The following is a 144,179-nucleotide window of genomic DNA, read 5'->3' on the forward strand; positions in this document are numbered from 1 at the left end:
CTTTTGTGTGTAGGGCGATCCCGCCACCGTCTGCTCCTGTTCACCTTACACGCCGCCGCTCTGTTGCCTTGATGGGTAGCCATTATCCTCTCCCGCTCCGTGTTTTCCTTTTTTTGTTTCCCTCGTCCGGGGTCGGCTCCCCGCGGCTTCGGGGTGGGCGGCGGGGTACAACACGTTTTTCTTTTTTATTTGTTCCCCCTTTTTTCCCTTTCTATCTGTATCTTTTCTAGTATTCTTTGCCACCGTTTGTTTCTTTTGTTCATGTGTCGTACATGTGTGCCAGTGCCAACTCCTTAAGAAGAGGAAGAAGACCCCTGTAACTTCAGTCTTGAGAAAGGACAGGCTCTGTCCGAAACGTCGACTCAAAATAAATCTATGGCTAAATGAAGCGTTTTCAACTTCGAATATATATATATATATATATATATATATATATATAGATATATATATATCAGCAGACAAGGTAAAGGAAATGAGGGGCCCGTTTGACATATTTATGAATTGAGGCAACAGTCACCGAAACCAAGGTGCATTGGGGAACGTTAATTTTTTTTTTATTTTTTTAATGTGTTCTGCTTATCAGTAGGATAATAATTCTTAGATTCATAAATTGCTTAAAGAAAATTACTTATAAAGCAGCAGAAAAACAACCATGCCGCCGGTGGGATCCGAACCCACGACCTCCGAATATCGCGTCCGGTGCTAGACGCGATATTCAGAGGTCGTGGGTTCGGATCCCACCGGCGGCATGGTTGGTTTTCTGCTGCTTTATAAGTAATTTTCTTTACGCAATTTATTAATCTAAGAATTATTATCCTACTGATAAGCATAACACATTAAAAAAAAATTAACGTTCCCCTATGCACCTTGGTTTCTGTGACTGTTGCCTCCCTTCATATATATATATATATTTATATATATATATATATATATATATATATATATATATATATCTAAGTACTCTAAGTACTATAATATCCCACTCTATATATATATATATATATATATATATATATATATATATATATATATATATATATATATATATATATATATAGTGGGATATTATAGTACTTAGATTAATAATTCGCTTGAAGAAAATTACTTATAAAGCAGCAGAAAAACAACCATGCCGTCGGTGGGATCCGAACCCACGACCTCCGAATATTGCGCCCGGTGCTCTTACCAACTGAGCTACGGCGACGGCTGTCCAATCTGCTGCTCACGTGGGTATTTATGTTCATTGGGTGTAAGCGAGCCTTGAGAGTGTTCACCAGTGGGTTCGGATCCCACCGGCGGCATGGTTGTTTTTTCTGCTGCTTTAAAAGTAATTTTCTTTAGGCGAATTATTAATCTAAGTACTATAATATCCCACTAATAAACTAAACACATAAAAAAAGAGAAAAACATTCCCCTATGCATCTTGGTTTCAGTGACTGTTGGCTCCCTTCATAAGTTTGTCAAACGGGCCCCTCATTTCCTTTAACTTATCTGCAAATAGCTTAACGAGGGTCTCGGTTCTGGCAGTCTTGATGGCATAGGTAGCTTAAGAGGGCTTTCGCACAGTTTCCGCCCTCGCCGTTAGATGACGTTCCACCTCACGCTCGCGGTATTACAGGACGTGCTACGTACACCGCTATGGTTGAGGGTGGCGCTGGTGAACACTCTCAAGGTTCGCTTACACCCAATGAACATAAATACCCACGGGAGCAGCAGATTGGAGAGCCGTCGCCGTAGCTCAGTTGGTAAGAGCACCGAACGCGATATTCGGAGGTCGTGGGTTTGGATCCCACCGAAGGCATGGTTGTTTTTCTGCTGCTTCATAAGTAATTTTCTTCAAGAGAATTATTAATCTAAGTACTATAATATCCCACTGATAAGCTAAACACATAAAAAAAGAGAAAAACATTCCCCTATGCACCTTGGTTTCGGTGACTGTTGGCTCCCTTCATAAGTTTGTCAAACGGGCCCCTCATTTCCTTTAACTGATCTGTATATATATATATATATATATATATATATATATATATATATATATATATATATATATATATATATATATATATATATATATTAATAAGAAGGGAGTCAACAGTCACCGGACCCAAGGTTCATAGGGGAATGTTTTCTTTATTTTTTATGTGTAGCGCTGATCAGTGGGATAATAATACTTAAATTAATCTATCGCTTAAAGAAGATTACTTATAAAGCAGCAGAAAAAACAACCTTGCTGCCGGTGGGATCTGAACCCACGACCTCCGAATATCGCGTCTGGTGCTGTTACCAACTGAGCTACAGCGACGGCTTTCCAATCTGCTGCTTTCGTGGGTATTTATATTTATTTTATGTAAGCGAACCTTGAGAGTATTCACCAGCGCCACCCTGTGTGACGTGGCTCGTCATCTAATGGTGTGGCGAAAACTGTGCGAGAGTCCTCTTATGCTACCTATGGCATCAAGACTGCCAGAACCGAGACCTTCGTTCGCTTACCAAGGTTCGCTTACACAAAATGAATATAAATACTCACGAGAGCAGCAGATTGGACTGCCGTCGCCGTAGCTCAGTTGGTAAGAGCACCGGACGCGATAGTCGGAGGTCGTGGGTTCAGATCCCACGGGCGGCATGGTTGTTTTTTCTGATGCTTTATAAGTAATTTTCTTTAAGCGATGGATTAATCTAAGTATTATTAACCCAGTGATTAGCACTATACATTAAAAAAAAAAATAAACGTTCCACTATGCACATTGGCTTCGGTGACTGTTGGCTCCCTTCAAAGTTTGTCACAAACGTGTCCCTCATCTCCTTTACCTTGTCTGCTTTATATATATATATATATATTCGTAGCAATACCTTCTAGTATTTTGGCATAAGGCGATTCTGCACGCTGATTCCGCAATGCCTGCTTGAATACTCAAGTTTCATCGCAGTCAAATGCTTTCTCGTAATAAATAAAGGCTGTATATAGGGGTTGGTTACATTCTGCGCCTTTCCCAATCATAGTGTGAATACGGTCTATTGTACGAAAGCTTGCCTGATAAATTTGTTGATTTAACTCTGTGGTTTGCTCTGACTCTATTAGGTATCACCTTACTTAATACCTAATAGACAATCGACAGAAATCTGACCGATCTGTATTTTTTCAAGTCCGTGACGTCGCGTTTCTTATGGATTAAGATAATGTTAGCGTTTTTCCATGATACTGGTACGCTAGAGGTCATAAGGCATTGTGTATACAGGTTGGCTAGTATATCTAGCACTATCTCCCTTCCCTTTCCAAAATCTCTGCTTTTACCTGATCCTCGCCAGCTGCTTTCCTCGTTTTATTGCTTCTAATATTTTCTTGACTTCCTCCTTTGTTACAGACAGGATGTCCTTGTGCTGTACGCTACTGCCTGTCTTTTCAACGTCCTGATTACTATGGCTACTTTATATATTTGTGTAGAACTCTTCGGGTACTTCAACTATCCTATCCATATTGCTAATGACATTACCCCCTCAGTTTTTTTAAGAAATGCATTTCTTTTGCCTTATGTCTAGTTTCGTCTTCACCGCTTGTAGTCTACCTTTGTTCTTTAGAGCGTGCTTGAATTTCTACATATCGAAATTTCTTATGCGGCTAATTGGCGCTTATCGACTAACTTTGATAGTTATGACAGTTTTATTGTGCGTGTGGAATTAGACGATTTCGTCCTTTGATGATTCTTAATCAGATCTTTCGTCTCCTGAGATTGTTTGCCGGTATCCTACTGAAAAATCTTTCCGCCTACATGTGCGGCGCTTTCCGTGATGATAGCTGCGAGATTATTGGTCATTGCCTAGTTAAATCGTTTTCGTTTATTAGTTAGTTAAAGCCGGATATATGTTTGGCAATGATATCCTGAATTCCTGCACTTCTAACCGCTACCTCTTTAATGGGCGGCAGCCTTCATTAGTTTGTTTCGTTTTTTTCCGAGTAACTTTACACCCTGGACGATACCAGGGTGATCGCGTATTATAAAGTCTATCTCATTTTTAGTCACACCATTGGTGCTCTACCATCTCAATTTCCTGTTTTCTCGTCTGCGGAAGAAGATATTCATGACCAGCAAATTATTTCCATCTGCGAACTCTACCTATAACTCCCCTTTGCTATTGCCAGAGCCTATACCATAGTGGCTTCCTGCCAGTTCTCCGGCCTGTCTCTTCCTTACTTTGGCATTGGAAGTCACCCGTCAGTACAGTATACTGTGTTTTTAGTTTTCTCATTGCCGACTTCACGTCCTCATAGATGCTTTCTACGATCTGATCATCATAGCTAGATGAAGGCGTGCAGGCCAGTACCACCTTCAGTTTTAGCTGTTATTAGGCCTAATTACGATTACTTCCATCCTCTCGTTAATACAATAGAATTGGTCTATTGTCACGGCTACATCGTGATCAATGAGGAATCGCACTAGTTCTCATCTGTCCGCTAATCCACAATAGCCTAATACGAGTCCGCTCTATTACGCTCTATACGGTTCATCTTTGCCCCAGTGTTACTGAGCCCTATTACATCCATTGATTTCTGGCTGGTTCCTCTAACAGCAATGCTAGAGTAACCTCACTGGATAAGAAGAGCGTGTTGTCGGGAAAGTTGGCTTTGCATGACATGGAAGAAGTTAGCGCAAAACTTAGACAGAGACCGAGAAGAAACACACCAGACGACAGACGAGCGCTCGTCTGTCGTCTGGTGTGTTTCTTCTCGGTCTCTGTCTAAGTTTTGCGCTAACTTCTTCCATATCTCACTGGACAAGGTTCTAGGTTCTGAACAACCAAGCTTAATTTAGAGAACAATCGCTGACTGACTCTACAAATCTTCGAGCTGTTGCCTTTTAAACCGGATGTCGCACCCAGTGTAGTGTTTGCATCTCATAAGCTTCGTTCTGGTTCTGCGATGATTCTATTTTTTTGTTTTAATGAAAGAAACGCAATCCAAATTCCCAGCGTCATCGAATTCTTGACGCCGATCTCCACTGGAGCACAGCTGCCCATCACGGCTTATGCTACGTGCGGCTATTATTATTGTGTGATGGATTAGTCTTGTGTGTTGTGGAACACTTGTAGTCTCATCCACTGCGGCTGCTGACCGCACCCATACCGACCGCCTTATAGCACCGTAGCAACGGCCCAATATGTCTGTAGCTAGATGCACGCGCCAGCGGCATCGAGAGGCTTTGCATGTCGTGATGTAGTGTGCATTAAATTGTTGCTGGAAATCATCGCTTTTGTGTTACTCCATGTCACTTTGAGTATCCTCCACTATGTTCCTTGGTGCGACGACCATAATAGGCGCAGAAGACGGGAACTGATTTGTGCAGAAGTTTCACGCCGTTTCTTTGGCGCAACTGCAAATTTTTTCCGAAGAATTTTTCTTCCTCCCACTACTGTCATCTCCTGAACAGAGCCCATATCTGGCATGTAAATCTCAGATAAAAAATTTTGGCTTAGTATTTCTTTTTACTAGATAGTTTTTCAACGCCCGGTGCATAGTTTGCACCCTGTTCACAGATTCACCTTGAGCCTTTCAGGATATACTGTGTGGTACTTAAGAGAAAAATAGTTTGATAACCACGCCGACAAATTGCTGCAAGTCTAGTTTTTAATTTTTATGGAAATCTAGTCTATAGGCTGTATACTAGAGTCTACGGTAGTCTAAATTCAATAGGTGTAAATTACGTTTAGTAGCACGTTTCAGCTGTGAATCCGTACGTTACGCTCCTAGCATCAAGGAAAGGTTACAATACCATTATGAAATAAAGCGTGATTAAAAACAGCGGTTTCGAAGAGAGCAAGGTATAGGCGACATATCCGTGCTTGTTAGGTAGCTCTTTCCGAGCCATACGAGAAGCAATAGCTGTACTCGTTTTTAAACAGATAGTACTTTGGGAGGCTGCTTTTTTAGCACGTAGGTCTACTGTTGTCAGTGTCCTTTTCCACTTAGCCATTTCTATTCTTCTTCTGTTTGCACGCATGGTATTTGATGATGTTCTTTTCCCATCAACAAGCCCAAATTTTCACTTTTGTTCATTACTATAACTTTCTTCAAGACGGGAATAGAAAATGCGATATTCCAGCCTCGCTGAAGCCATCGAAAGAAATTTGTTGCATTAGGAGGGTTCCTTCGACTGCTTTTATAACTTGTACTGGCACCTAGTCAGTATACACAGAGTCGTGCCTTTAACTCTTCTTTGGGCGCTCTCAAAAAGATGGCAGTCAGTGCGAATATGTTTGCAGAGTGCGGAGAGAAATAACAAGCAGATTCCACAAATTTACATTGGTTTTAAACCAACTTTTGTCACTTGTTAGCGCACGTAACACTGAAACCAACAAAAATTAGAACAGATTTTTCTTTGCGCAATCGACAGTATTTTTTCTGCGCAGGCAGTTTCCACCTCAGTGCCAAAAATACGAATCCCTGCAAAATATATTTGGAGGAAATTTATCAAAAGATATCACACAATGCAGACTTCAGGTCTCACGAGGACAATTATCGAACGGCTGCGACACGTTCCAGATTGAAAGTCGACACAATTCGAAATAAACTGTCGTGTTCTCAACCTCACAAAGTGAGTTTTTATTTTAAGATGACGTACAACTGTATCGCGCCAAGGTCACATGTGTCTACCAGAATTAATAAAGCAGAAATTACCTGAACTGGCCTTTTGCTTTTCTTTAGAAGGATACCACTGTAGGTAGTTTTCAAAGCTCTTGCTGGTGGCCTCTAATTCTACCTCTGCAAGATTCCTACACACTGATGGTCAATTTTGCTTAGTCATTCTGTCTGTCTCGTCCTGGAGCCTTTCCGGGCGGGTGAGAATAGATCAACTTTCTCCTAGCGCAGAGATTGATTGGCGGACATGCCTTCTGGAGGCCTCTTCTTCCAGGCATGTTTTAAAGGTATGTTGGGTCACGAGGAGGGTGAAAAAAATTTATTTAACGAATAGCATTGCAACGCGGTCCACTTCGGGAGGTTCCCTTAGTCCAGGACTCCGCTGGCAGTGGCTATCCTGCGCTCCCACTCAATCAGCCGTTGTTGGTGTTGTGGGTCCGTGCTGGACAGAGCACTTTCCCACGAGGAGAAAGCTGGGTTGAGGATGGACAGTTGGGTCACGTTCACCGATAATAGGCGAATGAGGCAAATGTGCTCTTTGGCATCAGGAAGCTAACCGAGTTAAAATCGTGGTAATTCGGCGGTCGCACTTCAGCCTTTATCCTTTCGCTTCAATTGAAGTGCGGCGCTTAAATCCTGAAGCCTCGCCAAAGTAAGCCATGCAACCGGTTAACCTTTGGTCAAACAGACTAAAGAAAATGAGAAAATATCTTGTGGCAGGCAGGCCAATCTTTGTTTCGGTCACAACGCTGACTCCAACGACAACGCCTAATTTTCTGTGCAACGGAAGCCTCAACACCCGTGTGCCGTGCACCGTCTGGGCATAATAAAGAATCATAGTTGACCTAAATTAATCTGGAGCCCTATAGTGCACTAAACACGAATCAAATCAAATCGAAACGAACGGCTTGCCTTCTCACCATACTCCCTATCACAGGTACTATATTGTCACGGAGCGGTGACTGCAGTCCGAGGAGCGGAACGACAGCGAAGATCGCGTCTAAACAAAACTTTTTTGGGGCTGACTTGCGCCCACAACGGACTGAATCACTCGGCGGCGGCGTAGCAACAAGCGTGCTCGGCGGTCGTCGAAAAGAATGCCCGCTGCTGTCGGTCGTGCTCAATTTAAAGCTGAAAGCAAACTTTCGAGATAAAGCGTACAAATTTACTAGAATATTCTGGAACAAAGTAAAATCAGCTCTGCCTGGCTCCGATCAATCGAGTAAATGCAGTCGCGTCTTGCATCGCAAATAAAGCGATAAAGCGGCATGCCTGCAGCTTTGAAGAGTGAGCAAACAAACACGGCAAAGGCTCGCGGCAATATACTCTCCTAACATTGGAGTAGATTTTCACCGGAGGAATTACGGAGTACTTAGGGTTGGGCTGGCAACCGGCGGAGATTTTCGCCGCAAAAAAAATACGGCATTTTTTTCAGTTTGCTAAAGGATTGATTTTTGACCGCGTAAAATGCTGCGTTTAAGCGGTTAGCAATGGCAGGAGGCTTTCACCACGCAAAATATGGCGTTATTGCAGTTAACATTGCGAGGTTTTAAACGCAGAGGCTGCCAGTGCAATTTACTTTGTTCGTTTGCACTTTCTAATGAGCGAAGACTGAACAAAGCGCTATGAAGCGCAACAGAGAATTCTATTCCTCTTTATCAGGTCAAGTGCCCCTTTTCCTAATAATTGCACAGAGGGATCGAACCTAGAAGCTGAGAGATTTTGGTTGCCTCCATTGATTTGTATTGTTTCTATCTGGTTTCCTTCAGGTGCTTCTTAATACTACTTCCCTGCCTTTTTTTGCTCAAAATAGGGTATTTACTAACCGTTTTAGCACTGTTTATTAGAGATTTGTAGGAAAAATGCTTACTCCTCAAGTCACACGATTACAATATCGTTCTATTACCATCTTTGCTTACTCTTTGTGTCCTCAAAATTGCAATACAAGCAAAAAAGGATTCACATTAACGGTCCTAGAAAATCACAGGATATAAAACTAAGTGTTTAATTCTGGCGCCACCTAACCCTAGGGAATATTTCCTTGAGAAAATATGATATGAAATATTACAAATAACCGAACAGAATACCGCCTGCCTACATGTTGGTCAAGTCCACACCGTTTTGATCATTAAGACGTGTTCGCCATATTTTATTGCAAGTTGCGGTCTCCACCGCACCCTCCGATAAAAGATTTAGGGGCGGACATTTGATTGATGCTTAGGAAATTCGGTAGCGTGCTTGTTTCACTCGCCAATCTATTCCAGTCTTGGTTATACCTCCACTCTCACTTCGTTCGCTTTAAGTTCATACTGATACCACTACCGGCGCCGTGGCGCAAGAGTTAAGAAATACGCTGTTGCCTTGGCAGGTGACTGACAGAGGCACCGTTGGGGCTTGTGAAACCTGGATAGCTCATCCCGAGCCAGGCCAGAAGGAATAGCTACCGCAGGCATCGTTTTTTAATAGATTGTTCTTTGGAAGATTGTGTATTTTTGCACGTAGTCATGCTGTTGTCCGAGTCTTTTGTTGCGAAAGCTATATTGTCCACGAACCCGTAGTTTCGCCCTGCTCGCACCGCACCGTGTGACCAACCGCGCGACGAACTACGTTACAACAACTAGACAGACAACCAGACGAACCTGGACTTGCAATCAAGGTTAACCAAGGCTAACCAAGCTATATGTGCCTTAGCTTTTGCTCCGTATATCCTGAAATAGCCCAGCTAAGCCACTGCCAATTTTTTCTACTTGCTGAACCATTTTTTTTTTGTCCGGCGTCTCTTTCCTCGCTCCTACAAGTGGAGAAAGAGACAGGGATAGGTGCAAGATGAGAGGAGGAAGGTTGTCAGGTGGCAGGCGGAGAGAAACAAATCACCCTCAACATCACCTTACACGTGGAAGCTTCACACAGGCGTCAACGCCTCCGCACCGTTTTGGCCTTCAAGACCCTCCTGATACCTCCGCATTAAAATGAACTATCTCTTTGAATCGGCCATGATATGCTTGGAGCGTTTGTTAGGAGATGGAGCTGCAGTGTATTCTATTTTTTGCTTCAAGTCCATACAGCGGTGCAATGAAACTGCCATCAAGGAAGAGCAGCTTAACTGCCATCAAGGAAGAGCAGCTTTTTCGTCCGTAAGAGCTTTTCCTGTAGCTGGTCCTGCGCCATTGTAGTATACTGTAGTTTTCGAACTACTACCTGGTATGCTAGGACTGCAATACTTTTCGGTCCATCCCTTTTTCCGGCGTGGAATACCAATCGTGCTCACTTATCATGCTCTCCAAAAACGCAAAACATAAAAAATGGCACTTCTACAATTGAAACAATCTTGTTTAAACACTTCTAACGTTCCTAGCGAAACAAATGCAGGATGGGACATCTTGGACACTAAGCGCTGGGTTGCGCAAAGGTAAACTGTCTTCTTAAAATCCAGTTGACGATACGCTTAGGTTCCGAAAAATGCTGTTTGCGTTTAGACCTGAAGGCACAGATTTGAAAGATAATAAATATTCCACAAAGTGAAAATAGAAAGGTGATTTATAATCAATGCGTGTGGTCTTTATTATTCAATATTCTGGCATAGTGCTATCTGGCTATTCGGATTTGATTCTAATCAAAACATGTGATATTGAACACCTCTGGTTATTGTTTTCCTGCAGCCCCAGAAAGGTTCGTTGTCAAGCAGCAGTTTCTTCTACTGTCAACGCAGATCATGTAAGAAATTGAGGGACCACCAGTGCATCGCTTGCGAAAATAGCGCATTCCACATATTTGCATTCCCTTCAAGTTTTTCGCAGACGTTGTTGTTGTTTCCCTCATACAATGGCACATGCCCGCATGGGGGGATTGGCCAAGAATAGGAGGGCACAGAGAGTTTTTCAGATAAATATTTCCATGACGAAAATAAAATGAATTCTGAGGAAGGAAGAAGTAAACAAAAAGGAACAGCGAAATGAAACGGGAAATGCACAACTCACGCAGGAGATCGGCACTGAGGTTTATAGCCGAGTAGTTAAATGATAATGATAATTGTATGAATAAAAATAATATTTAAAAAATTTACCAAGGTAGCCGTTTTGATTCTATTAAACAATTTTGGATGGCGGCAAAAACAGACTTGTGGCTGTACCAAGTATGGTGGCTCCAAACGACAATATTACTGGGCTGCTCAAACAAAGGCCACGCTGTTGTAGTGGCTGCTCTAAAAACCGTCTTCTCATCATGGTGTAGCGACGACAAGACCAAAAAAATTGTCTATGTTTTTGTGCTCACCACAGAATGCGCAAACGGGATTAAGCACTAACCCGGACCTGTGCAAATAAAAATTTATGGGTGGGATCCGGCAGCGGAGCCTTAATAGAGATACCTCAAGCTGCCGTGAATGGCTTGACTTGCTGCTCTACGAATACCTCAGGTGCAGTTAGTCATCAGATCTTAAAAAAGACTCAGTTGTCATCCGTAACAAATTCTGTCTTCGAAACCTTGCTGCTGTGATGTACGCTGTAGCCGGAACGATAGGTAGCACGGGGCCATTGAGGGACGCCTTTGCCAGGCAGTCCGCAACTTCATTGGCTGTCACACCGCTATGACCTGGCACCCATATCATGTGAACAAGCCTCGAATGCGGAGGGAGTAATGAATGGAAGGTATTCAAGATAGGCAAATCCACAGCCGAAGCAAGGGGTGAACACAAAGAAAGAGAGTCTGTAATGACAGCCACTAAAGAGAAAGATGGCTCTAGTTTGCGAAGAGCAAGCACCGCCGCCAGAAACTCCGCTTGGAAAATTGGGGTGTAGTCGGAAAGCCGCACAGAGAAAGAACAATCTAGAAGCGGACAATATATTCCCGCCCCTGCCTTTTCATCACATTGGGAGGCGTCAGTAGGTATCGTTAAGCTAATAGGTACGCTTTGTAAATGGTCTTATAATAATTCATTTAAAATGCGGGGTGGTAAATGCTTAGCGCTTTTCGGGAAAATGTCATCATAGACAATTTCTAAGAGGACCCACTGTATTTTGTCGGAAGGATGGTATAAAAAAGAACATTTGAAGGATCAAGCAAATTTTGTACCGTAACTACCCGCGGGGTAAGAAATATAGGCCAGTGGACTCCAAAAAAGAAAGTCGGCTGGCAACAAAAAAAAAAAACAGACAAGGAGCGGTGTAAATCTGATTCATATATCCTTAGGTACGTCTGAACAGTCAGGAATTGAAATCAAGATAATAAAAGAGGAATACAGGCGTCAAGATAGAACACGTTATTGGCCACAAATTTGGGGAGGCCAAGGCACAACCGAAGCGCTTCCCGCTCCAAAAAAACGAGCGGGCGAATTGTGTAAGCAGCTGTACCAGAAACCAGCACAGATCCAAAGTCTAAAATTGGTCAGAAATACAAAACATAAATCAGCAAAAGGGCGTATTTCCGCATTCCAGATCGGGGATTACTTAATCTACGCATCATGCCCACAGCACGAGCCCCTTTCGCTGCAACATGGTCAATGTGAGATCGCCATGTGAGGCTGTCATCATAAATGACACCAAGATATTTTAATGACTTAACTTGGGGAATATTCTGTCGCTGGTAAATGGGAGACTGATGAACAGGATCTTTCATCTGAAAAACAAGTACAGCGCACTTGTTTACACTTAAGGTAAGACGTAAGACACGCAACCAAATTTCAAGCAAATTAAGGTGCGATTGCAGGCCCACACAAATAGATTGAATGTCAGCTGCAGCAGTGAAAAAATACAATGTCGTCCGCATAGACGCACGTGCGAATGTGCTGATGGCTGGGAATAGAGCTCATTTGAATATTAAAGAACACAGGCGACAGGACAGCCCCTTGGGGAACACTTCTGGATTGTTTATATCTTCCAGTATTCACAGCATTTAGTATAAATAAAACAGTCTGTTTTCCAGGAACGCATGTATCCACGCAAAGTAAGTAATACGAAAACTGCACAGTATACAATCTTTGCAATAATATGGAGTGTTCCACGCTGACATAAGCTTTGGCTACATCTGATGTCACCAACGCAGGATGCATTTTTTGGTGCCGTGCAAGACGAATGCGACTCTCAAGATTGGTGTGGGCATTCCATGTGGAACATTTTTGACGGAATCCAATTTGACAGGGACTAAGGATATTATTGCGGTTCACAAAGTCCGAAACACTTTGCGGTATGACCCTTTAAATCAACTTAGCCACGTTTGATGTCAGTGAAATGGGTCTAATGTTATCCAGAGAATAGCCACCAATATTGTTTTTAGGTAAAGGAATCACTTTGTTGATTTTCCACTCAGGAGGAATCCATGCATGTTTCATTCAAAAATTAACCAGCTGCAATAAGGTGGTAGGGGACTCCCCAAAAAGGATCCTTAACATTTTTGATGTTACCGTATCAGGGCCAGGAGCAGCAGTTGGAAACCTCAACGCTATCGGGGAAAGCTCGGGAAGGGTAATAGGGGGACATGCTGAAACAGGTCCACTGACGCCACAAACGCGGAGTGCAAAGGAAGTACAGAGGCGAAACGCTGCTCTAATCCTTTGGAAATTGTCTCAACTGTTTCTATTGCTTCTTGCGGGGTCAAAACACATGAGGATGGATTTTCTGAAACCGGAATCTTTTTCCGCGATCTTAAGAATCCGAAAAGTGCGCAGACGTTAATGTCATCTTAGATGGAGAAGAAAAAGAAGCTCGTGCCACGATGTTTACTGAGGTAAAGAAGAAGAAAAACCACGAAGGGTACGCTGATCACCATTCCTGTCACTTTTTCTTGTCAAAACGTCCCTGTATCCAGCAATTACCAGCCTGTGTCTTGGCCACTCCCCCGCAGTGTGTATGTGCCAGCAACAACAGCAACCATAACAGGAAGCGTTAAAACAGATCGCCTGGGCGAAGTCGTGGACGGTACACGGGGTCTCATCGCTAAATTCCGAGACATCTCCTCAGGTGGTCAACGGTACCAAAAACGAGGACAGTCACTTCTGAGTGAGTAGGATTTTACGGCGCACAAAGCTTCGAGCGTGATGACGTAGCGTTAAGCGCCATATGCTCAGCTCCCAGTGCCTCTTAATTACAATGTCTATGATTTTTTAAATATACGTCCGTTAAAAGGGAAGGAGCAAGGCACTGCGGTTTCTGGTTGTAAAATTACACATGGTTTATCCTGACCGTTTGACGGCAACCAAGGCTTCAACATAAGGAAAGTTTATGAAACTTTACGTTCGTGCATTACCCCGAGGTCGTCGCTGCGAAGTGGTCGTGATGTAAGCGTGGTTAAAAGGCGAGGCATGCCCTCACGCGTATCGGCCCGTGTCTTAGCGGCCTATTAAGGAAACGTTATATCGACAAGGTATGATAATTATTAGGCATGTTCGCTTAGGTTTCAACCTGAAAGGCATCATTGTGTGCAAGTGAGTTTTAGGTTCTGAGCCTCTTGGTGGCAATGTGTAGCCTGTGATACATAGAGTGCAACGCTTTATTTGGCGAGGCAATGGCAGCTCCTTCCAGCAGCTATACGCAAACTAAAATTCAACTCTAAGAAATTGTCCGTCTCCGCGTCGCAGTGCATATGATGATGGCTTGGAACTTGACGGGTACTTGCCTGCAACGCTGTGAACGGTGCCGGGCATTGTAAAAGTCAAAGCAGATCGCGATGTTAATGTCGTGATGCTACTAGCTCACGGTGCTTCTTTAGCTACCTAGCTCCATTTAGGAAAACCTTAATCAGAAACCGGCCTGCCTAGCAAACAGATCGTGGTAATGCCCGGTGCCTGCGTGAAAAACACAAACTTTAGAAGAAAAATGTAACGATGTATTGCGGTACTAATTTGTGAATCGTAGAGCTTCGACCTTAAAAATTCGGTTTACTGTGGTATTTGGTTAGGGTTTTGTTAAACATCGATCTTTGTTAGATTAGTACATTATAACTATTGCGACTGCTGTATCATCGCTAAAGCAGCCAATTTGGAGCTGCTTTTTTACTGTTTCCCTCGCGTCTGGAAGGCAGATATACTTGCGGATTTGTAGCGCTTAACAAAACGAAAAATTTTTCTTCTCGAAACAGGGTAAATTGCATTTTATTCTCAAATAAATAACCTAATGGCAAATCTAAGGTGGGGCACCGTAGCGCTGCGAGCGCAGAATTACGCATGGCATCCGAAAAGGAGGTGAAGAAAGTCAGGTGCAGAGGTGAGATGAGCTGATACAGCTCCATACATCCCGCGACAACTTCTCTTGTGAATGCAGCCAAAGCTGCACACCGAAACGCACCCTGTTTTTAAGTGGCATGCACAGACACCGGTTCTAGCTAGGAATTTTGTCGTACATTATGATATATTCGCAATACTCGGTATTTAGGGCAAAATTTTAAGCAAGTATGATTTTCAACACTACCAGGTTACGATGAAGGGTTTCTTCGTCTGCTGGGTATTTTCTTAGCTAACGACCATCACGGGTTTTCAAAACGCCCGGCTCTGTGAATGGAGAGGGAGCCTTGCTACTACCACGTCAAGTAGAAGAAAATGGCTTGACGAAAGACCGCGATTCTCAGACAGTTAGCGTAGGGATCGCTGTCGCTTACGAAATTGAGCTTAGGAATTGTAAGCTATAGGTGTACCACCGCACATACTAAATCTATGACATACTGCATTTCAAACTATGACGTACTGCACCTTCAGCCGTTCCATGGCCTCTTGATGTGCCATCAAGTGTTCTTATTTTCTTCTAATTTCTTTGTAGAGTACCCGTTTATCGCGACCAGCATTGAAGACAGAAGCGTGGTTGGAAACCAGTGAAGTAAAGCTCTCGGTTTAAAGCGCATTTTTTATCGATGCTTGGTTTCACGTAGCACAAAAACGGAATAAGTGAGCCCGAGACACTATGTGGCATTCATGCAAAGCAGCGTATGCATACGAGTGGTCAGTTTTTTTTGCGCTTGTGTGCGAATTAGAAAAAAAAACTGAGGAAAAACTCCCGAATGAGGACCGAGCAATACTTCGCGAATGAGCGGTGCGCATTCGTGAGCAAACCTGTCAGGATATGCGGCTGAGCGACAGAGCGTCTGCGGTTTTGTCCGCAAATGTAGCATTTACTTACACTTAATTCGAGTGAGCAGTACATATTTCGGTAGAGCTACCACAACCCCAAACGCCAACAGATTAACCAAGGAGATGGTGGTTGTCTAAGAGTTCAATCCCTCAATTGCGCGCAGATGGAGTGTTCTACATTGCGGTAACTTCTCCTCGACACCGGGGGTGCGACTTCCGTCTTCTTGTTATTCAAAGTTCCTCCCAACTCCGTCGCTTGAAAGGAAGCTAGACGTGCGGATTGGTTGGTACGGTCATACTGGCACCGTAGGAAATAGTTTGGGGATCATCAGCGCTAGTGACATGAAGCTTGTCTCGGCGCTACTAGAAAGAAGTCGTATTCAATTATATATGTTGCAACAGTTATGTCTAACCGTGAAAATGGTACAAGGACTGAAATCACAAGTTTATTATTCTCTACGGAGGGTGAACCTTTGTGAAGTGACACATTTACCGGTTAACCGTCTCGAAGCTGTCCACAGAAAGGGCCTAAGAAGAGCCATTGGAGTTCCCTAGGCGGCTGCGAATAAGGCAGTACTTCATGAGTCCCTATCGAAACCTCTTAGCCTTATCGCTTCTCAGAGACTACTAATGCATCTTGACCGCCTAGGAGAGACGGTAGCTGGGCGATCCCTTCTAAAGCGGCTCTGCAAGAGATATGAGTCGAAGGCTTTCTTGGCACTCAATACTCTTAGTTCTTAAGACATTAATGTCCGAAGGCAAAGGAAACGGTTGAAACCCCCCTGGTCTTTTCCGGCCCTCGACTGTAAGGTCACAATTCCCCATGTGAGCGCAAAGCACAGCTCCCCTTTGTCAGCAACGCGTTCGCTTGTACTTGAGCACTTGGAAACAGAGTATGCCCGCCATCTTCAAACTTTCACGGATGGTTCTGTGGACAAGGTCAAACAAGCTACTGCAGTGGCTTTTTACATTCCTTCTTTCGACTGTAAGTGGTCCGTACGCTTTACTGCTGTCGTATCCTCCACAACGGCTGAAAGTGTCGCTATTGAGGTGGCTTTATGGAAGTTAGGCTCTTGTCCGGCTCAACCTGTTGTCATCCTAACTGATTCAAAATCTGCCCTTCAGAGGTTAGAGCGCGGATTCCCTACTGACGCCTTGTCTATAAGCTCTCTGCGCTTGGTGCAGAATCTGCACAGCAGAGACTTTACTCTACATTTCCAATGGGTGCCCTCTCACATAGGAGTCAACGGTAATGAGGTCGCAGACAATCTTGCCCATAAAGCTCTCGCAAGAATTCCATCAAAAAAAGTACCTCAAGATGGAAAAAGTCTCTACAGGAAAACGGTGCTCGATCACTTCAGTACCCTGTGGAGTGCGTCTCACAAGCCATGTGTGACCAAGGGAATGAGGAGGCGACACTTCTACATCGAATTCGCATGGCCTCTGCTCGCATTCCTGCATGAATGCATAAGACGGGCATAGCATCGTCTCCGCCCTGCTCTTTATGTGCTCCACTCTGCTCTTTATGTGGTGTGCGCGGGGATATCGAACATTACATTATGTACTACCCAGAGTACAACGCGGAAAGGCATGTGATGTTCGCTTCCTTCAAGAAGATAGGAACCCGTCAAAGCACAGTTCCGGACATTGTCTACCCGAGTGGAAACCAGACATGCAGAAGGGAGGCTGCACGCCTTCTTTTAACATTTCTGCAAGAAACGGATCTTGTTTCTAGATGGTGACAGCAGGAACGGACTATGGTCTACTGTGATTGAATGTGTGCGTAGATGGTGTCTTCCGGAGTGGACTACGTTATACTGTGAGTGAATGTGTGCATGAATTGTGGCACTACATTGGCCTATGTACTACTGTGACTGAATATGTGCATGGATGGTGACTTCTGGAGTGGACTGTGTTGATTGATTGTGTGCTTAGATGGTGACTGCGGGAGAGAATGTGTGCTATTATAAGAGACTGCGCATAGCTGGGTAGATGCGATAGGCTTCAGGACATTGTTAATATAGGAGGGACGCTACGATGGAGCAATTGCCGGACGATAAAGCAAGGCTAACCCCGCCTGTAGCTTTCAACACCTCAACTCAACTCAACTCAGTGACACATTTACGGAGTCTCCATGTCACCACTTCGCACACTTTTGCGTGTGCTCCCAGACACCCTTAGAGCGTGTGGGGGTAGCGGTCTCGGTCATAAGGAAGATGCCCTCGACTCAGCGTGGCAAGCTCAGCCGAAGACCGGCTGCCAAGTGACAAGGGGGTTGGTCGTTTGGTGCCCAGCTTTCGCCGGTCGCAAGCCAGGGTATGGGTCGGAGCAAAAGGTTCACAAAACAAAACAAACTTTATACAGCAAAGAGGCGATACAGAGGATTTCACAATCACTCGTACGAGCAGATACGAAGTGATTTACAAAAACAATGCAACTCGTGCAAAGTAACCATAGAGAAAGATAACAATTCTACAAAAGGTTCGCATCTAAAATGCACTAACACAGAGAGACAAAAAACAAAACACAATTTGTTCACCGGGCACTGCGACAGTCCGACGACCTGAGGAGCACGACGGGGCCGATCCGCAGACTGGCGCACGCTGCCTCGCTGGTCCGTGGCTGGTCGAGTGGTGTCCTCCCGGAAGTTGATCGGACGCGCTTCTCGGAAGCTTAAACGGCGCCTCGGGCTAACAGACAGCGGATGAAGCCCCTCACTTATAGGCGCAGTCCGCGTCTGTTTGTTCTTCGCGCCAAGGCAGGCGCGCCCATATGCACAGCTTCAACTGCACAAACTCCTTCTCCTTCTCTCGCCGGGCGCGCGACCCCATTGGTCGAGCGCGGAGACGACCTTCGAGAAATTTCTGGTTCCTTCTCGCATGCGAAGATGCCAGCGCGAGAGCAAAGGGGAGAGGGTATCACTTTAGCGCGGTGAAGGTCACGCCCTCTCCGTCGACAATGAGTAGAATCTACTCAGACATTCTACAAAAATCGACGCCGCACGTGGCTATGTTTACTTTGGCGCCACGCCGGCGAGCTGAGTGGAAAGGGCAGCATAACACGCAAAGCTGCGTGCTCTCCCCAGGGTTCCTTCCTCGCGTTTTTTTTTGTTTTATTTTACCGAACGCGGGCACGATTGCTTACGCGCAGCAGCGTTTTTTCGAATTTGCGTCGAATTTTGTGACACTCCACCCTCCATCTTTTCCTTTATTGCTAAAGAAATTTTCCGCCTATTGCAGCGGGCAGCCATTGGCGAAAGAAATGGTAATTGGAAAATAATCACAGAGGCTTTTGTTCTCATGACGTCACCGGCCCCCATCAAGGGAGTAAACGATTTGCTCGGAAGGCATTCGTAGCTTTTTTCTGGCCGAGCACGAGTCTCGTCAGATGCAGCGGGCAGCAATATTTTTACCAATATGATTATGACCACGTTTTTATTTTTTTCAGGACGTCATCGAAACTGACCGAAAATAAGTAAGAATGAACCCATACAGAATGACATCGGCGCAGAGTGCGGAGGTGAGCAAATTTGAGACTTTAATTTGGTTCGTGGACAGTGTATGCAACAACGTGTTTGCTACAATAGAGGAGATAGGGTAACGCACTCTCTTTGCAGTACTGCGAATATCTTTTGAGCGAAAGAGCTGGCTCTTTCAGATTGTTTCAGACCTAACACTTGGGACCCTGAGCTCAAGAAAAGTGCACCCTCTAAATACGGGCCCATAAGAAAAAGGTTACGGAATGTGGTACTCGTGCGAGTTTTGCCCCCAATCATAGTAGGTGCAGAGGAGTACGCATTTCTAAAAATAAAGTAGTGAACACTGGAAAGAAGGAAAGTAGAAGCAGGCTTCGAAACCACCCTGTTCGATTGGTGATTCTTTGCTCTAAAAAAAAACAATATTCAGGTAGCGATGCAGTTTACCCCACGCGGCTGGCGATGTAATCGATATAGCTACCGCTGTCATCGGGTTCTCTATTGAAGAATATCGGGTAAGTTTCCGCATAACGTGCCACTACTTTTATGACGATCGCAGAAGTTGGCATTGGCGACCACAATCCTTGAGCTGTATGACTTTGCTTACAAAGAAAGAGCTCATGGGTGGCAAAAGACCTCAAGCAGCTTGAATCAAGATAGAAATGTGCTTGGAGCCGGCTATAGGGAGGTGAAAAAAATGCGGCAACAGGCAGCATACTGCCGCAAAGTCCAATTGTCAGTGACGTGAACTGCTTTTATGACAATGTGCTTGAAGTAGGGTTTGTAGAAAAAGGCTCGGTTGTTCATGCGGTAGCATTGAAGTCTCATTGGGGAGAAAACCTCGTGTTCAGCGTCCGGAGTCGTCAAAAAAAAAAGCTGATTGGTTGATGGTGTGCATGACACCATTAGATCACGTGACATGGTCGAGATGGCGGGCTTGGATTCAGTTGGCAGGTTCGTGTGGTTATGCGCAGACTTGTAGAGCCAGCTGCGCGTATCTGGTCGGAATGGGGAAACAATGAACGCCTCGTGTGTCTACTGTTGGGGAAAATACCAAAAGTAGAGATAGAAACCGTGGAAATATGTCGATCAAGATGAATTATGGGTGGCTGCGCAGCTCAGTGCATGCGGCGAGCAGCCATGAAGTAGAAGAAGCCTGCTAAGCGGGCTGCAAACTTTAACGCTATCTCGTTCTCAACACGTAATGTAAAAAAAATGTAAGTTACATTTTTTCTCCCAGTAACTACGGTACAGTTGGAAGCTCTAAGAAACAGTGGGTTTCATGGAGCAGTCCTGGTGTCAACTATTGGAACAATACCGTCTAAAAGATACTAACTGTACTGACCAATCAGTTCCCGCTCGCGCACACTCTCACTCACTCACTCGCTCACTCTCACTCACGCAACCATTCGCTATCAATAACACTCACATACTCTCTCACTAACTCTCACTCACTCCCTCATTCACTCACTCACTCACTCGCTCAGTGACATTCATGGTCTGTACCTTCCTTTTCGAAAAGATCCTTCAAAGAACAGTTTCCGCTAATCCGACCAATCCCGCGCGCACGCTGTTATGATGCCCCTGACACAGAAGGTTCCGCAGCGACCACATAATATAGTGAGCCTATTCTCGCTTTGAGAAGTTTCGTCTAATGAACACTGCACAAACTCATTTTACTCTTTTTGAAGGAGCTTCAATCATTCGGCACGTCGTCTATCTTGTAACTTTCGTAACATTTGACGAGCAGCGTTTTCTGCCGAAAGCTGGCACATGCATATTCTCCTGTGTTGCACCTGTTTTGTGTAATAGTTTTCTTTAACACGTGGATCAAGTTTTACACCAGGTATTACCAGCTAGCAACGTTTTTAAACTGTTCAATTATGTGGACGACTTTTAAATCATTTTTAGTAATGACGGCAGTTTGAACTGCGAAGAAAGTGTGCGCGATGTTTTATCCTCATTTAGACATGAAAATGGCTTAGGTTTTACTTTTGAAGTACCAGAAGGTGATATTTTACAGGTTTCAGATCTTAGCATTGAGTTCTGTGAGGGACAGGTTTGTTGGCCGTATGCTTTGCGCGCAAAAAAGGGGCTTCTGCCATATGACTTTGCTCCTTTCAAGCTAATTAATAGGGAGATTGCTTCACTTTGCCTCGCATCCGCCCTCAGAAAATCATGTTCTCACAAGATGCACCCAAGGTTTCGAAACCAAGTGGCCAGGCTCTCTTCTGCTGAGTTCCCTGGTTCGCCCGTAACGGCGGTCGCTGAAAGCCTGCTACAGAAGATGAAGAGAAAGCCTGTGAGAGCTGGGGAAGATGTCCCTAGAGAAGAGGTGGTGCGACCTGTAGTGGTGCCCTACGTGCACAAGTTAGCCCACAACTTGAAAAAGGTCGCGAGCAGGCATGGTGTGCCGCTTGTCTGGAAGCCTTGGCTTTCGTATTGAAAGAGGACACAAAGAAGAGAGAGGGTGTGGCACCAAACATGGGGGATCGTTCATGAAATGCACCGAAGGAGTTGTCTACGGAATTCCCCTCTCGTGCGGCCGCTCGTATATAAGGCAAACTGGGCGCTTCGTTAACGAGCAAATCAGGGAACACGAAAGAAACGTTGAGCAAGATAAAGAAGGTCCAAATATGTCTAAGCATATAAGGTCCTGCCCGTCACGCTCTTGTAAGCCAAGTTTTTTCGGTGGGCGAATTCTCTCAAAAAGTAAAGGTACAAAAGCTTGAGAATTAATCGAAGGATTTTTTATTGCAAAGAAAGGAAGCATGGCCGTCAGCGACACGTCTATATCTTTCTATAAGGCTGAGAACAATTTCTTCACCCGTTCGCTATGATATCAACTTTGAAGATGGTAGTATTCCTTGCGTGTAAGACAGTATATATTTGTGCGTTTTGCCTTCGAATAAATCAGTTGTGAGTGGCGCTCCGTCCCGTCTTTCTGCCTAGCGTTGTGTCTTGTTTCGCGCCTGTAAGAAAAGATGAACAGTTACCAACTTGTACAGGAAGAAGTTCCTTTAAGACTATCTCGACATTGCAACACTGCCAAAAAGTTAAATGCTAAGGCAGGTGACTTGGGTATCTCCACAGGCACAATCTGGGACTCAACGGCAAATGGCAGGCGGCAGTTCAGAGGCCTCAAAAGCCTCGACTGAAAGGAAGGATGGCTTCTTCGCGATGTCCCCCGTTACCGTCTGCTACGTCCGACTGCTCGCTGTCCTGGTCACCTGTGCCTTTGTGATGGTCTTGGCATTTTCACTAAGAAAGGTGAGCGCTAGCAGTGTCGCTCTGGCTTCAAGATGAAAATCAGATTTTTGAAAGAATGTGATCACGGAATGTTAAGAGAACGCTTAGGACAATTTCACACCTTTCTGTTCTTTGTGAAAACCAATTCCGTGACTGTCGGGTTAATAGCACGCTTGTGCGACACCAAAAGACAACTTATCGTCGAAAAGTCGTTCTGAAATTTTTTTCGCTTCCCGATTTTAACATATGAAGTCAATGCCGAGAAGGGCTGCAAGTTAACGGTAAATAATCGCTTCGAAGTGTAGCCTACACTATGGTGTCCGCGCGAACAGCTGTCTTCGCGAGCCTCAGTAAGCTATGAAAAACGACCAGTGATGACAACACCTACAGTTTTTGTTTTGACTGCTTAGGCTAATAAAAGCTGTATTTCCAATGACAATAGGGTATTTTTTTATTAAAGAGAGGTAATCCGTCAACACAAGGTTACATGAATTTTTCTTCAGTGGTCTGTGAACCAAGGCAAAAATTTAACTCGTCTGCATGAGAGAAGAACCGAAGAACCGCATACTACCCATTGGTATTGCTGCCGCCGCGGTGTCAGATGCTGTGGTGAATGGCTACCAACCCGAAAAGCGTGGGTTCTCTCCTGGTCGCGGCGGTCGCATTTTGATGGAGGCGAAATGGTAGGGGTATATAAGCCCGTGCACTGCGCGATGTCGGTGCACGATAAAGAACCACAGGTGGTCAAAATTACCAGGAGGCTTTCATTACATCGTCCCCATAGCCTGCATTGTTTTGGGACTTTAAGCCCAGAAAAACCAAGAAATCATAATCTCTGATGTGAAGCTTCATGACACGCCGCGAGGCGCTGCAATTTGCTGTAACCGTGACGTCAGAGGATATTTCTTGCAAGGACGGAAGTCGCCTGCTGTCGTCTCCGCTGTCGCGGTTTTCGGCTGGACAGGAAGCAGAGCCGGATGTTAGGAAAACGACGCGTCTCTCGCGCCTCCGCACTCAGTCTCCGCTGTCGTCGCCGGACTTCAGCCGTCTGCTTCTTAAGTGGAGACGCTTGAACGCTTGGGATACCATAAAGCGGTCAATCGTAGGAGTCGTACCCTGCGTTTCACGTGCAGATAAAGCTGCGGAAGTGAACCAGCAATAGCGGCGAAGTACAGACTCCGCGGGTTAACGGGTGGAGTCGCCTAAAGTAAATAAATTGTTAGTTGACGCGAGGCTTAGTGAATGGCAGGGATGTTTTTTTTTTATGTGTTCTTCTGATGCACCGGCACGTATGGATTTGGAGTACATTTTTATTCACCAATATATTTTGTGTTTTTGGAGGTGCCCCACCTGCCACCTACGTAACGTGACGTTGTGAGGCCGTCACAGCCTGTCCATTATGGCAGGTGCCGGTTAAGGTAACTTTTGGTCGGCAGAGGGTGCTCAGGGAGTTCACCCGCCCTACCAGCTTCGAGTGAGCACAAGTTTTTGGCAAATCGACATAGGGCAACCAAGATGTAAATCTCGATTTCGGCATTTTTAGTTAATTATGACTACGCATCAAAAAATCAGATTTGGCATGCCACTTGTTAGCTAATTACTTGCTTCAATGATCGCTTGGACCATTTTCAGCATATTTTTTCTTATGTGGCGAGGGATACTAAAATAGTTTCCCGGTTGCCCTAAGCTTATGCCCATCAAGAAAAGCTTCACAGAGTGTTATCGATCAATCAGTACATGAAAATGTATTCTTATTTTGAATTAGGAACCTGTGTCGTTAACAAAACTACAATAGTCTCACAACGCACTTAGTTTAACAGACAGTGGGCGGCACGGGTACTCAAAGTCGACAAAAGCTTTTGGCGAGAACTGTTAAACGAAAGCTTTGGGGTGAGTGCCTTCATTCGTGGCATTAAATGGTTAACGTAAGCAGTGCTCTGGGCGCTCCCCTGCCATGTAAGCAGACATCTTTTTGGACCGTTGCCGCTGTTGTATGATCTGCTTCCAAACGGCCACACCATGTGAAAATAGTTTTATGGTTGAGATCCCCAGGTGGTCGAAATTATTCTGGAGCCCTCCATTACGGCACCTCTTCTTCCTTTCTTCTTTCACTCCCTCGTTTATCCCTTCCCTTACGACGCGGTTCAGGTGCCCAACGATATATGAGACAGATACTGCGCCATTTCCTTTCCCCAAAAAACCAATTGTTATTGGTAAGGGGGGAGGGGGAAGCAAGGTTTACCTTCCCAAAGCGACTCCGGCTTTGAGGGACGCCGTAGTGAAGGGCTCCGGAAATTTCGACTACCTGAAATGCTTCGATGTGCACTGACATCGCACTGTACACGGGCCTCTAGAATTTCGCCTCCATCGAAATTCGACCGCCGCGGCCGGGATCAAGCCCGCATCTTTCGGTTCAGACACCCAGCTTAACTACCACTGAGCAACCGCGGCTTCTCCCGTGTGAAATTCATAGACTCCCCATAAGTACTTGGGATTCTAGAGAGTTACTCGTCGGGATTCACTGTGTTCTGCCCGCACTTTTCCTCGACCCACACGTCACGAAAATTCTCACGCGAATATTCCATCATGATCGCACGCATGTGAATTTAAAGCCAGGTTTGCGTTAGAGCTAACCATGATTTTTCTAACATAGGCTAGAGATTGAAATGAGGGTTAAGGATTGTTTTTCGCATTCGAACTAAAACGATGCCCAGGCCGCATTCTGAGACCCGGGCTCAGTACGAGCCTAAGAATCAAAGTCATACCCGAATTGCGCCCGCTATATTATCCCTCTACGGAGCCGGGCATGGCCTGCCAAGCTCGACGGTGGACCGGGTCTGTCGGGGCCCGGGGCCAGTAGCGCAGCCGCTCAAGAGGTAATTTTATTACTGTGTGTAAGTGGTGTTCTGCTACCCGGGTAAACGAAGAGCCGGGAAAGGCTCTCGAATCCCAATAACGCACAAATAAAGTAAAACAAGAGGAGTTCGCCCGTTCGCATTTTACAACAGTGACCTTCTCTGTGGTGGGTGGGGGTTCAAACTTTATTAACAAAAAGAAGGTGGTCTAAAAATTAGGTGACACCTACAGACCGGGACAGCTTAGTACGATACCACTCTTATGCCTCGCGCAATGAGTGCCTGTGCACGGCTCTCACTGTGCGCAATGAGAAGCTAAGCAGGGTCGCCTCCCAATCCTCTCAGCTGGGGTTGGGTAGGTGGGGAATGACTGTGTTCTTCCGGCACGCCCACACCATGTGGTAGACTCCGGCTGTCTCCCCACAGTGTTTCCACCTGCCAGTGACCAAGTAGTCAAGAATTGTAATGTAGCCGGGCAGATCAACGTATTTGTTTGCTTTCGGCGAAAAATTCGTTTTCCCGCCTTATCCAGACTTTTTGCGGGGGCTAGATATCACCAGTTCTCGGAGCTATAGCACTCCACAATTCCTTTTTGCCGCAGCAGCGGTGGTTTCGGGGTCCAGTCCATAAGCCTGAAATGAGATAACAGGGGTATGAGCACTCGGGCGGCCATGTCTGCGGCATCGTTCTTTCTATGTCTCTCATGACCTGTATCAATACCAAGCGTTTTGGGGTGGAGTCGGCGACCCTAATGCTCGCATTCAGAATTTTTTAGGGGATGGGTGAGATCTCCCCTGCACTGTAGTGGGCGCAGGTTTCGCGCTGTGAATTGCTTCGAAGATCCGAGAATCAAATAAAAAAGCTTAGGAAGAAGCGCAATAAAAATTGGGTTACCTCTAAATTCTCAATCAGTCACATTTTGCTGCCCGCGATATGTAAAGAATAACGCGTCCTTGAATCCATCCCAATGATTTTCTATTTTTTAATGAGCAAGATTTCGCGCACGCAGTGACGGCGTTCGCTCGCTGATAGCCGGCACAGCCCAAGTCAGCGGTGCTGTGTACTTCAGTAGGAGAATGCACCAGTGCAAGTGAATTCTGTATCAGGCGTTACAACGCTTTTCTAGCAACGCCGCTGTGGTTCTTCCCGCTGCTCGATATGTACCGTCGAAATGGGGCCAGGTGTGGGCGTCCGAAGCTGCTTGAACATAGCACAGTTTGTGACGCAGAATAAAGTCGGCCAGCAGATCTGCTTTCTCTCATTCCGCTACAATAAAGATGTCGCAGCGCTTTATTAATGAGCCATTGAAAACATTTTAGTGCCAGGATTCATTCGTTTCCGAGACAGTTCCCGCAACAATCAAAAAACAAAGTTCGGTATAGAATAATTTTTCTCGCTTGAGGAAAATTCAATATAGCAGACACGAAGAATAAGCAAATATGCGCTCAGTGATATCTTTTCTTAAGCCAACATCATACTCGTATTTCGTCAGAGTAGCTGCTAGAATGCAGAAATGTACATAATTCATCCTGCAGAAATGAATAAAAATACGGACACAGTCCGTATACTTGCGGGCCTGAGCGCACCCCTGGGGCAGCTACTTCAAGCCCCAGCCTAACTCAGGCCCGTCGTTTTCAACCAGGGCTCGTCTTAGGTGCGGCGAGACAGCACAATTTTCGATCCGGCCTGGTTAGGCCCGAGGTTCGAGGAGCTCATTTAGTGCTCTAACCTGAACAACTTACGGACACGCCTATATGAGGAGTCAGAACAGTAGGATGTGAGAGAAATATTACCTTCTCCACGGCCCATTTCTAACGACATAATTTCTTTCTTGCATGAACCACTGCCACGACATCAGGATAACGACGATGATGAAGATTCAAGGGACCTCGACGATATACATGGTTCCTCTGACATCGTCGTTCCCACCATTTCTACTGGTTCAGTTCCCACTAGTACACTTTCAGTTCCCACTAGTGTGATTACCACACAAAGTACAGATCGTACCCGCACAGGAGGTCCGGATGAACCCACAGTAGACACAACAACAAGCGTTGAAGAGGGATCGACGAGCACGACCACGACCACACTATCGACGTCGACCACCACATCGTCGTCGACGAGTAGCACCTCGACCTCCAGAGTGAGAGTTCTCAACCCATGTACTACAGACGAATGTCGTATCCAAAGCGCGAATATAATGGAGCCGTTGAAATTCATCGAGGACCCATGCGAAAATTTCTATGAATTTGTGTGCGGCTACTACAACAGCAGAGGAAAAGAGGATGCCTACACTAAGGTAACCGTTTCTGGCATTTGCTGTCATTTATTTTTTCTGTCCTGGAGCGCGCCAAATTACGGCACCCTTAGCGAGCGCTACAGACAGCTCCGATCTTTGCCGCGAAGTGCTTCCCATTTCCGTCCGACGCTCCTCAGCCCCCGCATGTGTCTTTTCTTGAGAAAGTGTTGGCAGCTTTATCAGTCGAGTCCGAAGATAGACTGTACGGGCAGGTGGTAGCGGTTGATCACAAGATAAAAATGTGCCAAAACGCTACAGGCGTAAAATACAGCGCAAACACAGCGCTGAACTTGCAAGTGAAGTGTTTATTGGAAGTAAACACGAATGTGTTGATGTAAACAGCTCACGTCAACTCGGGTTCAAACTGGCGAGAACTATGCCACATATGCAATATGTAATCGATGATTATCGATAAAAAGAAACTGCCATTCGCGAGGACACAGGCTAGGGTGATTTATTAACGTGTCACCATATTTGCTTGCACAAAATACCTCAGCTTGAAAGCGAGCCACCTGATTGCGGATTCTGAATTAGAGAGTATGGTGTTTTCTACAGTATACTTGCATACGTTGTAATGTGCCCAATAGTGTATGCTTGGGCACGTACATACGTGCGCAAGGAGGGCTTCCAATATGGTTTTCAAAGAGGCCGCCTCGTTAGCCCAAAATTCGCTTGACCCGAGATCCGGAGGATGCGATAGACAGCATACATTGTTGCTTCCTACCAAACACGAAATGAACAGGGGATGGGACAGAAGCCACAGTCCATGAGCCAGTTGTTCTAGAAGAGGACGCGTCTTCCTTTGGGCACGCGCGGTCCTCTTGTGATAAAATCGGCGAGCGACCTATGTCTTGCATGCAACCGCTTGTTCATTTCCTTTCTTATCTCTACTATAGACCTGTGGCGTATGAATCACGCATGGCCTGATGATCCACTGCGCTATTCGTTGTGAAACCTTTTGCGTTTTTTCTGGCTTTAGTCTCTACCCAGTAACAGGTTTTACAAGGCCGGTATGTCACGGTTCAGTTCAGCCCCGACTGCTCGTGTGCACGTCGAAATGAAATTCCTTGCAACACGCTTATACCTGTTCTTAACCACAACAACAAAGAGTGAAAAACTATAAGAAAAAGAAAATTGCTCAACTGGCATTCGATATTTTGCTACTGTGTGCCAGTCTGCCCTCATAATGGGTTGCTAACAAACAACGGTTTTGCGAACAAACAACGTTTGAAAACCGTTACATCCTAAAGATGCATCCTAAGGTTCATGCTATTCCAACGAAGAAAATAATTTCCGCTTCATAAAGAACAGCGTCAGCCCATAAAGCCTGCGTTCGCGGTGAGCCTTCCACATTTTGTTCCGTTGCAGAGTGATGTTGACGTCAAACTTTAGTTCTTGCTTGACACGAATATGCGATAACTTCATTTTTTACAACAAATTTAAATGAGCACAGCGTAAAACCGAATCGCAAGTTAATGATACTATGTGAGCTGATTCGGTGGTCGCTTTAACACCTCTACCTCGCATTTCCAAGTATATGCATTTGCAGCAAGCTGCTACTGAGGAGCGCGTGAGCCAGGGAAACCCGCTATTGGCAAGCAATGGAACGTCTTTCCAGCGCTCACTATGTGTGCCATCGAATCCCTGACGTTTCGCGAACTTGTCGTTTGGCGGAAGACCCTTTGAAGCGTGGTCCTTGATTTGTTTGCACCTCTTCCTCTCCTAGCGTTCTTTTTTCAATTTGACGGAATATTTATGCCGCACTGGCTCTTTGTATGCCCTCATATCTGGACCTTCAGGGTGGCCGAACGGAATGAATGATGCTGAAGAAGAAGCTCAGCTAGAGATCATGAACGTGAGCGGCCGCCTGTATGGTCGCAGAGCTGAATGTGTGGCGTATCTTCAAAGCGCCTAGGCTGTTTTCTGGATGACCCAGGCCTAGCGGCACGAACTGAAGCGGCAGAGCAGAGGCCACTCCTCTGAGTAAAGAAGCCATTTCCCCATTTTGCAATATGTAAAGTGTATCAGACACACGGGGTGCAACTAAATATTGCACTTCGCTTTAGAACACGTCTCCAAGAAGTGCACTCACAGTGTTGCTTACCTCAGCTGCAAAACAAGAAGAAAACGGAGAATTAAACTTTTAAATAGAAGCTCACCGATGCCTTCCAAATCATTTTGAATTTCTTTCTTTTCATTGTCAGAAATTCTGTCAATTTCCTTGGTTTTGAATTTACCAATATCAAGGATATTGATTGTACAAGAACTAGCCCTGAACTTGCGCCATGTAAAACTCTTTCTTGTTTAGGTGGAGGAGCGCTGAAAACGCATGTTTTCAACGTAGGCCAGGCAATTTACTTTTGTCGTTGTTTGGTCCGCTGGTTTAGGGAAATGTTGTATATCAGTATGGCTTTCGAGCCTTCGCAGAATCGACGCCACGTCATGATTATTTGGCGAGAATAATTTTGTTTCATCGTACCACTTGAGTTGCTATATACTCATTAAGACGCCAGGTTTGCTAACCAGACCACTCGTCTAATGGAATTCCAAGGTTAGCATATACCCACGTCACTTCCAACGTCTAGGTAAAATGCAGACGAGTGATGCTCTAAACAAGGTTAACTGAGAATATGAGAGCAACACTCATTATTGATAGAAGAACCAATAAGCGATGCCTTGCGGCTTCTAAGAGTGCAGCTGGAGGACACGACTGTGTTTTTATTTGTAGTCAGCAATTGGAATGAATTAAATAATGGTAATTTCATTGTGCCTGATTACGATTGTCTGAGCATTTACGACCGGAGTGTATAGATGGCGAAGCATGCCGGCCTCACCACGTGGCTCCATTTCCTTTTGGAGCGGTAGCGAATGCCTCCAGTAAAAAAATATTATTTCATTCTAGATTTTATCGTAGGACACAGTGATATTATTCTAAAGTGTTCAAACCTGTCAACTTGCGACAGCCACACATTGTTCAAAGTTGTCCTTCCAATTCCAGGCTCAGGCTGCCATACGCAATGCTTCATTTGACGCCATCTACTCCAGCAACGTGCCGGCCAGGGGCCAGACCGCCTGGCAGATAGCCGCAGGACTCGTCAAGGCCTGCTTTAGGCACATCACGAACAAATACGATGAGGTCAGTGTGCAACGACTTTCCTGGAGGTTGCATAGCACATCATTGCGGATATAGTGCAATCTCTACTGGCGCACCAGCTAAAAAAATAAGAGCGCTAATAATACATATGATGCATCTTTGTTGGAAAATACAGATGACTGTTGATTTTTTAATCAAAACTTTATTCCTGAATGTAAGCTGTCCTGTCCCCTCTCCACCTCGTTAATGTTTGTGGATACCGCTTGTTTTCACGGCACCACGCTTCCTTGGCATGTTTTCGGACCGGTTCTGGGTGCAGTCAGAACACACTGATCAATGTGGATGAAGTATTGCGACCGCTCAGAACAGTGATCTCTACTTGATTATCAATGCCCGTCTTTAAGTGAACTACGCGAGCAGTGACATGGGCGATCGCGAATGCTTTTTTTTTCGGCAGATATCTGAACGGAAGGGAGGAAGGACGTAAGGGTGGGAACAAGGGGCCATCATCATCATCATCAGCCTGCTTACGCCCACTGCAGGGCAAAGGCCTTTCCTATGTCTCTCCTATTAAGTCTGACCTTTGCCAGGTGCGGCCGCCGTATTTCCGCAAACTTCCTAATCTCATCCGCCCACCTAACTGTCTGCCGCCCGCTACTACGCTTGTCTTCTCTTGGAATCTACTCCATTACCCTTAAAGACTAGCGATCATCTTGCCTTCGTATCATATGCCCTGTCTAAGTATATTTCTTCCTCTTCATTTCAACTAGGATGACATTAACTCGCGTTTGTGCCCTTCACCCACTCTGCCCACTCCCGGTCTCTTAACATTATATTTTTCATGTTTATCGCATGCTACGTTGTTCTTAACTTAAGATGAACACATTTCGTTAGCCTCTATGGTTCTGCCCCATAGGTGAGTACCGATAAGATACAGCTGTTGTATACTTTTCCCTTGAAGGATATTGATAAACGGCCATTCTTGATATGAGAGAAAATGTCATATGCGCTCCGCCTTATTCTTATTATTCTAGTTATCTCCCCCTCATGATCCAAATAAGCGGCCACTACCTGCCCTGAATAGATGCATTCTCTTACCACACCCAGCTCCTGGCTACCAATTTTTAACTGCTGTTTCATTGACAGGCTATTGAACATTACTTTGCTTTTCTGTATGTTAACTTTAAGACCTACAGTTCTGCATTGCCCCTCTAACTCATTGATAATGCTTTGCAGCTCATCTCCTGAGTGACTTATCACGGCAATGTTATCAGTAAATCGCAAATTACTTAGGCATTCTCCATTAACTCCTATCCCCAACTGTTCCCAATTCATGCCTCGGAACACCACCTGAAACAGGCGGTGAATAGGATTGGCGACATCGTGTTTTCCAGCCTCACAGCGTTTTGAGTTTTATTACTGACTTTAGGGAGGAATGAAGAAGCTTTGCAATCGCTATAGATATCTTGCAGCTTTTTCATGTAAGACGGTTCCACACCCTGATTCCGCAATGCCGGCGTTACTGCTGAGGTTTCCACTGAGTGAAATGGCTTCTAGTAATCAATGAGGGCTACATATACGGATTGGTTTCATTCTGAGCGTTTCTGCATCACCTGGTTGATATTGCGAACATGCTCTTTTCTAGGCTATACTTTACGAAAGCCTGTCTGATCATTTCGTTGATTGAACTCTAAGGTTGCCCCGATTGTATTTACCTCAGTCAATACGTTGTAGTGCACTCGAAGTAAGCAGATCGGTCTCTAATTTTTCATAGCCTTGACGTCTGCTTTCTTATGAATTAAGATAATGTTATCGTTCTAGTGCGGCCAAGGTCATAAGGCAATCCGTATACAGGGTGGCTATTTTTTCTAGCACAATCTCCCCTCCATCCTTCATGAGATCTGCTGTTGCCTGATCCTGACCAGCTGCTTTCCCGCTTTGCATTGCTCCTAACACTTTCTTTACTTCCACATTCGTTACTGACGGAATGTCTCATTGCTGTGCGCTACTGCCTCTCTCAATAACGTTCTGATTACAGTCTACGGAAACCTATACAGTAGCCAACGTAATCAGAGCCAATAACACTGAAGGCGGACTGTTTTCTTTACAAATACGGATGCCAGCCGTCGCAGCTTTAATATCGCTTAACTCTGAAGAGAAGAGGACATGTGAACATCTTCAAGTTGCCTCTGAGAAGTGGTAGTTATGGGAGTTAAATACCGCAAAATGTATAAAACGATTACGAGCCAAGAGGTCCCTGAAGGAAAGGTGATGCATTTATGCGTGATTTCCGTATCAACCCAGGTGCTCGTTTTGTTGGCTTATGACTACTTCTTGCAAAGTCATTTCTTAAAGCGCCTCTCTGAATATCAGCTTTTGCTTGTCATTCTTATTTCGTTTAGCCTGTGCTGAGCGCCAATGTTCGCTTTTGTTCATTAGTTTTGGTGGCGGTGAAAATGGGTAGCGCTGAACTCTGGCGTGTTACGAAATTTTTTGGTGTCCTCAAATCCTTTAGCCAAGGTGGTTACATTGGCTTAGACCGGGAAGCGCTATGCTGATTGTACTTGACGCCATCGCACTTTCGAGACCAATCTGTTAGCGGCAGTATGTGAGCAGCATTTAAAGATAGTAATGAAATATCATGGTGAGACACGCGAATATGCATGATAACGCTTCGTCTCTGATACCGTTCGACAATGGTGACGCTTACGCAAATATTAATATTTTCGCAGTCGCTACAGCAGCTCGACGAAAGCAAGTACTTGCGAAGCCGCAAGAATTGAGTAGTGAAGTTAAGCGCTTGCACTCGCTATCAGGATTTGTTTGAGCTTATAGGGTAATCGAGTTTGCAGCTGTCTTTCAAGAAATAAATTTTCGCAGGTGAATGCACTGAAGTCGTGGCTCGTCGAAATAAACCTCGACCTGACGAATTTGGGTGCTGCATGGAGGATAGATCCCGTGGACATGGCAGTGCGCCTCGCCCTCGACGTTGGCATTCCTGTCCTCTTTGATTTCACTCTATCCGACACCGCCTTCATCGAAGGCAAACGGGCGGTGAAAGTAGGTGCATTGATTCTATATTCTTTAGTGTCTTTGTGCTCGAATATCCTACAAAGCCATGCTTAGCATCTAAATTAGGATGTATTAGAGCGGACAAAGCTTTATATCGAACCCAAACTAACCCCTTATTCAGCAACTCATGCGATGCTTTGTCTCTTTTCTTGTGGGAGGCGTTCAAGCGATAATCGGCAAACGATAAACTACAGATTGACAGTCTTATATGCTTCAACTGCACAATATCAAAGAAACCTACCTTGATGGGATAGCGGTAGCCATTTAACACATTGCGTTATGATGAAAAAAATAACCACAGCATAGCACGTTGCCAGAGATATATTTCTCTCGTAAACTAGTACGCCATGTTGCGCGAAGCTAATCAACTCACTTCTTGCGATGTTTTTAAGTGCCAGCATCGTCTCGTTATCACACGGGACATTCCTGCACATCCACATCTCTCGATAAGTTTTACGTCTCTTTTAATACCATAGCGTTGAAGGCCCAATTCGCTAGTAAGTCCGATGTTGGAATTCTCGGTGCCGGCGTTGTGAGCGAAGAGTCACGGCCATGGCCCTGGCAATTGTTCCCCAGAAAGTAACCTGGGAGGTAGGTCGGCGTGACGTGACCTCGCGGCGTCATCACAACCTGCCAACCGGATTGTGAGCAAACTGCCCACAGTGGCAGGTGGCGGTTAAATTAAAGATTGGTCGCTCGGGAAGAGTATCCAGAAGAGCGCAGGGTCCACCGCTGGGAGCACCTGCCATCGCAAGGCAGTGGCGCACCGCTTAACAGCTGCACCACTACGCCAGGAAGGGCGTGAGGGATCCCAGGGATGGATGAATGTAGACAATGACCTTCTGCATATATCGAAATTAACCCATTACGCTATCACTTCATACCCTTAAGGCGGAGCTTAAGTGTCCCATCTAATTTTTGAAAACGTGTATTCTCTAGGATTTAGACTTTTCTCAACAGGTTTTCTCTGAAAAAAAAAAAAAAACTTCACTTCAAAACGCCGCTGTCAGCGGATCGGTGATCGCATTTTTACAGTCGGCGGTGCATACGCCGCACTGTAATAATGGTTATATGGCTGTTACGTGTTTAAGTTCTTTGCTTTGGTAATTACCTCAGATTCAAAGTTCTTACGGCATTCCGGGCACGCTCTTCTTATACATAGCTTCTGCGAGGGGGAAGGGGGTTATTTGGTTGTATGAGCTCAGTAGCGGCGGCTGCATGTTTACATGAATGTTAAAATATTGTTCCGTGAACAAAAAATAGGATACCAACGGATCCTGGCTTTAGTGACGCTATCAACTTCTTTTGCAATACACAGATAGTAGAATCGCCCCGCACAGGATTCTAACCTCTTAGTCCAAAGCCGAGCATTCTTGGACATCAGTTTCAATCATGAGGCATCTTTGAAATTCTGTTTCGAACTGGTCTAGCCTTCTGATGTTCAACAAAATATTGTTTTTAAAGTTTGTTCTGCGCTAACACTAAAATGATAAGTATACAATAAAAATTCAATGGGGCCAGTTTTTAAAATGTTCATAATAAGAAAACTACGAGCGTATTGAGATGGACCTGATGATATTTTGATTGCTCTGGAGAAATCTTCAGATATGTGAAAAATTACGTTCATAAATAACTTCCCGTTGAAAAACGCTCTGTCGAGAACTTTCACATTAGTCAACTGAAAGAAAAATGGAGTATTCACTGTGTCTATACTGTGCACAGCAAGCACGCCTGTGTTCACTTGTAAGCTCTACCGCTCGCTAAGCGTTAAGTATCGAATTCCACTGAGTAGCGCTGATCCAAGTGAAAGTGGGGCGCAATAAGCTCTTGACAAAGACGGTCTTTGTATGCACTAATGCAGTTTCTGTTCTTGCAATATCCTGGAATGTTTTTTTTAATTTAACTTTTTCTACGCATTCGTTACACGCTTTTTTAACTGAATGAATTCAACAGCCGCTGAAACCATGGAGAGCGGAAGGGAATATTTCTTTTTTTTTTCTTCGTGGTGTTCATCAGTGGCAAATTAATGGTGCACTTATCTTACAGCTAAATTGGGGTTGGAGTATAACCAGTGGCATGTGGTCGTTTTTTCATCTAGCTTCTAATCAATCACCTTTCAGCCGCAAGATGATTGCGCTATTACAGTTCTTTGGCTAACACCACACACATAATAATTACAAAAAAATTATATGCTTTCATCGGCTTCGGTGACTGTTGACTTTCCTCCTATGTGACAACTAGACCCACACTTCTCTAACAATATCTACTCAACAGTTTTTCAAGGAGACTTAGTGGATTTAGGACCAGAACTGTGCATGTGGCAACACTAAAGCTGGAAAAATACACCAGAGCCAAGAGGGCTTTGATGCTAGAATGCTACCTGATGCATACTGAGAAAATGTGAAAACACATACGTATTTAATCAACACACACAATTTTATGAAATACTGCAGAAACTAACAATGAGGGCCTATCCGTATGTTGTGAGTGAAAGAACAAAACGAACATAGATGAAGTTTAAATAGACTATTTTTCACTGCCTCCGCAGTTCAGGATCAGCGACATTTGGGAAGCGTGGCTCAGCAAACGAAACGAAATGTTCAAGTTGCCCAATGGCGCCCTTGGCTACTTCCGCGACAAGTTGTCGGCATACCCCGGCTACAGCCCTGACATCAACACAAGCCTTCCCGGAGAGTTCTTTAATTACGACCAAACACGTAAGCGCATTTCTCTTATCGAACATTGGAAAAGGCCACGCACCTTTTATTCGTTTCTCCGCTCGTATGGGTGCAACCCAGAATCGCACCTCATGCTTAATTAGGGACACTGAAGAGATATATTGTCACGTAGTAGTGGTGACGGCAGTCGAAGGAGCGAGGAAGACGGACAAAAGTTCTTCTTAAAAAAACTGTTTATTGGGCTGACTTGCGCCCACAATGAACTGAATCACTCGGCGGCGGCGAAGCGACAAGCGTGCTCGGCGGTCGTCGAACAGAATTCCCGCCGCTGTCGACCATGCTCAATTTAAAGCTCATAGCGAACTTTCTAGATAAAGCGTGCAAATTTACTAGACCATTCTGGAACAACGTAAATAAGCTCTGCCTGGCTGCGATCAATCGAGATAAATCTAGTCGCGTCTTGCGCAAGGTAGATGTATACTGGTAGCGAAGGCTCCATAGACGCCCATTGGTCCAAAAAATGGCGGCTCATGGGCACTCCAGCGCCCCTGGATTTTGGGGGGCAAACTACGCAAACGTGACGTAGAATGACGTCACGCATACGTATGCTTTTGGCGCGAATTATAAAGCGGTCTTTCTGTAGAAACCGCGTTTTCGAGCCCGTATCTCTCGAAGGTTGCTGCCTTTCAGCGCGCCCCAACCTTTGCCAGTCAAATGTGCTCGAGTTCCTGCTAGTTATGGCCTTGTTAATGTGCAATTGGGAACGCAATGAAAGTGACTGGTAAAGGAGGGGCAGCATAGAAAGGCAGCAACACTTTCAGACACTGGCGAAGCATGCATGATTCGTAGTGCAAATACTGGTGCTAGTACTTTTGAGAGCTTTTGAGTACAGCAAGGTATGATGCACAAAACACTGGCTCAAGTGCACAGTTCGCAATAGAGTGTACGGCAAGTATGGTTTTCATAGTTTCATATTCATTGTTTATTGCAGCAACCAAACAAATACAGTCACAAAGCACACCCTTGGCACACAAACAAAAAATACATGTCACAGGCAGCACAAGCAGTATTTTTTAAGTTGGCTAATCATCTCAATAGTCACAGTGCAGATAGGAAAAAGCCCTGAAGTGCCACGAACGTTGTCAGGAAATTGAAAAGTATAGAAAACAATGCTACGACAGCTTCAATTGAAGCAAACATAACATGACATAAGTAGGCGCATCAACACAGACCATAGAGCACACTGGGATTATTCTTCACATTTAATTTCTTCAGCTGAAAGAATATAGCAGGTGCGTTTACATCTGCAAGGCAATGTTAAAGCCAGCTTTAGCACCCTCAAACGTGCTCAACGTATGAGCAAATACCATACATTGAGCCGGCGTACCATCTCCAGAGTACTTCTACTCGTTAGCCGGATCAATTTGAAGTAATTTTACGTCAACAAAAGTACACATGTAGTACAGCGTACAGTGAAGTGCAAGGACATTCGCGGGGCAAGGACATTCGCACACCTCAGCACTGAAAGTGTGTGCCCTGCAGTGTAGTACATAAATATCCCCGAAAACATGAAGCCAAGTACGCACGAACGGGTTACAGCTATGAAACACGAGCGAACAGCCCGGCGAAACCATATCGAAGCTATCGCGCATACCTAGAGCAGACGAAACACCTGTGAAAGTCCAGCGGGAATCGGTGTAGCGTGACACCAATGGTACTATCCACGCTGTCGCAGTGTACCACGGAGCATCGTTTCTTCACATGCCGCAAGCTCATCTTGAAATGAAGCGCTAAGCGCTTCAAAAGAAGAGCGCGAAGCGTGCAAAGACGGAAAAAGGCTTCGCACTGGCCGCACGCCGAAGGAAACGACAAAACCGAGAAAACTGCCGCAGCGGTGCAGCGGGGTGCAAATCTTACCGAACGGTGACAAAGAAGCGACGTGCAAGGACGACGAAAACTTCGCAAAAGGAGCATTTTGAGACCGGCGAGCTAAATTTATGCGCTTTACCAGGCGCGCCATCGCAGACAGCTGGCGATAAGAAATCGCTTCGTGAGCTCCCGCCACTGTGGCCGGGTTAGCCGGGTATCGAAACAAGGCCTGCAAAGACGCGCTGTAATGCACCGCACACTCATGAATAGGGGGCAGGTCAAGAGTGTTGCAAAAATACAAAATTTGCCAGGTTTTAATAAAATGACTTACCTCTTTCATAAAACAAGGTGCTAATATATTTTTTCTTTTCTATTGGCAGATTACATTCCAATTTTGTAGTTTTATCATTTATTTATATGAGTGTTTTGCCCCCCCCCCATCCTCTGGTTGTGCTGCAGTCGCGCTAAACCACTTTTCGGCCCAGCCTTCGCCACCACTATAAATCCGCCTTGTCTTGCGTCGCAAACAAAGCGATAAAACGGCGTGGCGGCAGATTTGAAGAATGAACAAACACTGCAAAGATTCGCGTCATTACTCACCTCTCAAAGAAGCATCGACCTGATGCTACTAGCAACAAATAAAACGGATCTTGCGAAAATATAGTTGGAAATGCAGCGTTCTTTAGAGCGCATAATAGTGATTCAGACGGACGACATGGACAACTCCTGCTCGTACGCAGCGTCGCTGGGATGCAGTCATTGCGTCAAGGATGACTTCATAATCTAGTTCACCTAGCCGACGAAGAACCTTGCAAGAGCCGAAAGAGCGGCGAAAAAACTTTTCACTCAATCCACGGCGTGCAAACCCAGACTTGGTCTCCTGGCTTGTATTCTGAGTTGCGCCTTCGTAGGTTGTTGAGTCTGGCGTCGGTCCGCTGCTGGTATTTGATAAGGAATCGGGCAAGCCTTCGAGCTGCTTCTGCGCGTTGAAGGCAGGCGGCAACGTCGACGTTCTCTTCTTCTGTAACGTTGGGCAGCATGGCGTCTAGCGTGGTCGTGGCCTCCCTGCCATAGACGAGCCTAAAAGGCGTCATCTGGGTGGTCTCCTGCACTGCGGTGTTGTAGGCGAAGACGACGTAAGGCAGGATGACATCCCAGGTTTTGTGTTCGGCATCGACATACATAGCGAGCATATCGGCGATGGTTTTGTTCAGGCGCTCGGTCAGTCCGTTGGTCTGCGGATGGTATGCAGTTGTCCTCCGGTGGCTGGTTTGGCTGTAGCGCAGGATGGCTTGCGTTAGTTCCGCCGTGAATGCTGTTCCTCTGTCCGTGATGAGCACATCGCGGGCGCCGTGTCGAAGAAGAATGCACTCCACGAAAAATTTGGCGACTTCTGCTGCTGTTCCGTTCGGTAGGGGTTTCGCCTCGGCGTAGTGGGTCAGGTAGTCGGTCGCTATGATGATCCACTTATTTCCAGATGTTGACGTTGGAAAAGGGCCAAGCAAGTCCATGCCGATCTGCTGAAAGGGCCTTGAGGGGGGTTCAATGTGGTTCAGAAATCCTGCTGGTCGGGAGGGAGGGGTCTTTCGTCGCTGACAATCTCGGCAGGTTTTTCACATAATGTGTGACATCAGCAGACAGTCGGGGCCAGTAATACTTGTCTTGAATGCGGCGGAGGGTGCGAGTAAACCCCAGATGTCCAGCTGTCGGCTCGTCGTGTGAAGCCTGTAGAACTTTTCGGAGACAAGCAGGTACAACAAGGAGGTAGGCTGTTTTGTTCGCACCGAAGTTCTTCATGAGGACATCATTCTGTACACATAAGTAAGAAAGTCTTCGCTTGAATGAGGCGGGGTCCAAAAAACTTTGCCTTCCATGTACTCGATGAGGCGTTTTACTTCGAGGTCCGAGCGTTTCTGCTGGCCAAAAGAGCTGGAGCTGATGGGTCGCAGGAAGGCGTCCTCATCGTCGTCCGGCGGCGGTGCATCTACAGGGGCTCGTGAGAGGCAAACGGCGTCAGTGTGTTTGCGTATGGACTTGTGAACGACGGTGACGTCAAACTCCTGGAGGCGCAGACTCTATCGAGTGAGACGGCCGGAGGGGTCCTTCAAGTTGGCAAGCCAGCACAGCGCGTGGTGATCACTGACCACCTTGAACGGTCGTCCATACAGTTAGGGGTGGAATTTCGATGTAGCCCAGGTGATGGCAATGCACTCCTTCTCAGTTGTCGAATAGTTAGCCTCGGCCTTGGAACGGGAATGGCTAGCGTATGCGATGACTTTCTGCAGCCCGTCGCTTTTTTGAACGAGGACGGCGCCTAGGCCCACTCGGCTTGCGTCGGTATGAGCTTCAGTATCGGCGTTTTCATCAAAATGCGCGAGGATTGGTGGGGACTGTAGACGACGCTGAAGTTCTTTGAAGGCTTCTGCTTGTGGCGCTTCCCATTTAAATGACACTTCCGCCTTCGTCAGTTGGGTCGGGGGCTCAGCGATGAGCGAAAAGTTTTTCACAAATCATCGGTAATATGCGCACCGTCCGGGGAATCTGCGCACTGCTTTTTTATCGGCCGCCGGTGGAAACTGTTCTATAGCAGGTGTTTTCTGCGAGTCTGGGCGTACTCTATCCTCGCTAACGATGCGGCCTAGAAACAGCAGCTCTACTGTGAGTGATGGCGGACTTGGACACATACCTTACGGATGGTCATCGGCGATCTTACTGTCGCAGTATTGCCGTACCCTTCTCGTCCGCTTTCCTCCTTGAGCTGTCTACACTGTCGCCGTCTTTCATCCTTCGCTGCGTTCCGCGCCCCGTGACGCCGACGGTGAGGCACGCCACTCGACCCGAAAATGGGCCCCTGTAGAAGCTGCTCCCTAAAATGAAACACCCTGTCTTCGGAACGACATTGAATTCACGCAGTGTGCTATGGCGGGAAGTGTGCGTTACAGCACTCACGCCGTTCTAATTACTGGATGAACTTTCTTTCGCCCCTTGTTTATGTGGAGCGTGAGAGGTGCGAGCCGATGTGAACGGGCACGTTGTGGCTTTTGTATGGATTTAGCTTTTTGGGTGCCACTCTTGCCCCTTGGCAGGAGAAGGCAAACTATTTTGCGACTTTGTAACGCATTGCTCGTTTTCGAAAAGTGCGTTGTTGGCGACCATTTGAAGTAATACAAACAGGCTAGAGCGCCCTTTCTTTTCCTTTTGCAGTTAACATCAGATTACAAAGGCACGTGAACGGGAGCAGCCCGTTTACTACTGGAGCTCTCAAAGATATGGACCTCAGCATGGAGCCGCACATGAAATCAGGTGAGTGCGTGTTTGTCAGGAAAACCAAAATTTCGTATAAAATCGTGGCTGTTGTCATTCGGGCAAGGAAGGACCCCTCGGCAGAGGCGAATGCCACGCAGTACTTTGAGGAATTTGCCTATACGCCGCGTTGAGAAGTTGAAGGGCATTCTTCTTATGTGACCAAGCAGCAGTCAGTGCTTTCCCAACTATGGGCTCTGTGTGCACATTATTAAACTGTTCCTTTTCTAGGTTCACGCTTACAAATTAACATTTAGTTGCGTACTTAGTAGAGCCGCCGTGGTGGCTCAGTGGTTATGGCGCTCTGCTGCTGACCCGAAAGACGCATGTTCGATCCCGGCCGCTGTCGTCAAATTTCGATGGAGCCAAAATTCCAGACGCCCGTGAACTGTGCAATGTCAGTGCACGTTAAAGAACCTCATGTGTTCGAAATTTCTGGAGCCCTTCACTACGGCGTCCCTCAGAGCTTTAGCCGCTTTGAGAGGTTAAACACCCAGAAACCGTAAACCGCATGCTTAGTGGTTGGTACCTGGATGCATCGTGTCGTTCTCAAATATATAACTTGGCGGTCAAATGTGTGCGAAAGGGCGTTTAAAAAGTAACGCTATCACGATGTTTTGCTCAAACCAGTATAGCAGCTTAACGCACCCATTTGATAAGCCAGTTTGTCCGATATTCGTATAAAATAGATGCCCGTAGGGTGACCGCGTACCTTTACTTTTTTACTCCATTTTAAAATTAGGTGTAATTCAAACACATCGAAGCCCAAACACTACCGGTCACGTCCTCGCTCTTAATGGCAATGCGGCTGTCGACATTTGTCTGTCTTAAGGTGTTCACTGGCCGACACTAGCAAACACAGTAAAATATGCAAAATGAAATGCCTTCACACTAAACTTCCGCATAGTCTGAGCAACCACGAGGAGATGTGTGGAACAATGCAGCATAACAACAACGTTACTTTTTCGTGTGCAGATCAATGGGCCACCTCGGTGACCAGGTATACCCACGGCACGTACAAACCTGGCGACAAGATTGCGTTCCAGAAGGAGCTCCTCCAAGATTGCGCGGTGGTACTTGCTGACCCTGGCTGGGGCGGCTTCGGAATGCGGTCTGTGCTGGCCTGGGGCCTGTTCGAGACCCTGCTCCCTTACACGCGGCTGGACAAGTTTGCCATCGGAAAGGACGCTAAGACGTTTTGCTTCGATCAGGCCATGGAAATCTTGGAGTTCCCAATTACTGCCAAATACTTGAGAACTAGTACGTTTTTACGGTGTTCAGTGCAGTTTGTGGCAGGCTTGTAACGTGCACACAAGAAGCTCGTAATGATCTTGCCTTATATTGTAATGTCAGGATAGACGCAATTAACTAAAATAGAATGTTTTCATATTACCTCTCAAAATATTCTGTACAATTGGAGATACAGCGAAAAGGTTCATCACGCCGAGCTGTATTATCTGCATCCATTTGTCCCCGTTATAGTAAAGTGAATTTCTTGTAGCCAGAGTGTGCGAAGGACGTTAAAAAATTATGTAAATTGGTTTTCCGGCTCTTATAGATCGTATATTAGGGGTATTGAAAAGTGCTGAAACTAAAATAAATTTTTGGTGATAGTACAGATATAAGGTCGTCTCCTCGTTCATAATCAGTGAGCACAAGAGACTAAACATGTGAAGTGGAAGCTCACTAAGAGAACTTCGAACTATTACTGAGATGGCTAGCAGAACACCACTTGCAGCTCATAGTTTTTCAGCTCAACGGCCGAAGAAAAGAGGAAGAAGGAAGAGAAGAACGGCGAACACAGCGCTGCTAAAAAACTATGAACCTAAATCAACAATACGAAGTAGCCCGAGAGCAAACTCTACTGAAGCGCATCACTTGTAGACGAGCAGAGAAAAACTGCCCCACAGTAAAGCCATATGTTTCACGAATGCTCGAGATTAGGGTGCCATCTTCAATGATAACTACGTTTGGGCTCCGCGGTCTTGTACTGTAGCTCAACAAAGGACGAAAAGCTGCTGGCTTCGACACTTGATGCGTTATGGAACGTAGGAATACTGGTGATGTTCTGTGAATTTTCTCATCACTTCGAAAATGCACTAGAGAAACTGAGAAAAAGGCTTGAAGAGCATAGACAAGGAGCTCATACCTAAAACCATTTCAGGCACGATAGCATGTTCTCTAAAGCACTCTTTTTTAACAACGTAGCATCAACACAGAGATTTTCAGATGCTTCTATTTCATTAAATGTGACTCCTTTTATTTTTCATAACTAGCCTGTTCGCCCAAAACCGAAAAGAATGCGGTGGCGAGTTATGAGCGAATTTTTGATGAAAATTTGAACTGACACAATGGAAGAATTCCTGTGCACATTACCAATCTTGATGCATATGTATTCCGCTGGACTTCGCAGTTGTCAGCCAGGCTGCGCTGAACAAAGCCACGGACATCTTTATCAAAGTTTGTGCCGCCTTCAGAGCGACCTTGGAGGCATCCACGTGGCTCGAGGGCGCCGCGCGTGACGTTGCTCTCCGGAAGCTGGCCAATATGAAGGCCCACATCGGTAGTCCCGGCCAGAGGCTAGACGAAGCCTACTTGAACGAATACTACGGTCAGTTGGCGCCACACTTTTAATCGAAAACCTTTGAAAGAATTGCGGCATGTTTAGTTGCGCTCGATATTACGCATGAACAGTAAACCCATTGTAGAAACGAAGACACAAACGTACTGCTCCTGTGAAATCGTTATTATCTCTCTATTTTAAATTTTTTTCACGTAAGCCAATATCTGGATTAGGCAAAAGCAGGTTTGTCAACTAACATCTTCATGAAAACTTAGTTTCTTAATATTTGCGAAGGCGTCAGCTGCAACCGTGAACTCTGTTTATATGGACAATAACTGTAGCCTTGCAGTTTTATGAGTAGATCGCCATGACACGAGCGCTCACTACTCCACGTTTATTGTATGAAGGGCAATATATTGCGAGCTGGTAACGAAAGAAATGTACAAAACGAAGGATAGTATGAGCAATTAATTGCATCGCGGATACTCTGCAGGCAGAGAAAGAAACTAAAAACGTAGAACGTGCTTCAAATGCTAACATTCTTTTCAATACCAAACTACACAACGTACGATGGAAAGCTGGTCTTCTAAGGTGGTATATTTTCCAGCGTTAAGTATATACACTGCATGTTCGTCGGCGCCTGTCTTTTATTTTCCATGCTTCGTCCACTTTCGTGGCTTACGCTAACACAAACACGAACTATAAAATTCGAATCTTTGCTCAACAGCCTTCACAAGGCCGCTCCGTGCCAACCCGTAAACTCATCAAATCAGCTAATTAAACGAACTGACCTCTTTTTCACTCTCGTCGAACTTAAACAAGAACGCAGAGACAGGCAGGTAGCGCACTTGTATTCTACGGAGCACGGATGAGACATCCCCAACCGAGCAGACATCGCCGCCATCAATCTGACACTAGTTAGGCAGTTCCCTCAGCTACCGCGCAACATTTCATTTCCAAACACACCAAAACACATGAGACCACATCTTCATGACAGAGTCAAGACATGTATGACGATATACACGGACGCCACATGGTCTAATATAGGGTCACGCGCGTGTGCAGTATATGAAAGCAGACGGACAGAACCGATTACCTGTACAGCTGAGCAATTTTCTAGCACTCCCAACGTAACCACTCTAGAAAGGCGCGCGATAATATATGCCATACAGGAAGCATCTTTACTCACTAAACACGAGACCACTAACATCAACATCTATATCGACTCAAGCAACGCCATCCGCAATACACGACGCATACTACTGGAAAAACCTCTACATGGCATTCTAGTGAAATCCTATAAAAGCAATCCTACATTACAATCATCAGGCGTTGGTTACCTGGTCATGCTGGGATCAAGTGGAATAAGTTGGTTTATCAACGAGCCCACGAAATGAACATCCAGACTCCTTCGATCCCTTGGCTAAATCCAAAGTAAGACAAAGACGCCGGAATGCCCAAAGAGCAAATAGCTGACTACTACCAGAACACAAAGAAAAATCACACAATTTTACGTCATCACCCGTCACTGAGCACAAAACAAGCACACCTTCTTCGTAAAGTTCAAACTGGCACTATCCTGACATCAATGCTCTATAACTTAGGATGGCGTCACAAAGCTCACAGTTCCAACTGTCCAGAGGTCAAGACAGGCACAGAACATATTCTCGAATTACGTAACACAACCAATATATCTGCTTATTTTTCTTACCTTTTTTCTCGTTCCTGGAGTGTTTGGCTTCACTCGGGTTCGGCAGATTATTAGCTGGCCTTGGCGGGGCAAGCGTTCTTCTTCACTGGGCCTCAGTGGTGGCCTCAAATAAAGTTTTTCTGCCTCCTCCTCCTCATCGGGGCTGCATACCAACTAGCCTGAATTCTATATCTGGTTAAGTGTATATTCGCCAGCGTTTCCAATAACTAACATAAAAGAGTGCAATGCGCATCCTTTCAAAACTGTTACATAAGCAAAATTTCCAAATTTTACGCAATTAATGTATGGCATGGTGGAGAGCAAGTCGTAGGCAACACAACGCACCTCCTACTTTTGCTACCTTAAAGGTAAGGTTTCCGTGATTCGTTATTAAAAACTGCAATTCTATTTCGCGTGCACTATGCATAATATTATCTAACGGAACCTCAGTAAATTATCCGCAATCTAACTAGCAGAATTTTTTTATGAAATGCTCTTCGGAACTGCTTAAAAACTGTATGTCATTGTGACCGCACATTCTGAATGCGTGCTTCTTAACGAAGAAATTTCCATCACTCTATCAAATCGCAGCTCAATTTCCGGACATACCGCCTGACGGCAGCTTCTTCGATGGATGGTTGAAGGCCCGATCGGCCATAATTCACCAAAAGTGGACAGACCAGAATAATGCCATTTTCACCATCAGCGGACTGACCCCCTTCTATGCGTATGAAGGCAACATCGTGGTCATCCCGGCAGGTGCATTGCAGCCAGACTTTTTTCCTGCGAAGGGAATTGCGGCTGTCAGCTACGCAACGCTAGGCAATGTGAGTCAATAAATTTTTCTGGTCATCTCAAAGAAGACCAACACAACCGCTAAAGTGAGCAAAAGTTCATGCTAAGAGCGCTAGCAGCTGTACAGGGGATGAATACAATTTGATCCTCTCACGAATGCTCCACAGAACGGAGGGCTTATCTCCTGCAGCTTACTTCGTATAAGATTTATACACACGGAATAGTTTCTTGCTGGCGCAACGAGTGGTTACTTTACTGGCGTCCATTATGCCTATCTTTGTGGTAACTAAATGAAGTGACCTTAGCGGGGAATATCTTCCCCTTTCAGAGGATGTGCCAGTCTTTGGAGCTTTGTACTAAAACGACTGTGTACCCTTGTTTTCATGGAAGAATGAATAAGGTCCTAAATTATGTGGCCTAAGCCAACTCCATCTAAAACTTCAGCAATAGGACATTGTACAAAAGAAGCTCAATCTCCACTCGAATTATTGTTGAAAAGCCAAGAAAGCACTCTGTGGCTCTATGTTCTTACTGCAGGACATAGCCCACGTGATCATGAAGGCCTACGACAGCACAGGAATATTGTATGACGACAACGGTCGCGCCAATCCCTGGAACACTACGGACACCGTAGAGCGCTACATCCTAAATATGAGGTGCTTGCATCACTCCCACGAAACGGTGAGAGCCACTGCACACGCAAAAGATGATTCAAACGAACTGTGACCAGATGAATGTCTAATTATTAGTCTAGTAGTAGTGAGAACGGCAGAGAGATTTTAGGTAAGAAAAAATCAAATAAATCTCAAATATCTTTTCATCATAATGCCAAAAAAAGGAAGAGACCCATATCTTTACACACTAGCTCTTGCAGTCTCCACGTACTCTCTTATGTCGATATGGCTGTCGCCAGGCAAATGTAATTAGTCTCTCTATTTTGTATAGTTACGGACTGATGCAGGACAGTTAGCTTTACATATCACTTTTGTAGTGCCAAGTTCGAAACGTGACTAAACGATAGCACGACGCCAGCGCTATGGCAAGCGCCGTCAAAACAACATAGTGCTGTTTTTTGCAGTCATGTCGCCTCTGGCTTTGTGCTTGGCGCTGTATAATTCGCTTTGCACAATAAATATGGCTGACGGAAAGATGTTAGTGCACATAGATATCTGTAATCACGCCACGCACATATCAGTTGATGGGGATGAATCTCATCGCTTGGAGTGCAAACTACTAAAGTAATAATTTCTTTTTTAATTTACCTAGAAGACAGATTTTTTTTTTTTTGGGGGGGGGGGTAAATACATTCTACTGTGCATGGCCGAATATTCCGGACAAGCGCATTTTTTCAACGCAGATTTGCTAACACAATGTTTTTCGCATAAAAGTTGCACGATAGCAGTTATTCTATCTGCATATCCCTCCTGCGGATGGTCGCAGTTTCCTAGTAATTATTGTGAAATATGCACCTATTACGTTTCTGATCTTAACCACTGTCTAAATAAAAGGTGGGAGCACAGGAAAAACTTCAGAGTCAGTATTTTTCTATGCATTGAACTGTTATACTATTCCCATCAATATATTCACAATTTTCACAATATTTCACAGTTGCCTCATAATTAACTGTGGCATCTAAGAAAGCTCTACGTGAGATAAGATGAAATGCTCTTAGACTCAACAATCGCACGTCAAGTCCCTTTAAAGCTCTTTCTTTAATTTTATTGGAACATTCATGTTCTTGGACTAGTTCTCACGAGCACCTGTGTGTTGGCAGCTGTCAGAAAGCTACCACCCTTCAGGAGCATATCGAAGTTGTCACGCATATTCCCATGATCGCTTGCAGTGCAGGCGGGATACTCGCCGCCTGATCTGCCCCTGAACGAAACCGTGGCATCCGAGAGCGTAGCAGATCTGGTGGCCGCCACCGTGGCGCACGCCGGTCACCAGAGGCTGCACATTTCTGAAAGGACCAGAACGTTGCCGGGCCTCAACCTGACGGCTGAGGAGTTGTACTTTGTGGGCCGCTGCATTGATGCCTGCAAGTACAAGAACAACTCCCACACGCAAGCGGGGCACCTCGGAAGCCCCCGCGCCCGCTGTGAAGTGCCTGCGATGAACATGGAGGCTTTCTCGGTGACCTTTGGTTGCAGGGACCAGACCCGCATGAACCCTTCGCCGAAGTGCTCCCTCTGGTGACCGCCGCACTATCTATGCTGCACGAGCTTCCAGCGAGGAGGATTCTGTGTTTTTCTTTTCATCTATAATGCACAATTATTTTTCTCCCTTCGGTGACGTTGGCGACTGGGTACGATATTTGAGAAGGCTACCAGCGCCTCGTGATTAGAAGGCATCAGAGTGTTTCAAAAGAAGCGAGTTTGAATTTATGACACCTGCCTTGCAGACAGCGCTTGTGGCCTTCCGCAGCTCGGCGCTCTAGCGTCGTATCGATGGCCGACCATGCGAGCCTCACTCTAAATTCCGTCCTCTCAATGGTACACTACCTCGTCAATGCTACATACGAGCTTTTTTGATCGCCCGGTAGGTGTTTAAACGAAGATTTTGGATTAAAAGCATCCGTGGATCTCAATTAAAAGGCAGGTAACACCCAGAGACACTAGAAAACTTATCTATCTTCTTAAATTTTTTTATTTGCCGCTAGGTTACAATGCTTAACCAGAAGTTCCCATTATTGCCGATCAGAGATCAATGTCAGGCGGGCCGCTTTCAAGTGGTTTGTAACGCATGTGAAAAGTTCATAAATACGCGAAATTGCTTTTCCGTGCAGAGGCGCTGATCGAAGATGCTGCAGCAGCTTATGGGGATGCGTCGTCAATATTCTCATATGAACAATCCTCTAAAGGGATCTGAGATTTTAAAAAAAAATTCTTGTGATTGAACGGTTCGTACATGCGAAGCTTTTAGGTGAAACGTGCCAGGTAGATTTGCTCAAGAATCTTAAATAGTGACGTAATCACCGATTAAAACAGCGATGGTGATAAAGTTTCTCCTTACCGCTGCAGAAATGTGGAGAAACTTTAGTAGGATTTAAATCATAAAAACAGCTGTTAACACTGGGCCACAGTCCGTGGCGTACTGTATCATTCCGCTAGGCAGTCACAAAAGTAACGAAATCAGCTTTTTAACGCTTGACTTTATGAAACAAGCCAGGTTTCAAAATTCTAGCGCTTATAACTTTTTCCTCGTGGTTAGCTTCCTGTTTAAGTGACGAGAAGTTTTAACAATGGAATACTTTTTTTGTCGTTTAAGAATTCTGTGCGCTGGTCCTGAATGTGGGCGGAGCTTCACTGCAGACTTAAGTTGTATCCGACTATAGTGATGATGCCATTCTTGACGAAATTTCAAATTCTTGCTGCTTTCGCCCACACGCTGTCGTGTGTTGTCCGAAGACGCCAAACAACATTTTGTAGCTTTCATTTTCGATGCCGTTGGTTTCCTTAAAGCAACCTTTGCTATTAAATCAGAACATTGAAATAGTGTCTTAATGTACGACGCCTATTTAAAACGCAATATACTTTTATAAAATTGAACTCTTAAAATTTTGCTGCATCCAAATTCCGCATGATTTCTGAATTAAGTGCAATAAATATTGTTTCTAATTAACCCCGTTACGAAGTTACAGCCAAAGTCATAAACCACCGCGCACCTCGCGTAGGGTTCCAAAGTTTTCCAGCGAACTAAAAACTCCGTTATTGCATTGTTAATTATCTTAATGTTAATTTTACAGTTTAGACTTGTAACTAAAGTTTTTTACTATAGACTTTTATATTTGTTTTTAATAAGTAAGCCGCTGACATCAGCAATTCGACATCTGGAGCACACTGCATGAATGTCACAATATTTTCATCACTTTGGATGATTATGTACGGTTACCAACGCTATAGTTTGGTTTGTATCATGGCATGCGTCATTTCAAGAATGATTACAGAGGCGCGCTAGACATTCCAAAGGGTATTGGGATCAAACATGGTCCGGACGTGCACAAAGCTTGCCTGACAGATGGCCAGCACCAGGTCTGGAAATCTTCCTTTTGGTCTGCAGACGGCAGGAAATTTTAAGCGCCAAAAGGAACACTTAAGCACTGCTTGTGTACTGAAGGCTGCCTGCATCCCCGCTAAATCGTGCTGGACCAACCAGAATTTTTCATCTGTGAAACCTCCTGCCAGATTTTTCAATCTGGAATGAAAATTCAGCCCATGAACGGGTCTTTCTACATCGGCTTGAGCCCTCGGTCACGAAGTGTCAAGGATTACATTTCTTGAACGTTAAAAAATATGCATCTTCCCTATTTCCTGTGCTACACACTGGATGTTGGGGACTGATGGTGGCGCCTTAAATGCAGCTAAACTTGGAGAAAAAAAAACAATGCGACGGCATTAGAGTTCACGTCAGGAGGAAAATTCGCTGTCCGATGTCATGAAATTTGCTGATTGGTAAACATAGCGAAAGTGAGCTTGTCACATCGTCGCAAAGTGCCCTGATTGGTCGAGAGAAGTCAAATGACCTTTTGACATCATCGCAACCAGCCCACCATACTAGGAACCTCCCCGCCGTGGCAAGAGGATTGGTCAAGAGAGGTCACGTGACCTTGTGATGCCATGACAACCTGCTAAATTGGCTGTGTGCAAATAATCGTTAGAATTTCGACATCGGACAACAAAGAAGACACGGCTGAAGACTTACCGAAAGAAATGAACATACAACTTTTGTCCGTAAAGTCCCGAGACTGATTTATTTTCTTTCGGTCTAAACATAATTCGGTAAAATGGTCGCTGCAAAGTTGGCTGCCTAATGAAGGCTTCCACCTATTTTATCTTAAATTTATCCCCCATTGATGGTATAACTTGGGCCCAGAGCACGACAACGTGCATCATAACAAAGAGCAGAGTTGGCGACGCTCGCGCAACGGGACGACACAGAGCTGAGAAGACGAGGCTCCATGCGTAGTGTGTGTAGCGACGTTCTGTCGTCTGCTAGTGTCGTCCCATAGCGATGCAATTGACCCTTATTTTTGAAACGTCTTTCCCGAGGACTTTGCTGCTCTCCTCATGCAGTTGGCGGCGCAACAGGTAGGCATTGTCATGAAAAAAGACGAGAACGTCGAAAAGACAAAATGCTAAGTGGAAAACGAAAACCAAAACTGAAAAGCCGTGCTAAGGCCCGATTTCTTGCACTCCCAAAAGCCGACTTCCGGGACATGCCACCCAACTTCTTGTGGCTTCAATTTCGGGCGCCCGATGCGGCATCCAGCACCCTAGTGGATATCAGTTGGCGCCTCTATGCACAGCGTGTGTACGAGAGCAGACGACGCAGCAATACGTGCGTTACAACTTTTGGGGCCCATGTGACCAGGTTTGCTGCTCTTCCCTGATCGTGACGTCGCAGCACACCTCGGCGCAAAGAAACAGGAACCGAAACCACTCAGTATAAATAATGCAATAAACAATTATTTACCGCACATATATGCATTGCGCAGCGTGTATCACGCGTCCAAGAGCAGTACGCAACGTGTGAAACAAAGAACACGCCTAGCAAACATTTGGTTTCTCCATCCTTCTAAGGACCAGTGGTTGTCTTGCCTTCGCATTACATGTCCTGCCCAAGCCCATTTCTTCCTCTTATTTTTGCCTAGGATGTCAATAACACGCGTTTGTTCCTACACGCACTCTGCCGGCTTCCAATCTCTTAACGTTACACCTATCAATTTTCTTTCCATGGCTCGCTCTGTTGTCCTTAACTTAAGCTGAACCCTTTTCCTTAGCCTCTACGTTCCCGTAACGTAGGCGAGTACCGATAAGATACAGCTGGTGTATACTTTTCTCTTGAGGGATATTAGTAAACTTATATTCATGATCTGATATAACCTGCCATATGCGCTCCACCCCATTCTTATCCTTCTGGTTATTTCCCTCTCAAGATCCGGATCAGCAGTCACTACTTGCCGTAAGTACACGTATTCTATTACCCCTTCCAGCACCTCGCTGCCAGTTGTGAACTGCTGTTCCCATGCAAGACAGTTCAACATTACTTTGGTTTTCTTCATATTAATTTTTAGACCCACCGTTCTTCTCTGCCTGTCTAACTCATTGATCATGCTTTGCAGTTCAGAGTGACTCAGAAAGGCAATGTCATCAGCGAGTCGCAGATTTTTTAGGTGTTCTCCGTTATCTCTTATCCCCAACTGTTCCCAATTCAGGCCTCGGAATACATCCTGTTAACAGGCTGCATATCTTACTGCCTCTTCTTTTCCTCTTTCCACTAAACAAAGAGGACACATCTCTCGTTGAATCAAGTTGATTTGAAAAACGTTCATTGAGTGGATGAGTTATGCGGCAGCAGCGAGCGGTGCCCTCATCCCTCCAGGTGTCTAAGGGCTTGGGATGTAAGAACGACCCAGTCGATCATCTATCAGCTGGAGGTTGTTTTGCAGGGAGACGAGCTGGTCAGTGCGGCCGCCTACTGCTCAGCTTGTTCACAAATATTGAAGCTCGTAGGGCCCTACCCCTTGTGAAGCGAATACTAGCGAGAACAGACTAAGTAAACTTAACAAAATGATACCTCTATGAATATCTTGCTAATGCTATCGATGCTACTTAAACTTTCATTTGCCTGTGATGCCCTCCTTTCTTGCCTGGCACGCACAGCTGAACCTTTTTGCCGGCGTCATTCCGTCTCAGTTGTCACGGCGCATACTGCACTGACTTCCCTCTGAACCCACTTTGCCCTGCTTCAACTTCAGACACTGTTGTAATTTTTTCTCAGTGTCACCTCGGCGACACGTATATTTGCATCTTGTGTTCCCAATCTTTCCCAGCCTTGGCTGCAGGCAGCGCGAGACTGTCGGCCAATCTGCCCTTTTCTTCGCTCCTACAGGAAAGCTTGAGCGCCAACTGGTCACGGTATCTGTGCTGCATTTGCGGCAGTCACTCTAGAACATTATTCCTAAAGTAGCTTATTAGTCTCGTAATAACATCGTACGATGCGCTCGGCAGCGGGAAATGGCACACAGAGGCAAGACAGCAAAACATAGAGGCTCTTTCTGGCACGCGTCTGGAGACTAGCAATGGACAGTCTCGTGGCAACCAATACGCGTCGCCTTACCCTCTCGCACCTTGCTTTCACTCCCCACCGCACGTGTTTCACTTTGCACTCCTACTCTTCCTCGCACTCCTTTATCACTGTTAGGCCAACATCGCCAAGGTCTCGGGGAAAAAGCCAAAAATATCGGTTGCTGTAACAGCCTCGTGTAAGGTTCCAGCCTCATGAACAAGAACGAGCACGCACAACGAAGAGCGATACCAAAGCCGACCGTGGCAAAGGACACAGCTTGCGGCGATGACACGCCCTCCAGTCGGTGCGGTGGCCTCGAAGCGTGGCTGCTGAATGACGCCCGGCGGCGCCTGGATCGAAGACCCTTCCTTTGCTCTCGCAGCATCGCCTGTACATCTGCCGCCTCCGTCCAGAGGGCGCTAGATACCCGTTCCTGATAGACTATAGTTCCTGAACCCGAGAACACATAGTGATGTCGGTTGCTGTGACATTCTCGCACGTTCCAGAAACATCAATGACTGTTACAAGCTTTGGGCACGGTAAATACTTCCGGCCATTTACAAGATCTTCAAGACTGCTATTACAGGTTTTCTCGTATTCTGCAATTTTTATTGCATGTGTACGCTCTTGAAAGGTACTGCTGCGCTGTCCAGGGACATTAGACACATCAAAAGATGTTAGCATTACACACACCTGGGCAATTGCGATTAGGAATGTACTTGCTGCCATCGCTTTCCGAATATCGCCCTGAGCAACTCTGCATCGGGTGCTCGAATTCACACGTTCTAGAATGTGCAGTTTAATTGCAGAACTCATCGTTTGGTAGATACTTCGTGATATTCATTTATCGAAGATTTGATTCTGTTTTACAGTTCATATGCAAACTAAACGAGCTTTCCTCGTTCCATTTTAGCTCAGCTGAAATCTCATATCTTGTACCATCATCTCCAGCCTTACTACACCCATTGCAGGGCAGAGGCCTCTCCCATGTCTCTCCAATTAACCCTGTCGTTTACCAGCTGCGCCCACCCTATGCCTATAAAATATCTCGCCATTGTTTTATATAATTCAAAACTGACACGCACTCACTTGTTCGATCAAACGGTCGCTTAGTCGAAGGTGCAAGCAAATAAACACGGGTCATGGTCGAAGGCACTGCTTTCTGGTGTTTTAAAACATCCGCCGTGAAAGCAGAGCTCCGGATGACTGGTGTCCGGTTTGGTGCACATTGCATATCAGTGACGTCGACAATAAACACTCTTGTGTGAAGGGTTAATTGCAAAACAAGAAAGGTTACGTTTTTTTCATCTATTATTGCAGCTAAGATGGCCTCAGCGATTGCCATGACACTTGCGCAGAAAACAAATCAAAATAAAAGTTTGCCACTGACTGTCACTTGAATTTCATCCTATAAAGATGTGCCCCTTTAGGTTTAGTCATGCTCATTTTATTGTTCACGGCGTGCTACTTAATGAATTTATAGATTTCTCATTATATTTATAGGTACAAAGCGACAAGCATCAGGTCGCCTTTCTCCGTGCTGTCTTTTCTCGATGAGGCCGTATCTTGTGCTCGCACTTTGTTCGTAAGCAACAGACTAAAGACCCTCAGTGAATCTATATCCGCAATCATACAGTTCTTCCTCTCCGATTCTAGGCAATATTTATTACGATATTCCTGGTGGAATCAACAAAGTAAAGTCGGAAATGTGCCAACGACGGAGTTAAAAAGAAATGAAATTTGCATGAATCATTAAATGATGCGCGTCATGCATAACCACTACATCATCAGATACGCATGTCAAAATAAGCCTCTCATTATAGAGATTCATCCATATTACTGTTCGCGCTTGAAGTGAGCACGTTAACCGCTGTGGCTCACTGATGTTTTTAGAAAACATTGGCTCCTGTTTCTATAAGTCATTCTAGTCTACTCAAAACAACTGTTCAGGCTCGGGGCCTGATAAGATCAGCACTGTTATGATGGTTGCTAGCTTGATAATAATTTAGCTTGGTAGAGGCACAGTTGTGGTGGTACGCCGAAAGGGGGCTAAAGTCCAATGACGATCATGAGCAATGAGAGGGAGGGCACACAAATTAATTTCAGTTTCCTTGGATTGTTTGCAGCTCACGGGATTTCTGCATTTCACTTGAATCGAAATACGACCGGCGCCTCCAGGGCTCAGCAGACAAACGCGGCATCCACTATACATTACCGCAGCCGGTAGAAATACATCTAATTCAAGGCGGCTGTAGTGGAGGGTACCGGTTCCCCTCGAGCATCTAGGCATTTTTGAACATGAAGCGGAATATCAGTACACGGCTGATTTTACATCTAACATCGATTGTGTTGCGGCCTCTCCGTACTAAATCAAACTGGCAATATCGTGTTCAGCATCAGAACGCTTTAGTCACTAGACACCACGGAGCGCGTTCCTGCAAAGAAACAAATGTATGCAAATGACGTGCACTGTCGATTAGTTTAAAGTTGATTTTCATCTTCCTGACCTCACGTAATTGCAAACATGTAGGTGTTGTTGTCTCTCGTTGGTCGGCAGTGCACCCTTCTGCTAAACTAAGGAGGAAGGGTCATTACTTATGCAGCACGCCATGCATTGCTATGACCGGTCAGCTGTTATTAATCAATACATGTTCTACCTTTCTATAGCGATTCTGAACTGAATGTGCTTTCCTTTATTGCTCATAGAGGCTTTTACGTCAAAAATGATGCCTTTGTGAAAAGAGAATACATCGCTTGGTGCAGCACCTAGAATGAAGCCGATTTTTTAGAAGCTAATTAATACTTGGGCAAACGAATTTACATGCGGAATCTGTAGCTAGCAATCAAGTCTCAATAAAGATCCTTCAAGCGTCCATTAACGCAAGGAAACTTCCTCTCCACCAAACCCTTTCTGGTCAGTAGTATCAGGGAATTTTCTCAATGACACCAGCTTCGCTATTTTGTTAGTGTGAAAACATCTGTGTAAGCGCGCTTCTAAAACGTATTTTGTGCCCAAAACCTTAGAAAGCGCTGAAGATTAGCCTTAAGAGAAAAACCCGACAGCATTCCCTCGTGGTCGAGCACCCGTCGACACGGCTGGCATATCAGCGTTCAGGGAAAGAGCAGACTCAGAAGACAGGCCCGCACTAGTAGACGTTTGCGGCTTCATCACACACGCATGCTAGGAGCAAGCAAGCGTCCTGTCTTTCTACCATTGACATGAAGTCATCACTCCGCACTGCCCCTAGAGGCCCCAATCTCAAGCGAAACAAATTTTGACACTGTTTGCTCAAGGACAAACGGCAGCGTTATACTAACTCACAACGGTCCTGGTGGCCTCCACGAGAGGAGGAAAGCTTGCGCAAGTTTTTAGAGCGAAACCTTTACTTGACGACCAAAGCTGCAAAAGCCGGGTCATCGCTAATGCCTTAACCTTGAACGAATAAAATAATTATTGCCGCGACAGGGTTTCGAAACCAAGGCGCCACGAACAGATCAGCTTCGATGGCTACTGCATGAGAGCACTATGCTATTGCCGCAGCGGATCAACTCTTGAGCTAAAATGCAACACACTCCCAAGCTGTGCATTTCACAGCGTCGTCTTCATGAGCTTTCATCTGCGGCGCCGCGAACAGACCAGAGCAGCTTAACCTCGATCAGATCCTAACCTAAGTCTAATATCGTCGCCAGACTTGCCGATGACCCAGAAAAGCAAAGCCACGAGTTAATCAGGCAATACACGTGCTTTCACACGTCTAATCGGTTTAACTACGCGGACTATGGGACGGAGTTGCGGCAGCAACGGCTCAGACTACGGCAGGCTCAGACTATGGCAGCAACGACGACGACGCCGGTCATTCCGTCTCAGCAGCTTCTTAACGCCCTCGCGTTAAAAACTAGGGCTAACATCTGAATTTTCCGGTGAACCACACCCGAAACGGAGCAAACCACGTAGTTCTGCAAGAGTCGACGCTCTGTGAACTAGTTCATGGCTTGCTGCAGCGTTGCTCGGTTTCGTGAAAAATTCAAACTTGAATGCATGAATGAATGAATGAATGAATGAATGAATGAATGAATGAATGAATGAATGAATGAATGAATGAATGAATGAATGAATGACATATTTTATTAACTCTTTCAAGGTTACATCAGCAACAAAGGAGAGAGGACGCAAGACAAAAAGCTGCGTTGTTGCAGCTTGAGAGCCACCCTGCGCCCTCTGCCGGGGTGCATAGCCCAGCAGCTGATCACAACAGTGGAAGAGTGCACTCACAAACACAAAAGAAATACAGGCGCAAAATATCTACATCTGACATTTGCTTGAAGTTACGCCTCTAATATCACTGGACGTTATTTGACAAAAACTACTACACATTTCTATGTACAGGAAACATTTACAATCACACGAGATAAAATGCAAGTAAAATGTGGGTACACAACGCTATATATATGTTCTAATCAACAACTATGTACATTCAAACATGTGAATAAGTGAAAAAATTTACGCCGTGAAGTCTCTTCAAATATGATGTTGTTCGTTTGCAGAATATTGAGTTAATGTGATAAACTATATGTCAGTGACTGCTTACCGTATGTGGTGCGCAGAAAGGTACACACCATGACATTTTTTTTCCGTGTACTGTAGGATGGAATCGAACGAGTCAGGTTCAGACTTGATAACAGAAAATCTTATTAGTGGAAACAGCGTTTTTATACATAGAGATTAACTTGAATGGCAATAACTCTGAGATTGTCATGATATTAAACCTTGCAAAGTAGGGATCCGTATGAGTACACCACTCTACATTAGCTATTAATTTAATTGCTCATAATGATTCTGGTAACTTGATTCTGGTAATGAATGTTTCGACCGATGCAAAACGTACAAAAAGCTGGTGTATTTGGACTCGGGTCCCTACAGAAACCCATTTTGTTTTCTAATATAATCAGAAAAATTCTGCTAAGGCGTCATTCAAACGTGTTCGCCAGCCCTTGGCACATAAAATTGCAGAATGAATCATTTAGTATTCGATCCCAGCGTGCTTGTGTCAGCTCCATAAAAAGCTAAAATATGAAGTTTGTTTGTCATATGTTGTGTTCGCTTTGCCATCTATCTCATTCGCTCCGCAATGAATGGTTTACTTTGAACCGAATTCTTGCACACTGCTTTGTTTTTCTTCGTGTAATCAGTGTTAATTAACGTGCTGTGCGGTGCTTTACCGATGCATCTCCTAATACGGTGCTAAAGGCGCACATCTGTGCATTTGCGGTTTCATCCAGAGAACGGGCGCAAAAGCCTACTTATACAGAGGGAAATACGGCAATAAGAATGCGAGGAACCGGAAAGGGATGGAGGAAGCGAGACAGATTGTCTCTTCCCGCTTGGATAGTCATTCGGCGTGGTCGGCGAGGCGAGACCACCGTTCCCTGCAGACTGACCGCATCCGGCTTCCCGCGGCGCCGGCCGTATCGGCGCACGCCACTGCACTGAAGGCACGCAGGTTTGGGTACAGCAGGCTCTCCGGCAGTGATCATTTTGAAAAATAGCACCAAGAAAAGCAGCTAATGATATCCTGACCGCCAGACAGCTTAATGGCGCCCAGAGCCTTCTTGTCTGTGATACACGCTTGGAGTTATACGGCGTCGTTTTTTGAGTGGGAAGCTGGACAGGAGTTTTGCGTCCGTTCTCGAAAAATAATACTTGCCAAATTCACAGACAGCACGCAGGCAACTGCGAGTTTTATATACGATTTTGACGTTTTTGAACAAGCATCAGTGATAATGATCATACCAGCCGCAAAGCTCTTCTGGCTTCAATAGCTCTGCGTTTGAAAACGTTTGCGCTCGTGCAGACGGCATGCGTTTGGCAGCTATTAAAAAAGCACTGATGCAGACAAACGGGTTTCGATCTGATTTCGATAAGTGAGAGGTGCAAGTGAAGTATTCCGAGGAGTGTTTGATGAGGTGAGGGTGCAGTTGACGGACCTGTTTTAGATGCTTCTCTTCAAACAGGAAGTGTTCAGGGGCTAAATTGCGGTGTTGACAGAACAAAAACGTTCGACAAAACAGTGCCTACTAACCGGAGTAACCAAATAAAATGACATGAAGATAAAGCATATAGAACAGGAATGGCTGGGATCGCACCGATTTTATTATTCGCTAATAGTTTCCTGTCTTGCTTGTGTCGGTGTGCAGAAGATGCTGAAATATAAATCACTGCCGGTGTTATATTCTATAACTGCTCATGCTGTCGACTTGATGCGCAGCCAACGAAGCATGCATTTGGCTCTTTTTTTCTTTACATCCACCCCAGAACTTTGCATCAGTGGAGCGGAAGGCTGGAGTGGCATAGGTGACAGCATGAGAACCACATTCTTTCCTTCGTCTCGCGCTCGAAAATTGCACTTTAATGTTGAAGTTGGGTGGCCGAGTACGGTTATCAGCGCCACACTGCGCTCACTGGTGGCAGGCACATGAAACTGTGATCGGAATGTCTCAATTGTTCACTGTGAAGTTGTTTATAGAATATAAGTGCATCTCTGTTCGCCTCATTTATTCCTGATTCAAATACCTAAGTAACATAGCAGTGGTACATTAATAACTTTCTGAGCTTGATTTGCGATGAACAAGTGCTGAACTGAGAGCTGTGCTTACAGCCCTACCGTAAGACTCTAAAATAAAACTGTTTATATTGCTGTTTGCTTGCGCCACGTTGTGGACGTGTCCTGATGCACACTTCCAATTTCCAGGGCGTATGCAGAAGCACAATATACCATCTATGTCAGATTTTTCGCCTAACAATTTTATTAACAGTTAACCCAACGTCTTTTTGGTTCTCAGCGAAAAGTGGCATTCTTCAGGTGTACAACTCGTCCCGTGTGTATTGGTCGCAAGAAGAGTTCAGGAAACACGAAGCAGTTTCGCAAGTGGCAAAGTCGCCATGTTTGGTTAGCCTGCAGGTCGTGATAGTTATGTTTTAGGATCCTGATGCTTTCTTCGCAATGAGTCTTCGAACGAAAAAGCAGTGTTATCACAAACCACGTCCGTAAAGAGCCCTTTCTGTGAAAAAAACAAAAACAGTTCCATCGTCGTCATGCGATAAAGGAGCTATATTTTATAGCCGTGGCAACACCCAATAGTCGGAGCACAACTGGCTCCTGCAGTTTTCTCCGACATTCTTTTCAATTGCTTGCAATCACCTGCTATCAACAACGTTACCTCTCCTTCAACGGCTGTTGTAGTTCCAATCTGTTTCTGTCCCTTTTGGGCGTTTCCACGAATAGGCAGAGACCTCAGGAAAATTCCGGGCGAAGTTGCGATCACGTGCTCTGAAACTGCTTTCCTAAACGATGCAGAAGCATCTGCGGGCCTTATGGTTCCTATCCTTTTTTCACCCGTTCATGTCTACTCGTTTCCGGCATTAATTGGGGCATGTGACGGATGTCTCACATTTTCTGGTGCAATATCGTTTTCCGAATTTGTTAGTAATTTGACGCCAGCATTAACGACAGTAGGCATGAACGTCGTCGTACCCATGAGCTAGCACATCATAGATACAAACTGAGCTCGAATAAGGCAACGGCGGCAAAGTTAAAATTCGGTGAATTTGAATTTACAATAATGCACGGGGGAGGGGGGCGGGGGGGGGGGGGGGGGCTTCACACAGCCGCCATCTCAATAGATGGCAGCTAAAAGGAACTCATGGAAAAGTATGAATTACGCATTAGATATAAACAAAACACAAAAACATATTTACTCTAGGTAAAGATTTACGCTCGTGTTTGGAAGTTTGAGAAAAGAAGATTTGTTGATTTTGTCTCTCTAGACAGTTCAATTACGTATTTCATCTCCCATCTCAAGCACTTTTGATGCCTACAGTCCGCAAAAAGTTCCACGATCAGGATTAACAATATTCCCGCACTTTTCTCTTTCGAAGAATTGCAGAAGTGAAGCAGAAAGTTGGGCAACTCTGTGACTTACTTTTTGAATTCGGCACCTGCATAAAATAGGAAGAAATAAAAAAAAGCAGACAAAAGAAATGCCAATGTGAACTAGTTTTTCTACTTTTAAGGTATTAGCATAACTTTAGCAAAGAATTAATTGATGCACAGGGTTGTTCTTTTTGCCTCTTCGATGTCTTCGTCCTTTACGCTGATGATAAGGTTAAAGGAAGTAAACTTCATTCAAACGTGTTTTGTGCCAGAAAATGAAAAGCAGAACAAGGCTTTCTTCTGTGCGCCCTTTTTGCCTCGTCTTGCAGGGAAGAGAAGGGAGACACCAGAATAAGCATGACTCGGAAAAAGTGTATCATTGAAGCGATTATGAATGCAATGATAGAGTACGAATAAAAGCAGATACGTAACCGAATGAGATGCTCAATATAAAAAAATGAAAAAAACTAGAATCGGTATGTGTTCAGAATTGAAACGGATTGGTGAGTAAAACACAATGAAATCAGAATCGGAATACTGTCATATTTGCACTAGGCTAGCAAGTGACAGACAAATGCTAACAAAATAATTTTTTTCCGCATCTGTCAAATGGATCGCCTCAATTTCTTTCTTCCTTGCTGGGTTCCACCTCACATGCGGAAGGAGCAGGGTTCGATTGCCAGCGCTGATGGGTCCCCACTGCATTTTAAGCAAGCACATACTTTAACTAATCTGGGGCTCGGGTTATCTGACGGGAGACACTTGAGGACATAGGGTCTTTCATCTAATTTTCCGCAAACGCCTACACGTCAAACATGGCCCTTTTCGTCCAAGGTGCCCTTCAGGCATTATAATTAAATCATCTGTTGATGTAAACCGTGCATATTTCTGAAACCTCAAAACACATATTTAAAATTTTTTGATGTTTACATGCTTGCATGTCTTCCGAGTTGAGTTAATGAACGGGGAAGTTTGCTTCGTCTGGTGAGCAGTTATCGCCGAACGCTTTGAGAAGCCTTTTCGGTATTAGAGTACCGCTGATGCTTCCATAATCGCGAGACGGCCGCCAAAGTCATTAAGCTCTCGCTATAGTCCGGATGCAGATAAAAATTAAACACACCGTTCAGTACCACCGCGGCCACTTCTGAGACGATGTGGAACACACTCGAAATGCACTCAGGCGGCTGCATTTCGAGCTTTTTCGTGAATTACGAGGAGTGAGGGAAAAGCTGGGATAGAGACATGATAATATAGGCGGAAGTTTTCAGCTTGATTCAGTCGAAGCAAGGCGAGGAGAGACGCGCGTGCTGGCTCCGTTTCGAGCGATGCCGAGTTAGTAGGTGACTTGGAAAGATAAGAGTTAGTGCTAACTGCCAGAAACAAATTCCGCTGCCGCCTTGATTCTAGCTATAAGCAAAGATAGATTAGCTCGGGAACTGGTAGAAGCCTTTTTTATCAAAGAGAGAGGCGGTATGTGCGTCAGCACCACTTCTATCTCCCTACGAGAAAGCGAGTATGAACTGCTCAAGAATACGCGATAATCAGTAGCTTTGGTTTGAGTGTGTTTTGTTTTGTTTTTCTTTTTCTTATTTTTACCATGTAAAAAATGCGCATGCGTTCACCTTCTTTGGGGTATATATATGCAACCTGTGGCTTTCAATAAACATAGTTGCAGTCAGCGCCCGTCCTGTATTGTCTTTCTGTGTGGTTTGTGTCAAAATTAGCGCTGTTTTTTATCTTTTGTTACACAATCTTAAAACTGCCTTTGATTTTAGGTACTTTGTGTACGTCAAGCAACTCTATAGCTTCGGCTCTCAGCAGCTTCCATGTCCTTTTTTCTTCACAACTACTACTATCGAAAGCATCCAGCCAGCGTTTCGCTTAGAGCAATTCTCTCAAAACGGTTCTGCCAAAAAGATGCTAATTTGGGTGATTGTACATTTTCTGCTGAACCACTCTTCGGCTTAAAGGCGGCAGCTCCGCAGCTTCCGCTTTTATGCGGACACTTCACTAAGGAACTCGTGGAAACACGTGCCTGCTTTCTCTCAAAGAGAAAGACTAAAGTTGGAAGGCAAAAAGACAGGGACGAACAGTGCGAAGCGCGCAACCCGTTTGATGTCAGGAAGGAATGCGACGTGCCACTGATTGCCGTGACGACCAAGCAATAATCCGCTCCCCTTCGGAGGGACCAAATGTTACAATCGCTAAGAATAGAACAGGGAATTACTTGTTCTAACACGATAGCGTCAAAGCTCCTGTTCCACACAAAATCCGGTGTCTTCAACGTCTTCAACGTCGTCGTCGGTGTTGTGAGTGATAATTGAGGTGGCGTAGGGGGGCCTAGGCGTCCACCACCAGAAAAGCGCGCTAGCTGGGCTACACAGGTCACGTTATCTGGTGGCGTCATCACAACATAGCAAACAGATTCTGTGCAAACTGCCCGTGTTGGTAGCTGTCAGCTAAATTAATGCCTGCTTGCGAGAGATTGCCCGGGAAGAGCAGCTTGGGTCGCACAAATTTCACCGGTGGCAGCACCTCCTATCACGGGCAGTGACACATCTCTTAACCGCTGCACCATTCTGCAAGGTGTTGAATGAACACTCCCAGGAATCTATGAATATAATGTTGAGAATGACCAATTCCGAATATATGGGCATTAACTCATTAATGCTATCGCATCAAACCCTTAAGGCGTAGCATAAATGTCCCCTCCAGATTTTTGTTTTCTTTTATTTCCTTTTTGAGGACTTCCGGACGTGAAAGTATAGGAGTCAAGTAGAGGAGAGCGGCGATTACCCTCAGGCACAGCATTGGCTGTAGCATACAACACCTATTTGGCCACGAATATCCGGCTTGCAACAGCAATGGCAAACGGCGGGAATGCTTGAGGAAAGTAACAAATCCTCTTGAGACCACCGAGTTCCTATTCTTCCAGCAGGAAGCGCTGGAGAGAAGGCATTAAATGCATGTGCTCGTGTTAACTTCAATGCTACGCGCTCTTTCGGGAGCGAGATGGATAATTATAGGCTGTCGTTAAAGGAATACCTGGCGGTGCTCATTTCTCTCAGGCTTCCAAACGCAGGGCGCTGGCGACATTCGCACTGTTCACTCCTTCATCTCTCAGTCCCATTTTAGTTTCACTCGTTCAAAAAAGAAAGCTTGCACGTAGTGGCACAAGTTTTACCACACTGCTAACACACAAAAACACACACTGTGTAGCTGCCGCCTTTAAACAACGCGGATGTTAAGCAGCAAGTGTAAAACAACCTGCGTTTGCCTTCTTTCCTACGAACCGTTTGCAGAGAACCTATTCAAGTGAGAAGCCGGTTTGATGCTTTTTTCAGTCGTTCTTCTGAACAGAAAAGCAGTGAAAGATTTTGATCATTCAGTCGGGAGTAGCCTGCAGAACAAAAAGGACCGAAAACTAACAGTCGATTTTGAGGCGTAGGCCAATCAAGCTCCTTTTTTACGGCAGCTAGCGCGAACTCGGAGATAAATCACGTAACTTCGTTCTGCGTGTGCAGTTTAATCGGCGAGTCTAAATGGTGAGACGGCGTGCGCGCTCTCGCCGAGGCATGTTCCGGCTAAATCATCCTCAGAATTTTCACCCATATCCCACAGCCCTTCTCGATTTCTCTATCCTGTATCGTCGAGGCTTAATGCCCTGACGACGCTAAGAAAACGAAAAGACGCAGAGATCCGCCGCCGGATCCTATCGACCGAGCGCATACTTGGCAGTATGCTCCACGGCGTCTCTGAAGCAGTTGGCTCTGCAGTAAAAGGAGTTAGATCTGCACCTGCGCTATTACGAAGGCTTTGATTATTTAGAACATCTCCAGATAATGAAATTTCACTTGCGCTTGAAGCAAGGAAGGTTTTCGCACTGTGTTCGGAGATAAAGACCGCCCCGCGTCAGTCGAAGCATACTACCATGAAGAGCTTCTTCAGTCCGCGCTTTAACGGAACTCAGGGCAAGTAAGGGAATTGGATAGGCATGTTTGTAATTATGCATCAAGAGGTTGATTCTTATAAGAGTTTGAAGATCAACAGACGGTTTTATTTATTGACGCAAGGGTATCACGGCTAAGGGTACCATGGTTAACTTGCAGACTTCACGAGGTCCGGTCAAAATTCTATCACTATATTTATTTCTCTCCATAGAAGCTGAGCGCGAGGCTGTAATAAATCTTGCGCCTATTTGAAAACCAGGCGACGCCAGGAGGGAAGGAGGGGCCCTAAATGTAACCCCTATCTCTAGCTTGCGAGACGTATGCACGCATACAGGCAGCTACCTAACTGCCGATGAAATTGTCTGTTCTCTGCAAAGTGACATGACGAAGAGAGAAAAAAAACTGAGAGGGCAAATGTGCTAATGCTAGCAGTGGTGCGAAAGCAAATTATTTTTCAAAAAGTGGCCGACCTGCTACTGGCCCGCAGGTTATGGCGCGCTGTCCAGTTCGCCGAGTGAGACACTGTCGTCGGCGCTGCCGTCAAAAGATAAACAAGCTTAGCTATAACTGGCATGCATTATCATGTCGTGCTCCCAACGTCTTTTCTGCAGACGGCGGCGACGCCGACGGCGCAAATCCGAAGAACGATAACAATGTAGCTGCAGAGTGTTCAAGTTAGCTGACTTATATTAGCAGCCTTAAAACAAACGGGTAGTGCGTAATGCTTAGGCAGAGCTACCTAAGAAAAAGCATGCTAAGCCTGATCTTTGACGATTCTTTGTTGCGGGATTAATATTAGATAGAAATAAGAGTCGGAATACTTTTTCGACACGCAAGAAAATTTGAAATATGGCTGTAATTCACTGAGACAGATTATGGTTTCGTCGCTTTGTTCATATTCAAAGCTGCTTTAAGCTTTCATTTATTACAGCCTTAGGTCTGTGAAGCTTCTTCTCAAAACATTATATATGATGGCACTGCGCGTGAACGTAAAGAAAATTTCACTTATTTGAATTGTTCCAGATTTGCTTCATCATTCTCACGTTGTAACTCGTGAGATGTTAGAGAACAAGCACGGTAAAGAATACGTACACAAACTGCTCTGAAGGAACACTGACTGGTAGTAAATTCAGAAGACGTTGGGACTCCAGCGCATGTGAGGCATAGGCCACAGGCCTGAATCGATGCCGGAAATGACACTGGAAGACGTGGACAGCTAGAGAGGAGGTGGAAGACGGAACACATTTTGGCGACGTTGTTGCGAGCCGTAGTCGAAGTACGTGATTGCTATTTCGGCCGAAACGTGCCTCATTTGTTTTCTCTTTTGTAGAAATCTGAAAAATAAGCAACGATTGGAACTGCAACGCGAGCTCAAAGAGAGAAATGATTGTTCGGCTGGCAACACAGCCCGGTGAAAAGAAGGCCACAGAAGAGACTTGCCATGGTGAGATTGCACCAGTATCAATTATGGCTGCTTAGCTTTTCGCGACATGGAAAGAGTTTTGTGGCCAGAAATGTACTTATTGGGTTCCGGTTTGTGTTAAAGGAAGGTTTAATTTTTTTTGGCAAGAGATAGCAAGGTTGTGAAAGTGCTCACAAGCTATATAACAGAAACAATGAACTTAATTGCCATGAGCCGTTAGTTTACCGTTTTAACCGCTGTAAAATTTCAAAAATTCTTCTCTTTCAGCCACTGGCATCCTTACCGCTGTTCGCGCCAACGAAACCACCATTTCTCTTGGACGAAATGCACGTTCAGTTATCGGTTTGTGAAGATGTTCGCCGGACAACTTCACATTGATTGCACGTATCAGATCTGCGTATGTGGCAGAAAATAGGAAGCTAGAAGTCTGAAATATGACCTACAGATGCATGTAGGGAGGGAACTGAGTGCAACTTAAGAACACGCACACAATATGCAGGAAGCTACAGCGAAAGTAAGCAGTGTTGTAATATTTCTTAGCGCAATATTTCAGCGTGAAATGTCACTGCACACTTTGCTCAGCGCACTACCGCCCATAAGCTATGGAATGTACAATTGCTATACGTTCTTATGATAGTTCTCTCGAATACGTGTGACACAAACGGTAATCTTGAGGTGACAGGAACTTCTTATTACGGTTTTAAGAAGTTTGTCTGTTTGGTGCAGCTTGAGTGGCATGATTACTATACTAAAGCTTATGTCTCAATAACACGTAGCATTTCCTGCAACAATCTTTCAGTAAATATATTCTGCGCGAACATGTGTAGGAGTTTATCAAAAGACCAACAGATGACTGAAATGACATCTTAGCTAGCATGTTGGTGTAATTTTTGTAGATTACACAAACTTCTGTATAGCACAAAGCCTGAAAATATTTCTCCATGAATGTTCGTCGGTACTGAGGTATTAATAAAGCCATATTGTCATTTTCCCTCAAGAAATTGTTCCCAAGAAATTTCTACCGTCGTTTCACGCTAGTGCTCACGAGCCCTTCTTGAAGAGCCTTAGGCCCTACATCAAAACTAGTGCTCGAGATAACCGTTGCATACGAATAAAGTAAAGTTGTGATCTTCACTTCCCTAACTGGAAAGTTCTTTTGAGCGGGAAAGCGAATCACTGCTGCTTCAAATCCTCACTGTTTGCTAGAGTAAACTCTTCGAGCTTTCGTTTTTCCTTCCAGGTGCGTGGATACGTTCGCAAGTGCTCCATATCGACAAGTAGCCAACGCCCAAAAAACCATGGCGGTGGTTCTGAAAATGCTCAGAGTTTACAGCAGGCATGACGGTAACTTTATTTGAACGCACTTGAAGCTTTCGTTATCTATGGTCATATGTAGAGAGGCAAAAAATGTGTATGTAAGTTTTTAAAATTGCATTACATTTAAACACAAGTATGCTGTTCTCATGCGCTCGCCTCATGCTTGCCTTTCCGTTCTGGTGGGAAACACGATCTGAGACGACTTTAATGCATGACAGGCATAAAGGCAAGCTTTGTTGGCGGTGCGTCAGGTAGGTAATAAGAGTGGTTCATGCAAAAAAACTGAAGAGGACACTGAAGCTCCACCTTACGGGCACGACGCTACAGCGTAATGGCTTAATAACCATACATGGGGAAGGTCACTCTCAGCATCCATAGATCCTTGGGAGTTCTTATACCTCTCCTGGCGCAGTGGCGCCTCAGACGCACATTTCGGTGTCTTCGTGCGCTACACTTCAGCAGCACATCAAAATTGCTAATATATAAGAGGAGGTGATGTGATGTGGTGTTGGCTTAATTTTAAGCTAGTAGCGTGGTAATTATTGGACTCAACGAGAGACGTGCTGATTAGTGAGACACTAATCAGTGCGTGTAACATTGTTTCTGTTAACTGCTGCGTGAAATATTTTAAGGGAAGATTATGAAACTATTGTGATAATTGTGATTAGAGTAGGAAAAGTGTCTAAATAAAACCACCGAAGGGAGCCATTGACGCAATCGCGTCATGCCGTTAAAGGCGCAGCTTAAGTTCCCTCTAACTTTCCATAACATGTGTGTGCTGAATGTTGCTGCTTTCCTGCTATACGTTCAAGAGCTTTTACGGATCTCTCGCTGCCACGGTGACCACTTCTTGGCATGGTCGCCTTATGTCTAAAGTCAGGGATAGCCTAGTTACTTAGCTCCGCCAGGCTAGCTTGACTGCACGCGAGGCCTCCTTGGGACGCTTGTTATACACTAAATGAGAGTTTCTCGCTGCCAGCTGTGGGCAGAGATTTTCTGTACAAGCAAAATTTTATTTTAATTCCTTGCAAAAGAGACTTCGCTCATACTTCCGTATGAAACAATCTGAACTGTATTCATGAAAGCCGGTTATATATTTCACATTAAAAGCTACCGTTTCGTTAATATAGGCCGCAGGAGTAGTTCTTTATAACCACCGTGGAGTATTGTGAAACCCGATAAATTAAAAAAATTGGCCGTGGCTTACTTTGGGTGAAACCTGGAGTGACGCGATAGCTACAGCTGGCGGAGTGGAACTTAGTCACGTGACCAACCACGTGACGAACCACGTGATCAGCCTCGGCGCCGAGCCGCCGGCAGCTGCTCTGCATCACGTGGCCAACACGTCACAGCGTGGCGGCGCAGCCACAGGGTGGTGGCGCAGCCATAGGGTGGCAGTGCCGCCACTGGGTGCCAACGTAGCCAGAGGTTGGCGGCGCCGCCTCTGCTACGGTGCCGCCACGCTGAAGGCTCGAAATGCTACCGTAATGTAGCTATCACTAAAAAAAAAAATTCTGTGTGCATATTTTTCAGCAGTATGCTGTGGAATGAATAAATTGGTGCGGTCGACAGGGAAGAAGCGTCCCGTCATGATGGTTTTAAAATGTTAGTAATAGTGGCCCGTTAATATACAATTCAAATACCAATAGGCACGAAGCTTAGAAAATAGGTCTAACGTAAAAAACAAATGAGAGAATCATGACGCCTCATAATGTAAAAGCCAAAATTATGTCATTCGACAAAATTTTTCTCGTAAAACTGTTTAGAAGGAAAAACCGAAATTTATTTAAAAAGAAAGCTTGCAATTTTTTTATGGTCTAACATATCAGTTTTTATGAAAATTGAAACAGCAGATATGTAATTTAGAAAACAGTATGAGCATATTTTAACCTTTCCGCCTTGGGCCACCCTTTCCTCTGGTACACCTCTCGTGATGTAAAAAAAGGATTAACAAAAAATCATTAATGGCGCACTAAAGACAATCAACTGTCAACGTGATAAAAAATGCAGATAAGGGTGCCCGGAGTATGTCTTTTGTAATTCATTTCATTGCTTTTGTAGCCAAATACATTTTGTATATTCAGCACTTGCACAACATACGTTCAAATTGAGATGGATACCGAAAGGAACTACATGGACTTGAGCTCAATTAATACTGAGCCAACGTAATGAAATTCAGCAAAGAGAATGGCTATAATATTGATGCCTTCAAGAATACGACCTCATGCATTCTGTCAGCTTCAACGCCACGTGAGCGTACGTATGATAGGTATCAGGCACCCTTACAGCGTTCGTCTGGCAGCTGTTTTATTCACACGTGCGAAAAATCTTTCATTTACCTTGATAACCGTGAGAAGAAAAAAAAAATCGCATGCCATATTCAAGGCCTGCTTCGATCAAAGGTTTTACAATATTTACACTGAATGAAATGTCAGCTACATGAATAAAACGAACAGCAATCAGTATTTCTGTGCCCGCAACGACGCACATGATCAAGACAGCATCTGTAAACATTCCATGACTGAAGCATGCAGGGCATGACTGCAAATATGGGTTTGAATACAAGCACGACAAAGGAAGCTGGTCCCTCAAATTAAGAAGTTAAACAGTCTATACTCTTACTTGAACTAGTTCTTTCCATTTTGAGCATGCCTCTCAATAGTTGGAATGTCTAGACAGTGGGTCTACCATATTCGCCTGCAGAGCAATTCTGACACATCGACGCAGCTTTTTTGTGACATCAGTAAGTGCTTCTTGACAAGTGTACATGTCGCAGCAAACGATGCAACAAAAGTTTAGGCGAGCAAAGGGGAATGCACATTGAAGCAGAGAATACTTCCCAGCAGAGGCGAGCACTCAGAACTTGTTTTCCAATTTCACAGCCTTTTACGGAACTGCAAACGAGTCAAGTGGCCTTTTAAAGCTTCTATTGCCCCTCTACGCGTTAGGGAAACTCGAGAGGTTTTCAAAAAAATCCTCTGGCACACGACTCGCAATTCAAGTACGCTGGTGTTGCTCGACTGTCTTCACACGCTTTGACGGGCGAGTTGCATTCCGGCACTCTGGTGTTCATTCTTTCTTGATCTGTTTGAAGTTGTTTGCTCCCGGAGAAAAAGAAGACAGCTCGTTGACGTGCTTTTCCGAAAAATGACGTCCCTTTCTGTTTGGAAGAAGTTTATTGACAAATGGGAGGGAAACACTCGAGTAGAAATTGATTTATTTTTTTCCGCTGCTCGAAGAATTTCAAGGAACTGTTTAGGCAGTTCAACTGTCAGAAAGTACTTTGAACTCGTTCAATCGCGGTTTTACTTTATTTACCGCAAGTTACACGAAAATAAAATGTGTACGAAGGTGGTAAAACACTTATAGACGATTTGAGATGTCCATTAGGTGGACATGCGTGATATATATAAGGTATACAAAATATTGTTCGCTGCGAGACCGTGCACGAAGGAGGTGTTCTCTGGCGGTTTGTTCCGGGAAGGCAGAACAATGTGTCAGACGTCATTTGTAACTTGTTTTCTTACGTCTTCTTTCTTGCTGATTTTACTAAAATGTGCCGAAGGGAAGCTTTTATTTCAACAATACGTACCAAGTCAAACATGGTCTTGTTTTCGACAGTTTCCAAAACGTCGATTCTAAAATTTTCATGTTCAGCGCTTTTTGTGTGTGCTTGAGAGAGTGTGTGGGAGTACGAGTGATTTAAGTTAAGTGTTCATTTAAGAATAATAGAGAAAGCAAGCTTGATTCTTCATATAATAAGAATAAATGAATAAGAACTTAACAATAAATGAATTATGAAATTATAATATCTTTAAATGAAGAATGCAAAGCTTTTATGACTACCCTATAAATTGTGTTTTAGCTGATAAGTATACACATTTTGCCTCGTTCTTGAAATAAGCTTTTAATAAGTTACGGCTTTGATAGGGCAGACCCTCACATTGATCCCCATTACATAGATTGGATGGTAACAAGTATAAACTGAGAATGAAAACGAAAGATCTGAAGATACTTTAAGCAGTGAGCTCCACTGAGCTGAATTCATTTAAAGGAAATAAGACACAACGATGGGAAGTGACAATATTTTCGACCGAATGATTCGGTGCCATCTCTTCTTCACAGTACATCACTCTTAATATCATTTTTTCACAAATCCAGAAGTAGGCATTAAATGCTTATTGAACACGCTGTTCATATTCATGTATGTGAGCCTTGGCTGTTTTATTCTTGCGGCCTGATACCTTTCTGAACTAAAAAAGATGTGTTTCAAAACACCAATGTGTGTGCATAAGAGTTTATCTCCGCTTGTCGTTCACACGATAAACTTAGACAGGTCCCGTAATTTATCTTCTGTTGATCACTGCCAGGCAATAGTATTTTTGCTCCTATCTTGGACTTAGCAGTATCAACGTTCTGCTTATTCGGGATGTGCTATTTTCTAATTCCTGTATTGGATGGCATATGAAATGTACACCTGCAGAGTGAAATGTAACCGGATTTTTTTACTCGGTGCCTTTAGCATTCGACCGTGCAAGCTTCCTTAGGTTTGTGTATGATCTTGATGAGCGCGGATATATATGGGGATCATTTCTGTGTGGCTGAAACAATTCAGGGGCCACTCGCTTTGGTTTAAACAGCTTCTTACGACGCAACCTCTGCTGGCAGGCGATGATGATATTGGTTTTATAGTTTATAGAGAAAATTTTCGAAGGGCACACAAGGCCTTATGTATCGCTTGAGCCAGAGTAGCGGAAATATAACTGGTAACTCAAGAATTCATATTTTTACGATGACGCATGATTAAGAAGACACCTTACGAACTTAACATATAAAAATAGAGTCAAACCCAAAAACTGAACTGCCACCTGCCACGGTGCAGTGTCGTCCCCATCCGATGGTCAGGTACTGATGACGTCACAAGGTCAGGTGACCTAGCTGTTTCACCTGCCACATAAGGACCAGACATGCAAACAGACAATGGCTTTTCAGCGGAGTGGAAACTCTAGTGCTAACGCAATAAAAACTCGCAGATTCATTCACAAGATAAGCCAGATGCTTTATTTTCTTCACAGCACTACCCACTCTGCCGCATCCCTGCTGCCCAATGGCAGGGTGTGGCCGCCCTCGCTGCCTGACGTGCATCAGTTGGTTCTTGTCCAATTAGAGGGACAGCGTCAACAGAGTCTCAATTTACCCGTGATTAAAGTGCTCTTCCTTTCTTCCTCACTGTCGTTTTGATACGTTCATGAAGTATTTATTCAGTGTCAAATTTTTGAGACGCTATTAATTTATTTGCTAGGAGCTATGTGGCGTTTTTAGGCGTATTTTTGCGATAGTTCATCTTGTGCTTTTGCGGTATGCCTGCTGCCCACAGTCTGAAGGGGCAAGGAGCCATAATAAACCAATCACGTATTTTTAGGTCACACAGTAAAATAATCTTTCTCATATATATTCACACTAAAACAATAATTTTATGCGTTTGAGTAGAAATAGTGAATTGCTATGCAGTAAAACTGCTTCCATATTTCGGCAATGAGAAATTCTGAACGGTTTGTTGAAAGATCTCTGGAGCTTAACAAATTCATTTTATATAAGCCCTTACTTTAGAGGGAATGCAGACTTTTGTGTTAAGTAGCCTCTGCACACTAGAAGACAGTGCCTGGTAACGCTCACCCATACCATTACATTGAAGTTAACGTCGTAAACAATCCTGGACCGAGTGCATCACCCATTTGCACTAGCCTACGACCCGTTTCTACAAAAAAAAAAACAAGTCCTGCATCACCATAGGCAACTGCAGTCTCTTTGATGTGAACATCGAGGCGGGGCCAGGAGACGCAAATTCATAGTAGTACGCATCATAAAGTAAGTGCGCCCCGTTCATCTAAGAAACCAGGAACGTTTGCCCAACACTCTTCGACTGAGAGTACGTTCCATTAAAAGAGGCGCAAGTCAAACGTGGTGGATGAAATAAACAACAGATATACCTGTATGTAATCGCAAGGGATACTAGATTAGGCAATTTGGCACCCAGCTGGAAGCAGGAAAGGCTCCCTGAGAGGAGTACCAAATGTTTTCAAAAAACAGCTGGCTTCGTATTGCTAGTATATCTTTTACTGTTGTGAATAACTCGCAGAAAAGAGAGCAGAAGCGAGAGCCTGAACAGAAGGAAGCCTCTCGGTAAACAGACGCCTCAGATTTATCATGTGTGCTCAGTGATATAAGCGACTAGATTCTGGTCGTTTACTTTTTTTTGCTTAAGGAAGTCCGCGTCTCGCAAAAGAAAATACCAGTTCCACTAGCCACTGTTCTGAACACCTGCTTCTGTTAAAGGAAATGCGTGCTACCCATACGCACGCCACTGACCATGCGCCTTATGAGATGACACAGGAGGAGAGAAAAGCTGTGCGATTCCATTTTTCGTTCTTTGTTCTCCTGTTGCGGATAGTCACAAAGTGGATGTACACCAGATACCAGAAAGTACGCTGTACACTCCCGAGCAGGCGTTCACATGGAGATGGTGGTTCGGGTCTTGGAGAATGGGCAATAAAATGTGCATTAGCGAGGTATTCGGTATATAAGCGCCTCGCTAAGCTGGCCTTTGAGTGTGTACTTCCCTCTGGGCTTCGGATATTAAACGCCAACAGAGAGCGAGTTTGGCATTGAAAGGTGTCGTCACTTAAATGTTGGCGTCTGCTGTAATTGCGCACAAGAAATTTAAAAATGCGATTGCAACATCCGAGGATGCTTCGGCCTATAGTGTTTATTTAGGAATATATAACTTCATGTTCAAGTTTGACCTTAACGAGGCCAACCTTGTCAGCTACTGCAACGGCGACCATTTTGAGCGCCGGAGGTCCGAACCAGCTCACTCTTCGTGCCATGTGCTGAAAGGGTCAAGCCTCCTTCGTTTTTAGGGACTGTGATGCAGAAAAGGAGCCGCTGATTCAGAAAAGGAGCCGCTAACGTCCTTGTCAGATTGTGTTCTAATTCGTCATCATCAGAGGAGCGAGTGAAAGGATACGAAACAAATATGCGAGGATGGTGTAACGCAGAGCGCGCGGCGGTCACCAGACGGAGCACTTCGGTGAGGGGTTCATGCGTGCCTGCGCGCTACAACCAAAGGTCTGCGCGAAGGCCTCCATGTTCATTGCTGGCACTTCGCAGCGGGAACTTGGTCTAGAGAGGTGCCCCGCTGGTGTGTCGGTGTAGTTCTTGTACTTGCAGGCATCAGTGCAGCGGCCAATAAAATAGAGCTCCTCCGCCGTGATGTTGAGGCCCGGTAATGTGTTTGACCTCTCGGAGGTGTGCAGCATCTGGTAAGCAGCGTGCGCTGTGGTGGCGGCCGCCAGATCTGCCACGTTCTCCGACGCCACAGTTTCGTTCAGGGGCAAATCCAGAGGCGAATATCCCGCCTGCGGAGTAATTATGCGGGATCACTGTTGAGCACTTGTTGCCCAAAGTTAGGGCGGACTCCTGGAACATGCCAGTACAGATCATTCGCAAGAAACAGGCAATCTTTTGTACTCAGCGCTAACACACAGAGAAATAATGTGTCATTGTGTTTAACTGATGCCAGATAATGTTTTAAATGCCTAGTGTCGTGTAAAACACTTACAGTTGCAAAATTTAATGCCTTGAAGAATGCCCAGTATGGGTATCGTACGGTATATCGGCAACCAGCCCCGATCTGTCCTAATGAGCAAAGTGCATATTAAAGTACCCTATTCCTTTAGTAGTTGTGTGTCCAGACATTTTGAATTATCACCATCATCCTATACGTGCTTGTTGTGGTTTCATATGTGTTAGCAAGCACTGCAAAAGCATAAAGCATTTGTAAGATAACAACATAAGTTCTGAAAAACTAATTGCACAGCAGCACACACAAGCCATGAGGCGAGAAGGCTGCACAAAACACGTTTGTTGTGTTGACAGCGCTGTTAATTGCTGCCTTTCCGCCGTGGTTTAATCTGAACGCTATAAAATTGCCAATCTAAAACCAACCAGCGCGAATCAGTACAAAGTTATGCAAGAATAAAAGACCCATAATTTTTTTGGCAAGAAAACAGGCAAATTCGCATTAATATTAGGCCTGGCCTATTTCCTTGTGCTACAGATCTGAGCGTTTTCCTCTATTTGTACGGCATTATTATTCAAAAATATATAATGCTTTTCTTGAACTGTACTCTTTGCTAACAGCTCATTTCACCTCGGGAACCTCGTTAAATACAAAGGAAGATATGGCATCATATTTTCGTGCTCTCTATGTATCGTCTTCTTCTACGCGCCGCAATTTCTCTTACCTTTTCGTGGGAATGGTGCAAGCACCTCATATTGAAGATATAGCGCTGAACGGTGGCCGTAGTATTCCAGGGATTGACCTGGCCGTTTTCATCGTACAATATTCCTGTTCTGTCGAAAGCCTTCATTACCTTGCGGGCCAAGTCCTGCATGAAAAAAAAAACATAGAGCCATAAAGAGCGTTCGTAGATTTCTAACAAGTTAGTCACACAGTTTTCCTTTCATGCAGCGTGTCCAATTTTCAAGTTCTTTCCGAGGATGGATAATTACGACGCATTAGATGCCTTACTGGCTACTCCTCCAAATAAGATAACACTGGTGTTTCAGCACAGCATTCCAAAATGTGCCAGAACCATTGAAAAGAGACAAGTCTTCCCCATCCAAGTGACTCGTGTTAGCTATCAGAAAGATGTCAGCTTTCAGATACAAAATTTGAGCTAGCACTCTTCGTTGTCACAAGAGGCTACTCCTGGGCAATTATAACCACATATGCGATATAAACTAATAAACTTCAGGACGTCAAATTTTCCATGTCATCTTGGCCTCTTTTCCCAATTTGCGCCAGCCATGGCACCCGGACTCGTGGGATCAGTTCTTTCTTTCTTTCTTTATTTTTCTTAGACATTTGTCTCAGAGAGGGCTGAGACTAAAGGCTTGGTATCACCTGATGAGGCCTCAGCGCCCTGTGCATGAAAAAGAGGAATATATATATATATATATATATATATATATATATATATATATATATATATATATATATATATATATATATATATATATATACACTTATGAAGGGAGCCAACAGTCACCGAAAACAAGGTGCATAGGAGAATGTTATTATAATTTTTTTTCATGTGTTGTGCTGATGAGTGGGATAATATTACTTAAATTAATAAATCGTTTAAAGAAAATTACTTATAAAGCAGCAGAAAAAACAACCATGCCGCCAGTGGGATATATATATATATATATATATATATATATATATATATATATATATATATATATATATATATATATATATATATATATATATATATATATATATATATATGTACAGTATTACGACAAACGCGACTGTTCGTTTTAAAGGTTTATTGTGCCAACAGTTTCGGGAATGGTATTGCCTTTATATATATATATATATTTAACAGCGCGGCTGGGCGGCACACAAAAAATATCATTGGTCAAAACACAAACGCATACAGTGCATACAAGAAACACAAAGATACATCTGTAAAAGGAAAGGCCACTCAACGAGAAAATTGCACTATAAATGTAGAATGGTTATAACGTTCATCATCCACCCTGCAGATTCCGTTCCACTGAATTGATTTCACTGGTGACAGCAATTGGATATAATCGTACATTCATAGCGGGCGCGACGCTGCTCGCAGCGTCTCCTTCAATGACCTATCTCCCTGCCTCCGTGTTGGAACTGAACCCCACGCAGGCCAAGACGACCGCCTCTCCAGGCACTCGGCTTCCTTCCCGTGCCTCTGCCCGCTACGCTACAACCTGCATCGCTTGACCTGTGGAGCTTGCTGGTTGTGCGAAAACCCGTTGGGCATGTGCGCGCCCCTTTACTTCCCATTCACTTCACGGCGACCGTTTTGTTCATTACCGGAGCACCTCAAACAAGTTCGCACCTCCAATGAGTTCGAATCGGGGTTCCGTGTGGTGCAACCATGTGGCGCTGGGACAGGGGCTACAGTGGGTGCTTGTTGTCATTGGTGCATTCAGGAATATACACAGTGATGGGTTTTACGACCGGGCTGGGAAGCGACTGCTGTGCGCGTGGCAGCGGCAGTTTGTGCAGACGTGTCTACTGTCCTGACACCTAGGGCCTGCCGTTTGAGGCAATCCGGATTATCCCTTCTGCCGCATGTACCGGGGCTTGTCAACGCCACGTCGTCCTGTCTTTGGCGTAGAGTACAATGTGGACGTGCTGTTCAAGCCTACCTCCCTTACTTACACTACTTGATACTTGAGGTGGCATCGCCACAATGGATTCAATGCTTAATGTCAGTACCTCGCGCCCTCGCCTTCAGAGGGCGCGAGATCTTCTCCTTTGCTTGCCCGACCGCCTTTGCTCCCCAGACTTGCCACCTCACTGCTATCAGTTAACTGCCCACAACCTGCGTAGTATCGTTGCAGTGACTCGCAGGCGTATAGAGACAGTTACGTTGCTACGCAACCCATATTTCTTGCTAAGTTCCCACTTAGTGTCGGAAGCTTGTCAGCATAACGTGAACTCTTGTTACTGTGAAGTGCATTATGTGCACTTTAATAAGCTGCTTGGGCAGTGTCAGTTTGGACCGTCCTTTAAGGCTACCAGAGATAACGGGGTCAAGAAAAGCTCCAGCGGGAGCAGAGAAAGGAAACTTTTGTAGCGATAGCTACATTACGGTAGCATTCCGAGCCTTCGGCATGGTGGCGCCATGGCGCCACCACGCCACGGCTGTGCCACCGCGCTGTCACGTGGTTGGTAACGTGATGCGGAGCAGCTGCCGGCGGCAGGGCGCCGTGGCTGATCACGTGGTTAGTCACGTGACCATGTTGCACTCGGCCAGCTGTAGCTATCGCATCACTCCAGGTTTAACCAGAGCTATTCCACCACCAATTTTGTTCCTTCCTGCTGAGGTAAAATAATCTCCCGCAGTTTTTTTATTCAGTCTTAAATGGTTGTAAATTTCATTTCCAGAGGCTTCATTTCAATTCTCTCTGCGAGCATGAAAAACATACCCTACGATCCTCGTACCAGTTCCTAGCAGGATATAGAAATTATTCCCACTGCTCTGGGGAAAAAAAAACAGGAGCGAGAATAAGTCACTTCTTTCCTTTTGAAGGAATAATGTCTATGCTAGAGAACGGCTGACATAATGCCCATCTGGACATTTCTGGCTTGTTGTCTGACCTACGTGTTTTTTTCTCGTTTTTAATCTGGTAGCACAATATGGGCTATAAAAGCAAAAAATGTCCAGCGTAGTCGGCGTCCTGGTGAAGACTCCAGCTGCTACGTGTTGCTAAGAGACATTTGCCTCTCTCTGCCTGCCACCTCTCAGAGTTCCCCTCAGCTCTCACCCCACTCCCCATCTGCACCTGTACGTAAGAAGAGGGACAGGAATAACGCAGAAAAAAAGAAAATAACTGCGAAGAAAATGACTAAGACAACAGCAGGGCTATGTGCAAAATGTACAGCCTCCATAAGAGCTATCTGCGCAAATACGAAGCTTACAGGAGCTCCTTCTAACATTCCTCTGGAAGAGCAACCAGTGTCTCACAAGCCCTACTAGTGCCTGCGTTTTAAACAGCTAACCAGTTAGTACAGTGGTGCGCAACGCTTAACCTCTGCACCACTGCACTGATAGGGGTATGACTACATGCCACGATCTATGAATCTGGCATATTTTGCAATGTTGCTTGATCGAAATTTGAAGAGAACAAGAATTGGGATATATTACGGACAGAAAGAGAATGAACTTGGAAATGGAATAAGATCAGAACTCGAACTGAGTGCAGAGTAAAAGAAGCGTGCTATGGCATTTCGTCCGCATGAATCAAATTGATCGGTTTTAATTTTAACCACTGAATTTGTCTCACTGTGCATAAGCTGAAAAGCCAAAATACTCACATTGCCGAGCTTTGCATAGTTGAGGACGGCATTTCCATCTGCGGGGAAAAACACTGGTAGCAAAGCACCGGCCGGAATGATCACAACGTTGTCTTCGTACACGTAATAGGACGTCAGTCTGCTGATGGAGAAGATGGCATTCGTCTGGTCCGTCCACTTCTGGTGAACCAGGGCCGATCGGGTCTTCAGCCATCCACCGAAGAAGCTGCCGTTAGGTGGGATGTCAGGAAACCGAGCTGCGCATAGACAGGGTGGGAGAAGATTTCTTCTCAAGGATCGGGCATCCGAGGGATCCCGCCGCCAAGAGCTTCGAATAAATAAAACTAGAGAGAGCTAGCATGGGATAATTGGCTTGGGTTTGGTTAGCATGGGTTAGGTACAGTTGCTGCGAATTTGAAATGATATAGTTTTATTCATGTAAGTTTGACGCCAAAGATTAAAAAAATGCGGTTCGTGGCGGCGGCTTAGGCTTGCTTTGTAACAGATCATTAGTTAACTGCTCCTTAATTTTGAAAATTTTCTATTATATCTGGCTTCAGAGAGGCGCATTGAATTTTATTTGCCATTAGTTTCTGCAAACATTGAATAATATATGATTCAGGAGATTCTGAAGTGCGGCTGTTGAGTGCGAAGCCATGTTTAGAAAAAGCGAGAAAGAAGGGGCCCTACTTGAAAATAAAAAAAAGAAATTTAGGCAATGACGAAAAAGTGGTGTTTATTATGATAAGGAAGAATGTACCAAATAGAAAATCTACCTTTTTACGTGCTTTCTGTGGCTTTTGTCATAACCTTTGTCTTGAAGTTTTATGCCTGTTCCATGTTTTCAGTTTTCTTTCGTCTCTTTTTTTCCGCAGCTGCGATGAAATCGGCAGTGTATTGTTGCTGTTAATTTTGCACGTGGTATGGTTTTGTACTCTATTTCACTTCCTGGTACTGCAGATTGCTCTCGGAAAAATAAATGCCTGCAACTGAGAGATCATGCTGATTCGGTCCTGTTTTAAATATGCACGAGAAGACTATTATTTTTTGTTTCACAAAACCGCAATTTAGTTCTGTACCCATCGCCTTGGAAACACTACTGTGTTCAGAACCTATGCTTTCCATTGGTGAACAAACTGTTGTGTTTTATTGCTGTTGGTATACAAAATAAAATCACAACATGGCATAAGAAAGTCTTTACAGAAGTCAGTTTTTGTGCTCATGGTCTTAATTTCATTCGCATCTGCTGTGTGCTGCGAACGGGGATGACATTCCGTGCTTCTCTCAGTGTATAATACACACCTGAAACACACGTACGACACCTTTCTGAACCGAATGCAAACTCTTGGCGTCTAACTCACCGTAATATTGGTTCATGTAGTTTTCGTCGAGCTTCTGGCCAGGGCTACCGATGTGGGCCTTCAGTTTTCCCATCTTCCTTAGAGCAGTGTCGCGCGCTGAACCCCTGAGCCACCTCGATGCATTCAAGGCCGCTCTGAAAGCGGCGTAGACCTTGACAAAGATGTCCGTCGCCTTGTTCAGTGCGGTCTGGCTGACAACTGCGGCGTGCAGATGGCAGCCGCATGATCATCGGTAGTCACCGCGGGAAAGGTGAATCATTACTTTTTAAAACCCGGATTAAAAATACGTTCATGACCTGCAACCTTTTATTGAGGTTCGAAGACTGGAACGCCACGTATGAAAAAGAAAGGAACAGTCAGTTTGTCGAGTAAGAGGCTCGAGAATGTAAGTTTGAGGGAATCGTGCTTTTAAACGAATCTAAAACTTTGCAGGATACATTTCAGGAAGAAGAACTCCTTGATAATTTTATTTTCTCATGTTCATCAACCTTGCATTCCTTCATTTTCTCAAGTGCGTCTTGCACGTTAAGGAAATTCACGGAGCACACTGATAGTTGCACATTCTAGAACTCATCAGATTATCGCTCATAAAGTTAGTCGTCAAATTATGAATCTTTTTCGGGTTTGAGTTTAAAACCAAAAAGCCGAGATTTACTAGCTACCACCACTGATGGTGACATTGTGCGATTGCGAGCTTTAAAAAAAACGACTAGAAAGCCGAGATTTACTAGCTAGCACCACTGATGGTGACATTGCGCGATTGTGAGCTTTAATAAAGTTTGAAGTAACTGTAGCACTGTTCTTCCATGTACGCCTAGCTTTGTCGTTCTTCTGTACACCTAAATTGCCCCTCTAGGTAATTTGAGATTCGCTATATTCTTTAAACACTTCCAATCAATAACAATCACTGATTTCTATTCGCTACGTGCTGCCGCAAACAATAAAATTAACTTGACCCCGTTTACCTTTCAACACTTAATTCTTCTGAATATCAGCATTTCTGAAGTGTTGTATCTAACACACGTGCAAGAATTGAAGCTGTATTATAAACAATGTGAATAATGGCCATCTGCTATACTATTTATTAACAAGCTTAACAGACTTTCCGCACGGTAACTTCCGCTGTGGGCTTACGGTATCGAATGCATGGCGATAATGAAGCTGATCATTAAAAGCATCTTCTCTGTACCCGCAAGTGTGCCGAGTTGCCTTTCCCTAGTAGCCTCATCTCTAGAGGTAATATGAAAACATCCATCTATTATATTTCCTGCCACAAGCGCCAAATAAATTATGAGAAAAATGTCATTCTGAGCCTCGTGTGTGCATTTCGCAGGCAGATTTGACCGGACAGGCTAAGAACCTACCAGTTCTCATGTACTTGGCAGTAATGGGGAGCTCCATGATATGCAGGACCTGGTCAAAGCAAAACGCCTTAGCGTCTTTTGCTCCGGCGAGCTCGTTCAGCCGCGTGTACGGAAGCAGAGCCTCGAACAGGCCCCAAGCCAACACAGCCCGCATTCCGTGGCTGCCCCAGCCGTTGTCGGCCAGAACATTTGCAAAATCTTGGAGTAGCTCTTTCTGGAAGGTGACTTTGTCGCTGGCTTCATACGTGCCGTAAGTGTACCTGGTAACCGATGCGGCCCACTGGACTGAATAGAGAAAAGCAGTCACTGCATTTCCACTCTATTTTCTACATAAGTGCCTTCGTGGTTATTGTGACAGTACGAAAGATTAAGACAGAGCCAGTTACATAGCGACCTGTCCTTTTGCACAAAAAAATATATATTGCACAATGACCGAAGGTGCGATATGTTGGTATGTGTTCATGTTATGAGCGAAGATTAGACAAAAGCCGTAGAACAAACGTGTGAGTCGATATTGTGCCTTGGAGTTACCGCTGCACAATAAATACGAATACGCCCCTATTGGAGTAAAAGGAGTAAAAAGGGATTAAGCTGTCCTCTAGCGCACTACATTTTATAGAAGAGAGTGGGCTATAGGAGAGCGTACTCTCATTTTACTCCTCTCTTTTTACGGTGTATAACAGAATGCAACTTAAAGAGCAGACACAAACAATGCGCCATTTTCCGCGTCGTCTTCTATTACTTTACTAACTAATTACAACAGCAAAAGGAAGCAACTTTTAAATGCTTCATTATATTTATACGCCAGAGGCATCAAAGATCATGGGCTTATAATTTCATATAGTCATTAGGTATTTGTTTAACGAACAAGTGGCAGTCCTGAACGAGGATGTAGCTTCACTGCGGACGTAGCTTGTATTGGACCATATAGCCACAGTTTTCAACATGAGCCGACACATAAAAGGGCAATTTTCGAGCATTCTGTGTGTTGTGCCGGCCTTCGATGGAATGCATGGCAGCGAGTGACTTTGTTTTACAAGTAATCTTTCTGGTCCCTGCCGTCAAACAGTAGGCATGAATAATATCTTTACAAAGATGTTATAAAAATTGTGGAAGAAGAATGCCTTATGAGAGCTATAGCTCGAAACTTCGGGGCTCTGGAAATACGTGTAAGGAGCTCTACAAGATATTTGCAGCAGGGCTCTCCAGTGGTGAATGTATCAAGAGTCACAGAAGTCAGCAAAGGCACTGTGGGTGGGTGGTTCCGCGCGAAATGATGCGCAGGTGCCTGAAGGAGTTTCTATAGAGTCAAAATTTGATATAGAATAAACTAGCACTGACAGATGGTCACTATAGGTTGATCAAGAGCCTCCGAATCTCGGAAAAAGAGGTTTACAAACTTGAAGCGTTGGCCCGGCTACTTGCACATACTAATCACCCTGGCGTTGAGTGCCCCCATGTCCTGACGGACGTTAAAATCCCTCTTTCTAAAGCAGTACTCTGCAGGTATCCAATCATCTATCTATATTCTTGACTACCGAATAATGAGAATAAGAATTATATTACATATTTAAGACAACAGCTGAAAAGAGAAAGTGCAGAAAAAGCTGTTTCAACACAGCTTGACAACGCTCCATCCCCCTAAAGGCAGCAATGAGAGCTTGCATATTTCACGTTACAAGGCTACAAGAGACTGCATACAGGACTATAAGCTTCAATGTTGCAAAGTGATAAGGGAAAAATATTAACAGGTTACAAGACGAAGAGTTCAATATTTTCGTTTCCTATAAAGCAGGATTGCATAAACTGCATGTGAAAAACATATTCACACGGTGCGTATTTGTTTTTATTTATGCATGACAAAGTTCCCACCTTATTTCACATCACAACTTATGTAAGACAAAAACACTAAAAAATAAATGAAGTGAAAATTTATCCGCACTGTTTGGCAGAAGAATAGATGCAAAATGGGGTTGTTTTTAAGCGTTTGCACATCCACGTCTTTAAATGGAAGTGGTTAAGAAGGCCTTGCCTTCTTGAGGTGGGCCACTAAGCATGCCGTTAGACGATTTCTTTACCATTTTTTGTTTGAGAGAGTTGGTTCATACTTGAGTCATGAGAGAGCAGCGCAAGAAATGACACGGATCTCAAAAGTAACACTGCAGTTTTCTGCGCTGCCCAAGTAAGACTCAAGATAATTTCTTGACACAAAACTCGAAAACAACCGCACAATATTGTGTATTAGCCTGGAGTAGTAGTAGGATGATGGCTGCTTGTTAACATTGAATGACGCGCTCCAGCATCTTGACGATGGAGCCCGTCATTATGCAGACATAGAGAGCAAGTGCCCAGCATATCCTCCTGTGAAGATGCCGTTCGTTTGCACGAAAAATCATACCCGTGACTTCTATCGGACACTCGGCTAAGGTGACATATGAACGCTCACCTGATCTGATGCGTGGTTGCTTGCCAAAGTCCATATCTTCGAGAGCCCCAATGCTGAACGGGGTGCCCGCATTAACGTGCCTTTCAATCCCACGGATAACTGAAAACAAAATGAAAATGCCGCAATGGGATTATTATTAGATGTCTTTATTAACGTAATAAACTGTCTAGAGTTATCAGAAACTAATTGGTAGGCATGCATTAGGAGCGCCAGAATTGAATAAAGAAAATTATTTCTGGCCTGTCTCGTGAAAGGTGTTACTAAAGTGAATAAGATTGTAAAATATGCCCACATGTAGTAATTTCCTGGCTGGGAAACAAGATAAGTCGGATAAAGGAACCTGATCGGTTGAAAAAGACGTAACGAACGTTTTAGCATCCTGTCGCCCCAGTTGGATAGCGTCTCCTGCATTGCTCATAAACAACGGACGAAAGGAAGTTCATCGACGAATTATGATGGCGCGTGTACTCAAGCCCGGATCTTCAGCCATGATATAATATGAAGAGGCCTTGTCTCTAACAGAACGCGGTTTGTTATTTTTCTATTATGCGACGAGCAGCACAACAGCTATGCCGTGCTTATCCGTTTGCTGCGTGCAGCTTGTTCGTGCATTTAGTGGATGGACCATTTGCAAAACTTGCGGGCATATTTTTGTCCCCCTTTGGGAACAAACTCAAATAAACAGCGCCGTTGCCTTTATTGACGTTGATTCATAATACTTAAGATTCTATTCCTTGGTGTTCTGAATGAACCCATTTGAAAACGAGCATATGTTGGAACGTTGTTTTTTTTTTTTGCTTGATGAGTTTGTTGTGGCTACTGGATGCTTCATTTACGGTGAAAGAAAGAGTGTGTGAAATTGTTTGCGTGCGACTATTCTTAGGATATCTAGTACTTTCCACTCTGCATGCAAGAGGCTGCAAGATGACGAAAATGATAATTACGAACATATAGTGCGGGTAATGAAGCAGACCTGATTGTATGATGTGTGGGTCAAGCAGCAGCATTGCGTTTTGTGTAGCAACGGTATCATATTTTTGTGGTAAGTTATCCTTACCTTATTCCTTAAAAAAGTATCTTTGACTGCCGGCCATAGAACTTAAACTGTATATCTAGAAAGAGAGAGGAGTTGCGAGGGAGCGATTAATATTTCCAGGCGTCTGCTGACCGCACCATGGCTGAAGCAGCAGCCTTATGCGCGGATTTGGCTTGATCACCAGCACAATAGTTCCGTGATAGTTTATACTGTTTATACTGTGGTTGTATGCCTCGCAGTGGTCGGTTAGTGCGCTTCACACACATTGATGTCAGCTTTGTGCTGTTTCCATTCTTTCCATGAAATGCTTTGTTTCCCCAACGTTCAACATCGGGAATCAGAGCACGGTATTTTGCACACAACGTCTTCGGCCATTTCTTCAGGATGACGGTATTTCGCGAGGGGAAGGAGCGTCCGATAAAAAAATCGGCCTTGAGCATTGTTCGCACCTCTCTTTTTTTGAGAATACGGGCTGAGGTTGTGCTGGCGCCTTTTATGCATGGTATGCATACGCGTTTTTCGCGCCGATGTACGCTCGGGCTAGGCTTAGGATTGTTTTGGTGGCGTCTCTTTTGGTTTCAGGTGTTACGTAGAATGAACAAACAAAGGTACCTTTTGGAGGTCAGAGAAAAACTAGTGACCATAATCGCTTTCAAAACACCGCGGAAAACTGCAGTCTGTACTCAGTGCATCATCGGATTTATATCGGCAGCGTCTGCGGTCCTCAATGCGTCGTCATGACCTCTTGACCAATCACAGGCGGCGGCGCGACACACGGTGTGCCGCGCCGCACAGGCATCATATTTCTGCTAAAAAAGACATTTCGCGCTTGTTTTCGCCAGTTCGGATTCCATATTCGGGTACGCAGTTTCAAAAACAGTAAGACGCTGCTGCCAGGCCCAATTTTCGCAAAAAGTGCTTTAGTGTCCCTGTAAGTAAAAACTCTCCGAATCCTCCCGGCGCTCCCCTACGTAACCTACTTCCACTGTTTGCGAACTAACTGAGTCCACAAAGGGCGGTCGCTCCAAGGAAAGAGTGCGCGGAAAAAAAGTAACCTCGTCTTTCTTCCTTTTCTTCTGTGGCCACGATCAGATATATGGGCAGGTATTTTGAGTCGCATGCATTAAAATATTCATAGATAGCAAGAAACACCGTAGGGAGCTCTCCTTATACAAGCAGAAGCTACAGTGACTGCTCAGCTCTTTAACTTGCTTCTTTTCTGCAAAAGCATTAGGACAGTTGCTGGGTCTTCGATTAAGCCTACGCCAAAACACACAAAACTGCGATTCTACTTTTTCGTTTTATTCACTTTACTATAGTCTTGGTCATCAATTCCTTGTTCAAATTCTCTCGAGAACAGGCGTAGACGGTCGACCACTCTCCTCTGCAGTTGGACGCTTTGAGAGACAAGCAAGTTCAATCTTTGCTTCCATGCATTCCTTTACAAAATAGGGTCACCATCGGCAGAGTAGCGGGAGTCATGCATGTGACTGAAAAACAAGTGGAATCCTGCTGGGTTCTATTCTAAAGACCTAACGCTGCCATATTAGTTCAATTCAGGTGACCCCTGTTGGTAATAAAAAGCGCCACTCACCAGATTATCTTCTCTTATAGCTTTCGGGCAACAAAGCAGACGAACCCTGGCTTATGGAAAATTGTTATGAGTCAGCGGGCAGCTTCAATTGCTTAGTAGCTGAGATTTTAGTGCGTACTACTTTGGTATACAAATGCTGTTTTTACTACTTAGACGTTTTATATAAAGCTTACCTTCCTTGGTCTTCAAGGAGATTGTGTGCATTGTCTATTCATTTACATATAAAATGGGCTGCGTGCCATCTAATCCAGCGCCAGATAACATGAACATAAAACTAACAAGGCGAACAAAAAAAGTACCGGCACATTTACCACGGTTGAACTGGTCCATGTATGCCCTGCTGGAAGAGCACAAAAATAGCCTGAAATTCGACATTCCCCCTTATCTGCGGTTCTTTACCACATATAAGTTCAATAGATATTTTATTTTCGCGCAGGCTGCTCCATAGCGTATAAAAATTTATAGTTCCTTTCGATATTTTAAAGCGCAGAGTAATAAATCAGTCAGGCATTGCAGTCTCTATAGGTGATTACGGGAATGTTGCAGCTCGCCGAATAGACGTCTAACCCATGCTGCATGCTTTAAATAAGTGTTATGTGCCGCATGCATTTAATACGGCTACTTATGTTATTTTGCTGAAAATCTGAGCACAGTTGTGAATGGGGCTTGTCTAATCCAATCTCTACTGTAAGCCCTCATTCATGTCGCGCCTTTCCACCACTATGTTGAACGGTGGCGTAGTGGCGCCGCTCTCACAGACTTTGTCCAAAACACCAAGTTCTCCTGGAGCGAGCTGGGCGCCTTGTAAACAGGGGCCCACATTTTCAATTTTTGCCGCAGGCCAACAAAAACGAGTTAATGCATTTCCCAAACATGAGAGAGTCATAGCGTCAGAGATCGGCAATAGCGAGTAGCGTAGCTCATGTTTGCTTTCGTTCTAGTTCTCCAGTTGACACTTAGCCTGCTATGTTGTCAGTGACGCTTGCCCTTCGTTTAAATCCCTGCATCCAGTGGGTAAATTGCTGAGTTCTCATCGCCTAGCGGACGCGTCACTGTGAGCTCGCGTCAGTGAACTCAACTTTGTTGTAAGTTCTCCTTCGCATTCGATTAGAATTATCCTCGACCTATCAAAATTAAGCTCTTAAGGAGGGCGGCAGTGCGTGCACTGTCTTGACTGAAGTGACTTCATTTTTGAGGAAACCGTGGCTGCGTAATATAAGCACCTGTGGAAGAGGTGTCTCTTGGGCATGCGTCTCTTCCTATCAAATCGAACCACAGCAGCAGCGCTCCTCAAAATAAAAATGCGCCATGTTTTGGGCCTTCACGTGGGTACTGTAAGAGCCACACGTGCGGCGTTTATTTAATTGAACGGCTGCTAAGATAAGAGTACCAGTATAATTTATAAAGCAAAAAGAAAAGCAAACTGAGTGCCATTCGTTTCGGCGAGAATTTGCAGTAGGCTTCACAGTGCGATTCTCGTAAACGAGCACTAACTTAGTTACCAACAATCTAAATAAAGAAAAGAGATACTGACGGCGGTGCTGTACTTCTTGTGGACGCTTTCTATCTCTCCCGTATCTGGAAGATAGCACTTTGCACACACCAGCACCTTAATTTTTATACAGAAGTGCTCCTCTAAAAGCGCCTAACTTTTTTTGTGTGTGCGCATTCGTAGTCGGTCGTGATTGGGGGACCGACGGCAAATAGAGACACACATATAATTGAACCTGACTATTTTGAGCACGACATCTGTTAAACAAGCTGCTGCAAAGAAACGCCCACCACAATCTAGTGGAAACATAACAGGGCCTGTTATGGCAGCAGCGACCGATATTTCAGCCCTCTATAGCGTTGCTCATGTATTCCAGCTGTCCTAAATTCGGTGCTTCAACTTGCAGCGTTAGTGGCAGTGATTTACCCTTCCGCGTTTCGTTTCTATTTCATGACAAAAAATAAAAAAATTGGCAGTGACTTCATTTGTCTAACTATGCAATTCCGCGAAAAACAAGGGAGCTTGCTAAGAGTCTGAGGCTCGCCCGTGGCAGATACGCACCCGCTTGCGAGAGCTGTTTTATACATACCCACACGACCACGTGGCTATGACGTAGTACCGATGGTCTTACGACAGCCCATTCGGATACTATCAAGTGGCTTCACATGCATCACCCCTTCGGATGTTCTTAAGGTCAAAGGTCCACCCAAAGGTCACTCAATGTCAAAGGTCAAAGATTAAAGGTCAAAGGTCAACTAAAGGTCATGGGCCAAGGTCAGAAATCAATGGTTCGACAACATAACTGTACCACATATGGTCATACACGGCTAACGTGGTTGGGCTGAAGGTCACTCAAGGTCATTCTCCAGCGCACGCGACGACTGCTTTGCCTAACGTAGGGAAGCTTTTTGCTTCAAAAACACTGGTGTCATGGTCTTGTTTCAAAATGAGCTGTGTTCCTCGATTCGAAACCATGTAGTGTCATAATTAATGCAAGCTGCGTGGTCCTCAGGAATGAGCGATTAGAGAATTGTACTTACGTATTTGGTCGTAATTATGTAACACTGTGGGAAGGTTCTGGTGGCTGTTGGGGTCGTAGCCGGGGTAGATCGACAACTGTTCGCGGTAGAAGTGAAGGGTGCCGGGCCATTTCTTCATTTCCTTCAGTTTGTTGTGCCACGCTTCCCGAATGTCGCTGATACGAAACTCGAGTGAGATGGAGAAAAAGATTAGATGAGCATCCCGTCTTTTTATTTTGTTCCCTCGTGTCCAACATAGTGACGTGTTGCCACCATCGCTTTTGTGTAGTATTTCATGAAAGCGTGCATGTTGTATAAAGACCTTTACGACTTTTTTGCTTTTTCGCACCATCCGCATGGACATTTAAATGGATGCCAGCCATCAAGAGTGAGGAATATTTTGGCGCAGCCTCCACCACTAGAGTTGACATTATTAATTACATGTTTCAATAGTAATTAAACCAGCAAAAGTTTTCTGTGTGTTACGTTTTCTGTGAGTGAACCATTCATATGCACCTTGCTTCCGGATGAACGAATATGTATTGTTTGGTTTCTTCATAGCACCAAGAGATCACGAGGTAGCAATTTTTGAACGCTGAACAGCGCTATTGAATAGTGCGGAGCCCTAAAGGCTGGCAAAGTAAGCCGAGTAGTGTGACTCTTGAAACGTACGCGAAGGATATCACCGTCGGAAGAGTGATGATGACAGCGTCACCTTCACAAGGTTTGGAAAGCTAACAATAGAAAACGGGCCACATAGCATGAGCCAGCAGAAAACTCTTTCGGCTCTGCTCGTTTTAGGCCTTACATATGGTTAACAATTTTGTGTACTGTCAGCGTGAAATAAAATGAGAACCATGTTAATGTAACAAAAAAACGAGCAATCCAGAAATACAGCTGTTGGAGTAGGAGCAGAAGCAAGATTCATTAAAAATTTTCACTTATCATCAGAGAAGTAAAAAAAATCAAGTCTGGTGGTATACGTGACACAATAACAGTCTTCGTGTTTTGCTGCTACCATTGCAGGTGTCGTGTTGCCGTTTTATTCGGCCCTTAAAGTACATGTAAAGCACCTACTTTCGGTGTCGAATGAAACGAGGGCAAAAAGGTGCCATGGAAGCACCTTTGTCGAAGTGTGAATAGGCCCTGCGTCTATTTCTACTACACAGGTTAAACTTTATATGCGCTTGTTGTGAAGATAAAGTTCTCTCTTTACGTGTTTTTTGTTGACGTTTGTGAAATATGTTCAAAATGTTGATATTGGTAAACATGCACTGCCCTTGTGGGGTGAACTAAACTCATAAAATATTTTTTGAAAAATCGTGCGGCGCTATAAAATGACACGGACATCGTAAAAAACCCACAGAAAACAGAGTGCCAACTTCAGACCACGTTTAATTTGCCATACCCCTGTATTTATAGAACTATCACTGTTTCTCCCCCCGCATCACCACATCATACACACTCTTCAACAATTTTACTTGAATTTTACAAAATCTCGAATGTTGATTGATGCTGTGCTGATGCAGGTGCTTGCGTACCACGTTTCTGATAACGCAACCTTACATTATCTCCCCTTGTCTTCGGTTGTTGGCTCTCTGTAGGAACTACGTATTCCTGAAGAGTGGCACGTATTTGCAGCATGTCTCGTAATAATCTTTCAACTGCCCAATTCATTTGTTTTTAACGCCCACTATAGCGCTATGCAACTAACGAACATCACAGGCACTTATTTTTTTTTGTGGCTGCCTTGAGCGATATTTTTGTTTTTTTTCGAATACCGAGGACTATTTATTTATTTTAAGGTAAAGAAATTGAAGCCAATCTTGAACAGGGTTCCTGATGGGATCGAACCGTACACATTGTTTCAAAAGCAAGAGTATTGTGCACTGTGCTAATTCAATATCACAGTACAAAAAGAGCGAGACTCCCGTCCAGTGTGCTAATAAGGACCCCGTCCCGCGGAGTGCATAATCTTTCAGTACAATTACATTTTCTAACATCCACTTAAGCAGAGCCACAAAAAATTTGTACATTAGCCTCACTTCTGCGCCAGTGCGTCTGCGGACACCATAAGTGGAGCGGCGAGCTAAGTGACATGTTCTAGTTACGCAGCAGCCAAGATAACAGTTGTCACATCAAGGAAGTTACAATAGCACGAGCAAGAGATGAGCATGGATTTAATTTGCCGATAGCTGCTTTGTTACAACCAGATTGACTACTATATTCCGCAGATATCCGGTTTCGGTTTTACCATGTTCGGTTTCGGTTTTACCAGATAGCGCTTGTTTCTCGTCTGTTCTGTCCTTGTGGTTGCATGTTTTTGCGCTAGGTTTTCTCTAAATCAAGAATGCACCAACTAGCCAAAAAAGAGGTGTTAATGCATGTGTGCCAAAAGACGCGTAATTGGCAGTTGTTTTAGAATTATGACCGTCAACTCTTTTTATAATAGAGAGAAATGAAACTCGGCAAGCACAAAAATTGACTATATAATCTGTAGGCTCAACATAAACTAGAACGAATAGAGGAGCGTGTGATATACATTCCACGAGCACAGAGCGCCACACGAAGTTGATGCCTATGTTTTTGGGCACGTACAAAAACTGCAGCAACCATGACTGCTTATAGTTGCCTGCGCCCGATAGTTAGTTTGCCAGACTTTGCGTTAAAGGTAATTCACGTTCTCTGCATCAATCGACTGCTATGTGTGTGGAAGCATACTTTCAATACTCTTTTTTTAAATGTGTCATCCCAATAGCCTTTCCTAACAGCTCTCTAAGAGCTTACTTTCAGTAGGGATTACGAGCCTATCCCAGCCTCTTCACAAAAAGGAAGCAAAAACGCCGTGGAATTCTCAAGACAGTTACTACAGACACCTGGGGTGAGAGAAGGAGGCAAGGCAACAACGTAGTTTGTTTGTACTTAGTATAAATAGAGTGAAGAGTAGACGCTTAAACCGATGGGGCCACGTGACCGCTTTCGACAAGGAATTTGCTATTACCAGGTAGCAGCAGCAAATAGTCATTTCGAATATTCCGCAATGCTATTGAGGCGACAGCACTAAGACTCAAGGCGCTAGCCCTCTCTAGGCTACCATTGTGAGTGTATCAAATTGGGCGCGCAGTCACAGCTAAGCTGAGGAACTCTTCTTCAGAAGTATTCCAAGCTGGGTTTAGTAGTTGGAAGTCGTGCGACTATGTTTACTAATCACCCAGTGGGCTTTTTTCTTTAAACTTATGTGTTCGCGCTTCAAATTGCTCCGGAACCGTGTCAGGCCTGCAATGTTCTGATATCTGTAAATGAAATTTCTACAGCAGCGAACACTTTCAAAAATTTGGAGGTTGTCTTACGCTTTAGCCACTTTTAATTGGCTAATTACCAATCGTTTCGCGGTCATACGCATAGCAGCAAGATATCATTGCTGCTTACAGGCTTACTACTTTGCGTGAGCGTTCGAATTTATAAGCTGACAAGATGTCATGTATGGCGAATTATGAAATTTAAACCCATGTGATTACTTTTCCAGGGGAGTGTGTTGGTCAGATGTGTAATTTCTACCAAGTGTTAAGGGAAAAGAAAAGTGCGACTACTGATAAGCTATTTCATCAGTGTATTGCGCCACATACTCATATGGTTCACAGCTGCACACTGCACTGTAAAAAATTCACATTTAGCTCTAGATACAGTTCTCAAAAAACACAAACGTGGTCCCTGTCCACAATACTGGCCCCGTCAGAGCAACTTTGTATGAAATATTTACTGACTGACGCAAAAACAATTCTGTGCTGGACGGTTATTCTAGGTGTATCTTGCAAAGCGAAGGTGCTAGGGTCACAAAAGCCGCACCTGTGTACTGCTTAGTTAGAGACCAACCAACAATTTTCAACATCTATATAGTGATAAAGCCGGCAACCACGCGAAGCGATGGCACCAATTGGAATGGAGGAAGGCGTCATCATGACCGCATCTATTATGTGAGATGTTTTGCATATGCAGATAGGTGTAATCGAAGAGATATATTAAATTTAATGCGTGCATTAAGTAAAAGCGCTTTGTCACAAGTGGCTGAATGTGTTCGATATCTTGCCAGAAATTAGAACACATGCGTACTTTTTTTTGAACGATTATTAAGGTGCTTTCGGGGGGGTATATAAGGACCAAAACAAAACAACACAAGATCAACGAACATACTTTCATGGCTCGTTTTCCTTTGATGAAGCTGACGTCTGCGAGAGCGAAGTCAAAAAGGACAGGGATGCCCAGGTCGAGCGCGAGGCGCACCGCCATGTCCACGGGATCAACCCTCCAGGCAGCACCCAGATTTGTTAAGTCGAGGTTCATATCGACGAGCCACGACTTCAGTGCATTAACCTGCGAAAAATTCCTTTTCATTAAAGGGAGCTGCAAACTCAGTGCTTCGATATTGAGCGCTCAAAAGAGCGACAGCAGCGTCTGTATGCGGACAACGAGTTTGCATACTTTAAAACGGTTTTAGCGATTAGTTGCGGTCTCGGTGCTGCTCGAGCATTCTCGAAAATTTTCTTAATTTAACACGCTTCACAACCGCACAAGGCACCGAGGCTGAAGACGCATGTAAATCATGTTTCGTGCCATTATAATGGCGCTATACAGCCACATATTGCTGTGAGGCCTTTGTGCTGTAATCAGCCGCGTGGCGTCGAGGACCTGCGGCAGGTCGCTTTCCGCTTTCGACCCATTTAAAGCGACACAAAAAAAGTCATCGAAATTTTTGTTTAGTAACAGCCGATGCTTAAGCTTTGTCTGCGAACTTTTAAGTTTGGTAAATCATAAAAAAGACGCACTTACTGGGATAAAAAGCATTGAAGAATTTTTCCGTCTCAATATCCAAACTCATGACGTTTACAACGAAAAATACTGAGCAATTACTCAAATTACCTGAGCAATTACCGGCTTGCAGTTTGAATGACAGTGTAACATAGCTTCTCGGATCTGCTTCAAAAACACGGTGTGGGCTCACCGCAGTTCAATAAAGAAAACGGAGAGAACCCTTACAAAAATTTGTTTAGACAGTCTATAGACTGTCTATTGATTTCTGTCTATGATGTCTATAGACTCTCTATAGAGAGACCGTAGAGTACAGTCTATGGGCAATACAAATTCTATAGAAAGCCATACACTTTTAGTAGGCTTGTCTATAGACAGTCTATAGACTATGAGTAGACAAAAAGAAATATCTATAGGAGGGTAATACAGTCTATAAGAAGTCTAAAGACTGTATATAGACCATTTTTGTAAGGGGAGAGAACCGAAAATCTACCGCAGTCCGTTAAAATACCTGTGTTTTGTGCGTGATGACCGTGTAGCTATCTGTCTGACATTGAAACCAAATAAACTCCATCGCACATTCACCACATAAAAATGGCTGCGCGCTAAGCTCGTGTAGACCTTAAACAAATTGTAACTGCATGTGTATGCGACTGGCTTTGTGAACAACACAACCACTCTCGTCCCCGCTTCTTTCTCTCCCTACTTGTCGAAAGAAAATAAACTCGAATCTCCACATACCTTCTGCGGCAGCTGGCGTGTAGACAGGCTTCGATAATTAAGCATGTGACAAACCATTCCTCACAGCTTTGAGCACTCGCACACTACTACAACATTGGTACAAGGAATCTGATGCCAGAGAGAGGAGTGGCATGACTTCTATGTTTATACTATCATACGCTAATACTATGCCTGTGACAATGAACGGCATCGATTGTGGTAAGGAGGTGCAATGTGTGTGAAAGGCACCGTTCCCTTTGAGAAATAAATCTTTACAACACAGCTGTTAATAGCTCCAATGCCGGAATACCCTCGCTATTCTAACGAAATTGTTTGACCCCTAGAATATGCTCATCTACTCCCCGGTCACGTGATAGAACATAATGTACAACTAGTTCATAGAACCCTAACATCATCACTCACGTGAGCACTAGACACTGCTCATTGCTTCTCAGAACCGAGCATTCATCACTAACGTGACCCTTGTGATCCCTCTGACCGGTTCGAGGTTTAGTGGTGTGATAAAAAGTGTATATAAGACGACGTTAGCCACTGCGTCATCAGTGGATTCCTGTCATTGTCTTGGATGTACTCTCAGGTATGACTCTAAGAATTGTAGACAGACGCGTCGCCGGCGCAAAAGCGTAGCTCCAGCATTGTCATAATCCATCTGTGAGAGCTGCCGCAGCACAAGCGCCGACATGGACAAGATCCCGCCGTTAAATTCTCGAACGTGAGAGCGAAGTGCCGTGGCAGCCAAGATCCAGCCGTGAGCATAGCCGGTTCCAAACACATGGCTAGCAAGGCGAGGGTGCCACAAAGATTTCCAAGCGGCACTTCCTTAACAAACTGTTCGGCGACGCATGCTCTGCGACCGACTTTGGTTGCAGGGAGACTTGTGGCCACTGGTTTAGAAGTGCCACGGCTGTTTGTGCTCGTCGTTCACAATTAAAGACCTGACTTCATCATTGAGTCGCAGAAATCGCCCGTGACAGCTGCGCTTTACAAGTATCGTGATAATACTCTGAACTTGTTCATGAAAAAAAAAAACGAAAGCCTTCATCTGATTTCGTGAACAAACAGGTTCCCTGAATATATTCAACCAGCGGTGGTTGCTATAACTGAAGCACGCTCAAAGGGATGACGCTTTATCCATCATTTTTTTTTGCGCTGCAGCCTCCCCGATATTCATTGCACACAGACCTCATCGTATTTGTTGGTGACGTGTCTAAAGCAAGCCTTGACGAGCCCGGCGCTTTTCTCCCAAGCACTCTGGCTCCTGGCTGGCACCTCGTTGTTGTATATGGCGTCGAAGGTGGCATTGTATATTGCAGCCTGTGCCTGCAAAAAATAGCATATTTAATTATCTGGTACTATGTAAGAAAAGCCACATTTTAAAGGTTTTACGATTCAGCCACTGGCTGTGTACAACAAAAGCGAGGCTGCAGTAATAAAGATTATGCTCTGAGTTTAGACTGTAGTTCCGAAAAGAAAAAAGCAGCCACAGGCGTCATTCACAAATTTGGGAAGCAACAGGGACCATAGGGTCAGAGAGATATGCTTCGTTGCCTGCGACCTCCACACTTTGTTGCGGAAACACTGAAAATGAGGATATTTGAAAAGTATATTTATTTCATTAAGCCCACTTATCAAACTATGAGTCAAAGCCAAGGCTTTGTTTCATTGAAACGAAAAATTAAAAGCAATGTCAGGGGTACAATGGCACGCATGGCAATCTTTAGAGAACTTTTCCACTGTTTAACAGTAGCGTGTTTCTAGGCTGTCAGATAGTCTTCAAGAGCACTCCTTCGACAAATGATGATGTTTTGGATTCGGACACGCAGGTGTTACATCTAGTCCCGATGATGTCAATGTGTGGTCGTTGTCTTGCACATACAACATCTTCATATTTCTTCACGCTCAGCTTACTTATCAATGTAGCGATACGGGAATTGCGTCTGATTCCTACTGAGCAAAAATTAAAGCTCAACCTCCACACGAAGCGACAGCTAGGCTAATCATGCAGACTCACGAAACAAAATGCGCTGACTGTGTAGCATTATAAATCCGATATTAACACTCTGAAATAATATGATCTTTTAGTAGGTATCGACACAAAAGGTGTTCAGTCAGTGTTTCTATGTGACCTAGCCGGATCACCGGCTCGCACTTCATTAGCAGCAGATTGAAGCCAACATTTTAGTTTCCCTTTCTCTGTTGATATGATTAAGAACAGGTATAAAACTGCTTAGTGGAGCTCATTCTCAAATGTTCTTAGAAGACACCGATTGTAAAAGCAAAGGTGCTCTGGCAAAAGCTCGGCAAGAACGACACCTAGGCGGAAAGCAGTGTGGGGAAAACGGCAAACCCTCTCATTGGCAAGAGAGCAGTGGATTACTAAACTATGCACATTTCATCCGCCAAAAATTCGGAGCAGATGTAGCGCAAGGGAGATGGGCTTGTTAGATTAATAAAGATGAACGAGACAGGGCATGGGAGGTTCGGTCCGCTAGTCTATCTCTCGAGATGAGGACCGCTTTTGGGCACAGGAGGACAAATCCGCTTGTTGAAACAATAGCGGGTTGACTGAAGCTTCTCTTCTGCCTCTGGTTCATGTGTTTTCTGCTGCCCCATGCGTGCTTTCTAGCCCATCTTGAGGCTTTCTGGTCGTCTACACTGGGCAGACGGGTTGATGTCTTAAAATTCATTAGCGGAAGCCCTACTTTTCTATCTTCAAACTCCCTTTTACGCGCTGTACTGCACTTTTTTCTCGTTCTGTTGTAGAGACAAACATACTATGCTCTCTTTTGAAACGCCTTGATCAGGTGTCGCCCGACCTAAATGACATGTTCTACTTCGACCAGCACGGTGGCATGCACCTGACACAAACTACCCTACGTCTGCCGAACATTTTGTTGCTACCACCAACCACGAATTACCGAAAATATAAGTTCAACACCTGAAGAACCCGAGGTTACGTCAGCTATTTCCGTCTATATGTTCGCGTTTACTTCTATTGCACACTTAACCAGCTACTTAAGCTTAGTGTTTACAATTTACGCTAGACCCTAAGTGCGCACTTTTGCTTTTCTGATCAAACTTTCACAATTCGCCCAGCCAACTATACAATAGATTTATAGACGAACCAACCAACACGCTTGCAGGAACCGACAGAAATTTGCTGCAAAGAACCATAGAATGAATCTGGGAAGCGCCCTTGTCGAGCGAGAGTATGGCTCCTTAGCGCTCGATAAGAGTGCCGCCAACTGGTACGCTCAACAGGAAAAAAAAATAGAAACCAAATGCCAAAAATAGTTACCTTAGTGTGGGCATTCTCCTCTGTGTCGCTGTGGTAGTTGCCGCACACGAATTCGTATAAATTCTCGCACGGGTCTACGGTGAATTTCAACTGGCCCGTTAGAGTGGTGCTTTGGGTATTACATTCGTTTGTTGCACACGGGTTTAGCACTCTCACTCTGGAGGTCGAAGTTGTAGTAGAGGTCGAAGATGTGGTCGTAGTCGAGGTTGTGGTCGGAGTCGTGAATCTAGTAATTTCTGATGTATCCGCCGTTGACCAAATCGTGATCTCTTCCCCTGCTGGTGACGTATCTCCCGTCGGCACTTTAGAACTTCGTATACTGGTTCGATCTGTAGTTGCGTCACGAGAAAGTGTGCTGGTGTGAACTGAGCTGGTAGATTTTGTAACGGTAGTGGGATAGGTATCTCGGATGTCGTCAAGGTCGCTTGAATCGTCGTCCTCGTCGTAATCCTGGTCAGGTCCTTCATGTGGATCCTGCATGGGGAAGTGATGCCATTGAGAAAGGGTCGCGCCGAAGCTACCAGTATGCCATATGTTTACTGATATTGCTCCTGACATATGCTTGTCTTTACATAGCGCACAATCCTCAACTACTAAGGTATTTTGAACCGGTCTTTTAATTCTTACAGCAGTATATAATACAAAAATTCCTACTTTCAATAATAACGTGCCTTCCAACTCAGGAAATCCAATAATGAGCATTTATCCTTGTCATCTGATGTACCACCCGAGGGCGACTAAGGCGACAAATACGTGTATCATTTTGCAATTGCCGCTGGTGTAACGGTCCATTTTCTATGGATTAGAGCTGGGTAGAAGGCAGCTAGAATTCTGCGGGTTTCTTTGAGCAAATCAACTCACCAGTAGCTGCACTGCTTATTATAAATATGTGATAAGCGCAAGGAACGCCCGTTTTTGAAGCAGGTCATACAACACTGGCGAGATTGTTAAAACGTAGCTTGAAGGCAAAGGGACATTTACTGCATATATAACGTTACAGAATAGAAATTACGACGCGAAGGCTTTGGCTCAGAAACTATCGCTTAACATGGTTCTAGCCGACTTTAACGATTTCGATTACCGATTATGATTTTTTCAACTTTATACGTTTGATTTTTTCAACTGATTTTTTCAACTTTATACTCTTTTCTCACCGCTTACTTAGAGAAGCGCGTTGACCAACTGTATTAGCGCTGTTGAGGTCTTAATTTGCTGCAGCGAAATGAAAGTAAATTTTCTTGAAACAGAATTTTTCAGACAGCTCTGTGGATAACGTCTCTGCTTTGCCAATAGTTTGATGTCAGGTTAATATTATTTTGAATTACTTTCATGGAATAAGCACTAAAGTTTTTAAAGTAATGGTTGGCATACAACTAGCACTTAAGACCCCATCGCTACAAGCGCTGTTATAATTAACGAAATAGATCAAAATCCTCGTTGACATCTACGTTGCCTTGTGTCGCACTGCCAGAAGATCTGCGCTCGTCTGAAGCTGGTACAGCTGGTCAAAGTCATCTGCTTCCTACCACTAGCAAACATTTATTACCTGTATGGCCTGTGCACTCTTCTGCAACGAACTAGTGACTGCGTGGAAACGCAGGCTAAACAACGATACGCTTGCGGAGGTGTCAGGGAATATACAAAATAAAGGAATGAACAATTAGAGAGTGGCGAAAATGCGACATGGGGAAAACACGACCTTTTGTGGCGTAGTACCACTCACCTTTTAAACGTACAATCAAATTAACTGAATGCATAGCTGAAATATCCATCCCCGTGCACGCTCCAACATAGCTTAAGCCTAAAAAGACTGGCTTTAGTGAAGAGGAGAAAAATTTCCCAAGTGAGCGTCGGTGAACGAGGAAGTAGTCTAAGTTGGAACTGCAAGTTTTTTCACGGCCCTTTATTGTTACTGTGGAGGGCAACCGAAATTGCTGCATTAATTTTAAGCATTTATTTATTACAATTATTCTCTCGTCTTCACTCTACAAACAAATTCGAAGAGCGATTATGATACTCTCTAATGCGAAATTCGACCAGAGCTCTGTCTGCTTTGGCGGCAAAAACGGCAGGTTCTTTTTGTTGGCGGCGACGACTTTCTGCATCGGCGGCGTGAACGGCAGAGACCTTTCGGCGGTAATAGTTTTTCTCCTCTAGGCGGCGGCGCTCAGCCTCTGCTCAGGCACCTTGTTTAGCAGCAGCGGCGGACGAAGTATTTCCACCGGTTGCGTCGCTCTTTGTTCAGGAAAAAAAAAACTGGCTGAGACTTTTAGGTCGATAGGTCAAAAGCCTTACTTGCACTTTTGAGCGAAAGCTACTCTGTGTGAGTGACAACATTCGATGGCACCAGTAAGGATCTGGGACCTGTCTACTTCCTTCGATGAAACCTGGCCAAGAACCACATCAACGCATGCAACAGGCACTAAAAAAGCAAATCCCGAAACTTCCACAGCAGGGCTGCGGAGCTGATAGACGGAGGAGGGGCCGCAATGCGCGTTAAGTTGCGGCCCCTTCCCGTGTGTTCTCCAGTGGGATCGAACCTTCTCAAACGTCTGTATACGCGCGCCGCCTCGCCAAGGTCGCGAATAGAGGAGGGCCAGGACCGTGCGCTGGGACACGCCAGCGGAAGAGACCGCCTCCCACGCTCCCTTTGCACTCCTCTCTCCCATCGCGCTCGATTACGCCTCCGACGCCGACGCGGCTCAGCTCAAGAAAGGGCGCCTAAGCGAGTCGCTCTATACGTTCAGGAGGGTCTCACCCTCCCGTTCTTAAGACAAAATTATTTTATTGGGTGGCTGCATTTGGGACAAAGTTGTACATCGCGGCGTTATCAGGATCCAAAGAACAGATAATTACTTTATTCTATGCTGCGAAACTCTGCAATTATTCTCTCACTCTATAGAATGGTCTGAATGTGTGAGTCAAGAAGAGTCAATCCCTACAGGCGCGAAGGAGATTAGTAGAAACTCACGAAGGCATTCAGCAGCTCCTGTGCTGCTAAGTGTTACTGTGTGCCTAAAGAAGCCCTCCCTCTCCCCCCCTCCCCCCAGAAAAAAATATAACGGGACACTGAACCTCCAGGTTTAAAAGCATGACGCGACCGCGCATCTAGCTCCCTTCATGCGCTTCTTTTCATGCACATTCGTTGTTCTCTGGGCAGATTCACAAATTTATTTCAATTGTCACAGCACAGTTTTCACATTCCATTTTTTGAATTCTGTCACACTTAACTTCACGCAGATGTTACACTAATTTCTGCCTACCTAATTAGCACTGCTCTAGATTAATCCATTACTCTCCCTCCCCCCCCCCTCCCCCCCGTCTTCACATCATGGAAGTCAAAGTGCATACGTGGCTTAGTCAGCAGGGTGTCTGGCTGGCGACAAAAGGGTCTGGGTATGAATCTCGACTGCAATTTACTCAAATTGTTCTGTATGTAAAACCAATTGCTTTACAAGGTTCAATAGGTTTCAGACAAGTGCCGATCTGAAGTTCGCAATGCATGCCCTCTTTTAATAATTTTTATTCCAGACATCCACACGTGACGAGGGCTTTTCGTGCAGACACCTCCAGGACGACGCCCAATGGTCAACGACACTGGAATTTCTGCGACACGAGCTCTTTAACGCTGTCACGTTAAAACGCAAGAAAAAAACAGTAAAGGTGACCCAGTCACAGGCCATTTTCCTAACCAACTGCCGAGCGTCAAGACAATTTGTTGTACGGGTACATGAGGATAAACGACAACGTGATTCAGTTCTAAGCGGTGAAAAAGAAGCCCTTCTCGCCCGCGACTTCATAAGTTTTGTTGGAGTAGCTGCAAAATTTCTAAATCTGATTTTGCGACTATCAATGCGCTATTTTTTTTTCTGCACAAGCATCAACATGATCACAAAAAGGCCGAAGATTGGTTTTCTCTAAGTACATACATTGAATCAAAATCTCCTCACTGTACTCTGGACATCCGATGGCAAAAACCATTCAACACTGCCTTCTTCTCGGGTTCAAGACGCAAAACAATCTGATTTCAACTGACAGTTTCGGTGCACGTGCTTACCTTTGCTAGAGACCATACGAGGAGGCCCACGAAGGTGCAGATGACCAGGGAGGAAAGCGTGACAAGAAGGAACATGGTCGTGGTGGACCTCACGATGAAGGCACGCTTTCTTTCATTCGTTACTTTCGAGATTGCTGAACTGGCGCCCGTCGCCTGGCTTGGCATCTTGTTTTGCTTCTGCGGAGATGCCGGAATCACTTGTTTAGCATTTAACCATTTTGGACACTCTTCCAGCGCCGGACCACTTGCGTTCCAGAATAATTTCCGCCGCATACAGAAAGGTCGCACTTAGGCGAACCGTTTTTCTGAGCAAGATCCCACAAAGAGGACGAGCTCAGTACTGGTTACTGGTTACTGGATAACCTTGTGCGTTAGGCGCATCGTAGCCGCAGCCGGAATCGAAATGATTGAATTGGTGGTAGCAGTTGTTTCAAGGATCTCGGCGAAAAGCAAGGTTAAAGCTGCGAGCTCAAATGCGTTAGTGAGTGAGTGAGTGAGTGAGTGAGTGAGTGAGTGAGTGAGTGAGTGAGTGAGTGAGTGAGTGAGTGAGTGAGTGAGTGAGTGAGTGAGTGAGTGAGTGAGTGAGAATTAGTTTGGTGAATGTAGCACTCGATCAGGATGGGATAGCTCAGATAGCTGACGCCTGAAGTGCTCCAACAAGACCATCGTTTCTGAGAGGTTAGCAAATTTTGCGCACTGACATGGAGAATACTTAGGCGCGCGAACACTTCTTACACGTGTAAAAAATGCTGTTACCTCCAATTCCGCCATTATTTACGACGCTATATATACGGTGTATTGCAGAGCAGTAGTTCTTTTTATTCATTGCGGGTGATATCTACATTTACAGAGTGCTTTGTACGGCGTGCTTTGTACCGTATACAACTACAGTGACCGTTGTCAGTGTTCGAGCATGTTATGCGGAAAGTCACCAATCCACTAATAAAGATTTTGCGACCAAAGTGGTAATCTCGATCTCGACGGCTGCAAAATGTGCATGACCGTCTGGCCGGCGAAGGTTTGTTTTCAAGACAGACAATCGCCCAATGAACAGTTTGTTTCTTCGGAAATTGTTTCCTCCATTCCGGCCTGACTGGTTCCCGTGACCCTAAAATTAGCCAATAGATAATGTTTTGAAAAATTTAGGCGCGATCGATAGGATTGATGCGGAGTAAATGCGATGGCATTCAGCTCCTCTATTCGAGTCAGGGTTCTATTCCGATTCTGCTTGTTTTGCGGTTCTGATGAAATTCAGATTCTCACCGCTTCTTAGATAAATTTTTCCCGCATTCATCTTAGTACCCATTCTTAGTCCAGCATCTCCCTTCTTTTCCTTACAAGTGAAGAGGGACAGGACGGAGGAAAAGGGAAGGAAAGGGAGAGAAGAGGACGGTTGGGTGGTGACAGATCTGGCCACCTGCGACGGTGACCACGGCGGTTGCAGTGTTTTCACTCCAACGAGGCTTCTATGCCATCACGTAAATATTAGGCCTACTTCTGGCCTGCGGCCGTTTTGTTCGCGCGAGATATTCACCCACAGATCACATATCGTAACCTTATTTCTATAGGGACGTATTTAAAGGCCAGAAGTCGGAAGCTGTAGGCCTGCAGAATTCTTTGGCTTTCAGCCGTCAGCTGTTACGCGCACGAAAGTTCTGCACCACGGCAACGAGTGTGTGCAACTCTCCACTCCTTTTTTGTGACAACCACGCTGTTGTATAACCTGCCCACTAAGTAGAATAAATCTAAACTATGCTGATCTTAATATACGAAGCCAAACCTATTCTTCTCAGCCTAACTGTGGCACACACTTTCTTCCCTCTTCAGTGACTTAAAAAAGAATTGAAAAACGATTACGGTAATCAGTGAGGCGAAAATTGAGCGCAGCTCTTCACACGCCTCCTGACAGTGATGGCAGGTGGAGTGTTACGCTGCTATAGCCACCCTCCGGGATCTTTCCGTGGCATCAACTTGCTGCTTGGACAATCGGTTACGTCGATAACGCCGAACACTACGCCGATTGCGGCTACGACACAGAATGCAGGAACGTGCGCCTCAGAGTTGCGCTCTAAGAATTCCCAACAAGGTCATGATTATATTAGACATATATTACTACTTAGTGCGTCGGATGACACTCACGCATGGCCAGAGAAAAACTACGGACACCCTCGGGATAAGCCACGCCCATGTCGGAGGAAGCCATCAAGATACACATTAGTCCCCAGGGGCTACTCACAGCCGCCACTACAATGGTACAGTTAGGCAACTTTCTGCCCCGCACAATGGTATCGCACACAAATGTGGATTCGTGATAGGCCGTTCTCTGTAATCGCTAGTTGGATTGCTCGTTGAGGAGTTTGATCCAGTCTTGACGAGAACTTGCAGAAACTAATGCGTAGTATTGCACAAATTTGAGCAACCTATTCGATTTTCTCTGCAGTGTAAATTTAGCAACGACTTTTCTTAATCCTACGCTTTAGTAATCATCCAGCAATGACGAAGCTCGGGTGATGGAGAAACAGCAGCGCTCGTCTGCTGTCTTCATAATCAACATAATTTACAAATATCCTCGGCGCTCGTAAAGAAGAGACCTGTACTTTTAAAATGCCATCGAAGCGATAACTACAACATCATATTTGCAAGCTTCATGCATCGCAAAATTTTTTACTTACAAGGACGCTGCTGTCTTGGTGTTTGCTGCTATCGGCCACCTGTGGGTATGTTGGTCCCGCCTGTAGCATTGAAGCCCTCTACTCCGTCCACAGGCTCTCTGTTGATTTGGCGTTAGCTTGCTTTTATGGCAGTCGGCACGACTCTCCTTCTTCTTCGTCCTCTTAAGGCATGGCACATACCCACATGGGGGGGGGGGGGGGGGGGAGGATTGGCCAAGATGTAATGGCGTCAGCAAGAAAATTTCTGTAAAAGATTACGACAAAATTTTAGCACCAAACGCGAATTTTAAAAAAATCTATCAATAAAAACGACAGGAGGATATTTAAAGTAAGATAGCGGACAGCATTTTGGTGAAAAAAGCAGAGCTCCGTGTCCGTGGCAAGTTCCTTGATTTCTTCTTCATTTGTCAAGGCGGTGGAATCAGTGGACTAAACATTAAATAAGGGAAGTGCTTAGTTTTCACTACGGTAGCACATGAAACTTGGAATAAAACGAAGAATATAATAAAATTGAACGAAAATATTTGTGTGCTAACGGTCTTACATTACATGCTTTCCGTCGACTGATTACACTAGAGTGCGAAGAGAAGGAAGGCAACCTCATTGTTTTCGCTTTCCACCCCTAAGGGCTATTATAAATCTATATTCATATTTGAAGCCGCATCTTCTAATAAAATTCATAAGCCCCGAGAAAAGCAAAAGGGCGCACCTTGATAAGTTTATCTCAAGCGCCACTTACTGAGAAATATTTATAGATTGCTTCCCGCCCAAATTATAGAAAAAATTCCTGAGAATCGTCGCGTTGTTCTTATCTGTGGTAGCAAATGCTGAAAAATGCGTTCATTGTTTTGTCCTTCACAAGCTCTTCCTACAATAGTCTTCAGCACCGATGGCATTGACCTTAAATATTGGTCATAGCGCACGTCGACCGCCTACCACTCTGAATTCAAGCCGGCCGGTTTTCAACGACAGACAACGAGTTCTTTCTTGTCTCTCGTTTATTTCGTTACATCCTCGTCAAACGAATGCCTAGCTGCCAGAATGTTTCCACCATTAAAAAACACACAAAAGCTGATCATAAAACCTCTCCATACGTATGTCGTAAGCTGAGGTAGTAGCTTGGCTCGTAAGAACTTCGCCTTTTATGAAACCGCCGTTTTCTTACAGCTCGCTCGTTCTTCCAGTGTCATACTCCTCCCTTGCGTCTTAACAGCTACAAGGCTTCGCTTTCTTTAAAGCCATTGATAGAGAAATATGTTTCTGAGTCTGAGCCCAAATAAGCCTCCTTCTTGCACTCGGGCTTAACCAGTGAAGTGCATTTTGAATGGGCATACAATTTTGGAGAAAAATAGCACGATCATTGCGCCTGCATCCTGGCTCGGTACAACAGTTTGCATTACTATCTTAATGATCGGGTGCTGAATTTCCGCTTTACTTTCATTTAAGGCTTTCCTCCTATGTTCTTGGTATTTCTCTTCGTGTACGCGCCGTAGTCTAATTTTCAGTGTTACGATAAAACGCAAATACAAAACAATCGTGCCTCTTTTTGAAGCTAATGCTTCACTACGCTGCCTCGTAACGATTTCGATGTTCTAGTGGTTTTGGCCCTCAAGTCCGCCAGACGTCAAACCGTTTACGGCGCGGTTCGGGTGTCCACTGAGGCAGCAAAAAATACGCAGCTAAGAGTTGCAAATGAAGCTCTTCACGCAAAGTGTTCATCCCTGGAAATCAAAATAGACGATCTCGAATCAGGCTTGTTCAGTCTGAGCAATATTCCAGAAAAAGCAACCTCGAAATTCAAGGCGTAATCAAGAAGGAAACTGAATCACTCCCCGAAATACTGTCCCACATTGGCAGCTTGTTAAGTAAGCCTATTGAGGAAAGCGACATTGAAATCTGCCATCGCGTCCCGACAAAAAAAAAACGTCAACAAGACCAACATCGTCGTCCAGTTTAGATCACGAGCGAAGCGTGATGCTGTTTTGAGAAAGGCTAGGAAGGAACGGTTCACAAACACTGACCTTGGTTTCGAAGATACAACCCCAGTTTATGTAAATGAACATCTTTGCCCAGCGCTAAAAAAGCTTCTTGGAATGACCGTGAAAAGAAAATACGAACACAGCTGGAAATCAGTTTGGACGAACAACGGGAAGATTTTCGCGAAGCAAGCAGATAATACGCCTATCATTCAGATAGCGAGGGAGTGTGATGTCGAGAAGATTGTTTCCAGGCAGATAGGCGACACATCGGCTCGTAACGAGAGTGGGCAGGAATGATGACTCCACAAAGCCAGAACATAAGTTGCACAATGAATTATCAAGAGCTCGCTTTACCTACCGAAGTCAAATGTGATTTCCCCTTGTGCGAATCTGTTATTCATATAAACGCCCGCTCAGTTGGTAACAAGGAGGATGATATTGCTCTGCTTTTGGATCAGTTTCACTTCAAAGTTGACATTCTTATGATTTCTGAGACATGGTATTCAACTGATTGTAAAATGGTAAATATATATGGCTACGATAATTTTTTTCTTAATCGTCCAGAAAGACGAGCTGGTGGCGTGGCAGTTCTTGTCAAGAAAACAAAGAATTGTTGCCTGGTGTCGGATTTCAGCACTGTAACGGATGACTATGAAATCGTGACCGTCAAAAATAGGAGCGATGTCATCTCTGTGCTATATCGCCCTCCGAGTGGTAATATTGCACGCTTTATGGAATTTTATGAATCTTTTTTGGACTATGTTTGTGATAATAACCTTCGCCTGATCTGCGCTGGAGATTTTAATATTAACATGCTTGAAGAATGCAATTCTGTTTTCGAGTTTAATGACATTTTGGTTTCATCTGGTTTCAAAAATTTAATAATCACGCCAACTCGTATCACAAGAACTACATCATCAGTACTTCACCTCCTTGTAACTAATATCGATACCACTGTTTACAATTCTGGCACTATTGCGTCCGACATAAGTGATCATTGTCCAGTTTTCATGGCATATTCTACCCACTCACCCAAATCTATCAAACAAAAACAGTCCTTTATTGCTCAGCACATCACCCAGAATGGTTTACAGGCATTTCAGCAGGACATTCTTTCACAAGACTGGTCACCTGTGACCAATAAAATGGATGTTAACGATGCCTATAATGAATTCGTTACACGTTTTGTGTGTGTGTACGCTAGGCATTTTCCATTGAAGATGCACAAACCTTCAAAAAAAGCCAGGAAACCATGGGTAACTCGTGACCATTTAAAGAAAATTACAAACAAAAACCGCCTCTATCATTCTTTCTTGAAGACACGCTTAGAAACAACCTTAAAAGAATTTAAGAAAGTCAGAAACGAAGTGAACAGTGAACTTAGACGGGCAAAGTGTGCATATTACGAGCATCTGTTTGCACATGTTGCCCGGCAGAGCCCAGACATTGCTTGGAAGGCTATGAACGACGTCCACGGTCGTGAGAGCAAAAATTATATGCCAGATACTGTAATGGTAGATGGTAATGAATTACGGGACAAAGCTCTAGTAGAACACTTCAATCATCAGTTTGTAAACGCTGCTGCCGCATGTAATAGCACCCCCTCCACAAATTCGCACCATAGTGTTGTCACTGAAACCATATTCCTCCAGCCAACTGATGAATCTGAGATATACAGTACTCTTATGTGCCTGCGGAACAGTAAAGCATTAGACATTCACGACCTGCAGATAAGACCGGTTAAGTACGTTTTACCGATAATTAGTCCTGTACTTGCACATATCTTTAATTTAATTCTAGAGTCTGAAACCTTTCCTGAGCAAATGAAAACAGCCAGAGTATCTGTTATTTTTAAAGGTGGCGAACGTAACTTGTCCACTAACTACCGCCCGATATCTGTGCTGCCTATCTTTTCCAAGGGAATTGAAAAAATCATTTTCACTCGGATAACACAATTTTTCGATAAAGAAAACGTTATCACAGCTGCACAATACGGATTTAGGAAAGGCAGATCAACGGAATCAGCTTTGTTAGCACTTAAAGAAAATATCTTGCGGAATATTGAAAATAATTTGTTAACTGCTGCCCTTTTTGTAGATTTCAGCAAGGCATTTGATTGCTTACATCATAAAGTGCTCCTTAGTAAGCTGCAGTCATATGGCATTCGCGGTAATTGTTTGGCCCTGCTGGAGTCCTACCTCAGCCACAGGACTCAGTGTGTATATGTAAACGGTTATATGTCCTTCCTCCTACCAATTACTCACGGCGTTCCACAAGGTAGCATATTAGGACCGTTATTATTCAATACTTATATAAATGATCTTGTAAACATAGATGCCACAGTTAAATTTATAATATATGCTGACGACAGTACCATACTTATTCCCGAGTACAATGTGGACCGACTAATAATAAGATGCAATGAAGTCCTCCAGAAGTTATCCATATGGTCTCAGCTCAACGTAATTAAAATAAATACAATGAAAACAAAAGCAATGATATTCCGTGCCCGAAATAAAGCTGTTGAAATACATCAGTCTATTATTTTCAGTGCCATAACATCGAAATTGTGGACGTTCATAAAATCCTCGGTGTACATTTTTCTCAGAACTTAAGCTGGGATGCACACACTCACTATCTTAGGAAAAAACTATCCTCAGTTGCAGGCATGATATCGCGTTGTCGGAGACTGCTTCCAGTAAAAGCTAAACTTCAAGTCTATAATGCTTTATTCAATTTCTATTTAAATTACTGTTCGTTGGTATGGGCCACAACAACAAAGACAAACTTAGACAAACTCCATTTGTTACAAAAGAAGGTTATCCGCTACATTGGAAATATCGATCCAACAGCCAGTAATAAAGATGCCTTTGTTTCCTTTAACATCATAAGGGTTGATAACTTATACAAATATCGATTACTCCAAACATTCTTTTTTTCCTCTACTGAAGTCAAGAACTTACTCTCATCTCTGGCATTTTTAACACTAGGTATCACAGATATACACACAAGAAGTAAAGATGTCTGGGAAATCCCCCACTTCCGCACTTATTATAAACATCAATCATTAGCACATAACCTGCCATCAATGCTTAATATGTACCAAAACACAACTCGTCTGAATCCCAAGAAATTGCGCACGTACTTCATAACATTGTGAACCACATTTTGATGTTATACTTAGTTTTTTCTACTGTGCTTCCTTTGTTTACAATTTCGTACTGTTATTTATGTCAACTTGTACTATTTTTAACTATTTTTAGCTCATTTTGGCGAATATGGTGCATTACATACTGTATTATGTTGCCGCAACAAGTTTTTTTTTTTTTGCGTATGGTGTACATTGCTTTATATTCACATTATTCTTTTTTTCTCAACTTCACTGTTCTGCCATGTAACGGTCTCCTGGGCCTCGTCAAGCTGCTCACCCAGCTTTTAGCCCAGGAGACCATTCCAGTTCTTTCTGGGAAAAATAAAGAATGATTGAATTGAAATTGAATTGAATTGAACATGTGAGTAAGTTACTTTGCCATTTCCTTTCCTCAAAACCGGTTCGAGTGTCCAGCGATCTTTGCGAGACAGTTACTGCGCCATTTCCTTCGAAAGCAAAGGAAAGGCGCATAGGCCCCCTGGGACGGTGGACACGTAAGTCGCGCTTTAAACTACGTGGCTGGCGGTATTGACAGATGTGCGCTGCATGCGTTAGCATTCACAACGTTGTAGCAGAAACGCGGCACTGAAGCTATACACCGTCAGTGTTGTTTGTGTTTATAGGCCTTAACGTTGACAACGCTCTACTCCGATGATTTTAAGGAAAGGAAGGCATATAATTGGCTTCCTGGGGTAGTGGACGCCTCAACGCGCTTTAAGGTACGTGGCGCTGGGGAGAGAGAAATGTGGGCTGCATGCATTAGCGCTGGCAACGCGGTGGAGGCCACGCGCCGCTGCAGCAATAAGCCGCAGCGTTCATTGGGTGAGCAACCTCTCACAGTCAACAATTAATTTAACCGCCACCTGGCGCGTTGCTTATCCAGTGTGCGGAATTCACTCAACGTTAGAGGCCAACCCGCGTCTAATTGCCCGATATACTACAGCTTTCGCTCTCTAACTATGTTCACCAGTAGTTGAACCACAGGAATTTTTTTTGTGTTCGCTCACTTTTTTCTTCATTCAGTTTTCTTTTCTATTTTTCTAACAGAGCCTCTTCACCTCAGTTGTGTTTTCGGCCTCCAAGAAGATACGGCTGTGCAAGGAGTATTTAGGAAGATAAGTAAAAATCATTTTTTTAAGGCTAGTATAGCCGTGCATGATGGGCAGAGTCTTCGGTTCAGAACACCGATGGCTGACATGACACGGCGCGCCCACTCAAACGTCGATTGCTGGTCGCTCGGGCCCGAGCCGGACAGGGCAGCCTCCCAGGAGGAGAACAGAGAATGGGAGATAGGTGTTTGGTTTTCTTGTGGTTTCGGGCACACCGAGACAGACAGTGTTGTGTCTCGATTGTTGCGCTGCGGACAGTATACGGGGCATTGCGTGAGAACAAAGAAAGCCAGTCACTTCTTGGGAACACCCTAGACGACGTAACAATTCAGTCCACCACCAACTAAGAGTTCTTACGCATCTGTTCTCTCAGAAATTTTTGTTTCTCATCCTACACAATAAGATTCAAGTGGATTCTAACTCACACATTTTCTATTCCACAGCCAGAGAAACCTGTCATAAGCATCACCTAAGACTCTAAGAGTATTTTTGCGCTAATAACACATTAAGTTCTTCGTTCTTCCCGCGAGCCGTTCGTGAGTGGAATGATATAGCCAAACGGTGGCAGCACAGCCTACTGTTGACAAATTTGTCCAAATTGCTGGTCAAACTGTACTGTCCGCATGGAGAAAGAGATGCTATAGTTACTGTGCCTATGATTGTTTTGTTTGCTATGTATGATGAATTCTGCGATGTGAAATTGTGTATGATGTTATTGCTTTTATATTCAACTTGCTCATCTCTTCTGTTTTTTATTGCTGTGTCATCATATGTAACCGAAACTAGTTGACTGTGCGTTAACTTTTTCCCTCATTAAATGCTGTTTACGTAGGTCAATTGTCTTTATGTTTAACATTTCTCATTGTCCTTTTTGTGCACTTATGCGAATGTCTTTACCAAATATCTGCAGTTTTCTACCCACTCCTGTAAAAATATCTGAAAAATGGATTGACACTATTATGAAATAAAGAAAATAAATAAATAGAATATCATTGAATAATTTCTCTGTAAGTGATAGCCGGATTAGGTTCTGATACCTGAGGCAGCGTGTGTCGAGCCGATTCTCGGTGGTTGAGCGCACGGGCTGAGGCTTCTGCAGCCTTGTTTCCGTCTAGTCCCGCATGTACAAGATTGGAGACCAGGTGGGTCGCATGGACCGCCGCGCATCTAACAAACGGGGGTGGGGGGAGGGGGGGGGGGTCACAATGCAAATATGCCCTGAGACGGGGCAATGCATTTGTAACCAGCCGGATTACTCTATTCGGCACCCTATCTCCACTGGCGGAAACGTGACGAGAACACCCTATAGGTGATCTTCGCAAAATCTTAGAGCGCATCCTCGGCCTCCATATAACGACCTCAAGTCAACGGCTTATGGATGTCGGGATGACCAACACATTTGGGGAGCTACGCGAGGCGCACTTAAACAACCAGTACTTGCGGTTGAACAAATCCTCATCCGGAAAAACCCTCTTGAACAGCCTGCACATTTCCTACAAAGAGCATGCAGAGAAACGGGCTACCGTTTCGAGAGGACTGGCGCCACGCGCTACAGGTGCAACCTCTGCCACAGAACATGACAAAGGAGTCTCTGGAAGGCAGTCGAACGGTCCTTTACGACCGCTATGGCTCTCACTACAGAGCCTTCTACACGAATGCGGATGACCCAGACCACGGGGGATGGTATGCGGCCGCAATAATCCGTTGAAACACGTACGTTCAGGGACTCACTTTCTGTGCCCCCAACATTACACACGCAGAGGAGGTCGACATATCAATCGCCGCTGCTGAACTAGACTCCCGGGTTAGCATTGCTGACTCCCGGGAAGCCTCTCGAAATCTATAACGAGGACGCATATCCCAACGCGCCGCAAACATTTTACATAGATGCGAGTACTGGGATGGTCCGGATACACGTGTCGTCATCTTATTCCCTGCACAAGCAAGAGCGCGCCGCTTAGACACCGGGAGAACGTTGCAAAGGGAGGCGGACGTAGAAGAATGAACAGACAAAGCAGAAATAGCGCTAATCTCCGGCTGGCAAAAACCAAACATTAAATGCAGGCCGTCTTTGTTTTTGTTTTGTTTTGTTTTCTGCCGCGCGGTATAACGAAACGAAAAGGCACAAATTGGGAAGTTTGATTCTGTCTAAGCAATTAGGTAATTATTTATTCGATTTCTTTAATGTCATTGCAAATTGTTAAGTGTATTTTAAATATTTGATTCGGATCCTAGGAAAACATTCGTAGATTCAGAGCGTTTCACTGTGAGTATATTCCAGCCTACCAACGTAAATAATTTTTCATCGTTATACAGGCAGAAGGTTGGGTTATGCTGTCTTCTTCGCTTCGATAAACTATGTTGAGAGCAGGAAGATGTAGTACTGACTTCGAAAAACTTCCTACCAAGGCGTCATAACACACAGCAGCACACTGCTTTGGCCGATTAAGCTGCCAGCAGGGCTGCACGCATGCCTTGTGATGTAAGCCGCAGATGATCATCGACATGCTGTATTTTAAATGCGGAGCTCAGGGAGAAGACGCGTGATATACTTCTAATGGAGATAGCTGCTAGTACAATTATTCAGTTGGAGGGCAAGTAAACTTCGCGTGAGAGACGTACACAAGCTCTGAAATGTCTTAGGGATTGTGAGCTTTAGGAATTGAGTTCCATTGCGAATAGTGGGGCTTAACGTAAAGGAGTTACACATGGACTATGAGGGGCGCCTTGATGAAGTGTTACGGGCTAATGTAGACACCTTGGGATGCTTGAACGTGCGCTGAGATCGCACTGCACGACGGCGTTCTTTGTATTTCATCGTATTGTAAATACCATCATGCTGGCTGGATCGAACGTACGACCTTGTTACAAGCAGCTGGATGATAATTGCATTAGGCGTCGCATGTCTCAATTTTTTTAAAAACCAACGACAGTCCCCTAGCGTAAAACCTAAATATTTAAACATTATTAAACATTGCGGGCGACTAGTAGTAAATGAATTTTACAGGAAGTGGTACTAACGGCGACAAGGGAGGAGGATTTCTCTAAGTGCCTGACCGAGAACAAAAAGAGCAGGAGCCTTCTCCGGTTCCTGCATGAAAACACCTTACATGATTTCCTCCAGTTTACAGCGAACTCAAGTTATGCCTTTATGGCGGGTGTGCGAAAAAGAAGACTAGTAGTCTGCACACTGAATTGTTTTTCTCTGTGCCATCCAGACACTGCTGATTAAGTCGGAAACAAATAAGTTTGAAATTATTGTCAGTAATGCAAACAGAAAAGAACGTGTGCAGAATATTAGTCAGCCGCACAAGCATTTTATTTCGTGGTAAAAATCAGACTACGTCGAAGTTAATGGAGGCTTATTTAATGAGAGAAAAAGAACAGTGCAGTAGTAAGCGCTATTCTTACTAGCAGTAAGGAATGAAGATGCTTTGCATCCCCACACTTGATGTGTTGTTTTTTCGGTGCTGTATGGGGTCTTTTTTTGTTGTAAATGTTGCGCCATGGAAGAATTGTGCGTTTTTTTATACTATGAGTATGTGCGCGGGAGTTGTAAAGTCTGATTGATCTTTGCTATAAATATGCGGTTTCCTTAATTAAATTTGTTGCGAGTCAGCGCTAATCTGTGTTGTTTCCTTCTACCTATTTTTCGAATGACTGCGCTGGTCCACCCACTATGGTTAAAAGGAGACCAGAGATTTTACAAACCAGAATTTCAGACCCGCCAATGGCTGCGAAGATCGCAGTAAGCGTATGCTGCAGAACAGCAGTTGCCAGCCTCGACAACATATGTTGTTTCCCAGCCTTCGGTTCCAACCAACGTTGTCCGGTCCTGACGAAAACGCGTCTTTCGTGTTCTTTTTTACGCGCTTGCAGGATGTTCTTTGCCCATCCTGCGCCGAAGATTGCTTGCACTTGGTCATGCGCCTTGTTGTTGTTGTTGTTGTTGTTGTTGTTGTTGACCTCACACAATGGCACATACCCACAAGGGGTATTGGCCATATCCAGGCGGTGACTATTTAAATGACCAGTTGCATGTGGCAAGCATGGGATGATCTACCAAAATTTGGATCGTACAGTTTCCGATGCGCCTTGCCTACCTCCTCCATCTTCGCCTCTCTTTAATGCCTTCTGCGCAATTCCTTTGCATCTCCTTACTTCTTCCTCTCTCTTGACAGTATTTAGAAATCTCAACCAGCAGCGGCAGTGACTACGCTGATCATGCTGCAATGTGCTCATGAGCCAGCAGCTCTCATTCGCGGAGAGAGACTGAGGGAAGGAGAGAGCTGAGTGAATGCGGGCGAACTTATCACGCACCACCGGCACGCAGAAAGCAGAGCGAGTGGTTGGCGGCTGAGCGTGGGGAGTAACGGAACGCTAACTGCATTTGGCCAAGTGTAATGAGGTGGTCACGACGTGGCTAAGGGATTAGCAAGTTCCGCGGAAAAGTTGCCTTTCCGGAGCGGCTGGGTCAAAGGATTTGGTGGAATGCCGGGGCTGTGGACAATGCCGGCGACTTCATTAAACGTGCCGGTCGTGGCAGCGAGATGAAAGGCACGGGAATTTTGAGCGCGTCAGGTGCTTAAAATACGAAAAGTTTTTATGCACCAGTGAATCCAGCGACATAACGGTGGAGCGTACCGGCAACGTGGTTAGCTCGTATCTTATCATGTCATGACGGCAGTCACCGCTACCTGCTTAAATAGGCCATTATTTTCCAGCTGCCAGTGTTTTAAAATCCTCGTTCATAGGCGAGAAATTTTTTTTAACACGGTGAGCTCCCATACATACCGCATTCAAGGAAAATATAATAAATTGCTGCCATTTTGAACTGCATGCAGTCTTTTTCTAATCAAGGTGCTGTTAGTGTTGGCTGTTTTGAACCTCTTTTATTCTACGATTAGATGTTTATAGAACGCAGAGCATATCAAAAGTCTTCATTTCGAATACAAATCGGAGCTCAGTTCCTATTTAGAATGGTAACCTTAAGGGGGTGGGGGTTAAGCTGGCTTTTTCTTAGATTAGCCCGATGGCGTAACCTCTTCATGTTGTTTTGAAGCATCGAGAAAAATGGCTGGTGGTTTAGCAATGTTAAGCACGAAATATTGTGCGAAAGCACAGTTTTTTGCAGGTGAACAGTACCTCCGCTTGCCTGAAAGCGCGATCGAGGTGTCCACTGACCCAAGGAGCTAGCTATGTGCGTCTTCAACTTTTTTGTCGTCGATGCCAGTTTAGACAATGTACGCTGCCGGCCTATGCTCCAGTGCCGCGTTTCTTCAGTAATGTTCTCAAAACCAACGTGTGTTGCTCTGGAGCCGTATTTCTGCCACAGCGTTTTCCACGCCAACGCCCGTAGTACATCCTTCTCTATCACTAGGTCACATATAGCTCTAGGGGCGAATATTAGTATTACTTGGTGAAGAAGACTATGTGTAGTGCACAGCACCATAGTGTGATGTAGTTTAGAACGAAGCGTGTACAGCTTCGCTCTCGCGCATTGGTACGCGAAGCTGATCTGTTTGTGGCGCCGCGGGGTGAAATCTCTGTTGCGGACATTGATTAGATTTTTTTTGACTGATTTCACAGGGCACAAGCCCACAAACATCGCACGCTCTTGTTCGAGGTTTATATATGAGAACAGTGCTTTCGCAATATTACGCCACTTCGTACCATCAGCTTAAAGCAACCTCTAAATCGCGCAGCCGGGATCTCGCAAATTATGAAAGTAACGCCCTTCTGTGTGTATACGAATACGGTATTATTAAAAGAAGGGGAGACGTGGTACACTTTCGACTGAAGTGACTTGACTGCTCAGGATGTGTGGTGACCAATTATTAGTGAAAAACACTATTCCGATAGCTTAGCCTCGAGCAAGATCTCGGGATGTTTGTGCGATTGCGCAGATCTTGCTATGTTTGTGGATTTCTGCCGAGTGAAGTGATCAAGTAAAAATAATGACATAAATATCCGCAACTCGAATTCAAACCCGCTGCCCCTCGAATAGACAAGTCTCGTTGACCGCTGCGCGAGAGCACTAGGCTACAACGCTTTCTAAACACACTCTCCCTGCTAAGGCGGTTGCGCATCACTCCAGTGAAAAATCTCGCCAGCAGCGTAAATACGTTATTTATACCAAGAAAATTGACTTCACATCATCTTAGGAAGCTCCCGGAGCTCATGCGCCGCCTCACTGGGTGGCAGCCAGCAAATGTCCTTCAGTCATCCCGGCAGTCGGACTATGCTCCGAGGCTAGGCCTAGGGCCACAGTTGAAGCGCTGGCAGAGCAACACCTCTTTTGACAACTGAGCCTGGGTCCAAGCTCCTTGTTCCTGCTCCCTTTCCTCCTGCGGCCGCGCACATTGCGCCTTCTCCAAATGCACCTCAGCCCGTGAGCGATCTGCCCTCTGGGCCGAACTCGGCAATGACTGCCCAGCCTCCACTACTGGATGAAGATTCAACCGTGCTGCGTGAGGAGGAGAGCTCTGCAATGGACCTGTCTTCAGCACCTCCATCCATGCCACCGGCTTCCCGCAGTTTTCAAAAGCGCCCATCAGGGGGCAATGCGCAGGATTCGTCTTCTGCCAACTCCAGCTCACAAGGCAAGCGTTCCTGCTCAGAGTATGCCCACCAGGTGGTTGTGTCGACATCGGGATCGGTATCGTATAAAGTGGTCATTAAAGCTCTGGCGGCCAAAAGCCTGACAGACATTCCGAACAGGATTCTTCAGGCGAACGTGGACGAGTGTCTTGGGACCAGAGGTTTTCGTGGCTTCACGTCTAGAACGAAATTTGATACCATCGCTGTGTGGCCCCCGACTTTGGCTGCTGTCGAGCGTTTGCAAAAGCTCAAGTGCATATCGATTACAAGCGGGGTCTCGGTGCCGGTCCAGGTGTACCTAGTAGAAGGTTCGGACCTACAACGCTGTTTTGTTTACAACTCCGACGTTGCCGAAGGCCAGACGACCCTCCAGCGTGAGCTGTACTGTCCAACCCACCGTGTCATCCAAGCGCGGTATATGGGAAAGGGGCGCTCGTGCATCGTCACACTACAGAGCCCACCAACTCTCCCAGAACGACTTTACTACTATGGCTGTATTCTGCGGCCTCGCCTTTACAAACCGAGTGCTGTCTATTGCTACAGGTGTTTCAGACCTGGCCACATGCGCCGACCACGCTCTTTTGCAACGCAAGATGAGGCTCGGCCACAAGGCCCACCGTCTTACAGGTGCGGAATTTGCAAGACTGACGACCACGAGATCACCTCTCCAACTTGCCCAACAAAACAAAAAGCAACTGAGAAGGTTAGACGTGGTATCCGTGAGGAAGCGCCTCCGATTGAAAACAGAGCCCCAATACAGACATCCAACAGGTTTGCGGCTCTTCAGTGGGATGAAGATTACTGGCCAGAGCTTTCTGATCCCAATCCACCTGCAGCCCCTGCCCAACCATCATACAGTGATAAAGTGTGCAAGGATCGCCGTCGCCTTCAAGCTACACAAAAACACACCATACTGGAACCTCTGCGTGAAGACATGGCAGCAGTTGACGACCAAATTGCACGCCTTTTAGCCGAGGTCTCTAAGCTACGGCAATGCCGTGAACTGCTTGCTCGTCGTAGACAACCAGCGGAATCCCACTCCACGCCAATCAATGCTGCAGCGCCTTCGACCACGTCCAGCCCTCATGCGTTTTTCGCAGACTCTACCCGGTCTTCTACAGCTCTGCAGGATAACTCAACATCCCTCCTCCGATTTATGGTAAACCAGTTATCTAAATTGACATCAGTTCTATTAAAACGCTCGGAAGCCTAATAGAAAATGGCGAGTACGCGTTGTTGTGGTGTACTCCAGTGGAACTGCAGAGGCCTGTCCACAAAGCTGGGAGAGCTCAAATCTCGACTTCGCTTGAACAAGCTCCAGGTGTGGGCCTTGCTACTGCAGGAGACCAATGCCTTGCCATCCATTCGGGGCTTTAATGGATACATGTCTCCTTCAATGAACTACCGTCGTGTGCACACTGTTGCCCCTGCAGGAAAGGCGGCGCTGTACGTTAATGCGCGATACTAAGTAAGACCCGCCGGTGGAGCTCTCTCCCGTATTAATCTTGGGTGGTTATTAACTCTAAGACGACAACACTCAGGGTGGCCTATTTTAGTCGGTGGTGACTTTAACGCCTCTCATCCGGACTGGGGGTACCCCGCTTCAAGCCGCCGTGGTAGGCGTGTGCGGGGCACATTCGCGGATGCGCTGTTTGTTTTACTCAACCGTCCAGATTCAGCAACGCAGACTGTGCGCCATGCTCGCAGTCCAGCACATGCTCCGGACCTTACGTGGTGGTCAGTACTCGGCGCTCCCTCGTGGCACCTGGAGCCATACTTTTGGGGTACTGACCAATATCCTATCACCATCGGTGTCCATCTATCAGGGGCCCGCCGATTACGCTGTAGGTGTTCTGTGGTGGATTGGGACACCTTTCGCACCACATCGAAGATCTCTCTCTGCAATCATCTACACTACTTGTGGACTGCATACAAACTGCGCTGAATAAGGCTACTGCTGTAACCTGAACTGTCGTCAATCGCTCGGCGCCTGATGTGGGTCTGCTTAACCTGTGGGGTGCTCGCCGACAAGCCGAGATGGCAGCTTCCCGAGACACCACTTCTGCGCAAGCACAGACAAGGTTGAATTACCTTACTGCCAATGCTCGCAGATATGAACGCGATCTCTCGCGACTGCAGTGGCAAGGGTGGCGTTAGTAGCTCTCGACAAATTCATCGAATGCTGCTCTCTGGCGAACGTTCCGTGCAATGGAGCATGGCTCCCGTCATCCTGACGCAGCGGCCACAGCATGCTTTGCAGCTAACTTAGCTCCGGATGATTTCGCCAGAGAGGCAGCGCGGAGGTTTTTCCCCAAGTATGATGTGTTGCCTCCAAGGGTCATAGGAGCCCCCTTGGTTGCCATTCCAGCATATGTCGATAAGCTCATTAATACAGCCGACGCCGACGGAATTGCAAGCCCATTTTCCATGCCCGAGCTGCTTGCAGCATTAGATGAGGCATGTCGGAAGACTGCGCCCGGCCCGGACTCCATTCCCTACGACGGTTACAAGAACTTAAGTTCCGCTGTACTGCCTCAACTCCTCGCCAGCAGTAACAAGATATTGTAACGCAGTGGTGACGGCAGTCGAAGCAGCGATGAAGACGAACGAAAGGGTCTTATAAAAGAACTGTTTATTGGGCTGACTTGCACCCCAAATGGACTGAATCACTCGGCGGCGGAGAAGCGACAAGCGTGCTAGGCGGTCGTCGAACAGAATGCCGGCCGCTGTCGGCCGTGCTCAATTTAAAGCTGAGAGCGAACTTTCGATATAAAGAGCGCAAAGTTACTAGAACATTCCGGAACAACGTAGAATAAGCTCTGCCTGGCTGCGATCAATCGAGATAAATCTAGTCGCGTCTTGCGTCGCAAACAAAGCGATAAATTGATGTGGCGGCAGATTTGAAAAACGAACAAACACTGCAAATATTCGCGGCAGTATGGACAGAAGGCGTCGTACCAGAAACCTGGAAATCGTCTATTGTGATCCCCATACCAAAGCCGGAGACACCGCCGACAGATCTCGGAAATTTCCGGCCTATATCGCTTACGCCAACACTGTGCAAGCTTACCGAAAAAATGCTTGCCACATGACGGTCGTGGTGGCTCGAGCACCATGGTTTCTACCATCCCGTCCAAATTGGCTTTCGTACGTCCATAGGTAAAGAAGATGGACTGGCTGTCTTGGCGTCAGCAGTTCTGGCCTCAACTCGCAGCCACAATGTTCGCACTGCACTGGCCAAGGACGTTGAAAACGCGCAGGATAATATCAGTCATGCTGCCATCCTGGAATCGACTGACATGCTGCATTTCCCCGTCAGAGTGCGCAATTTTGTTAAATCCTTCCTGGAAGGCGGACACTTTGCCATACGCCTCAGTGGTGAGGCCGTCAGATTATTTGTGCCTCATCGCGGCGTTCCACAGGGATCGGTATTATCACCAACTTTATTTAAAATTGCTTTTATCCCCCTTGCTTGGCGCTTACATGATGTCTCTAAGATTAGGGTCATATTGTATGCTGATGACATAACAGTGAGGAGCACTCACAACGACCTGATGACTCAAGCAGCAGCCCTACAATCAGCCATAGATATTACGTCGACTTATGCTTCTTCAATTGGTATTCAGCTTTCAGTGAGCAAAACTACGTTCGTGTCAATCGCCAACCGCTGGGGGCGCCGCAAACCGGCTGCAACACCAATTCGTCTCCATCTATCCGGAACTCCGATTCCAGAAAATTCGACCGTAAAAAGCTTGGGCTTCACAATACACAAGCAAGGAACAGGTACTGCTTGACTTTCTATGGCTGAAAAGCAAACAATTCAGGCTTGGATCTGCTTAGACGCATTGCTCCTAAAACAGGCGGAGCCCGCTCTCATATTGCACGACATTTGGTGCGGCCGGTTGTGCAACCGCGCCTCGTTTATCAAGCCCAATTGCAGCATTTGACGAGGGCTCAATGAGATCGCCTTGAAGTTGTTAATCAAGAGGCAATCAGGGTCATCACTTGCCTTCTACGCATTACCCTAATCGTGGCGCTCCAAGACCATGCGCAGTTGAATATACTAGATGAACTCGTGCAGCAACGACGCAATGCTCGCCGCCTAAAGTCAATCCTTACACACACAACGTGTGCACTCCGGGCATATGCTTTATTGCACTCCATTCTACAGCCCCCCCCCCCCCCCCTTCCCCTAGTTCTTTCTTCCTGGCGTTTTGTGCAGCTAAGCGACAACAAAGCAACTCATCTACGTCGACCATCATCTACCCGCGCAGCAACGTCGTTTCGCAACCGAATTACAGAGGAAGACGCCAATCTGCCGCATGGCTCCATCGTTATATACGTTGACGCAAGCATCCAGGCCAGCGAAACAACAACGGCAATTTACTGTCCTTGGAAGCCTGCCCTGAACAAAACTTCAAGGTTTCGCCTCTCAGAACCTCCTTCCTCCTTCTGTGCGGAGATGCTTGCGGCTCTGCGGTTCAAGAGGCACCTTGCTGTGTAGACGCCGTTCCCATGCTACCTATGGCCCGCATTGTCATTCGCACTGACGCCTTTCACGTCACACGCCGACGACAACGCGTCAGTCGCACCCCAGAAATCTGCCAAGACATCCATCGTCTAGCTGCACACATCCCGCAGCAAATCCGTATTGAGTGGGTCCCGCGTGACCTCCTGACCGCACAAAGCCGCGCAGATTCTGCGACCCGCCTTTCGACTTCAACCTCGTCTTTGCCTCGAGTCCTCACTCTGGATGACACCACCCTTCTTTTAACAAGAAAGGAACACCTCTGGTGCCGCACACGTGCTCTAATCCCTCCGTGTGTGGTACCCCTCCGCCGTGGTCCTACCCGTGAGGAGGAGGTTGCGCTTCGGAGGATACGGGTCGGGGTTGCCCTTACACAGGCGTGACACGCAAGTGGCCGCATTTCCGAGATTTTTACTCCCGCCCCGGGTGTCCAATGTGCAAGATCAGAGACTGTGAGGCGGATTTCCAGCACGTGTTGTGGTTTTGCCCGGCGTTGAAGCCGACGAGAATTCGGCACCTGGTGGCGGCGGGTCTCACACTGGACAATCCGATTCCTATATCGCCTGTACACAGGGTTCATATCATCGTTCACTGCTGGATTTCATTAGATCATCCTACCTTTTTTCTCATTTATTTAAGCATCGTCCTCATCTCTCATTTCATAACCTTTATGCCCTGAGGCAATAAACACAGCTTGAAAAAAAAAAACAGACTCTGAAACTGCAACACACTCTCGCGCTGTTCACTGCACATTATTGTCTTCATCAACGATGCCCCGAGAAGACGCAGACGGCATCAACGATACCGCGCGAAAACACAGAAAGAGAATTCTCTGACTTTATGGTTGTCGTTTTCGTTCAAGCAAATATGCTTTCTCACGTTTATAAAATTTACACAAAAACTGTCTCTCATTTTACCCCTTTTCGTCGAGATTCCTAGATGTCAAAAAACGGGGGAAATTCTGGCAGCCTATTGTACATTGAAGTACAAACAAGCATGGCCATCCCAAGCATACTGGGAAATTTCCTTTCGGTTAATAAACGCAACAGCATAACTTCATTGCATAAAAAGTTCATTTGTGAGAATATTAGACCAAAGATTACTTTACTAGTTCAGAGTGAAGCAGCCCTTAGTTGATGACCAAGTGTATACCGGTACGAGTTCAACTGCTGTCAACATGCGTAATTTCTTTTGGTTTCTAATTAAAATCACGGACGGAGCACTTGCACAAGCATTATGCTTACTATTACTAAAACGGAGGAATGAGGTGCGACTGATACCTTAATAAAAGGTTGCATGCAAATACAAACTGGAACATGCAGCAGGTTTAATTTCACGGTGGCAGCAGAAAATGTGTTTTACAGAAAACGGGTTCTCATGCGAAAAACCAGGGCTCTCAGGATCTACAGGTGTTGCATAGAACAAACTGATCGGAGCAGATGTCTTACCTTAAGAGGCATGGAGCTTCTATCGGCAGAAAAAGTTAATGAAATGCGACTGGTAATGATGGATTATGTTCACCATGGTCATTGGTATACCAAAACATTGCGCGCGCCTTCTTGCTTTCGTCTTGCCATGTGCCCCTGAAAAGCAAAGTTTAATGAGAGATGGATGCAATGCGAGTAGTTTTACTATAAGGGTTAGGTGATATTGATTAACTGGGCAAAAGTATTTGCATTGAAAGCAAACAACCCTGCAAGAACTACATGACTGCGATAATTTAACTGGTTAGCTTTGTCCTCCAATAAAATTAAGAAAAGAGAGCGACAAACACGCATATTTTGCAGCCTTTCACCGTTGAGTCAAGTGCAACTAAAAATAACTGTATGACCTTCCTCCACAAACAGCCCGCGAAAGCCATGACCTATCGCGGCTGAATCGAGGGAAGAGTTGACGCCCCTGAGTGACCATTCAGTTGCTTAGTTTCAAATAGCTTGAATACTTATGGTATAACTGCTACTTGGATTACTTGACCTGACGGTTAAATAACACAGCTGTGGGAGTGGTGTGAATTCGTTGAAAATTATGCATCATTTAATGTGTTAGATGCGTTTCGCTTTACTTGTGAAGAGAGAAAACTTATCCAATACTCAATATCTAATACAAAAATTGGAACATCCTCTTTTTATCACGGCGTTCCTATTTCCTGCTTCACTTCAGTTTATATTAAAGGTTGGTGCTTTTAAAAATTAGCATTCTTCCCGGAGGCATCCGCGACGAGAGCGTGCCTCGTTTTGACTTCTGTTTGAACCCGCAAGCTTGGCTTACTACGCTTTTTGTCGAATCATTTTCGTAATTTCTTTCGATTGTTTCAGGAACATTCCGATTAAAATCCCGGCGCGAAGACAAGTTTCAGAAGACCTGCAAATGAGCATTCTATCTATGTGGCTCACCGCATTCATCATTTACCGCAGCCAAACAAAGCGACAGAGAAACGAGAAGAAATCTCCCTAGAGGCAAAGGACCGTGCCGGCCGAGCGCTGGAAAGTGCCCAGGCACCAAAGCAGGAACAAAGGCGGCCCAGCTTCTGGAGCGGATGAGTGTTTTTGTTTTGTTCTTTTCGCTTTCCTAGAACACAAGTATAGGACCTGGAAGCTCGGAAAAACACACCAACCATGTAAAAAGAAATAAGAGCAATAGAACGCGAAGGAACACAGAGCGTTGTTGACAGCTCATTTGCGGAAAAGCCTGGTCGACAGGCCGTGGGTAAACGGCGTCCAACGTATCCCACTCTATTTCCGGAGAGGACGGGTTGTAACAGCTGTGAAAGGCGGCCGGCACTCGGCACTTCTGTTTGCTTACTCGCTCCCTAACCACACATGCTCACACAGTCGCCGCATTCAAGCACGACAAAGAACAATGAGTAGAAAAACAAAAGAACTGTGTTCATTTTAAATGCGCAGTGAGCTCCAAGTTCGCAGAAAGTTTGCGAGTTCACTTGAATTCGTAGCGACAACATGCGTTTCGGCCCCGATATCGATGCTTCTAACGAGGTGTCCGTTTGTTCTAAGCTAGGTTCAAGCCTGCAAGTGGCCGATGTCGCATGACCGATGTTCGTCCTTTTGTTACAGTTCCGGGGGACTATATATGAATGCGGGGGGAACCGTAGCTTTTAGACCAAACCACTGCACGCTGCACCTCCGGCTGGTAAGTGCGAATGCGGGTTTGAGGTGTACTGAATGTTTGAGTACGCGAGGAAGAGGGAAAACGAGGAGGAAACAATGTACTCGGTGTAAAATTGAGCTTTACTTCATGAAAAGACAAACAAACGACACGGTAGGTACAAATCGCTCCGCCCTTCCTTCTCCCTTCTTTCCTATGATATGATGTCTCGAAGTACAGGTGGATATGAACTCTAAATTAAAGATGTTCGATTACACAGTAAGAGGAGAATCTGACACACCAGAAAGAGGCCGCTGAAATAGAGAGATAAGGAAGATAACTTCATAAACAAAGGACCATGACAGAAGATGCGGAGGCACCTTTAACGCGATAGCGTTAGGGAGCTCTTGTCGCGGAAAATCCGGCGTCGTCCACCGTGAGAGAAACATCCCCGAGAAATCGCCAGAGCAGTAACCTAGGAGATACCTGGGCCAGTTAGGTAACGTGACCTTGTGCCGTCTTTACAACCTGCTCACCGGATTGTGAGAAAACTGTCCACCGTTAAATTAATGATTGGTTGCGAGAGGTTGCTTTGAAAAACAACCTGGATCGCACAGGTCCCGCCGGTGCCAGCACATGCCTCTGCAGGGCAGCGACGCATCCCTTAACCCTGGTAGTCCCTCGTAGTCCTCGTGCACTTCTGGCGCAGTCGTGCAGGGTTAAGGGATGTGCCGCTGCCTTGCAGAGGCATGTGCTGGCACCGGCGCATCCCTTAACCCTGCACGACTGCGCCAGGCGTGGATGAGGACTACCTGGGATCTATTAATGTTAATTACACAACGCCCAATTATCTGTATATTGCCATCAACCTCCTCATATGCTTAAGGAGGACCTTAAGTGTCCCCTCCAATTTTTTTATTTATTGCGTGCTCATGCCAGGTGTGACTTCCTATTTTCAAATTTTCCGCCACAAGAAAACTTTTCTCGAATACTTTGCTCTGTTGTTACCAGTCTTCAAAATTCTCTGACCTTGTAGCTAGGAAACCGTGTCTCTCAATGCCGGATAATGGCCTGAAACACGAATTTGAAAACTTCGCCGCTCTTTTGTGCACGCAGGGTTACTTTGCGTTTTTTTAAGCCACAACTGCTCTTGTCGTCAACACCCAACGGTGTTCCCGATTAAAAATTTTCTGCACAAACATAATTTCATTTTTCTGAATTCATATGCATAGTTTTCTCTCTATTTTTAAACTATGTGGTTGCCTCCATTTGGATCCATTAAAGTCCAGCGAGATGTCACGGTGCTCAGAAATGTTTTTATAAATATTTGAATTTATTATTTTTTCACTATGTAAAAGAATATACTATCAAGGACTACAGCAAGGAGTGCAGTGAAAGCAAGTTCAGGGGACCTTACAGTTTAAAATGCTCCCAACATCAAGTAAGCAAATGTAGCACTTAAACTGACGGAGTCTTCCTACGTCCTCCTGGGGAATAGCCTTTAAGTATAGTTGCGCAGAATGTCGGAATGAGAACGGAAGAAGCCGTCTGTACTCACGACAGAAAGATTCGCAGAGTAAAAAATGAATGCAGAAGACTCGCAGGACGCAGAGTAACAGGATGGACTTCTCGAAGAGAAAAAGAGGAGTCTGCCGATTGCGACGCGCCATAATTTCTTGCTTCACTTCACGCAGTGCATCTTGTCCTACACTGATCAATTTCTTGGTACCTCATTTCTTTATTTCTTTTGTAAATATTTACTACCTTTTATTTCTTCTGTTTTCAGTCGTAGATTTATCTATTTGAGAGCCGTTCTACACCGCGTTACTCAATTTTTTTCTTTGAGTTGGAATAGTTGGAACTGCATTCTCGCAGTTCACGTCCTTTTTTTTTGTTTCCGTCACCTTATCGCTCCTAGTGCTTTACTGCGATTCCTGTTGCTACGGTCCATGCAAAAAGTTTTTTTATTTAATTTTCTGCCTTTTGTCTTATGTTCTAAGTTAAGCATGCTCTGCGAAAGGCGCGACTACTGTGGCACGCTTCAACTTTCATTTGCGTTAAAGCAACTCGCATTTGTGCTTTATTATTTCATCATAGGAGTACCCACAGTTCAACCATACAGTTTCTTTTACTTCCTTTCGTTCAACCTCGTTGTGAGGTCCAGTTTGCCTTTTTTCTCATAGTTTGTCAGCAGCCGTGAGTTTTTCTGAGAACTGAAGTAGCTAGCAATGCTGGTCAGTAGTAAAAGAGCCGAATTGCCCATCTTAAAGACTTCTACGGTGAAGAAAAGTCTTTTTTTTACCTCTATGCTCTCCCAGGTGAGTTTGAATCTACAGCATTCCTCCACTGGGCAGAGTATTGTCTTTCATTTTTGCCTTTTTTACACCTGTTCAAGTCACCGAACATCAGAGGATAGGTAGAGGCTCTGCGTAATTTTTTGAGCGACAGTTCTTAAGACCCATTGCGTGAGGACGCCACTCGTATGACCGTCAGCTTGTATATAAGCACGTGACCACAGGTGAGCGCGTATGCTGCGCGAATGCGACCAATATAGCGCAAGGCGCTGTCGGCTGTGCAAAAGTTTTTCGAGGAATGCCACGGAAGATGCTCTGACGCATCAACAGCAACCGAAGGAAAAGGAGGAAACAGTGCTCTCTCGCTCGCTGCCACCCTCACAAGCGACACTAGACGCGTCGACACAGGGAAGATACCGTCGTGAGAGCTGCCGAACGCAAAGCTGATAAGCATACGAGCCAGACCGAGCATCGCGGCCAGTTGCAAGCCACCGTTGCGCGTGAACGTCGAAAGCAGCAGCATAACGCTTCTTTGGTGGCCTCAGACGTGCCCAGACTCTTGACGGCCCCTGACCAGCAGCATGGTAAGTGCAGGAAATTGGATGCTGAGGCGCGTCTCCGCAATACTACTCAGTTGCGAAATGGCTGAAAAGCGAAAGATCGATCGACGCTGATGAGCGCTAGAAAGACGAGCGACGCGCCGTCGGTGCAGGAGGCAAAACACCTGGGTTCTTCTAACCACATTCTTAAATAAGAATGTGTCATAGCATTCGTAAGTGATCCCACCTTCTAATATTCTTAATGACCCCGCAAAATTTAAGTAGACTCTCCCCAGAAAATGCTATATGGTGGTTAAATACACTTCAAGAACGTCCACGTCTTTACTACATGTCTTAGGTTTTACTTTATTTTCCCCTGTATTCTATGCTCAAGTACATAGCTTAAAAGAAATGAACCAACTCGCCCAAGCAAAAGCACTAAGTGAAGAATCCGCATGTCGGAGGAGTGCCCTTTGAAGGTGCTGACTTGGAGTAGTTTCAAGTTTAGACTTTCGCTGGTGGACGCGCCTCTGTTGAGGATCGCAGCGTTATGAAGAGCAATTGCTTAGAATTGTTGAAATACAATCACGCATGTCTTTTTCAAGGTAGAAAACGTTTGCCCATGAGAAAAAACCCAGCTGTCATTCCTCAATATACATGCCATATTTTCCAAAATAAAATAAAGCTGCATTTCCTTTGCTTATTCTTCTTCACCATTGTTAATTATTGCACACAGACCGTAAAAATATTGCCCTCAAACCGGAACACAGTGCCATGTTAAAAAAATTTAAAGGCAATGTGCTTCAAGCAGTAATAGGGTGCGTATTGCACGCGAATAAAATACATCACTGTTAAATTTGAATTGATGCATTACATTTTTCAGGATCAGAGTTGATAGAAAGAGCTCGTTTAATGTCGAGTCTTATTCGACAACTTAGATACCAGCATTACACGTGGGTCAACAGGAAATGACAATTACTTTCTACCAATATTTGAAAAATATAGTACCCCCCCCCCCCCCCCCAAAAAAAAAAACACTTTTTCCGCTAATGTTTCTCTAGTATTCCCATTTTTTTATTCGCCACCAGGACTCTCATTCACGTGCCTTACATTAGCCTTCAGTGCATTTTTTGTTTTCCCTCTCGTCTGGTTCTTCCAACGGCCGCCCCGTTGTCCATGCTACCGGTTTAGGGTGTGATCGCTATTTCAGAAAGCAAACCATTGAGACCGCTGAACTGCGCCTAAAAAGCAGCATGCGATTACTTATCTGCGCACATCCTACACATACAAGTGAGCCGTGACTAGTCAGCTCCTCACGCGTGCTCTCCAAAAGACTGGGAATAAATAGCAAGACAGAAATTGAACAGCATATAGAACGGCATAAGTGCGGACAGAAGTGCAGCCAGAGGACCCTTATAGCCCCGTTGCTTAAGTCGGAAGAAGAACGAAAAGGGACGGCCAACTGATGCGGAGATTAGCAGAGGATCCCCGCGGTGGTTTTTCCAGATGGCCAGGCCTGGATATAAAGGGGAGGATCGGAGCACTCCGTCTCGTTTCGATTACTTTTCCGAACAGGCCGGCACATAAGGAGGCTATTAGGAGAGGGGAGCTCTCGAGGCACCAAAATGAGAGTATATATTACTGCCTAAGTGGGGTCCCACTCATCGGTGCCCCCGCGCAGAGACACATGAACTATGTGCCGAACATGCAGAGCATGCCGAATTCAATGGAGGGCATGAAAACGCAACAGCGGTAACCATTTCAGATCTACGTCTCTTGTCGTCCTTCTAAAGAACATACCTGCCACGTCGATAGAAAAAGAAAAACGAGAAACGGAGGGTGTAAAGACGCCAGTAACAGAATACACTGTAATCTCGGTCCACGTAAACACCATCGGCTCCACTCAAGTTCCACTTAAACCTCTGTTCCAGTTATTTTATCTTCAACCCGACAATTTTAAATTTGCTCTATTTGGAACGGCAACTTCAACTGCATCTTATTTACACTTTTTAACTGGGACTAGCTCGCTTTAAGTGGAATGACTTGTTTTAAGTGGAACAACTGTGTTTTAAAACTTTTCGCCCTCCACTTAATGCAAGCCTGTTTCACTAAAACCTCGTGGGGTTCCAGGTATAATTATGGTCCGTGTAGTAGTAAAAAATTGACTTCGATCATATAGTGCACTGCAGATATACTATTCATCAACTTCGCCTACTGGACCTTTGGACTTCTTCTGTTACTGGCTTCACATACAGCAAAGATCAACGTGTGATTTTATCAGCTTGCAAAACACTGCGTGCGAATCAGCGCTATTACGAAGGAGATGAAAGAACTCGACAAAGAGACATCTGCTGTTTTTAAAGCGAAAGCTTTACTACTCCTCTCTGTATCTACTTTCCCCTGTGGGTCGTGTGCCCGAGTTTAGCCTTGAACACAGGAGAAACCACGTGATAACTACGACGTCACTCAGCCGGCGCCAGCGCCGAAGCCGAGCGCTCGTCTCTGTTTCTATAGACCATCGGCGCTCATTTTGATCATTGGCGTTGGCGTTGACAATGTTCTAGACTCCAATGATTTTAGGAAAGGGAGGCCACATATCTGGTTCCTTTGGTGAGTGGACGCCTCAGTTGTGCTTTGAGGTATGTGGCAATAGTGAGAGAGAGGTGTGGGCTGCACGCATTAACAATGACAATGTTGGGGCAAATACGCGGCACTACAACAACAGGCCGCAGCGTTCACTGGGTCACCAACCTCTCTCGATCAACCATTAATTTAGCTGCCATCTGCTAGAGAGGCAGAGTGGACGCACTGCCTATCCAGTGTGCGGAATGCACTCAATGTTACAAACGCCAAGCCGCGTCTACTTTCCCGATACACAACAGCTCTCGCTCTCTAACGAGGTTGTGGGGTCGTAAAAATGCTATTCTGGGGTCAGACGGTAGCGCACGACTGAGAGCTCGCACACCCGAACCAGAAAGGCGGAAGCAAAAATTTATCGGAGCAGAATTAACGTAATGACGTTCAACAGTCTGGGTAGAAAAAAATTAAGGGGTCTCAAAATCCACCCTTAGGGTATGACGCGATAGCGTTAATCGTTTCTTGCTGCCTTCTTTGTTAATTTTTCCCTGGTTGTAATTTCACAGACTCACTGACATGCGTAGGGAGCTGTACTACACCACGTGATACACCGCAAGACACACAAGGTTTCCTTTTAGGCAAGTCGAACGAATGTGCCTCAGTAGCGTAGGGGTCACATATCCGAGTCTAATCTCAAGAGTTGTTTGTTCGATTCCCTTATAATTACCTCTATTTATTCAGAGTAATTATTTCACTTACATCTTTACGTGTTATAATCACATTTCAGCCTTGCTACGACCTCACAGTCCCATTTTAACATACGTTTTAATCATTTACACCCCACAGCTCAACGTGTAACTGCACAACCCTCTCGACCAATCCAAAGTTACTGCGACAACGCACACTTTTCCTTCGAACGACCACTCTAACGCTGTAGCGGTAAAACATCTTACAAGAGGCAGTGATATATTGGAAGAAGTAGTAGAGTACATCAAGCGGTTGCCGAAGATCTGGATCGTGAGAGTGAAATGAATAAAATTTGAGAATTGGGTAAGCTGTAGTTGAGAATTTGGTAAAGCAAACACGCTGAATTCGACAACTGCATTCCAGTACCGCTTGACCAGGATGCAGGCAACAGTTTTATCTCCTTATGGCTAAGCTGTGGAACAGAAACTTGAGCATCGAAAGCCTGGAAATTAAACTGCTGCCAACGCAGCTAGCCACGGACAACGAAAAATAAAGTATTGCTTAGAGGAAGAGGAGCCGAGAGTCCTTCCAAGAAAAGACGATATCCAGGAAAAGCTGTGTTGGCAACAGACGACCGTGTTTGCAAATAAAGTTGCAACGAATAATCACACTACACTGCTTTAATAGCGCCGGGGTCAGCAGAAAGATTTCTGAGTCTAAGGAAGCAGTTCGGCTGCATGCAGCGCAACCACAAATTTTTTGCAGTTTTGCTCGTTAAGAAGAGCTGCTTGAACCTGACGGCAACATTTATAACGTCATGAGAAGCCGCTAAATCCGTCAAGCAAACAAAACGCTTCATCAGCGGCGGCGCCACCATGAATGACGCTGCACTTAAGCGACGTTCGCATCGCCAGCGCCGCCAGACTCTGCAGGCTTGAAACGGGCTTATCGCTGCAGTTCGCTATTGAAGCGTCGTCAGTTGCCACCACTTGCCCCGGGGCAGCCACAGCAACTGTCTCCCTTAGCGACAGCCAAGGTAGTTGGGAAGTGCCTCGCTAGAAAGATCTTTCAGGCGGCAGAGTGCGGAGGCCACATTTCCATGGAAATATGATGCCGTGAATGAGATGCGAACGGCTTACAAGCAGTGCGTCAAGTTTGGGCAACCACAGCCTGAAGCCTGCGAACAGCCTCAAGTTCATGGGACAGCGCCTAGGTGAGTGTTGACTGCATGAAAACGTAGCGCTTTCTGTCTATAATCGTCGCGGCTGAGTACAAGGTGGCACTAACACTTTCCTAACTACGTTTCCTAACAACGTCTGCACCAAGCCACCTCTCACACATTGTGATAGGATTTCGGATGTTGGCCTGAACTTGGTGGCAGAATTGCGGTCACTGTTTGCGTATTGTTGATTAACAGACATGGAGGGCAATTTTAGCAGTTTCTGGCGTTAGCAAATAAGAAATTGAACGCCCGTAACGTGAGCGCTGCGATTTCTACGCACAGATATTGCGTGGTCATTAGTGCCATTTACAGACCGAAGAAAAGCTCGTAGAAATCTTAAGGACAGGTTTGGGTTAAGGATAAACAAAGAAATATCCCTAGATTTACTCTTGATATTTTTTTCGCTGCAAGGTTGCATCAAATGATATTTGATGTGTCGCTTGCATGCGAGCGGAATTAAAAAGGTAGCGGCATTTTGTGATTACGGTGTGACCTGTGGCTCAATTGACAACAAAAGCCCATAGCGGCATTTATATAAACTCTGCAGACTCGGGCCGATATTGTTCATAGGTTAGCGAATGATCGTGATCATGCAAATAGCGAGTCCGGTATAAATCAGATGTCTCTGTAGGTGGAGTTTGTTCTCTAGAAAGAGCAGATTGGCTCGCTGTGCCAAGACGGTAAATAGCTCGAGCACCAAAAATATGTGGTCGCACTGGGCAAAGTTGGGCGACAACATCCATTTCGTGCCCACACGCGTCGCCCCTGATCGGAATGCATCGCTGTGTCATCGGTGTCATATTTTTGCTCGAAAATGGTGAATCCATTTCGCGCACCAAGGAGTGATCGTCTATGTCTGCCCTGCCTCCTTTAGGCTTGGTGCGAGAAACAGCCAATGCGATGAGTCGACAAGCTGGTGCGCTTCCTGGAATGTGTCGCCACTCCTATTAGGCGCTGGCAGCTGCATTTCTTTTTGGCCTTTACCATCAGCTTGCTGCTGCGGCTTGCCGGACTGTTCCCTCTCATGTGAAACCGAATCGAGCACTGTTGCTGCAACATTCGTAATAACCGCCCCACCTGGCAGGAATGAACACGGTTTACAAAAATATGCCGTCACCAGGGATTCGTTTTTGGGCGCGCTCGGACATCCTGGCCACTTCTGTCCCCGAAAGTGAATCTGACGGGTAATTATTCCTTATTTTAACAGGCAAATGCTATTTCGCTGTAATTATTAAGTGACAAAACCAATTGCGCAAACTTGATTGAAAAGACCGATTGCTTGTTCTTTTTAATCCAAGTTCATTTTAATCGAATTGGTGTCCTACTGAGCCCACTGAATTTCACTTAGATATGATAGAATTCCTATCTATTTTTAGATTGCTTACATTGTACTAGCACAACCCTATATATCAGCATCTGATTTCATGTCTTGCTGACTACTGTTTATATTTGCTCATAAGTAATATCATTATTTTCAATGTATGTTTCTGTTACTTTTTACAACTCTGTCTTAAATATCTTATATCTGATGAACGAGTTCCTCTAATACACTGTTAAGTTCCGACATTCCTCCCTGTTAAAATGCTAATTTACTGATTTCATTGCTAAACTGATTTCTTTGTGGGTTGAAAGGTTTTCTTAAGTACCGAAATGAGCAGAACTCGACAATACCATTTGTTGGGCGAGTTGGTGCTTACGATGATCCATAACAGCGCGACAGACGGGACAGAGAAAGGAGGACACAACACAGGGCGCTGACTCACAACTAAAACGTTTATTGGCCGCCAGTCAGTATAATTACTGGCCTGGTGGCCGGGAAGGATACAAGCACGCTTGACTTGCCTGACATTCAAAATCACCAGTACATCAGGCATGTGTCAACAGGTAAGAGTCATACGTGGGAAAGATCACCGCTACTGCACGCACAAGTTTGCATTCACAAGTTAGCATTCACAACCTAGGTAACGGTTTTCCTTATATGACAGTGCTACAGAGGGAGTACTTATACATTGGTCAGGGGTCCTAGCTATCAGGTGGGCTTCTATTATTTCCCTAGCTAGCGAGTCGCGGTTCTTTGCTATCACACAGCATTTATTGTAGAGTGGCATACAGGCTTTTGAGTCGTCATCGTCTTCCTCGTCTTCGTCATCTTTGCAGTGTCTGCAATGTTTTGCTATGTGGCCTGTGATGGCGACACGAGAGACATTATATTCGTGGTCCTTTAATCTTTCGTTCACACATCGGCCAATTTGGCCGATGTGGAACGAAAGAATAAAGGAGCATTAAGAGAATTAAGTCAGTGGAAATATTGCTCGCTAAATTAGGGCTGCCGTTTTCTCTTCTTCTTTTCCTTTGGTACAACCATCAAAGGGTATGCCCTTAAGCAGATTTGTGAGCTTCTACACAGGTTTTGGTTTATGGCTTCAGGGGTTTAACGTGCCAAAGCAACTCAGGCTATGAGGGACGCCGTAGTGAAGGGCTCCTGAAATTTCGACCACCTGGAATTCTTTAACGTGCACAGATATCGCACAGTACACGGGACTCTAGAATTTCACCTCCATCGAAATTCGACCGCCGCAGCCGGGACCGAACCCGCGTCTTTCGGGTCAGCTGCCAAGCGCCATAATCACTAAGCCACCGCGGTGGTTACACAGGTCTATAATCGAAATCCGGACGTTTTCGTGTTAACTTCTCGTTACCTCTACTTTTCGCTCAAAATTATTTTATTTCTGATTATTGCTTTAAACTTCAGTTATTCAACCCACGCAGCTTTGCTTCCTCGATTTTCATTTCGATTTCCTCAAGACCTCTGAAAATTGGTGTTTTTTATACACAGATTCCTCTATTTATAATTATTATCCACTTTCGAAAAACCTGGATGTGTTTTCTCCTGTTTGGATCCGCACCAAACCCTGGCCAATCCACCACCATGCGTATGTGCCATCCATTTTGAGGCAACGACAGCTACCTTCGCCCCAAAAGATCTGCGTTCTTTGTCATCGCAAAGGAAATAAAAATTCAGAAATACTACCCAAGGTTCAGAGTTCAAGATATGGAAATCGATGTATGCGAAGGCAAAATCCACAAATATTGGTTTACGTTCTGTACTCTTCCAAGTGGTTGGGGAAAGGCCCCAATAGGGCATGCATTACGTAACATAGCTAGAGTCAGTATTTATCTCCGATTTTTGACAGATGTTTGTTGCTAAAATAAATAGAAGGAGCAATTTTTTTGGCAGGTATGTCATGCACGGCAATAAATATATTGTTCTCTACGCTCGAGGGATGCAGTGTACAAAAATATTAACTTCTCAAATGCGTAATCCCGCGCAAAGTTTTGATGAATAATGCTAATGCAGTTATTTGATGTATCCATTTTTCTTAACAGTGACTGACGTAAAGAAAATTTATTTTCGTTCAAGTGGCCAAACACAACTCGTGAAGCTCCACCATTACTACGCATTACTGTGACGGGGAAAAGCTGACTATTTTGTGTGGGAAAAATGCTGTTTACTTGCTCGTTGGATCTTCCATTGAGAGAGAGCTTTGATCATCTGCTTGACAATATATTACATCCTCAACCTGACATACCGGCATTCTTTCGGCCAAACGCTGTGATTAATTCAAACTGTACTGATTGAAAGTCAGAAATTTGAGGAAAACCTTGAATACTGCAATCCGTTTTGAAAAAAAAAAATTGGTGATGGTTTAGCTCCGGATAAACCTGGAGTGACGCCATAGCTACAACTCGCCGAGTGGAACTTGCTTAGCTGAATTGCAAAGTGAGTCTTTCGCTGTTCCGTTTCGACTAGGGGCCCAACCCTGCTTTGAAGGTCAAGAGTGCAGCGATGCACACGAAGACCGAAGGCTAAACTCTTAATGGATCAAATAAAAGTTTTTTTTTCTCTCTCTCTCTGTCTCTCGCTCGGCGTTGCTTCTTCATCTTCGTCCCACCTGACACGGCGCATGTGCACAGCTGTGGCAGCTCGGCTTGGACGGCATGCAGCGCCGCCGGCAGCAGCAGCTGCTCCGCACCACGTGGCTGGTCACGTGACCAACCAGGTGACGAACTACGTGAGGTTCCGCGGCGCCTCGCGGCCGGCAGCTGCTCCGCACCACGTGACCAACCACGTGACAGCGTGGCGGCGCCGCCACGCTGAAGGTTCGAAATCCTACCGCAATATAGGTATTGCTAGAAAACTACCCGCCGCAGTGGGCGTTCGGCTACTGAGCCGGAGTGCCCGGGTTCGAACCCGACCACGGCGGGAGCGTGTCGATGGAGGCGAGCCGCAAAAGGCTCCCGTGCGCTGTGCGACGTCAGTGCACGTTAAAGATCCCCAGATGGCCGAAATTTTTCCTCACCCCGCCACAACGGTACACCTGTCTTCCTTTCTTCTCTCAGTCCCTCCTTCCTCCCTTCCCTTGCGGCGCTGTTCGGATGTCCACCGAGATATGTGAGACAGTTACTGCACCATTTCCTTTCTTGAAAACTAATTTTCAATTTTTGAAAAAAAAATAACTAGAAGTAATCTAGAGCATTATGTGTAGCCATTGCCCAAACCGACATGGCATATTTGGTGTATTAGTGAAATTAATGATACTAAGGTTTTGTTTGCAAATTCAGCCATGGATTTGAGTTAATGAAATATGTTATATGCTGTTTGTATAAAGCGTAGAGCTCTCTATTTTTGTCACCTGCAGAAGGGGCACACAAGGGAAAGGGTGGTGTGAAGAGTAAGCCTATATAGGCGGCTTTTGAGCGTGGCTCTTCGTGTTCACAGGACGCAATATTTTGAGCCACCTATTTGCGCTACACCATGAGACCAAGTCTGTAGCGATGAGAGATATTTGAAAAGGCCCAAGGACACAAAATTACAGTTGTCACTTAATGCGTGACAACGATATCGTGTACACAGATGCGGACAAAAGTAAATGGAGCACGCCATTTCCTTTTAAAGTTTTTAACGCGTTGCCTATACATAAACTGGTAGCTGTAGCATGTGCAGAGTGCAAGAGGAAGCTAGTGCGCTTTGTCGAGTACAAATAATGATTCTTCATCTCTTATATCTATATACATTAGTCCGCACCTCAATCTCCTATGCCCCGCTTGTGTCATTGTTTGGATAGCTGCACGAATTCATACGTGTTGCCTGCAGATACATTATTTCTCCAATTGTCATATTGCTGCATGATTAGCTCATGCCTTCATGCTTACACTCCCGCATAAATAGACCACTAGTCGGGCCTGCCATGAGCATTTTTTATTTTTATTAGTTGCCTTTATTAGGCCAAGAGAAATCGTGACAAGTCAGTTTGCTGCTCTCATTTTCTATAGTTGGCCTTTTAAATATCACCTCATTTGTAGCGATCCCGCAATGGACGTGATAAAGAGGCCCCTACAAGGCGTAGCGCAAATTTTAGACAACACAGTTTAATGATTTAAAAAATGTTTATTTATATGATACGAGCACAAAGAGTACTGGGAAAGAAAACGCCATGTAGGAGGTTTATTCTCTGAGCCCCCTCTTTGCTTCAGGCTTTCTTCTGCAACTCATGCAGCTCGGAGACATATGTGCGATTAGTTTTGTGTCATTGTTGACTCGAATTTTTTGTGATCAGCATACACATCTTTTACACTGATATAATTGAAGTGCTTCCATCTCTTGGTACCTTGTCTGCATTTGCGCTTTGTTTGTTTATCCTTTCGGCACTCACAATGCAGAATGGGCATGAGGCAAACAGTTGCGTGTTGTGGTTAAAAAAATAGGGCATGGTAGCTGGATATCCGATTTTGTCATGAAGTACTGTCTATTGCGTTTGCAACAGCCATGCATTTGCATATGCAGCCATGCCTTTAAAGAGGTGTTGCGGGCTGAAGAAGTGATTCAAAGCAGGTTTCTTTCAAATTCAGCCCAGTTTTTCTGATAAAAATATGCATTACATTGCTAAACAATACAATGCTAATAATTATGTATCGCGATTGATGTAAACCACTGTAGTGCTCCTCTTCTGTGGTTGTGTATGCTTAAAAATTAGAGGTGAAATTCAGCACAAGTGTCAGTCATCCTGTCTTCCCAGCATTAATTACAGATAGCATTCGGCCATTGCGAGCAGATGTATGGCCACGTAAACATACAGCTCTCAATATCTTGGTCCAAGCAATGTCGTTCAAGCAAACGCGCGCTTAGTGCAAAGGGCTCTTGCGATCCATTTCTCTGTTTCCTGCACAGGACCAGACATCAGTGCCCACTGCATTAAAAACGCGCAATGTGAGGATGCCAAGCCACCGCCAGAGTTGGACGTACCTGTCACGCAGTGACGCCGATCAGTGAAGGACGAAATCAATGTCATTCTTTGCAAAATTGCAAAGTGAGTCTTTCGCCGCTCCGTTTTGCTGCGTGTTCCTTCATCATCTTCGTCCCACTTGAGACAGCGCATGCGCACAGCTGTGGCAGCTCGGTTTCGCCGGCGTGCCACGCCGCCGGCAGCAGCAGCTGCTGCGCACCACGTGGCTTGTCACGTGACCAATCAGGTGACGAACCACGTGATCAGCCACGGCGCCACGCCGCCGGCAGCTGCTCCGCACCACGTGATCAACCACGTGACAGCGTGGCGGCGCAGTCACAGAGTGGCACCGCCACGCTAAAGGCTCGAAATGCTACCGTAATGTAGCTATCTCTACGAAACCAGTAATTAGATTGAGGCAAGTTGGCTAGAACTCAGTATCCCCTGCATCGGAGTGAGGTGTACAGGTCATTAGGCAGAGCCTTGCAATACATGCTTCCGGCATATCATTGTCATTACAATTTCAGCTAGGCCTAGTGCAGGATGTACCTCTCCCACTGATATCGAATTATCCCTGCCCTGCGCTACCATCCGTCACCTTACCTTTGGTAGCTTTCTTATCTCATCTGCCCACCTTACAATCTGCTGCCTCTGTGGCTTCTACTTTCTCTTATAATCTACTCAGTTGGCTTAAGTCACCATCTGGTATTAATTTTTTATGCGAAGCATACTAGCCGCACAACCAAGCTCTTCCTTGCTGCGCCACGCGCGGCCGCGTAGCTACCACTTGACCACATCGGCGCACCACGTGATATGACGTCACAACAGCTGTGAAAGCTGGGGCTCAACTCGTGCGCTCGCTTGCGGACGCGCAGCCTCCGCCGGCGGCCTAACTCCCGCTCCTACCGCTAGCAGATACTGACGTCACGCAATTGTATAAAAGGCGACGCACTCGTTGAGTCAGCTGAGCAGCGAGATGTCGGCCAGGGAGAGGGCGGCTCGCCAGACCGCAAAGCGCAAGTTACAAAGAGCCACGGAAACGGGAGAAGAACGAGAAGTACGGATTGCCAAGCGACGTATGCTTCGCATCCTAGGCTTAACCATAAGCTTAGACAGGCCATTTTTTTTCTCATTAGGTGACTTGTGCGTCTATACATGTTGTTGAAGTCAGCATAACAGCAGCTGCTGCTTCTTTACCCTTCAGCTCTGCTCTCTTTTAGCCACGTAAAGCAACTCCGATTATTTGAATTCTAGCTAGTTATAACTCGTATGCACTTTGGTGATAAATCAGCTGCCGAGTTTGAAGCATTTGCTTGAATACAAGGATGCGACAGGCTCCTTAAGCACAGTAAAAACGAAAGAAGTCGAGTGTAAATTTCGTGCCCGACTTGCAATATGTATATTCGCTCATGATGGCCGCCAAACAGCGTTCTAACGGTGCTCAGCGACGCGAAACAGTGGTTGTGTACAAAACCAACACGAGGACTTTCAGCCAGTACCTCACGGCCAGTCAGGGGCATACGGCATAAGAAGATAAACAGCAGTCGACACGGTTCGTCGTTCCTTTCTGTTTCTACGACGTCTAGAAGAGAATAAATAGGGTGAGGGATGATTAGGCTTTTTGTTGTGTGAAATCGTTGCGAGTCAAAGACGTTGGAGATTCGCAAGATGCTCTGATGGTTGTGCTGTGTCGCCGACTCTCTCCAGCATCCGACTGCGGTTAAATTAGAGGCCTCAGCGTATGAAGGCGCTGTTGCCTATACGACTTGGACGATCGCTATAGGGCGAAAGACAAAGACGCCATTCAGCTATCTGTTATCCCAGTTACATTAATAAAGGTTAGCAGCCTTAGTTTTGCACTTTTAGTTCTTCAAGATAAAACTTCTTTAAAACACTTTTCGAATATCAAAACGGCGCACTGGAATGAGTAATTACAAGTTTTAATCTGCACATCATCATTTGTTCGCTTTCCTTGTGTGGACGCATGATGCGAACGGTCACAAAATTATTGTTTTGAACTCACAAGTTGATAGCTACTAACTTGAATGAACTGAAGAGCAGTCACACGGCTACAAAGTAAATCTATGCGGCTTTCATACAAACTTTGCCGTAAAGAAAACGTTTCAGTTCAAGGATCAAACGCTGTTGTACAGCCTGTCTGTGGCAGCCGCTCTGCCAAAGAAACTAATCCATATATATAGCAAACGGCAAGATAAGGTGGAATTGATGAACAGCCCGAATCGTGAACAGTGCTATTTTATTTTATTTAGGGGAAACGCTGAAGGTGGACTTGGTTTTTAAATACGGGATTCTCTGACCTGCAATGAATCACTTGCGAAGGAGGAGAGAGGAAAAAAGAGGGGTTACGTTACTGGGAGTTAAAAGGCGTCATAATGGAAAGAAGAAGCATCAGAAAGACTAGATATCAGACAGGAAGGTAAAGGTGTCGTGAGCTTGGCGGCGATAGGGTCCGGCGCAGCGGAATATAGGGTCTCCGCCTGTTGCCGGAAAACCACTAAACAGCGTCAGAGCTGATGCGCCCGCAATAGTCGCCAGTGACGATGAACGCCATAAACAGAAATAAAGATTAGGGTTTCTGAGAAATGCGGAAAAGGCAAGGATAAATGGTGGAATACGGCGGCGACGGGTGGAAATCTGTGAGTTTTCTCGCTGGTCGCCCCATCGCAGCAGCAGGCGTCGCAGAACTGCGCTAAGCCTCGCTCACGAGGAACACACATTAAAGGACTACACGAGAGAAATAGAAATGAGACAGCTCAGGGATGGTGGTGCAATTTGGAGAATGCATGAACTAAGAATATGCGGCTGAACCACACACAATGGCTCCTGCAACGTGCATTTGGTTACGGGAGCACGAAATCATCGGATTCTACTGAGTTTTTCTGAGACCTCGCATAGCCATGCATGTATTGCTGCGTTACGCATTTTAACTCAAGCTATTATTCTCTACATTTCTTCTGTTTCTGTTTCTTTAGCTGTTTCTTTATGTTGGGCAGCGCTACTGTGAGCTAGTTGCTCAGTAACCATCGAACTGTCAGAAGCACGGTGTTATCTAGGTCAGCCCAAAAGCATTTTTTAACGATTAAACCTATGGCTCTTGTATTTTGTGGCTTTCTGGTTGTTTTACAGCACAAGAAATATTTATTTACTATTCCCCCTCAGGTGCAGAGTTGATTCACCTACCAGGCTTCAAAGGTTATATGTGATATTCGTTGGTTTTTATAACTGCGCCCCTCTGTTTTTTGACATGGTACAGACATGCAGCGGCCTGCTGCAACGTGCAAAATAAGGGCCACTGAATGCTATTTTTGTGCGTTTTATTTAGCTGATTTCAATAGTAGGCAAAGAGGGGAGTGCAAGATAGTTTGTGAACCAGATATTCTTATACACCGTAGGTAACTAAATGAGGGGCCTTATTTTTGTTCTTGCCGACGGGAAACCGCCTCTGTGTTCTCCTGTATGCTATAATTTTGTTTTGTTCCTATATTTCCGCCCAGACCAATGCCCTGAAGGGTATGTTAATGCGTATTTGAATAATTCTGATTACGCAGCTGTATAAAAATTGAAATAGAAAATAAAGTATTCATCACACCTTATAATTCTTTGAGGTTAAGCGCTACAACTGCTCTTCAAGAACACTTTGACTTCTCTATGCTGGTCTCAAATATATTCACAGCTTTTCAGCGGACGAAGACTGCAATTCTTTTTTTCTTCTGTTGCATTTTATTAAGAGCGCCTAGCTAATAAGTAGCGGGATAAACGAGGATCAACGAGAACATCATGCAAGCAAGGATTTGACTTTTAATTATTTTTCGCCTTTAGTGTTCCTTAAATTATCCCTCCTCCAAGTTGTCTGACTGATATCGTAGTTCCACCATGTGCACGAAATAAGCTGCTATTTTCGAAGTAAATTTTCACATGAGACACAATGACATTATTGAAGATTTTTTAATGTATTTCTATTGTAATCAA

At 45.0% G+C, this 144,179-nt stretch overlaps 2 protein-coding genes and 1 non-coding gene across 3 annotated transcripts; 1 reads left to right on the top strand and 2 right to left on the bottom strand.

The window, feature by feature from the left end:
• Positions 1–1,130: 1,130 nt before the first annotated feature.
• Positions 1,131–1,207, bottom strand: TRNAL-CAA (transfer RNA leucine (anticodon CAA)). Its single transcript has one exon. It is a non-coding gene; the product is annotated as a tRNA-Leu (tRNA).
• Positions 1,208–29,374: 28,167 nt separating this feature from the next.
• LOC144129835 (neprilysin-1-like) lies at positions 29,375–48,821 on the top strand. The gene is made up of 10 exons (XM_077663901.1): positions 29,375–29,416; positions 30,560–30,697; positions 33,536–33,715; positions 36,276–36,444; positions 41,479–41,577; positions 42,553–42,837; positions 43,991–44,188; positions 46,422–46,657; positions 47,163–47,306; positions 48,474–48,821. Exons 1-10 carry the CDS (start codon positions 29,375–29,377, stop codon positions 48,819–48,821), a joined length of 1,839 nt encoding a protein of 612 aa, XP_077520027.1.
• Positions 48,822–75,367: 26,546 nt separating this feature from the next.
• LOC144129837 (neprilysin-1-like) lies at positions 75,368–106,221 on the bottom strand. The gene is made up of 11 exons (XM_077663902.1): positions 106,118–106,221; positions 103,446–103,622; positions 99,389–99,862; positions 97,273–97,410; positions 94,735–94,914; positions 90,565–90,730; positions 82,957–83,241; positions 81,593–81,790; positions 80,253–80,488; positions 76,621–76,764; positions 75,368–75,732 (listed from the first exon to the last, which is right to left on the bottom strand). Exons 1-11 carry the CDS (start codon positions 106,184–106,186, stop codon positions 75,385–75,387), a joined length of 2,415 nt encoding a protein of 804 aa, XP_077520028.1. The 5' UTR covers positions 106,187–106,221; the 3' UTR covers positions 75,368–75,384.
• Positions 106,222–144,179: the final 37,958 nt, after the last annotated feature.

This window comes from Amblyomma americanum, chromosome 4 (genome assembly GCF_052857255.1).
Source record: "Amblyomma americanum isolate KBUSLIRL-KWMA chromosome 4, ASM5285725v1, whole genome shotgun sequence".
NCBI lineage: Eukaryota > Metazoa > Arthropoda > Arachnida > Ixodida > Ixodidae > Amblyomma > Amblyomma americanum.

Excerpts from the sequence above, each read along its gene's own strand:
- LOC144129835 (XM_077663901.1), top strand. The coding sequence starts at position 29,375 with ATGAATGATGCTGAAGAAGAAGCTCAGCTAGAGATCATGAAC. Across the intron at positions 36,445-41,478 it reads CTTTAATTACGACCAAACAC|TTAACATCAGATTACAAAGG; the intron begins GTAAGCGCATTT and ends TTCCTTTTGCAG. Across the intron at positions 42,838-43,990 it reads TGCCAAATACTTGAGAACTA|TTGTCAGCCAGGCTGCGCTG; the intron begins GTACGTTTTTAC and ends TGGACTTCGCAG.
- LOC144129837 (XM_077663902.1), bottom strand. The coding sequence starts at position 106,186 with ATGCTACAGGCGGGACCAACATACCCACAGGTGGCCGATAGCAGCAAA. Across the intron at positions 103,623-106,117 it reads ACCAAGACAGCAGCGTCCTT|AAGCAAAACAAGATGCCAAG; the intron begins GTAAGTAAAAAA and ends GCATCTCCGCAG. Across the intron at positions 90,731-94,734 it reads AAGGAAAACGAGCCATGAAA|TTTCGTATCAGCGACATTCG; the intron begins GTATGTTCGTTG and ends ATCTCACTCGAG.